General features: G+C 45.4%; 1 protein-coding gene, 2 long non-coding RNA genes and 2 pseudogenes across 5 annotated transcripts; 3 read left to right on the top strand and 2 right to left on the bottom strand.

The window, feature by feature from the left end:
• Positions 1–49072: 49072 nt before the first annotated feature.
• LOC112427665 (ribosomal protein uL30-like) lies at positions 49073–50235 on the bottom strand (annotated as a pseudogene).
• A 31521-nt stretch (positions 50236–81756) lies between these two features.
• On the bottom strand, positions 81757–103319 carry LOC105487412 (transcription factor AP-2 alpha). Of its 3 annotated transcripts, none has more exons than XM_011750866.3 (7): positions 103078–103319; positions 93554–93988; positions 90458–90509; positions 88181–88412; positions 86143–86261; positions 84116–84257; positions 81757–82385 (listed from the first exon to the last, which is right to left on the bottom strand). In XM_011750866.3, exons 1-7 carry the CDS (start codon positions 103108–103110, stop codon positions 82097–82099), a joined length of 1302 nt encoding a protein of 433 aa, XP_011749168.1. In that variant the 5' UTR covers positions 103111–103319; the 3' UTR covers positions 81757–82096. The 3 variants fall into 3 exon arrangements, with proteins under 3 accessions (XP_011749168.1, XP_011749167.1, XP_011749169.1); XM_011750865.3 differs by lacking the exon at positions 103078–103319 and adding an exon at positions 98609–98862; XM_011750867.3 differs by lacking the exon at positions 103078–103319 and adding an exon at positions 95217–95615.
• Positions 96926–100054, top strand: LOC105487411 (uncharacterized). The gene is made up of 3 exons (XR_011624039.1): positions 96926–98719; positions 98964–99057; positions 99694–100054. It is a non-coding gene; the product is annotated as an uncharacterized lncRNA (long non-coding RNA).
• A 7045-nt stretch (positions 103320–110364) lies between the features above and the next one.
• LOC105487414 (uncharacterized) lies at positions 110365–137900 on the top strand. The gene is made up of 3 exons (XR_011623163.1): positions 110365–110431; positions 111756–111842; positions 137686–137900. It is a non-coding gene; the product is annotated as an uncharacterized lncRNA (long non-coding RNA).
• Positions 117713–118051, top strand: LOC112427657 (small ribosomal subunit protein eS26 pseudogene; annotated as a pseudogene).
• Positions 137901–144179: the final 6279 nt, after the last annotated feature.

The raw sequence follows: 144179 nt of genomic DNA, 5'->3' as shown, positions 1-144179 counted from the left end.
ATTCCTGAATCTCAGACAGAGACTTCTCTCTCTAGAAATAAAATCAAAGGGAATCTGGGGAAAAAAACAGTAGTGGAGAGAGAAAATCTTTAAAATGTTGCATTAGGAGTTTTTCTCTTTTCCTCCCTTTATTTTGTGTGAGGACAGTGACTGCTGCGGCCAGCTGCTCCCTCGGCCACTCTGAATGTATAGCTGCCTCCAGTGCCCCAGGGCCAGAAGAGATTTCTTTACTGGAGATGCAATCAGCTCTAACCAATCAGTAAGAAGGGTTAATCAGCTGATCGATTGGTCCCTGAGCAGCCGGGACCTGGCTCCTCTCTGACTGGCTCTAGCCTGGCCTTGGGGTAAGAGGTTGGGAACTTTTAATTATCCACAGCAGCCACTGCTCTGATTGAATGGTCAATGGGTTTACTACTGAGGCGGCGCTGCTTGAATAATAATAGAAAACAATGTGAACGCCGGCAAGTGCAAACAGAGGGCCAGAAAAGGCACTTGGATATGTAGAACGCACATTAAGATGAGTTAATTGCCTGGCAGAAACCAAATTTCAAAGGTCTGAAAGGTGTTTTATGGAAGCGGAGTAGATGCTTGGGGAGGCATCAGCGAGATCACCTTTTTTTCTCTTGTGACTCTTGGGTCTGTGACCATTGCTGGCTACACCATGTTGCCCCAGGACAAAGGATAACTTGCTTACCCCAGTGGCTAAAAAATGATCACTGGAGGAAATTTGTATGTTGACATTTGCAGGCACGGTCAGGGTTTAATGATTTTTCTTTGTAAACTTCATTGAAAAATAATCATTCCCTAGTTCCACCGTGTAAGATGTGCTCACCGGGTGGGCAGGTTGGGTGGCATAATTAAGTCATGCTAAGAAACACAGCGTTGACACCCAAAGGTTTTTAAAAGCTTTGCTCGACTGTGTGTTGTGGAGATCTTTCTACTTCACCCTCCCCACGCAGAATAAATCATCAATCCAATAACTCACTACAATATGCTGATCTTTCCTTTCCCAGGTAAAACAGCTCACTCATAGTGGTTTCTTCTTCCCTTGAAGGTAAAAACCAACAAGTGCCTCCGAATACAAACGGTATCTGTGTTCAAGTCCTCTGAGAGTGTCACAGTGGAGGCAAATGCCCCAAAAGGGCAAAATAACCAGCTAACAGCTCTATGTCCTGGCAGCAGGGTTAGCAAAAGATGTCTGCAGTTTCCTAGAACTGCCGAAAAGGATGTTTGAGTTCAATTTTTTTTTAAGAAAGAAAGAACAGTCCATTTGGCACAGGGACCCATGTTTGGAGGGGTAGTGGGAAAAGGCAACTAGACCCCTCTGGAAGGTATCCCCTGGAATCCTGGTCAAGATCTTCAAATTGTCAGAGATCTGAAATCATCCTATTTCAGCAGATTCCACGTTAAAAATGTGCCTTTCTCCAGTGATCTCACATAAACACTAGAGCTCATCGGGCTCTGCCGGAGTCATTACTATTTATATTACCATACCCTGGCTGTGTGCAGTCAATTCATAATTGTCCAGTTTTTCTAATTAATCACAAAAGATTTTTGTTTTGCCTGCAGCTAGTTCTGGGGTGACTCACGACGGCAAGCCAAAGCTCATACATCAAACACAGGCCCTCTCTCACTCCAGCCTTCTGCTGGGAAGGCTGCTCTGCGCCTCTCCTCCAAACAGGCACGCACTGGGCATGTGCGGCCCCGGGCGCAGGAGAAGCCGGAGATCCGTCCTCTACTGTGTGACTTGTTATTTTTATCTGATGCTTGCATTCTCGGGCCAAATCAGATCCAAAGAGCACGGCCAGGTTTCTAAATTCAGAGCCCTGCTGCTCTGGTTCCTGTTCCTCCCTCTCTTCTGTCTTCCTCCTCGTCGTCTTTTATCAAATTGTTTAAGACTGTACTGCTTCCAAGAGAGACATTGGGACATCATTTTTCATATTCTTCAGTCCTTTCAATGGTGACCTTTTATGGAGGCAACAACAAAGAATGTCACCAGAAGAAGGAGGGAAGAAACCACAGTTTCTGCGTTTTATTCTACCAAATCCACATCAAGGCAGGGCAGGAGGAAATATCTTTTTTTTTTTTTTTTTTTTTTTGAGACGGAGTTTTGCTCTTGTTGCCCAGGCTGGAGTGCAATGGCGCAATCTCAGCTCACCTCAACCTTTGCCTCCCGGGTTCAAGGGATTCTCCTGCCTCAGCCTCCCGAGTAGCTGGGATTACAGGCATATGCCACCACGCCTGGCTAATTTTTTTTTTGTATTATTAGTGGGGACGGGGTTTCTCCAATTTGGTGAAGCTGGTCTCGATCTCTCGACCTCAGGTTATCCCCCCACCTTGGCCTCCCAAAGTGCTGGGATCACAGGCGTGAGCCACCTGCCCGGCCGGAAATATCTATTTAATGTGCAGTTTATCCTACTGAAAGGTGTTTCAACAGGTGACCCGTTGGAAAAGCGTCTGGTGCAAATAACCTCTAGGATTGCTAGGAAGGGGCCCAGGGCCACCACTGGCCTGAGTCACAGCAGCTGGGTTTGCCTTATAGAAATGATCAGAGGGTCAACTGGAAGCAGGCAGGCAGAGGACGCCTGTGTAAACTGCATTACATGTGAGAAATTTCAAGGTGAGATCAATCTGTTTGGACGATCTTGTTTGATCACATTCGGTCTGCGTTGGCGTTGGCACAGGGTCAGCACAGTGACAGGAAAAAGCATGGCGCCTGCTCTGTGAAATCTTCAGGACTCAAGCAGATGCTCTGGAACTGTCAGATGACTCCTAGTTGCTGATTTTATATATTGATTAATTTCGCAAGCCTCATACACTTATTACTATTCTTGATATGTCCTGATAGTAGATATAGTCCATGCAGCACCAGATATGAACTTTTCCTTGTGTAAAACACTATTTGCAAGGCCACAATGCTCCCACCTGCCCATGTCCCCAGACCACACTTGTCCTTTAGGTTTAACTAGATATCACCTCTGCCGAGAAGTCAGTCTCCCCTGACCACTCACCCCCCATCCTCAGCCACCTGTTCCCGCCACCTGTGAGATACGTCTTTTCTGCACTCCCGTCAAAGCCTACGCTGCCTCTGTCACGGCACACGGCACAGGCTGTTGAAGTTGCTTTTGTGCCTGCCTGGTTCCCCCACATGGCCATGTGCCCTGTGAGAGGAGGGATCGTGGTGCTCATCCTAAGCTCAACCCATGACTCCACGTGTGGCTCCAAGAGGGAAATACCTCTGAGCAGAAGAGATTTATCATCGGATGGGAAGGTCATAGTGAGTGTGAAGGAGAACGATGATGAAACATAACTTTCTAGATTTATTTCCCAAGTTATTTACCTTTCTAGGGTTACCTTCACCTGTCCACCCCCTCACGGGTGCCCTATTCTGTCAACTCCAGAGAATTCAGTCTCCCACGCCAGCCCCTGCATTCTTTAGTTCATTTTGAATCATAACAACAATACAATTGAAGAACGCTCTTATTGTCTCCCGATTAAGGAGAGCCAAACATACCTGGAGTTGTGTTTTTGGCTCTTGGCTTTCTCCCTTTCTGCAACCTATTTGCATATATGAGGAGTGGGGGCGGGGAGGGGGACATCAAAGGGACAGCTGCTTGTTTGATCTAATTAGTCTATTTTTCATTCTTTCCAAAAACACTGGGGAAGGGGAATTCCAGATAGTCCTGGGATCTCTGTGAGGTAAATTAGTTTTTTAGACAGGTAGGCCTGGATTTTCTTTAACACGATGGCTGCACCATGAACAAAAAAACTAAGATCATCAGCCCTTTGGACTTCATATTAATTCATACATTTTTATTGAGTTCTTGCTGTGTTTTGACACACATTGGGTGCGCCGGGCAGCCAGCACAGGTGCGACCCCTACTCTTATTGATAAGCAAACATCAAGCTTGCTAGTCTTCTGGGGAGACAAAACCTCCGCAAGCTATTACAAGCCTAGAAATGTAAATAACTTGGTGTTGTGGAAGGATATTCACGCACCATGGAAACTTGCAATGGAAGGGACTCCTATGGTCTGAGGTGGGAGCATCCCACAAAATGTGCATGAAGTTCCCTTTAAGCCTAGTTATGAAGAATGACAAGGCTAGACGTGCTCCAAGCAGATGGAAATGAGTGAGCTATGCTATCTTCCTGAGGAGGAAGAAAATGTCCAAAGCTGGGGCATGGAAAGGGAATGGAAGCTCAGCTCCCCCAGTCACTGAGATCTCCATAGGGAGTGCCTTGTACACCATGGAAAAAAAATTCAATCGTGTCCCAAGCACACTGGGGAAGCACTAGAGACGAGTTTTAAACAGGTGTATTCAAGACTCAGAGTTCTGTTATCTACAGGGCTCTCTGGTTGGGGTGTGGAGATGAGAGAGAGGCAAGATGGGGAATGGGAGGTTCATTAGGCAGTCCCTGCAAAGGTCTAGTGAGAAATGATGGCAGCCTGGACAGCAGTGGCCACTGTGGGGATGGAAGGAGGTGGTGGGTTTTCCGTGGGGATGGAGGGAACGTGGCGGGTTTTCCGTGGGGATGGAAGGAGGTGGAGGGTTTTCCGTGGGGATGGAAGGAGGTGGAGGGTTTTCCGTGGGGATGGAAGGAGGTGGAGGGTTTTCCGTGGGGATGGAGGGACGTGGTGGGTTTTCCGTGGGGATGGAGGGAACGTGGCGGGTTTTCCGTGGGGATGGAGCGATGTGGAGGGTTTTCTGTGGGAATGGAGGGAACGTGGCGGGTTTTCCGTGGGGATGGAAGGAGGTGGAAGGTTTTCCGTGGGGATGGAGGGATGTGGCGGGTTTTCCGTGGGGATGGAGGGACGTGGCGGGTTTTCTGTGGGGATAGAGGGACGTGGGCGGGTGTTCTGTGGGGATGGAGGGATGTGGCGGGTTTTCCGTGGGGATGGAGGGATGTGTGGGGGTTTTCGAGGTATTCGGAAGGAGTTAAGAGAAGACGAAGGAAAAAGGAGTGGTGGAACTCTCCTGAAGAACAACTAAGATTTGTTTCTTCAACATTTCAGGCGTTCGATCCTGCTTTGTCTAGTGACTTTAAGCCCGAGAAATCTGAAACGTAATGAGTTTGGGAAAAGTAAGTTAGGGGTGAAACTGTGACAGGCACTACTGCTGACTGAAACAAGACCCAGCTAAGGGCATTTTCTCTCTTTTTTTTTTTTCTTTTTTCTTTTTTTTTGAGACAGAGTCTCGCTCTGTCGCCCAGGCTGGAGTGCAGTGGCCGGATCTCAGCTCACTGCAAGCTCCACCTCCCGGGTTCACGCCATTCTCCTGCCTCAGCCTCCCGAGTAGCTGGGACTACCGGCGCCCGCCACCTCGCCCGGCTAGTTTTTTGTATTTTTTAGTAGAGACGGGGTTTCACCGTGTTAGCCAGGATGGTCTCGATCTCCCGACCTCGTGATCCGCCCGTCTCGGCCTCCCAAAGTGCTGGGATTACAGACTTGAGCCACCGCGCCCGGCCGGACATTTTCTTATCAAGTCTCTCTCTCTCTCCCTCCCTCTGTATCATGAAATTGCACACTCGCCCATTCGCACCTATTTGGAGCCAAAAGAGACCTTAGGCAGCAATCCAATTTACTTTACAATCCCGACCTACACCCACCCCACCTCTTACCCAAATTCAGGAGCATTGCGCTCAGGCCAGCCACACACAATTCACTCTTCATTCGGGCCCAGGAGGCACCTGAGAGGCTTTGCAAAAGCTCATTCTCTTCTCCAGACTTAAGTTTCTCCCTGTTACATTGGAGAAGATTAGAAATCATATTTATTCAATTCTCTGCAAATGGCATGAGTAGTGATCAGATAAACCAAATTGAACTCTGAAGGCCAATGCCCTAAAACCACAGAAAATTCTTCTCTAAGAGTGAGTCTGACGTTCCAGCCTCCTCCACCCTCCCCAACCCCACTCCCACCTGAGTGACAGCAATGATAAACATTTGGATGAGGAAGTTAGTGACTTCAGAGACCTGCTACCAATAGCCTCAGAACAGAGTCACCCAGAAAGAGAGTTTTAAATCTATTTGAAAATTCTAGAAGTAAAATTTTATTATCTGAGACTATAAGTAAGTTAGGAATTATAAAATATCGACAGCAAGAGCATTTCATATCAATAACAACTCTAGGCACAGTTAAGTATCTTATCAGGTTTCTAGTTGCATTTTTTCCCTTATTCATAATATCCTAGACAGCCAATTTCTCCTTCCCTGGGAAGGATTCTGAATTCTCAATATGAGACCCTTTTTTTTTTTTCTAATAAAGAATAGCTACACAAGTGGCTTTAAATTCTCTAATGCTCATATAATAGGGGTCTTGATGCTAAAAATAGGCACTCTCCCAGGTAGCTGCAGAAGAGCAAATTCCCTTCCTACCTCTCTTGAAGGAGTTTTGAAAAACGAAAGAGAATAACTTCATTTTTAAAATGACCATTTGTAATTAAAAAAAAAAAAAAAACTCTGTGTAAGTGAAAGATTCCTAAACCCAATCCATCTCTTTCTTCATTTAACTGAGATTGTGTATATGGAATAACAAAATTCCAAGTCAACAAAATGGCATGGCATCTAAGAGCCTATTGAAAAAGAATTTGAACTCTAGAGCAGACACAAACACAGGGCAGGGCAAGGAGATGATAAAGGAGAATCCCCTCAGCTTCATTCCTGGGCATCAGACTAAATATTGAAAAGTGAGAGAGGATAGGCCGGGCATGGTGGCTGATGCCTGTAATCCCAGCACTTTGGGAGGCTGAGGCCAGGTGGATCACTTGAGGTCAGGAGTTTGAGACCAGCCTGACCAACATGGTGAAACCTCGTCCCTACTAAAAATACAAAATTAGCCAGGTGGGGTGATCCATGACTGTAGTCCCAGCTACTTGGGAGGCTGAGGCAGGAGAATCACTTGAACCCGGCAGGCGGAGGTTGCAGTGAACCGAGATCGCACCATTGCACTACAGCCTGAGCAACAAGAGTGAAACTCCATCTCAAAAAAAAAAAAAAAAAAGAAAGGATATAGGAAAATATTGGGGATTTGACTGGAGAGAAGTTTTTGTAGGAGCAAAAGAGGTGCTCTTTTCCAATCATTAAAAGCATTCCTTATTTTCCCTTTTTAACCTGTGCTTCAAATTCTACCTCTTACCCAGGAATCCGCTTCCAGCTTCTTTTCCACAAATGGGAAGCTGACCTGGGAAGAGGCCCTCTGGAGAAATCTCACTTGTCCTGGTTGGAAAAAGCCCTGGGAAGCCTCAAGCGCAGTCCCTGGTCTGATCTGTGTACCTGAGCACACAGCTACGGAGCTCTCCTAAGTCCTGGGGTGTAGGTTCTCTAGAACTGGCACTAAAAGTCGAGTTCCAGGATAAGTCAGCCATTCTTTCCAGAGCTTCCCTCAGTCAACTGGAATGGAGAGGTCCTTCCTCCAGGCAGATGGACCAGGAGGGCAGAATGGGAGCAGTGAGAGGTCACTGATGGCACTGCCCTCTCCACAATGTCCGGGACACATGACCAACCTTGGATGGGAGCCTCTTTGTGCTCTGTAGCTGCTTTTGTCTCTGTGGCTTTCTTTTTTTTGGGGGGGAGGCGATGGGGGGAAGTTTCACTCTTGTTGCCTAGGCTGGAGGGCAATAGCGCCATGTTGGCTCACTGCAACCTCTGCCTCCCGGATTCAAGCAATTCTCCTGCCTCAGCCTCCAGAGTAACTGAGATTACAGGCATGCACCACCACGCTCGGCTGGTTTTGTATTTTTTAGTAGAGATGGGGTTTCTCCGGGTTGGTCAGGCTGGTCTTGAACTCCTGACCTCAGGTGATCCTCCCTCCTCAGCCTCCCAAAGTGCTGGGATTACAGGCATGAGCCACTGTGCCCGGTCCCTGTGGCTTTCTAGGAATGCTGGGAAGGCTAAGGAATGCCACTTAGCTGAGGTAAAGGAAGGCATTGGTTTCCCATCCTACCTCCTCTTTCTGCTTCGTTGCCATCCTTTTATTCATCTTTACTTCCAGATTTTTCAGTCAAAGGAAAGACACTTTCATGGATTTAAGCACTTGGCCTCAAAATAAAAATCTAAGCCAAAAGCAGCCTTCGAAGACTTGCTCTTCCACGAGTCATTTTCTAGCAGGATAGAAATTACAACTACAGCTCAAATTAAAAAAAAAAAAAAAAAAAGCTCAGCATCTCATTGAAAAGCTCACCTCTCCTACAACTTTTCAAGAGTGGCAGATGAGTCAGGGTAAGGCGGGAAGCTGAAAACTCAAGTCGCTTTAATTCAGATTTTGTGATTTTTCATCCTTTAGCTAAAGCTACAATTACAGAGAAGGTTCTCAATCACCAGTATTCTGGAAGTGAGTCATCAGATGAACCGGGAATGAAGTTATCACTGAGTGTCTGCTCTTCAGAGACAGAGAGAAGTGGATTGAGGTGGAGTTTTTGCTGATTTATAAGCATTAAATCAGATGAGGATAATGGCAAATATGCCCAGCTTTCTTATAACACCATATGAACAGCAATCATTCTCCAATACCTTAGAGGAGTAGCTCACAACACGCAGGTAATATAAGCAGCAGGAAAGGAGGTTGAAAGTGACTTTCTGTCATCCCCGCATTAGTGGAACGGTAAGATGAATGTTGCGTCTTGAAATGCCTCGCATTTTTTGCCTGCTATTATTAACCTTGCATGCTTCTAAGCAGCACGGGGTCCTGGAGAAAAAGGTTATAACAAGTGGATATTTGAGGGCAGAGATTGCTATCAAAGGTAGGCTGAATTGTATTTGCTTCCTTTAACCTTCCTTTGTGCTTGCCATCCACTATTTTGATGCAGCTGCTCCTTCCAGTTAGAAAGACTTCACAAATGCAACACCTCAATGGAGCTGGGTTCAGCACAACGTTAGATTCAAATAAGGTACCTTGAGTGATTAAACCATCGCTCCTCCAAGACAGTGGGAAAGTGCCCATCAGAGAAGTGCTGAGGGGCGTGTCCTCAATGCCAACTACAAACATCATAAGGGACTTTGTGTTTTACAGCGTCTTCTCTCTCCTGGTATGGGTCCTCTACTCTGATTTTCCTTTTTATCAGGCTAAAGAGGATATATTTTATCATAATGGCTTTACATCCAATGTGTACAGGCCAACACAAATAAGGGTATTACACGTTAAAGAACTGTACCTCAGGCACCATTTTATTAGAACTAGTGTTCACATCAAACAATACATCCTAAGTTCTTTATATTAAGCGTGGACGAATCATTTGCCTGAGGATTAGGTGTTGTGCCATTGAAATGTAATCCCGCTGTTGATTTTTTTCTTAACTGCCAAACCAAACATGGTCAAAGAAGTAACTCTAAAAGTGGGAACAGGAGCAATCTTATCCTACATTTCATGCATAAAATAAAAACTGAAGCTGAAACTAGTGTAACACAGCAACATAAATTTCACTCCGCGGCTCACCTCTCTGTGGTGTCTAATATATGTGACCAAGTTTGCTTTGATTATCGGAGTGTACCAATTACAGCGCATTCTCAAGGCATATAAAAGAGATTATATACACTTAGCATTATAAAGAAAGCAGTGCCCAGTAGAAGCCTAGCGAGACCTCCTGAATTCCCATCAATGTGGCCCATTCCCAAGTAATCCACTTGGCCCTTCTTCTCAAGCTATCCCATCCCTAAAGGTGAAAGAATGAGGGGGAAGTCCTAGTGCACAGGACCACTGTGGCAGGTGATTTTACTCTCTCAGGCCAGGGCCATATTCTTTAGGACACTGGAAAAATAATTTGCAAATAGTCATCAGAGATTTGTTACATTATGGTTTCTGAATTCTTATGCTGTGGAATTTGTCTTATAGGCAAAGATATTAAAAAAAAAAAAAAAAAGGCCAGATGAAACATCCTGTTACAGTAAATCCTTGCCTTATTCCAAATTCTATAAATAAAGATTTGCCAAGTGAAGAGGACATATACATCAGTGTAATATAGTGGGTAAGAATGGAGTCAGGGCTGGGTACAGTAGCTCACACCTGTAATCCCATCACTTTGGGAGGCCAAGGCAGGTGGATCACGAGCCCAGGAATTCAAGACCACCCTGGGCAATGTGGTGAAATCCCATCTCTATCCCCAAAAATACACAAAAATTAACTGGATGTGGGGATGCATGCCTGTGGTCCCAGCTAGTTGGGAAGCTGAAATGGGAGGATCGCTTGAGCCCAGGAGGTCAAGGCTGCAATAAGCTACGATTGCACCACTGCACTCCAGCCAGGCAACAGAGCGAAACTCTGTCTCAAAAAAAAAAAAAAAAGAGAAGAAAAGAAAATAAAGAATGGAGCCGGACTTTCTGAGTTTGCATCTTTGTTCTACCATCTATGCTATTTAATCTTGAGTAATTTACTTAACCTCTCTGGGCCTCAGTTTCTTATAAGGTGGGAATAATAATAATACTATCTATCTCCTAGGTGTCTGTGAATATTAAATGAGTTCACCAATAGGAATTACTCTTAGCTTTTTTCCTTCACTCTTAACATTAGCTCTAGTGCTGTATTCAGAAGGGAGCGTTCCCACTTCCTGTCTTCAGTTCTCTGCGTGACACCCAGACAGTTTTTCTATCACAGCAGAAATAAGCCGTACAAGGAGAACTCTGATCAGAGGAGACAACACTTGAGCTGGCAAGAGCTCTTCTCCATACACACTTCTGTGACCCAGGTAAGGCTGGTTACCTTAAAGTCTCAATAACTTTTCTTCCAGTCTAACTGTAATGCAGATGCTTCTCTCTGGATCTCTCTGCTAAAACCATGCCACCTGCACAGCTGTGTCAAGCAGGAACATGGGAAATGCAATGCTGGCGTCAACAGTGGACCCTCTGTAGATGTGGGGTGCAGAAGGAGTATGACAATTATGAGATAGCAACTATACTGGAAAAGTTTTAATAGTCAAACAGAATACTTGCGTAAGTTATTAATGCTTGATTGGACTTACTAACTCATGTGACCAAACCTCTATTGATTGCCTAATTCATGGCAGGCATTGTACTTGGTACTGAGGTTACAAAGCCTCAGGGACTGAATGAGTAGATTCGCTTGATCATTCATTCACTTATTTGTTCAGACATGCCTTCATTTAACTAGCATTTATGTCTAGTATTTCTGTATTTATGTGCCAGTCCCCGTAGGAGAGACCCCGGTAAGCGAGACAGGGATACCAGTGTATCCCTGGGGACATACCGGTAAGTGAGACAGATGCAGTCCCTAAGTTTCTTGGTCTAAGAGTTTCTGAAAATAATCCACACCCTGTAAATACTCACTAAATACTTACGGCCTGAGAAATTACAGGAAGCCTCCCTTGTTAGCAATATCCAGCACTCATTTTTGTTGTAGGCCTTTAATCTTCCCCAGTCACAAACCAGAGCAGTTCAGCATGTTCAAAACATAGACCCCCTTCATAATCTGCTGCCAATGGGCTCGTTCTCAGGTGCACTTTGCAATATCTGATTAAACATATAAAGGGGAGGGCTTCTCGTTTCAGAGATCCTGGAAATCAATCAGGAAGGAATCAATCAAGTAGAAATCAGTGAAGAAGGTGGGCAGCCTCTGTGGGTCCAGCCTTTCTGAGTGTGTCTCTGTCACCGAAGAGAAGAGGACGTATGTGGAAACAGAGCAACGAGTGCTTCTTTCCCACAGAATTGCCTACAAAACATTTTAAGACAAACGCCATCATCTGTCTATTTTCCTGAATAAATAAAATGTAGAAAAGTCAGATGGGGCCAGGTGCGGTGGCTTACGCCTGTAATCCTAGCACTTTGGGAGGCCGAGGTGGTCGGATCATGAGGTCAGGAGATCAAGACCATCCTGGTTAACACGGTGAAACCCCGTCTCTACTAAAAACACAAAAAAATTAGCCGGGTGTGGTGGCGGACACCTGTAGTCCCAGCTACTCAGGAGGCTGAGGCAGGAGAATGGCGTGAACCCGGGAGGCGGAGCTTGCAGTGAGCCGTGATTGCGCCACTGCACTCCAGCCTGGGTGACAGAGCAAGACTCTGTCTCAAAAAAAAAAAAAAAAAAAAAAAAGAAAGAAAAGTCAGGTGGGCTGGGTGCGGTGTCTCACGCCTGTAATCCCAGTACTTTGAAAGGCCGAGGCGGGCAGATCACCTGAGGTCAGGAGTTTGAGACCAACCTGGCCAACATGGTGAAACCCTGTCTCTACTAAAAATGCAAAAATTTAGCCGGTCATGGTGGCGTGTGCCTGTGATCCCAGCTACTCAGGAGGCTAAAGCAAGAGAATTGCTTGAACCCGGGAGGTAGAGGTTGCAGTGAACTGAGATCGCGCCACTGCGCTCCAGCCTGGGCAACAAGAGTGAAACTCCATCTCAAAAAAAGAAAAAAGAGAAAGAAAAGGCAGACAGTCTGGTGGGGTAAGAGGAGTAGAGTAAGGTATCTTCTTGCTTCTAAGAGTTAGTGTGGGAAAGTTCCAGAATGCTGGGTTCCTCTTTTCTGCATGGATAATTGCCTTGTTTGCCAGTCCAGGTGAGTCACTCCCTCCCCATTGCCCCCATTTCAGTCTGGGGTGAATTTAGGAGAATTCTAACCACGTTCACTATGAGCTTCTCACCAGCTCCATGGCATTTGGGACAGAAGAACTTGTACACATTTTTATGCACCACAGTGAGTTGCATTTGTCTTCAAGAACCCTTCATTCTATTTTTAATTTAATTTAATTTAATTTTTTGAGACACAGTCTCCCTATGTCACCCAGGCTGGAGTGCAGTGGCATGATCTCAGCTCACTGCAACCTCTGCCTCCCGGGCTCAAAAGATCCTCTCTCTGCCGGGCGCAGTGGCTCACGCCTGTAATCCCAGCACTTTGGGAGGCCGAGGCGGGTGGATCACCTGAGGTTGGGAGTTCGAGACCAGCCTGACCAACATGGAGAAACCCCATCTCTACTAAAAGTACAAAATTGGCTGAGTGTGGTGGTGAGCATCTGTAATCCCAGCTACTAGGGAGGCCGAGGCAGGAGAATCGCTTGAACCTGGGAGGCGGAGGTTGCAGTGAGCCGAGATGGCACCATTGCACTCCAGCCTGGCCAACAAGAGCAAAACTCCATCTCAAAAAAAAAAAAAAAAAAAAAATCTCTCTCTTCAGCCTTCCGAGTAGCTGGGATTACAGCTACACCACACGCAGCTAAATTGGTTTTTTGTTTGTTTGTTTCACTATGGGTTTTGCCATGTTGCCCAGGCTGGTCTCAAGCTGCTAGGCTCAAGCGATCCACCCACCTCGGCCTCCCAAAATGTTGGGATTATAAGTGCCCAGCCTCCATCACTCTTTTTTTTTTTTTTTTTTTTTTTTTTAAGTTCTAAGCTAAGGCATACAGCAGTACTCATGGTTTTTATTTACCCCATAGCATTATATATTTATTTTAAATGGATAACTAATTTCTTTCAAACCCAGTTTTCATATCTTTTGGAGTAGCAGTTTCATAACAAAAGCATTTATCAGTTTGGAGGCCAAGGCGAGAGGATTGCTTGAGTCCAGGAGTTCTAGACCAACCCACACCATACAGTGAGACCTTGTCTCTACCAAAAAATCAAAAAATTAGCCAGGTGTGGTGGTGTGTGCCTGTAGTCCTGGGTACTCAGGAGGCCAAGGCAGGAGGATTGCTTGAGCTAGGGAGGTCAAGGCTGAAGTGAACTGTGTTCACGCCACTGCACTGCAACCTTGGCAAGAGGGTGAGACTTTGTGTTACAACATGCACACAAAAAAACCTTAAAAGCATTTATTTATCTGATGAATATTCCAGTCATTAGTAAATGATTGCCTCTACTTGGAACTCTGAAGGAATCAGTAAATCTTTAAGTATTTGAAACTTTAATAACCTAAATAAAAATCAGAAATATTTCACACTTCTTTTCAAATGCAAATATTACCTACCACCCTCTCCACAAACTTCCTCAGTACAGCTCTTGACGTTTTAATATACAGAACATCTGTTGTTCTCAACCTTAGATTTCTCCAACTATTTTCTACAAGAGAAATATGATGATGATTAACATTATAAAATGTTTTTCTTCTATACAGGTAAGAGAGTTTTCTAGTGTTAATCTCCCATGGAGTTCCCCCTAAATGTCACAAATCATTTGGGAAATACTTAAGAAGTAGATTTGTATATGTAGCTCTCACATACACACCTCGTTACATAGAAACCTGATACACTGAAATTCACTATTACAGAATTTAGAAACTAGCAAACTAACTCGATACACTTTATCCCAAAGCTTCTTTTACATAATTTTCAAGTTACATTCAGTCCTATCTTCCAGTAACATGCCCCACCCTCTTGCTTCATTTACTGAAATAGTTAGGCTCAACCTCTTCGGTATTTCTGCATTTTCTCCAGCTCAGAAGGGCCTGGTCATTCTAACACAGTGCCTTCTTATTGTTCTGTGTAACAAGCTCCGAATGATCAAAAGGAGGTGCACATTTGCTCCCAATGGAAAATAATGAAGTGTCAATTTGTTAGAAACACATGCCTCTTCAACCCAATGTGACTGCTCAGTTAAGAAACTTTTTTGCTTGCTGAGAAAGGGAGGAAAGCGAAGCAAAAGGGTCATTAGGTCATTTAATGAGTTGAATTATCAAATGTGATTCTAATATACATACATCCAGTTGTATAATGAAATGATATAGGCTTTAATACATACAAATTCATGTTAGAGAAAAGTTCAGGAGTGCAGCTGTTCTCAAAGGGCCTTGCACCTGCAATCCGTCAGATGCCGCAGACTTTGAAGTTTTCTTCTGGTATAGCTTTCAACTTAATCACTCCCTCCTCTCTGCTATGTTGATCTTTGTATAAATTTCTATTTATGACTTTACTGTTGTGTTTGTTTTCTTGTCTATCTGCTCTGCTGGACTGTAAGGTACTTGAGGGAAAGACCTGTGACTTACTGATCTTTGCATCTCCTGGCACAACCTGGCATTCAGCAAGCACATATCAAACACCATGTACCAGTGACTTTTTTGCTGTGCAATAAAAATTGGTAAGTATTTATTGTTGCTCTCGATGCTACCATCTCATCATCCTTTTCAACTTAATTTTTACCAGCCCATGTCTGAGTTTGTCAGTATATGTATCAGGCCTTATCCTTTTGCAGAGATGCCTTGATGGCCTGAATGCCCATTGCCAGAGATATGAAAAAAAAAGGCAGAGCAGACACACGTGATCCAGGAAAGAGTGCATGGCTGCAGGTGATCCCAGAGCCTTGTTGGAGGACAGCGATTTGAAAGCCTTGAATCTACCAGTCCTCATAACATCACTGGATAGATATTGTCCTGAGGCAGAGCAAGAGGATTCTAGAGCTTTGAGGACTAGCCTTTGTGTCTGCAGCCCCACATGCATGTTTCTTCCGGACCTCTGACTCACCCTCTACAGTTGAGCACATTGACACCTTCCATGTCCCCCATTTCTTCACCTGCACAACGGGGATGGTGGTCATAGATGTCCCTGACATACTGAGGTGGGGACAGGACCTAAGGCTATTTTGTTAAGTACTGAGTGCTACCAAAAAAAAAAAGTAAAGAAACCAAAGTGAAAGTGAACACAATAGTAAATCCTTTGTTTTTCCTTTTTCTTTTCTTTTTTTTTTTTAAGACAGATTCTCCCTCTGTCACCCAGCCTGCAGTGCAGTGGCATGATATCGGCTCACTGCAACCTCCACCTCCTTGAGATCAAGCGATTCTCCTGCCTCAGCCTCTCAAGTAGCTGGGACTGCAGGTGTACGCCACCATGACCCGCTATTATTTTTGTAATTTCAGTAGAGACGGGGTTTCACCATATTGCTCAGGCTGGTCTCAAACTCCTGGCCTCAAGTGATCCGCCCCCCTTGGCCTCCCAAAGTGCTGGGATCACAGGCCTGAGCCACCACACCCGGCCTTAAATTCTTTCTTTTTCCCAAGAGAAAACTTCAAGAAAATCCTCATCTTTGTTTCAGCCACTCACCTGTTTTAAGGCTTCACTATCTAAGTTCCCTTTGAGAGCCCCAGAGAATATTCAGGAAGGCACTACTCCCCATAATGAGAAAGACGCACAACAGAAGGACTAGATGGAGGAAGAATATAGAGGTCTAAACCAACTCCTTGTTTTTAATAGAACTCAGTTGGGAGTGAGAAAGATTATATGATTTGCCGAAGATCGTGTGACTAATTAGTGATGCCCTGGGGTGAATCCTGTGATATCATAGTTCTCAGAAGTATTCACAGGAACCTTCCCCATACTTCCACTAGGGTAGCAAACTGAGGTAAACTTTCTGCAAAGCAATTTAGGCAATCTTCTTCAACAACCTTAAATATATGCATATAATTTGACCCAGAAATTCTACTTCTAGAAACTTGTCGTAAGAAAGTAATCAGAGGGGCCGGCCGTGGTGGCTCACACCTGTAATCCCAGAACTTTGGGAGGCTGAGGTGGGCGGATCACCTGAGGTCAGGAGTTCAAGACCAGCCTGGCCAACACGGTGAAACCCCACATCTACTAAAAATATAAAAATTAGCTGGGCATGCTGGCGTATGCCTGTAATCCCAGCTACTCGGGAGGCTGAGGCAGGAGAATTGCTTGAGCCCAGGAGGTAGAGGTTGCAGTAAGCCAAGATCATGGCACTGCACTCCAGCCTGAGCAACAGAGCGAGACTCTGTCTCATTTATTTAAAAAAAAAAAAAAAAAAAAAAACTAATCGGAGAAACACACTATGATTTAGTCATGAAGATGTTCACAGCAGGGTAATTTACAGTAAGAAAAACTGGGAAGCAACATCTATGCATAATAAGAATGGATTGATTAAGTAAATAATGGTACTTATACACACAAAAAACTACAGAAGTACAAAAAACTGCAGTGTGAAAGATTTGTTATTAGCAGCCTAGGTTAAAAAAAAGGGGGGGCAAGAAGGTGGCAAAACAATGTGTAGAGAGGCTCCAAATTACATAAAAAATCTGAAGAGATGTGAAGAACAGCCCAGATGAGGTTAAGCCAGGGTGAGAGAAGCTAAAGCAGATGTCATAGAGATGTCATCTTTTGCTGAAATCTTCATGGTGTATGTTTTCAGGGATTTTAAAGACCTATAACTTAACATGCCCTAGTCTGTTACATGTACTTTAGCTTAAAGTAAACAACCGGAAGAAGATGTTAACAGCATGAATGGTAAAGGGGACACAGCAGAGCTCAGGAATAAGGATTGGGGAACAGAACGGGAGTGGTCACAAAAGTGTAGCCCAAGATGAGAATCCAGATAGAGATAAGGGTGGAATTGGGTGGAACTCTGAAGATGAATAGGAGACGACGTCTGATAAACTCTGACCCCGCTGGCTTCATGATGAGACATCTGAAAGATAACAGGGGCAGGCAATGATGAGAAAGTATATCCAGGATTAGCAAGAGAGGTGAAGGTAAGGAGATGCCATGACAGAGTAATTACTGGCAATTTTGTGGATTGGAAGAAGGCATTCTTTGCCAAGGATTCTAAATGTCACAGTATGGAATCACAATTATGACAATTTTATATGTGTGGCAGTACAATAGTAAAATAAATAATACTTCACCAATGAATGATGTCCTAGAAGGTATAGGATATTATCTGCCATCACTCATCTTCCTCCTTTTCTTATTTAGCATCATCATGAAAAAAAAAGTGGGGGACTATGGAGTCACAAGCCTGGTTTTAGGTTCCAGTTTTGTCATTTATTTTCTGAATATCATGAGACTCATTTTTCTCATCGCTAAATGGGGATATTAGTAACCTGCTGCACAGGATGTTTGTTAAGAACAAAGCGAGTTCAGCTGAGTGCAGTGACTCATGCTTGTAGTCCTAGCACTTTGGGAGGCTGAGGCGGGAGGTTGCAGTGAGCCGAGATCCTGCCACTGCACTCCAGCCTGAGCAACAGAGCAACACTCCGTCTGAAGAAAAAAAAGAACAAAGCGAGTTCATATGTGTAAAGAGCCTAGTACATAATAGGCTTTCAGTAAGTGTTTTCTTTTTCTTTTTCTTTTTTTTTGAGATGGAGTTTCCTTCTTGTTGCCCAGGCTGGAGTGCAATGGCGCAATCTCGGTTCACCGCAACGTGTGCCTCCTGGGTTCAAGTGATTCTCCTGCCTCAGCTTCCCAAGTAGCTGGGATTACAGGCATGCGCTACCATGCCCAGCTAATTTTGTATTTTAGTAGAGATGGGGTTTCTCCATGTTGGTCAGGCTGGTCTTGAACTCCTGACCTCAGGTGATCCGCCCACCTCGGCCTCCCAAAGTGCTGGGATCATAGGCTTGAGCCACCATGCCCAGTCCAAGTGTTTGCTTTTTCTAACCCCAGCTCTCTATGCCAGTGTCTGGCAATACTGAGAAAACAAAATAGAGTCTAGCAAAGAAAAGGACTAAGGCCACCAAGCGTATCCTATCTCTCCCTGGGTTTTATGATCACCCTGGTTTTGATTCAGATGTACTTCAATCTTGGCTGATTTCTTTCCACCTGGCAAAGGCTGCCTGGCACCTCATACAATACACACTTGCTCTGCCACTCCAAATGGATCTGTTGCTTTAACTTAAGGTCTTGGCCGGGCACGGTGGCTCAAGCCTGTAATCCCAGCACTTTGGGAGGCCGAGACGGGCGGATCACGAGGTCGGGAGATCGAGACCATCCTGGCTAACATGGTGAAACCCCGTCTCTACTAAAAAAATACAAAAAACTAGCCGGGCGCGGTGGCGGGCGCCTGTAGTCCCAGCTACTCGGGAGGCTGAGGCAGGAGAACGGCGTGAACCCGGGAGGCGGAGCTTGCAGTGAGCTGAGATCCGGCCACTGCACTCCAGCCTGGGCGACAGAGCGAGACTCCGTCTCAAAAAAAAAAAAAAAAAAAAAAAAAACCTTAAGGTCTTGCTTTCAGAGTGGAGCCAGGAAACTAATTGTGTATATAGGAAATATTTGTGATTTCCTAACACTTCCACTTTCTGATTCTAAAAAATGTGCACCTCACATCAGTGATCACAACCCACTGATCACCCCTCACCAATTTCTCACTATCCTAGGTACACACCGCTCATCCCACAATGTCCCAGAATGGCCCCAGCATTTACCCAAACTCTCAGGATCAGTGCCAGCCATACCACATACTGGCTACATTTTTTAGCATGGGTGTGTCAAGGCCACTTGGACTGTGCTCCCAATTCGCTTCTTTGAAATATCAGCCAGTATTAGAAACATGGATTCCGGCCAGCCATGGTGGCTCACACCCGTAATCCTAATACTTTGGGAGGCTGAGGCAAGAGGATTGCTTGAGGCCAGGAGTTTGAGACCAGCCTGGCCAACATGGCCAAAAACCTGTCTCTACTAAAAACTACAAAAATTAGCTGGTCATATTGCCATACCCCTGTAGTCCTGGCTACTCGGGAGGCTGAGACATGAGAATTGCTTGAACCCAGGAGGCTAAGGTTGCAGTGAGCTGAGATCGCACCAATGCACTCCAGCCTGGGCAACAGAGTGAGACTCTGTCTCAAAAAAAAAAAAAGAAGGAAAGAAAAAAAAAGAAATAGATTCCCAGATCTCCAGTTTAGAGGATGACTTGGCCAAAAGATTCTACTAGAAAAGTACTCCATTCTATTTTCTAAATTCTGACTACTAATGAGTTGAAATCAGTTCATGCATCATTTCCATTCACTCACATCACTCAAAACATGCTTAAAATTTCTTCTTTTTTTTCATATGCTCCAAGATCTGTAATAGATGCATAATAAATGGCATTATTATTTATTTGCATAGACTGTCATTAGAGGTATGTATTCTACAAGCCAAAAACTTCAATAATAAAATCACTATTACTTACCAACTTTACATTCAAAATATATCCTAGTGGCCAGATGCAGTGGCTCATGCCTGTAATCCCAGCACTTTGGGAGGCTGAGGTGGGAGGATCACTTGAGCACAGGAGTTTGAGACCAGCCTGGGCAACATGGACAGACCCTATCTCTACAAAATAAACAGTGAAAACTGAAAATAAAAAATGTAAAATTAAAAAAAAGCTATCCCAGAATAATTTCTAGAAGGCAAATCAAAGCAGAAAAGACATAATGACCAATATCAAAAGCAAAACAAAATCAAGGACAGGGAACTTCATTACCTGTACCTTCCTTTTTTATATTTGGACATATTTTCATTCAAGAAATTTTATCAGACTGGCCGGGCACAGTGGCTCATGCCTGTAATCCCAGCACTTTGGGAGGCTGAGGTGGACAGGTCACCTGAGGTCAGGGGTTCAAAATCAGCTTGGCCAACATGGTGAAACCCCATCACTACTAAAAATGCAAAAATTAGCCAGGCGTGGTGGTACATGCCTGTAATCCCAGCTATTCGGGAGGCTGAGGCAGGAGAATCGCTCGAACCCAGGAGGCGGAGGTTGCAGTGAGCCAAGATTGCAGCACTGCACTCCAGCCTGGGCAATAACAGTGAAACTCCGTCTCAAAAAAGAAAAAATAATTGTATCAGACAGATAAATGACAGGTGGGGCTGCATCATTCAATAGTGAGGACTAATTCTTCTGGTAGAAAAAAGACAGCAGCCCAGACTCCTCTCCAAGTAGTAAGGGAACTTTGGGAGAAGGAGCTTTAGCCCACAAAATATACTCCAGAGATCAGTATTTTATAATTTTACAAGTGTTGTTACTAAATTAATATTTCTATATGTGGACACCAGTTTATATTTTCAAATTACTTTCACAGCCAGCATGTCATCAGAAACAGAAACGAAAGCAGGTATTATTAACACCATATTTCAGGTTAGACTCCTCAGGCCTCAGGAAGTTAGATAACGTGCCTAAAATTAGAGCTTAAAAATTCATTGTCACTCTTCATGGAATCAATGTGGGTTTATTTCCGAACCTAAAACAACGGGTTCCTTGAAGAAGGGCACTGGTTCCAAAGTTCTCCAGGTGTCATAGGCTAAAATCTGTACCCCCATCTCTCCCCCAACCAATTCCAAAATGATTTGTTGAAGCCCTAACCCCCAGTACCTCAGAATGTGACTATATTTGGAGATAGGGCCTTTACAGAGGTAATTAAGGTAAACAGATCATCCAGTGGGCTCTCACCCAATATGGTTGTGTCCTCATAAGAAGCGGGGATGAGGCCACAGACACACACAGAGGGAAGACCACGTGAGAACACAGGAAGGAGGTGGCCATCTACAAGCCAAGAGGCGAGGCTGCAAGAGAAACCAATCTGCCTTCACCTGGATCTCGGACTTCTAGACTCCAGAGCTGTGAGGAAATAAGTTTTTGCTGTTTCAGCCACTCAGTCCATGGTATGTTGTCATGGCAGACCTAGCTAACTACACGCCGGGCACTCTTGATTCCTAGTTCTCCGTGGCTGTAAAAATTCTCATTGGTAGGTCCTAAGAGTTACAGCATCGTCAGCTAGTGCCTTGAAGCCCTATGCACCCTTGTGTTGTGATACGGGTGGTCCCCAAATGGATAGAAAGTCAATGACACTTACCTGTCTGCTGCAGTCAGTGCTGGGTGTGAGCCACTCATGGCCTCTAACCTCACCCAACTCCCTCCAATGTGTGTGCTTCACCTACCAGCTGAAAGACCAAGCAGGTCTCACTGAGACACTGGGATGGCTTCTCACAAGAGACTGCACACCTCTGAAACATGTCCATAAGGGCAACTCCATGTGAGGGATAGAGTGACAGAAAAAGAACATCCTAATCTATCATTTTTTAAACAGAGCAGTTATACCCCAAGCAGAATCAAGGCTTTAGGATCACCTAAAACACATGATTTAAGATGAATAATCCTTGCATTCTGGTGAGGAGAAAGTTGTGTTTGGTTTGAGCACGCTGTTCACTTCCCAGTAGATATACATACATTTAGGTACTGGGTCTTCCAGCAATCTGGAGTGACCACATTTTGAGATGAATATATTTCCTCCTAGGATCGACTGTCACCCACACACCTCAGCCTTCCATGGTAATCAACTTAAATGTGGAAAAGGACATGCAGGAAGCAGATTATGGCTTACTAGGGACACATGGTCCCCACTAAACCATGGAACAAACACAAAGGAGTATGATCTCAAGGAAGCAGTCAGGCTCCCTTGACATTATTCCATAATTATTCCACGTTTTCCCAAACCTGGTGGATGCAACACACTCAGACTCATGTCTTCCAAGAGAACATTTCCTAGAGCCTTCTTCTCTTCACAATTTTTCCTTCGGTCTTTCAAGGGAACATCTTCAAGGAGTCAACAACTGCTTACTGAGCCCCTGCAATTGGTGCGATACAACCCCTCCTCCTTCTTAGGGGCTTACGATCTAATTATAAAGAAATATTCGACAGACGTATTTCAGAATTAGGCCTTGTGTAATGCAAGTTACCTGTATTATGTACCGTGTGTCTATCTATAATAGACTGTGTGTCCATGAGGGCCCAGGTATACATCTGTATTTACTCACACTTTTGTTCCCAGTACTTACAACAATAACTTGCCCTTCCTAGCTAATCATAAATAAAATTGAATAAAGTATATATAATGTAACAAAAGTGCAGGGAAAGAAAACATTGATGAAGTTCAGAGTTATGGAGGTGATTTTATGAAGGAAATGACCGGAGTCTCAGAAAATCAGAGGTCTTCTCATATGAAGGCATGAACAATGGAAAAGACGGACAAGACATGAGGGGAAGTTCGAAATTCTTTGTGTGTGTATGTTTGTGTGTGTGTGTGTGTGTGTGTAGAGATGGGGTCCAACCACATTGTCCAGGCTAATCTCAAACTCCTGAGCTCAAGCGATCCTCCCACCCTGGCTTCCCAAAGTGCTGGGATTTCAGGCATGAGCCACTGACCCAGCCAAAGTCCACAATTCTTAGACTCACATTGACTCCAAGTCTACTTGGTCCACTAATTTTTTTTCACTGCCCATCAGCCTCATAAGATGTTACTCTCCCCTTGCTCGCTAAGAGTCCATGATTCATCTGGGTATTCTCCCCGTCACTCACACCCTCAACTCCTTTTTTCCTCTCTATCCTATCTAGAACTCAGTTCTCAAATTTGGCTAAACCCAAGCTGTCATCTGCTCAGCATCTGCCCCCAGCTGAACACCATCAGAGGAAAGCATACAATGGTACTTACAGGTTTCGTTTAAAATTTAAATTTTATTTAAAATCTGCAAACAAAAATCTCAAGTGGCTTTTTCCAAAACTGCCAAACACTAGCGGTTCAGTCAATTCAGTGTGTCAACCTCCAGAATGACGATTCCATGCCTTTCTTCTCTTCCCAAAACTCTAAGACTCCTTCCCCACTCTGTCTCTTTGATGACACTGATGTCTCAGAAAAAAAGAAAAAAGAAGAAAGAAAAACAATAAAGGATTCACCCTGCTTTCACACAAGCCAATTCTACTGACCTTTCTTGCAGCCCTAGCTAACTACATGCCAGGTACTCTTGATTCCTGGTTCTCTGTGGGTGTAAAAATTATCATTGGTAGGTTCCAAGAGTTATTTTCTGCAACCCTAACTCTCTTTTTCCCATTCCCTCCTAAATCTGTTCACTTTTGCTCTAAAGCTCACACCCTCTAGCCTGTTTACAGGCTCAGCATATCTGATACAGGCTCCTAATATCAGATACAGGCTCCTAATATCTCCTTCTTCTGATTCATCTATTTACCCCTTTCTTCTGAGTTACTTCTATCTATATACAAAAATGTTTTCATAATTCCCCTATTTGAAAAATCCACCCTTGACCCTACATCCCCATTTTTTCTCCCCTTCTCAGCAAAACTTGAAAGAACTATTGTTACTTGCTGTCTCCACTTCTTTACTTCCCATTCTCTCTTTAATTCATTTCATTCAGAGTTTCATCCCCACTGTTCAACTGCAGCTGCTCATGTTAGGGTCATTGTGTAAAATCTAGTATTCAATTATGTGTCCTCATTTTATTCCCAGCAGGATTTGACACAGATGACCACTTGTTCCTCCTTGAAACATTGTGGTGGGCAGGACAACATGCCCTTCTGAGTTTCCTTCTCAGACTGGCCATTCCTTGTTAGTCTTCCTTGCTAGCATCTCATCCTTATACCGTCCATTAAATATTGGAGTGTCTCTGAGCTCAGTCTCTGCTCCAGGGCAAGCACCTCCCTCCCCATGTGATGTCTTCTACATCAATGGCTTTAAATACCATCTACATGCTGGTGACTCCCAAAGTTTATTTCCAGCTCCAATCTTTACCTTAAATTCCAGACAGCTGTATCTTTTTAATCCTCCATATACTCACTTAAAACTGTAAAAACAGAGGTCTTAATTTTCCAATATAAACCATCTCCTCCCGGATCATCTTCATCTCAGAAAATGGCCCCGTAAATCATCCAGTCGCTCAAACCACAAACCTAGGAGTCATCCTTGACCCTCTCTTTCTGTTCTACTGGGCATCCAGTCCGTGATTATCAAGTCCTTTCTCAATCTCTTAAAACACATACTGAGCCCTCCCTACCACCTTTCCCCGCTTCCACTGCCGTCGCCATACTTGACACCACGATCAGCTTTCACTCATACTCTACAACAGCCATGCCACTGGTCTTCCTACAGCCTTCTTTCTCCACTACAGAATATTCTCCAAGAGCAGCCAGGGTATTCTTCTTAAACTATAAGTCAGATTGCCTTGCTCCCCTGCTTAACTCCTACCAATAGCTTCCCATTGCACTTACCGCACTTAGAATAAAATATGAAATCCTTATTGTAGCCTACAAGTCCTCGGTGATCTAGCTACTGGCTGCTTCTCCTCATCCTACACTTCTGCTCCTTGACCACTCCTCTCCAGCCACCTCAACCCTCGTGCTGTTCATCAAGCAACGCTTGTTCTTTTCTACCTCTTCCTGCAATGCTTTCCACCCCGAACGCCCATCATGGCCCCCAGTTCAGGTCTCTGCTCAGATGTGACCTCCACAGAGTGATCCTACCCAATGGGAAATAAAAATACCCGCAGCCCCCGGCCAGTGCCGTATCCTGCCTCCCTTTCTTCCCAGCACTCATCACTTTATGAAACTGTGTTATTTGCTAGTTTACGATTTGTCTGTCTTCCCTTCTAGAATATGCATTCAATAGAGGAAGAAAACTTTGCTTGACTTCTTTGTCACTGTGATAACAAATCCAAGATGAGACATTTAGAAAACATTGCAGCCAGGCGTGGTGGTTCACGCCTGTAATCCCAGCACTTTGGGAGGCCGAGGCAGGTGGATCATGAGGTCGAGAGTTCAAGATCAGCCTGACCAATACGGTGAAACCCTGTCTATACTAAAAAAAAAAAAAAAAAAAAAAAAAAAAAAAAAAAAAAAAAAAATTAGCAGGGCATGGTAGCATGAGCCTGTAGTCCCAGCTACTTAGAAGGCTGAAGCACAAAAATTGCTTGAACCTGGGAGGCGGAGGTTGCAGTGAGCTGACCTGGGTGACAGAGGGAGACTTGGTCTCAAAAAAACAAAGAGAAAAAGAAAAAGAAAAAAGAAAGAAAATATTGTTAAAGAAGGCTGGGCACAGTGGCTCACGCCTGTAATTCCAGCACTTTAGGAGGCTGAGGCGGGTGGATCACCTGAGGTCAGGAGTTCGAGACCAGCCCGACCAACAAGGTGAAACCCTGTCTCTACTAAAAATATAAAAATTAGCTAGGCGTGGTGGCAGGTGCCTTTAATGCCAGCAACACAGGAGGCTGAGACAGGAGAATTGCTTGAACCTGAGAAGCAGAGGTTACAGTGAGCCAAGTTTGCGCCACTGCACTCTAGCCTGGGTGACAGAGTGAGACTCCGTCTCAAAAAAAAAAAAAAGAAAGAGAGAGAGAGAGAGAAAGGAAGGAAGGAAGGAAGGAAGGAAGGAAGGAAGGAAGGAAGGAAGGAAGGAAGGAAATATTGCTAAGGAAAGGGAGGAAGGGCAGGAAGGAGGAAGACAAACAGGAGAGGGAAGGGAATTGTGCTTTTTTGTATCAGATCATTTCCACAAATCATCAAACCAAAATCTCCACATTAATAGAAGCACTTTCATGTTACCAATGTTGGAAAACAGCTGTTGTGAGCCTGAGCCTGAAGTCAACAGACTTTCTGTCCTGTCCCACAGTCTAGCACACACCCTGATTTAGCACTCTTGAAATTAAAGTGTGTGGTTGCTAGATCTGGATTCCCAACAACAGGTGCATTCTTTGAATGGATTCAGGCTATCTGCTGCTAAAAATACCTGTCGTAGAGAACAGATACCCTAATTGCCGTGACCACCCTGAAGCACTGAAGAATGTGAACTCCTGGAGATCAGGATGTCCAACCCACTATTACCTGCAAAATAAACTTCAAGTGTAGATGAAGGAGCTTCCTTCTTTATATGAGACACTGTGCATAGCAGGTAGGTAACAATGTTGTCCCTAGGACCATATTCACGGAGACATTAAAGCAGGTAAAACTTGGGGCAAGAAGGGATTGCTGGGCATCGATGCACTTCACTTCCTGATTCACAGCTTTTACTGTCATCCCCAAACTAAGAACACTAAATAGTTTCCACTTGTCCCAGCCTGACACTCACCTTTCCCTGACCCTTCCCTAGGAAGACCCTCCTTACCATCTCCCACCTGCCCCTTAGACAGGCTGCCCTCTTTACAGTTCCCTGCAAAAATACACTTATTCCCCACTTTAAACTGTTCATTGAACTTTTCTCTCTGTCTTAGTCTCTTTGGGCTGCTATAACAAAATGATTTAGACTGGGTCATTTATGAACAGTGGAAATGTATTGCTGCAATCTGGGGAGGCTGGGAAGTCCAGGATCAAGGTGCAGCAGACTTGGTGTCTGGGGAGGGCCTCTTCCTCGTAGCTGCTGCCTCCTTGCTGCACCTTCACATGGTGGAAGCGGCAAACACTCTCCCTCAGACCTCTTTTACAAAAGCACTAATCTCATTCATGACGGTGGCGTCTTCATTACCTAAGCACCTCCCAAAGTCCCATCTTCTTTCATACCACCACATTGCCGATCATGTTTCAACACGTGAATTCTGGGGGGACACATTCAGACCACAGCATCTTCTCCTTTTGTTCCAGTTTAAAGGTCAGACCACAGCATCTTCTCCTTTTGTTCCAGTTTAAAGGATACCCACTGTGAGGAGTTGTTCTTTTCAAAATTTTTATAGTTGTTATTATTTTATTTTCATTATTTTTTAAACTTTTTGTAGAGATGGGTTCTCACCATGTTGCCTGGACTGGTCTTGAACTCCTGGGCTCAAGTGATCCTCCCACCTCAGCTTCTCAAAGTGCTGGGATTACAGGTGTGAGCCACCACACCCAGACTATTTTCATAATTTTTTTAAAAATGTATTTTTAGAGACAAGGTCTTGCTCTGTTGCCCAGGCTAGAGTCCAGTGGCACAATCATAGCTCACTGCAGCCTTGAACTCTTGGGCTCAAGTGGCTAGGTAGGATGCCTTAGCCTCCCACATAGCTGGGACTACAGGCGCATGCCACCATGCCTGGCTAATTTTTAAAAATTCTTTGTAGAGGCAGGGTTTTTCTATGTTGCCCAGGTTGGTCTTGAACTCCTGACCTCAAGCAATCCTTCCACTTCAGCCTCCTAAATTCCTGGGATTACAGGCATGAGCCACCACAACCGGCCTATGTTAATAGCAATTAAAAACTACTGCTTCTCAGTCCATTTTCTTTTTGTTATTGTTACTTTTTTTCTCCACACCATGATTGTGTAATAGTTCATTTTCTGTTGTTTATAACAGAATACTTGAAAGTGAATGATTTAAAAGGAAAAGGTATTTATTTTGTACAGTTCTGGAGGCTGGGAAGTCCAAGGCCGAGGGGGCACATTTAATGAGAGCCTCCTGCAGGTGAGGACTCTGCAGAGCCCTGAGGTGGTGCAGGGTGTCACATCAGAGGAGCTGAGTAGGCTGGCTCAGGACTTTCTTCCTCTTCTTACAAAGCCACCAGTTCCACTCCCATAATAACCCATTAATCCATTGACTTGTTAATCCATGAAGCCATGAATGGATTAATCCATTCACGGAGGCAGAGCCCTCAAGACCTAACCACCTCCGAAAGCCCCATGTCTCAATACTGCCACATTGGGAATTAAGTGTCAACATGAGTTTTGGAGGGGACATTCAAGACTAGCAGGGCCCCACACCTTCCCCCAACCCGTTCCCCTGCCTCCCACCTTCTCTGGATGCCTAAATTGATGTCATGGGCCTCAAGCCTCCCACAGTGTCTGTGGTAACAGCTACTCAGGAGGCTGAGGCAGAAGAATCGCTGGAATCTGGGAGGCAGAGGTTGCAGTGAACCAAGATTGTGCCACTGCACTCCAGCCTGGGCGACAGAGTGAGACTGTGTCAAAAAAAGAAAAAGAAAAAAGAAAAAAAAAAGAAGAAATTTGAGGATATCACTGCAATAATCACTACAGTCCTCACTATTGATAATAATTTCACTTAGACCTAGTATAATCTGACACAATTTTCAAAAGAGATGGCGTTGACCCATGGGGCCTATACCTATCTAGCTAGAGCTCATGCTAATCAAGTGGGAAATTACCCTTCAGAAATTAGCCTGAGCAGGAGAAATCCTCTCCCAAACACAAACATCTTTCTGCAAATGTACACACAGAACTTTCACCCCAGGTTCATCAGTAATGCCCATCAATTTGTTGCATCAACCTGGTTCCACCCTGTACCTGCTCACACATCTAGCAAACTTGGATTAAGTGTCTGGAAAGTGCTGGAGTCGAGGAGTGAAGCAAGAGCTGGTGAGCACAGAGAGGAGAGCAAGCAGTCCAGGGGAGCGAGGGGAAGCCGCACAGAAGGCAGGACTTGGCTGAGTTCTGAAGAATGAATAGGAATCTGCCAGGAGACACAACAACCTGGACAAACGGAGAGGACATTATGCCCATTGAAATAAGCCAGGGACAGACAGACAGATGCCTGCATGATCTCACTCACATGTGGAATCTAAAAAAGTCAAACTCACAGAAGCAGAGAGAAGAATGATGATTACCAGGGGTTGAGGGTGGAGAAAATGGGAGATGCTGGTCAAAGGGGACAAAGTTTCAGTGATAAGATAAATAAATTCAAGCCAGGCACAGTGGTACGTGCCTGTAATCCCAGCTACTCAGGAGGCTGAGGCAGAAGGATCCCTTGAGGTCAGGAGTTGGGGTCCAGCTTGGGCAACACAGTGAGATCCCAGCTATGAAAAGAAAGATGAATAAGTTCTGGAAACCTAATGCACAGCTGCTGACTAGAGTTAATAATTCTGTACTGTATACTTGAAATTTGCTGGCTGGGCATCGTGGCTCACACCCATAATAACAGTGCTTTGGGAGGCCAAGGTGGGAGGACCTCTTGAACCCAAGAGCTGGAAGCTGCAGTGAGCTATGATCATGCCACTGCACTCCAGCCTGGGCAACAGAGTGAGCCTTTGAAGAAAAAAAAAAAGAAAGGAAAAGAAAAAGAAAAAGAAAAGAAGGGAAGGAAGGAAGGGAGGGAGGCAGGGAGGGAGGGAGGGAGGGAAGAAAAGAGAAAGAAAGGAAGGTTTGCTGAGAGAGTAAATCTCAAGTGTTCTCACCACACACAAAAGAATGATAACTAGGTGAGGTGATAGAAATAAAAACTCATTTGATTGTGTGATCATTTCATAATGCACACATATATCAAATCATCACATTACATATGTTAAATTTTTACAACTATATTTGTCATTTCTACCTCAATAAAGCTGAAAAAATCAATAACCAATAAAAGAGTTTTAAAAGTGTTAAACTAAAATGCTGTAGAAGAGGATAGAAAAAATTTTGTTACATTTTTCTCACACATTATTTAATTATTGCAACTAAAATGCTTCCAATTATCCCTCTTAACTAGTCTTACTTTTTGTGTGTATGTGTGGTTTTTGTTTGTTTGTTTTTGTTTTTGTTTTTTCCAGCTACTCGGGAGAATCACTTGAACCTAGGAGGCGGAGGTTGCAGTGAGCCAAGACTGCGCCACTGCACTCCAGCCTGGGAGACACAGCAACGCATGGCAGCATTTGTCGGCTTCTGGGAGGCCTCAGGAAACTTGCAATCGTGGTGGAAGGTGAAGAGGGAGCCAACATATCACATGGCCGGGGCAGGAGAAAGAGAGAAAGGGTGAAGGTGCCACATACTTTCACACAACCAGATCTCATGAGAACCCTATCATGAGAACGGCACTGGGAGGATGGTGCTAAAACATTAGAAACCGTCCCCATGACCAAATCACCTCCCACCAGGCCCCACCTCCAACACTGGGGATTACAATTGAACATGAGATTTGGGTGGGAACACAGATCCAAACCACATCACCTTACCCATAACATAAAGTTGATTAACAAACAAACAGACCAGTATCTACATAGATTTTATGCATGCATGACATAGCTTTTTCTTAATTTTTTCAGGGTTTTTTTTTTTTTTTTTTTGCCTATATTTGCCTCATAGGCTGCAGCAGTTTGCAAGTTTTTTCAAATTATTGCAAATCTCTAAAAACTTTTTCAGTAAATTTATTGAAAAAAATCTACAAATCAATGGACCCAGGCAGTTCAAGTCCATGTCATTCAAGAGTCAACTCTACTATAAACAAGGTAACTTATAAACAACAGAAATTTATTTCTGGAGACTGGGCTGTTCAAGATCAAGGAACCAATAGATTGGTGGCCGGGTGTGGTGGCTCATGCCTGTAATCCCAGCATTTTGGGAGGCTGAGGCGGGTGAATTACCTGAGGTCAGGAGTTCAAGACCAGCCTGGACAACATGGTGAAACCCCATCTCTACAAAAAAATACAAAAATTACCTGGGCATGGTGGCAGGTACCTGTAATCCCAGTTACTTGGGAAGTGGGAGAATCACTTGAAACTGGGAGGTAGAGGTTGTAGTGAGCCAAGATAGCACCATTGCACTTCAGCCTGAGTGACCGAGCAAGACTCTGTTTCAAAAAAAAAAAAAAAAAGATTTGGTTTCTGGTGAGGACATACTTCTTGGTTGTCATAGACAGTGGCTTCTCATTGTGCCCTCACATGGTGAAATGGGCAAGGCAGCTTCCTGAGGACTCTTCTATAAAGGCACTGATCCCATTCATGAGGGCTCTGCCCTTCTGACCTAGTCGCCTCCCAAGGGCCCCATCTCCTAACACCATCACCTTGGGGGTTAGGATGTCAATGTGTGCATTTCGGCAGGACACACTGAGGCCCATGCAAGGGGAGAGGTTGGTAGAAGAGAGAGAGGGGCTGGACAGGTGCAGTAGCTCAAGGGAAAGTTGAGGACCCGAACAGAGAGGGGCAATGGAGTGAAGGGTAGGAAGTCAGATTTGAGAAACAAGTCTGAGGGGACTCAGCAAGCACGTGCTGGGAATAATCTTCCAGTAAAATCTCTCTGTGACTCATTCGATGTGGAGGCTGAGGGAGCGGATGAATCAGGATGACGCTGAGGTTTCTGGTCGGAGAGACTGCACAGGTGGTGACGGCATTATTCCAAATGGAAGAGGGGGCAGGAGGAAGATCAGCTGGTTCAGGGAGGAACGCGATGTGCTTGGTTGGGGATGCATCACACTGGAAACGCCCATGGAACCTCAGGAGCAGATGACAGGGAGAGGTCACAACTAGAGATCTAAATGTTGGTCAAAGCCACATAAGTGCATTAAATCACCCAAGTACGAAAAGAGAAAGGACTTCCTTGCTCAATAAATTTCCCAACATAGAAAGGAGACAGAGTAGCATCTTGAGATAGGACAGGACAGGGATGTAGATGATTTTAGGTTTAAGGAGACATGGGCATGTTTGTCAGCTCCAAGGAGGGAGCTAAAGGAGAGGAAACAACAGAATATTCAGATAAGAGGGCTCTCACTGTTAGCATAGGAGGGAGTGACTGTGGCAAATGAAACAGAAGGGATTCATGTGCCGTGCCCAGGTAGCACAAAGTTTAGCCTCAGAGAGGAGGGGACCTGCTATTTTCTCAGGCACATGGATTAACGAGTTACAGCAAGGGAAAACCAGGTTTGAAAGTAGGGACAGTGGCCAGGTGAGGTGGCTTACACCTGTAATCCCAGCAATTTGGGAGGCCAAGGCAGGCGGATCACAGAGGCCAGGAGTTTGAGATCAGCCTGGCCAACAAGGTGAAACCCCGTCTTTACTAAAAATACAAAAATTAGCTGGGCGTGGTGGTATATGCCTGTAATCCCAGCTACTCAGGAGACTGAGACAGGAGAATCGCTGGAACCCATAAGGCAGAGGTTGCAGTGAGCTGAGATCACACCACTGTACTCCAGCCTGGGCAACAGAGCGAGGCTCCATCTCAAAAAAAAAGAAAAGAAAAGAAAAGAAAAAAAAGAAAAGAAAAGAAAAGAAAGAAAGAAAGAAAAAGAGAGTCGGGACATGGAGTGGTTCTCCCAGAGGTCTCTATGGCCTCTGTACCTAGGGAGGTGACATAACCTGTGAAGAGTGAGGCCAAGAGTGGAGGGAGGGCATTGGAGAGCTTTTGGAATCGCAGCCCCGGAACAGGTAAAAGGGAAGCGACTGAAAAGCAGAGATTGGGGAGAAATCAGCCCAGGGGAGGGAATGGCATTTCTTGAGTGCCTGCTCCGTGCAGGCAGGATCATGGCTGATCTGCAAGGCGATGGTGACAATGACAACAATGACTGATGGTGGCCTTCCTATTTGCCATCGCACTGCCTCTTCCTCCTTTGCCACCGCAAACGAGAAGGATGGTTGCAGCTGTGACTTGCACTGTGTAGGAGGATAGAGCTGATTCTTTCCCACCTTCCTGCTGTCACATCACATCTCTGCTTCTCCCTCCTCTGCCCAGCTGCTCTGCTCAGTTCCCAGGAATCTGGCATGGGGGATGTGTTATGAGAAAAGACAGAAAGCACCCCATCACTTATCACAAGGAAGATGGGAACTCAGAACCTTTTTGTTTGTTCATTTGTTGTTGTTGTTGTTGTTGAGATGGAGTTTCACTCTTGTCGCCCAGGCTGGAGCGCAATGGCACAATCTCGGCTCCCTGCAACCTCTGCCTCTAGGGTTCAAGTGATTCTCCTGTCTTAGCCTCCCAAGTAACTGGGATTACAGGGGCCTGCCACCACACCAGGCCAGTTTTTGTATTTTTAGTAGAGACAGGATTTCACCATGCTGGCCAGGCTGGTCTCAAACTCCTGACCTCAGGTGATCCGCCCGCCTCAGCCTCCCAAAGTGTTGGGATTACAGGCGTGAGCCACCGTGTCCAGCACCCTTGTGTTTAAAACAGTTAATAATAGTGATTCTTTATCAATCTCAGACTCTGGGCCAGGTATCATTCTACACACTCTCTGTATTAACTTCCTTCCTTCTTTCCTTCCTTCCTTCCTTCCTTCCTTCCTTTTCTTCTTCTTCTTCTTCCTCTTCCTCTTCTCCTTCTCCGTCTTCTCCTTCTCCTTCTTCTTCTTCTTCTCTTCCTTCTCCTCCTCCTCCTCCTCCTCCTCCTCCTCCTCCTCTCTCTCTCTCTCTCTCTGTCTCTCTTTCTTTCTTTCTTTTGAGACAAGGTCTCATTCTGTCACCCAGGCTGGAAGGTAGTGGCTCGATTTCAGTTTACTACAAACTCCACCTCCCAGACTCAAGCATCTTCTCACCTCAGCCTCCTGAGTAGCTGGGATTACAGGTGCACACCACCACACCAGTCTAATTTTTTGGACTGTTAGTAGAGATGGGGTTTCACTATGTTGCCCAGGCTGGTCTTGAATTCATCCAAGTCATCCAACCACCTCAGCCTCCCAAAGTGCAGGGATTACAGGCATGAGCCACAGAGCCTAGCCTAATCCACTTTTTTTGCACCAGCTCCATGAGATGAGGCAGCATAGCTCTCATGCAATAGATTCTGCTGTCATTGTGCCTATTTCACAGATGAAAAAATGAAGGCACAGACTTTTGCCTAAGGCTACACAGCACAGGCTGTAAGTAGCAGAGTTGAAATCTGGACTGATTTGTTTCAGCCTCTGCTTTTGATCGACACACCATACTGCCCTCCTGTAAGAAAGCTGAATGTGGGGAAACCCTCAGCCGTGCGTTCAGAAAAGACTTTAGACATAATCTATTCCAGCCTCCTATATCAAGCAGAATTCCTTCTGCAGCTTGGACAACTCAGGACTTGACAGGCAGCCTGTTTCGCTGCTGCCCAGCCCTAACTGAACAAGACCTGCCAAAACCTCTTCCTCGTCCTCCCCTCCTTTGGGAAGCCCAGATGAAATGTAGCTATCAAGGTGGTGAGCCTCACCACTCTCCCGGAATATGCAAGTCATTATCCACCCTTCCATAAGCAAAAGAAAAGCCAGTTCCTTCTTTTGCTTGGAGCTAAATGGGGATTTTAAACAAAAAAAGAGAGAGAGAGAGAGAAAACAAGATGACCCCAGACTAAGGTACTTTACATGTAGCCTCAGTGGAGTACTGGGAAAGGGTAACTCTGTGGCTCTTAAGTGTGCTACGCATCCCTGAAGCCACAGAGCATCTGCCTCCCCTAAACCACCCAGAAGGAGCACACTGCTAGGCTCGACCCTTGGGCATTCTAATGTCCAATCAGAAAATGTGCCATTAGGCTGGGCACAGTGACTCATGCCTGTAATCCCAGGCCACAGTGGAAGACTGCTTGAGGCTAGGAGTTCGAGGCCAGCCTACACAACATAGGGAGACCCCTCTCTACAAAAAATTTAAAAATTAGCCAGTCGTGATGGTGCATGCTTATAGTTCCAACTACTTGGGAGGCTGAGGTGGAAGGATGGCTTGAGCCTGGGAGTTCAAGGTTGCAGTGAGCCATGATTGCATCGCTGGACTCCAGCCTGGACAACAGAATAAGATCCTGTCTCCAAAAAAAAAAAAAAAAAAAAAGGAAAAAAAGAAAAAGAGAAACTGTGTCATTCAACATTTGTTTAGGCTCCTCAACTGACACAAAAATGGACTTTACACTCTAAAGCCTAACTCTCGAGGCAATAATTCATAATTTGCTTCTGAAACTATAGGGTGAGTCTGGAAATGGCTTCCTCACCCCCTATTAATTAAGCATAGATCTCTAATCTCTGGTTTTCTTTTGGGCCAGCAGATTGACTCACCATGCCCTTCCAAGCTCGGCCTTTTGTCAAATACTTCTAGGCCCCTGTGGGAGCTCAGTGGGTCTGTCCCCATTTTGCTCTGTCACCATATGGGCTGCACTCACCTGAGGAGCGAGAGGGCATGTGGCCAGTCGGATGGGGGCAGAGTGTCTCAGGAGTGTGGCCCAGGCTGCAGGCTAAGCAGTCGGCCTCGCTGGCCTGGGGACAGCAGCTCAGGATGACTGTCCAGAAACAACAGCAACCCTTTCAAGAACCTGTGAAACGCGGTTGTAGCTGTCGGCACTTGCTCCTTCACACTCCCGGGTGTGTGTATATGGGAAAGGGAACAGGCGAGCAGAGACAGGACTGAAAACTCAGGAAACTATAAATAAAAAAGAAAACTTGAGCCAAATCTTTTCACACTAAAGGAAATAAACATATGGAATAAGTTATTGGAACAAGCAGCTGAAGCAAAGGGCATAAATGAGTTCAACAGATACCTGCTTTGTTTGCTAGGAAAGGAAAGGACCAAAGAGAAACAGGATAAGAAAGAGGTAAAAAGGAGTGTTCCTCCCTCTTAATTTATTTATTCACTAATTTGACAAAAATTTTGGTGAACACCTACTAGGTACCAGACACTGTGTTAGGTTCCGACGATTAAAAAAACAAATAAAACGTGGTCCCTGCTCTTAAATTGCTCACAGACTAGTGTTTTAATTGCCTTAAAGTTTTTGTAGTTTTAGAGTTCTCTTAAAATTATATCACAATTAAGTATTTTAAGCATCTCAAGACATGTAGGGCTTTGGTAATAAAATGATTAATTACCATCTCTTTTGTGCTTTGATGTATCTTTTTCAAACCAAGGCCACTTCCATCCTACGTTGGAAAAGATACAAAGAGCTAATAGTAGTGGGGGATTCTTTTGTGGGTCACATACAGTGGGACTTGGCGTTTCTTAGTATGGTGGAAACAGCCCAGACATTGCAGCCAGGAAGAATCCAGGCGTGGTCATTTACAGCTGTTACACCCTGGCCAGGGTATAATTTTTTAAAATTGACTGTTGGGAGACAATTCTCCATTGGTCTCTTAAGTTTCTAAATATCTTACAAGCAAGGTACTTTGTTCCAAGCTGCCCTTACAAGGATGTTTACATAACATATCACCTTAGAAGGTAGAGATAATGTCTCACTCTGGAGAAAACGGGAATCCAGGCTTACTAAGCATTATAAAAGATTCAAGTTCCTTAAGTTTAGTATAATGTGACACACTGAATATATAGGCATCTACTTAGGTCTGTCCACATCACCCTTATGGGACTTGCAGAGGAAAGGCAAACTGGCACAAATACAGTGGTGCCCATGCTGCTTGCTGTACCATTCATCATAAAGTCATTTGTCTCTGACCCAGGGGTTTCACGTCTTCTGCCAGCATCCATTGAATCATGACAGGCTAACTTGTTAACTTACAGGTAGAGTAAAACCTCAACCCTTCATAATATTATGTTGACCCTCATATGAACATATAATGAGCACATGTAAAATATTTGTTTAACTAATTAATGAGGGAAAAAATAAGATGGCAAAGGTGATTCTAAGAGCATTTGAAAAGGGGCCGGCCAGGTGCAGTGGCTCACACTTGTAATCCCAGCACTTTGGGAGGCCAAGACAGGCGGGTCACGAGGTCAGGAGTTTGAGATCAGCCTGGCCAACAAAGTGAAACCCCATCTCTACTAAAAATACAAAAATTAGCCAGGCCTGGTGGCAGGAGCCTGTAATCCCAGCTACTCAGGAGGCTGAGGCAGGAGAATCGCTTGAACCCGGGAGGTGGAGGGTGCAGTGAGCCAAGATCATGCCACTGCACTCCAGCCTGGGTGACAGAGCTAGACTCCATCTCCAAAAAAAGAAAAAGAAAAGAAAATGGGCATTTATTGGCTGGGCACGGTGGCTCACACAGCACTTTGGGAGGCCAAGGTGGGAGAATCACTGTTGAGCAGGAGTTTGAGACCAGCCTAGGCAACTTAGGAAGGCCCCTCTCTACAAATTTTGTTTCCACTAGTTGTGCATAGTGGCATGAGCATGGTGGCATGTGCCTGTGGTCCCAGTTACTTACAGAGGCTGAGACAGGAGGATCACTTGAGCCTGGAGATTGAGGCTACAGCGAGCTCTGATCGTGACATTGCATTCCAGCCTGGGCGATAGAGTGAGACTCCAGAAAAAAAAGGAAAAAAAGGAAGGAAGGAAGGAAGGAAGGAAGGAAGGAAGGAAGGAAGGAAGGAAGGAAGGAAGGAAGAAAGAAAGGAAGGAGGGAAGGAGGGAGGGAGGGAGGGAGGGAGGGAGGGGACGGGAGGGGACGGGAGGGGAGGGGAGGAGAAATGGGTATTTATCCTATCAGAAAAAAAAAGTTGAAATGAGTTTGTTAGATATAAAACTGGGTACTGTGTTACTGGTCAATAAAATTGTGACGTTTGGGATTATTTTTTATAACAGAAAGAAATAATTTGCATCCCTATGGGAGAAATATAGTTTATAATTTAATAATCTATGAAGTTAAAACTTGAACTCTGTAGTTTCACAGAGTATAGGCCCTAATCATAAGAAATAATTACTCAAAGGTACTCTCCCTAGAGATTTCAATAATCCTTGGAAGTAGGATGGCCTGTTAGGTAGAGCTTCTGATGATACTAAAAAGACATGCTGGCAGTCATTCTTTTTTTGCTTATTTCTAAGTTTCAGATTATTATATTCTTATCTCCTTGTACAAGTTACTTAAGTTCTCTGGAGCTCAGTTCTTTTCATCTGTAAAATAGAGACAATAATATCCTTTAAGGGCAGTTATATGGAGGAGAAATAGTACATGCAAAGTGTCTGGCAGAGAATAGGTGTTAAATTAAAAGTAGCTATTAGGAGCAAAAATCATACACAGTTAGACTTCCCTAAATCTTTCTTCCCCAGCCTTACCTGTGCTCCAAGGCTAAAAAGAATGTGTGTGCGTGTGTGTGTGTGCCCATTGTGTGATAACTCTGAAAAGCTGATTGGGAATAGTGGGGTGTTGAGGCGTGGCTCAATTCATTTATATAAATATAGAGCCTAGCTTGAAAAGGCAAGCCATGCCCACCCATGGCTTAGAGCACTATTTAAAATAACTTAATTTAATTTAATTTTTGTGGAGAGACAATCTTCCTGCGTTGCCCAGGCTTGAGTGTGTTGACTATTCACAGGTATAATATAGCTCACTGTAGCCTCAAACTCCTGGGCTTAAGCAATCTTCTTGCTTCAGCCTCCCTAGTAGCTGGGACTGCAGGCACACCATGGAACCTGGCCTTAGAGTACTATTTTAAAGGCTTCTAAAATGCTTACCAAATACACTAGAGGATTGAAGCAAGACTGTAACAAGCATGATTCCCAGCATTTTGTGGGGGTAACTTGTACTTTTTGCAATTTGGAGAGAGTTCCTGCAAGAGGGAAAATAGCACCTTTTGCTGTCCCCGGAAATTCCATCCCACAGCTTGATTAACAGGAGCTTGTCCAAACTCAGCCAGAAAAGTAAACCTGAACTAGCCATTCTGAACACTAGAAAAGCAGCATTCTGCCTATTGTTCCTTTAGTGTCCTGCCACAAGAGGAGACAGTGGGCACCGGTGAGGTCTGAACACAATAGTCTATACCATCCCACTCCTCCACCGCGCACTGGTTTACCTTTCCCACCTCCCCTGCCCAGCAGCCTGCCGAGATCTGGCTCTTCACCCATGTGACAGCACAACAAGACTTTCTAACTCCGTCACCTCTCAGCAGAAAGTCCCCACCCACACAGAAGAGCGCGCCCCTGTTAGTAACCTAGTATTTTTCCTTGCCTGATGAGGAGTGTTTGTTTTTCCATTACAGTAACATGCATAGTTCCCATGGGTGCTAATGGGACTTCCCCACAGATGCATACAAGAGAATAGCACCTTGAATTTAGACAGAACCTTCTGCTGAATTCAGACATGATCTCATTAATTGCCTTCACATCCCTATGAAGTGACAAGGGGCCAGGTATTATGGTGTCTGGTATCCACATGAAGATAATGAGAAACATCATGTGTGACACAAAGTCAGGTATTTAACAAAAGTAACTGAGTTGAAATCCCCCTGTCCTCCGAGAACTTAGAGCTATGCTGTCCCACAGGATAGGCACTGGCCATATGTGGCTGTTGAGCATTTGAAATGTGGCTAGTCCAAATGAGATATGCTCTAAGTGTAAAATACACATTGGGGCTGGGCGCAGTGGCTCACACCTGTAATCCCAGCACTTTGGGAGGCCGAGGCGGCAGATCACCTGAGGTCAGGAGTTTGAGACCAGCCTGGCCAACATGATGAAACCTCGTGTCTACTAAAAATACAAAAATTAGCTGGGCGTGGTGGTGTGTGCCTGTAATCCCATCTACTCGGGAGGCTAAGGCAGGAGAATCGGTTGAACCCAGGACGGGGAGGTTGCAGTGAGCTGAGATGGTGCCCCTGAACTCCAGCCAGGGCAGCGGACTGAGACTTTGTCTCAAAAAAAGAAAATAATTTAGAAAAACTCACCACATCAGATTTGAAAGACTTAGTGCAACAAAGTGAAATATCTGATTAACAATTCTTACATTGATTACAAGTTAAAATGTAATACTATTTTTGGCTTTTTAAGTGTTTTTCTTTTTAAAAATCATCCCTTTGGTAATAGTTTTAACATATTGGTTTAAATAACATAGATTATTAAAATTAACTTCGTCTCTTTCTTTATACTTTCCTCTGTAGCTACCAAAAATAGCTCATTGATAGTTTACATTATGGTTCTATTGGGCAGAGCTGACTATGAGGCCAGCAAACTCCTTTTTGACCTTTATACATAGTCCCTTCGTTACACAGAAAAATAAAATGTAACCAATGGCCCTGAGTCCTGGGCCTGTCTCTACTAATAACCAACTAGCAAGCTGTGACCTTGGTTAAATTACTCTCCTGGTTTCTATGAGTTTTGATTTTCTCCTTGGTAAAATTAAAGTTTTGGACAATCAACTGCAAGGATCCCTTCAAGTTCTGATAACTAGTAACTGGAAAATTACTTTGCCTTCTCACTTCTAGACCCCGGCCAAATTCCAAACAAGTTCTCAAATATTCACTTCTAGAAGATGAAGGGATCTATCAGGGGTCTGTATCGTTATATTCTGAGGAAGCTCCAGATGAAAGGACCACTGAACAATTTTTAGGGGAATGTGAGACTAACTTTCAGGATGCAAATACAACTAAGAAATGCAAGTTTGGTTACATGACATTCTTTTTTTTTTTTTTTTTTTTTTTTTTTTTTTTGAGACAGAGTCTCGCTCTGTAGCCCGGGCTGGAGTGCAGTGGCCAGATCTCAGCTCACTGCAAGCTCTGCCTCCCGGGTTCACGCCATTCTCCTGCCTCAGCCTCCCGAGTAGCAGGGACCACAGACGCCCGCCACCTCGCCCGGCTAGTTTTTTTTTATTTTTTAGTAGAGACGGGGTTTCACCGTGTTAGCCAGGATGGTCTCGATATCCTGGTCATGATCCACCCGTCTCGGCCTCCCAAAGTGCTGGGATTACAGGCTTGAGCCACCGAGCCCGGCCGATTACATGACATTCTATGATCATTCAATGATCAGGTTTCCTGATCAGTCAGGACAGACTGGGTTATGCCGCACAATGAACAACCCCAAAATCTCCATGGATGGTTCAGTAAAGGATTAATTCTTCGAGCATGCATGCCATTGGTCCATTTCTGGTCATCTGGTGGGGTCTTCTCATCGTAACCTCTTAGGAACACAGGCCAATGGAAAAGTGACCATCTTAAATATTGCCAGTAGGCTATTCCAGAGGAAAAGTGAACACCAGAGGGTATCACAGAGGTAATTAAGCCATCCAGCTCAGAAGTGACTCAGGTTACTTCCATTCCATCTCATTGGCCAGAATTGATCACGTGGCCTTCTCCAACTGCAAGTGAGCTGAGAAGTGCAATCCTACTGTGTGTTCAAATGGTAGGAGAGCTGGAGTGTCTGATGCACAGACCTAAAATCACCAGTTGGCCCAAGATTGATCTTAAGCTTGTTCAGTCTGCCCAGGAGGATGTGTGGCCCTGGGCCCATACAGACTGGAGTGGATCCCTCCAATCACAATCAGATTCGGAGCAGTACCAGGCCAGGCTCTAGGCCAGAGGGAGTTGGGGGCTGGAATACTAGTAAATACCTAGGCTGGGCACGGTGGCTCATGCCTATAATACCAGCACTTTGGGAGGCCGAGGCGGGAGGATCACCTGAGGTCAGGAGTTTGAGACCAGCCTGGCCAATATGATGAAACCCCGTTTCTACAAAAATACAAAAATTAGCCACGTGTGGTGGTGCATGCCTGTAGTCTCAGTTACTTGGGAGGTTGAGGCAAAAGGATCACTTGAACCTAGGAGGCAGAGGTTGCAGTGAGTTGAGATCATGCCACTGCACTCCAGCCTGGGTGACAGCAAGACTCTGTCTCAAAAAAAAAAAACCAAACAAACAAAAAAGAAAAACAAACAAACAAAAAAACCAGTAGATACCTAGTCACCTTATTTCAACTTTTTGTATTAAAAAAAAAAAATGGATTTTCCACTAATCATCCAAAACTGAAAACTGTGGTTTCACTAGTTCCCTTTCCAAGTAACAACAGGCTCACTGACCTATACTGGAGCAACGTTAAATAGATATCACCACTGTCAAAAGCAACCAGCCACCCCTTCCAGAGCCATACGAATTAGCCAGCACATGTGCAGGGGCATTATTGAACTGCCTCTCTAGCTGTCCTCTCTGACGAAGGCTCCATTCCAACCAAATCACTCTACTCTGTATAAATGTACACCTGGGGCCTGCCCCTCCATTTGCCTGAGGGGCATTGACCTCTCCAATGACCAGGAATGGTACAGCACTTGATATCATAGGCTGGACACTGGGCCTTTCCACTCAGCGAACTTATGCCATACAGACCCTTCTGTACATTTCAAGCATATGCACAAACAAATGCAGCAAGAAGACCCACCACAAATACTGAGTGGCTCAACACAGTACATATTAGATGGGCTCCTCTGCAAAGCAGTCCATTTCAATCAAGGGACAGCCAATGGTTAGTAGCCTTGATGTATTCTGAGTCCAGTGCTGTTTGGGGCACCACTTCTCGCTTCCTGGGTTACACAATGTGTGGGTTCAAACAGAATCCTAATGTGTCCCCTGAGCCGTGGGTCACTGCAGCAATCTATCTACAGCTGCTGCTCCCCAGTGACCAGTCCCGGTGTCCAGACTGTGCTTCCCAGAATCACTTCCTCAGCCCACCTGGGGGTGACCCACTTTGCTGGTGAAGTGGCAGCTGCAGAACCATCTTGTGGCTGTTCATATGGCGGACGGAAAATGCTGGGTCAAAGGCACTTCCAAAAACAACAGGACACTCTGCCCCCCCGAACAACTCAGGCTCTCAGGATGCACAATTTTGTATAATCTCCACACCTCTGATTAATTAAAATAAGGTCAAAAAAAAGTTTCACCAAAAGTAGAATCGGAGCTAACATTTCTGAAGCCTTAACCCAGGCTAGGGAATTTGCTAAGTACTTTAAATGCATCAGCTCATTTGATCCTCTCAGCAACCCTGTAAGGGAATTACTATTATCTCATTTTACATGTGAAGAGATTGATATTTTGGCACATCAAGTAATTTGTCTAAAGTCATGCAGCTAGGAAGTACGGAAATCAGAATTGAGATCCAGGATCCAAACACCATCTCCAACCCTGATGTAGCAGAGGGTTCTCCAGAGAAACAGAGCCAATAGAAAACAGATACAGATAGATGTATTTTAAGAAATTGGCTCATGCTATTGTAGACGCTGACAATCTGAAATTTGTAGGACAGTTCACCAAGCTAGAAATTCAGGCAGAAGTTGATGCTACAGTCCTATAGCTTCTCTCTCTCTCTCTTTCTTCCCTCCCTCCCTTCCCTTTCCTTCCTTCCTTCTTTCCTTCCTTCCTTCCTTCCTTCCCTCCCTCCCTCCCTCCCCCCACTCCTGCCTTCCTTCCTTCCTTTGGTCTTGCTGTGTCTCCCAGGCTGGAGTACAGTGGTGCCATCACAGCTCACAGTAGCCTCGAATTCCTGGGCTCAAGCAACCCTCCTGCCTCAGCCTCCTGAGTAGCTGGGACTACAGGTGCATGCCACCATACCAGGGTGATTTTTTCACTTTTAACTTTTGTAGAGACAGGGTCTCACTATGTTGCCCAGGCTCAGATGTTCTTTCCCAGGAACCCCCAGTTTCTGCTCTTAAGGCCTTCAAATGAGTGGGTGAGGCCAACCCAGAGTATGGAAGATAATCTGCATTACTTAAAGTCAACTGATGCAGATGTTAAATACACCTATAAAATACGTTCACAACAACATCTAAACTAGTGTTTAATTACATAACTAGGTACTGTGGTCTCACCAAGTTGACACATAAAACTAACCATTACACCTGGTCACTGGATTAAGAAGCTGCAATTTTGGCCAGGCGTGGTGGCTCATGCCTATAATCCCAGCACTTTGGGAGGCAGAGGCGGGTGGATCATGAGATCAAGAGATCAAGACCATCCTGGCCAACATAGTGAAATCCCATTGTACTAAAAATACAAAAATTAGCTGGGCAGGCGGGGGGCGGTGGCTCACACTTGTAATCCCAGCACTTTCGGAGGCCAAGGCCGGCTGATCACAAGGTCAGGAGATTGAGACTATCCTGGCTAACATGGTGAAACCCCATCTCTACTGAAAAAATACAAAAAATTAGCCGGGTGTGATGGCGGGCGCCTGTAGTCCCAGCTACTTGGGAAGCTGAGGCAGGAGAATGGCTTGAACCTGAAAGGCACAGTTTGCAGAGAGCCAAGATCGCACCACTGCACTCCAGCCCGGCGACAGAGCAAGACTCCATCTCAAAAAAAAAAAAGAAAAAGAAAAAAGAAACTGCATTCTTAACCCCTGTCCTATGGTGCCTAGCAATGGTACTGGTCTTCAAGCTTGTGAGATTTACTCTCATTTCTGCATCTGGAACAAATGTGAAGAACTGGTTGCTTCACACCCGTTGGACATTTTTATCAGTCTTCTATCACTAGCAACATATCTCTAAACTTTTTTTTTTTTTTTTGAGACAGAATTTCGCTCTTGTTGCCTAGGCTGCAATGCAATGGCGCGATCTCGGCTCACTGCAACCCCTGCCTCCCAGATTCAAATGATTCTCCTGCCTCAACCTCCCAAGTAGCTGGGATTACAGGCATGCACCACCATGCCATGCTAATTTTGTATTTTTAGTAGAGATGGGTTTCTCCATGTTGGTCAGGTGGGTCTTGAACTCCCAACTTCAGGTGATCCGCCCGCCTCAGCCTCCCAAAGTGCTGGGATTACAGGCGTGAGCCACTGAGCCCGGCCCATATCTCTAAACTTTCAAAACTCAATTCAGGTGTCATCTCCTTTGCCAGCCCCAGAAATAAGATGGACTCAAAAAGATAATCCAGAAATTCAATTAAGAATGTTCTTCCTTAAGCCATGGCAGTACTTTACTAATACTCCTAGTGAAGCATTGCAATTATCCGCCTTTCAAACAAGAAGGATCGTGCCTCAAGGGAAAGGACTCTAATGATTCTTGTCTTTCCATGATCCAGCAAAATGCTTAAGCAGCAGGTGATCAATAAATGTATGTTGGCCAGGCACGGTGGCTCATACCTGTAATCCAAACACTTTGGGAGGTGGAGACGGGAGGAGTGCTGGAGACGGGAGGAGTGCTTGAGCCCAGGAGTTCGAGACCAGTCTAGATAGCATAGGGAAATCTCATCTCTACAAAATACAAATAAATAAAACAGCTTGAGAGGGTGAGGCAGGAGGATCGCTTGAACCCAGCAACTCCACGTTGCAGTGAGCTATAATTGATATATTGGAGAAATGCTATGATAAGCCACCATGATCATGTTTTCTGAATCAAAAACTGGGACTTGGCTATGCACAATGACTCACGTCTGACCACATCATTGCACTCCAGCCTGGGCGACAGAGTGAAACTGTGTCTCAATCAATCAATCAACCAATCAATCAATGTATAAATAAATGCTGAGTCATGGAAAGGATGAACAAAAGTTTTTGTTGTTGCTGTTTTGAGACAGGGTCTTGCTTTGTCGCTCAGGCTGGAGTGCAGAGGCACTGTCATAGCTCACTGCAGCCTCAACCTGCAGGCTCAAGCAATCCTTCTTCCTCAGCCTCCTCAGTAGCTGGGACTGCAGGTGCACACCACCGCCACCACCGCACACGGCCAGTGTTTTTATTTTTTTGTAGAGACGGAGTCTAGCTTATGTTGCCTAGGCTATAATGTTTACAGATAGCAAGATTTCTGGAACAAAGTAAATTACAGAATTTTCAAATCAGGATTTTTAGTCTTTGGTTCCTCTCGCCAGTTCAGTTGGATTCCTCAGTTGGTTTCAGGAGGTTTCTATGAAACCTCAAAACTAATGTGCACAATTTTGTGAGCAAATGCATCTGTGAGTTGTTATTTAGAGAAGGTTCGGAGCTTTCGAATGTTATATTTCCTGGGATAGTCCCAGCTTGTTCCTATTGTAGGTCAATTAATTTTTTTTTAAATTGTTTTTAGTATCCCTTTTCACTCTCAAAAGGATTCTGGTTTGTACAAGATTAAAACCCATTGTATAAAACTTCATCCACATGTCTACCTTCACAGCCAGGTGGATTCAAGACGTTTGAACAAAGAAGAAATGCTTTCTTGGCCTATTCCTACATTCTCTTGTGCAGCCAGCAGCAGCCTCTGCTTTATACAAAGGTCAGTGTAAATTAGGTCAAATTCTCAGTTGAGAAGTAGGGGCCTCACCCTAAGGTAGGGTCACCCAAAGCTCAAGACCCCAGACTCTGGCTGCATCCTTGAGACGTAAGAGTCATTGATCATAAGTTAAACCACATCAGCAAAAAAAACCCAACAATATTCCTGGGAACAACTGAAAATGCGTGTCCTGCTGATCAACAGAAACCAACACAGTAGCACATTCTTTTAAGGGAGGTGACCTCAGGCTTTTCTTGTTAGAAACTAATTATCATGGTACTCACCTTTCTAGATGATAATGAGAATACAATTTGCTGACTAGGAGAGCAAGGGTCAGTGTGGACCACAGTGTTTGCCTCTCCTGTAAGAGGGGAGCTTTGGCCGTTAAAACTCACTTGGAAATTGTTCAGCAATCAATCCTTTGATAAAAATTGATATATTGGAGAATTGCTATGATAAGCCACCATGATCACGTTTTCCGAATCAAAAACTGGGACTTGGCTACGCACAATGACTCACGTCGTAATCCCAGCACTTTGGGAGGCCAAGGAGGGAGAATCGCTTGAAGCCAGGAGTTTGAGTCCAGCTTGTCCAAGATAGTGAAACCCCATTACTACTAAAAATACAAAAAAAAATTAGCCAAGTATGGTGGCACGTGCCTGTAATCCCAGCTACTCAGGAGGCTGAGGCACAAGAATTGCATAAACCCAGGAGGCGGAAGTTGCAGTGAGCTGAGTTGGCTCCATTGCACTCCAGCCTGGATGACAGATCAAGACTGTCTCAAAACAAAACAAAACAAAAACTGGGATATGAGTTTTGTTTTGTTTTAACAGAGTCTCAAAAAAACATTCAAGGGAGGAAGTTGGGACGGTCTCAAATCATCAAGAAAATAGAATTTCCAAGGCTGACATATAGAAAAAATCAAGCATGTATTAGTTCTTTAACTCACTCATCCTATGGGAAAGGCCCTAAAAGGAAAACCTAACAAGCAAAAATTAAATTCAAATATAGTTTCTACCAGTAGAAACTGCAAACCAGCTAGAAAAGATGGGACACACAGATGATAAAACAGAGAGCCATGGTGAAGGGCACCATGATCATTAGTTCTAGAATCAAACTAGGAAAAGATCAACAGATACTGGAGTATTCATGGACAAGATTATGGATTTGGAGGAATCTTCTAAAATGAGCAGTTTGCAGCCGGGCACGGTGGGTCATGCCTGTAATCCCAGCACTTTGGGAGGCTGAGGCAGGCGGACTGCCTGAGCTCAGGAGTTTGTGACCAGCTTGGGCAACACGGAGAAACCCCGTCTCTACTGAAATACAAAAAATTAGCTAGGCGTGGCAGCGTACGCCTGTAATCTCAGCTACTCGGGAGGCTGAGGCAGGAGAATCACTGGAACCTGGGAGGTGAAGGTTGCAGTGAGCCGAGATTGAGCCACTGCACTCCAGCCTGGGCGACAGATCAAGACTCTGTCTAAAACAACAACAACAAAAACAAACAAAAAACAAAACAACCCAGCACAGTTTGCACAAGCAAAGAGAAAAGGAAAAGGCACAGCAAACAGACATGCTGTGGGGGTTTGCAATGCTTCCGCCACACAGACATCCCCATGTAAAACAACAGCTTTTATAATTTCATCCCATCACCGAGGGGCGGATGAGAGGAGACTTTTCCTCTTTGTCAGCACAAGTTGTAACAACCCCATCGCCCTCTGCCAGAGGTGGAGAAATTGGGCTCATCATCGTCTATCTATGTTTCCCAAGGCTCTGAGTAGTTCATCTGTCATGATCCCAAACTTCTCCAACAGGTCTTGGCGATGTGATTCATGTCATTTCTGATTCATCCAGGGATAATGTCTATCATTTCCATTTCTCCCATGGTACTCAGTCCTATAACAATACACTTGGGAAGTTTTCTTCTTCGTGTTACCAAAACCCCTATTGCTCCCCCGCACAGAAAGCCAATGGTGGAGAGGCTAGTATTGCCAGGAAAAAAGCTTTAATTGGGTGCTGCAGCCAAGGAGATGGGAGATCTGTCTCAAACCCATTTCCTTGACCAACTAAAACTACTAAAACTAGGGATTTATGTAGGAGGGAAGAAATGTTACAATGTGTAAGAAAACAAGAACTAGGGAGGGGCAAGGAAGCAATCATGATAAATGAGGGGTCTGGCATTTCATTGTGGTGATCTGGTGAGTTTCAATTCTTTGATACTTTCTTTGAGAAGTCTGGGAATCCTTTCCTGAGAAAGGAACTCAGATAAAACAAATTAAGTTTCAAGCTTTATGACCAGAAAGGACAATTTCTATGTTTATTAAAAAAAAAAAAAATCTATGGGACTATTAGGTGCCTACAAGAGTGTGACACAGTTCTGCCAGTGAAGGCTCAAGTGCAGAATAAAGACTTAATTGATAGCTGGGATCTGTGTTTTAAGGCAGGAGGCTACTTCAAGGACTATTCTTCAATGGTTCAGGCTTTTAGATTACCTTCTGCAGGCTAAAGACTTTATATCTTTTAGAACCTGAAGAGGAAGAGCCAGGAAATATCTCCTGTTTCAGTGGGACATTGAAAGTTCATATTCACAGTGAAAGAATCTGGCCCATTTTACTGGTCCCTTGATCTCATTTTTCCAGTGATTTTTAGATCAAGGCTCTTAACCTTTAAGATAATGAGTTATTGGTAGATCCTAAAACCCCCATACCTGGTGTGGGTTTTTTTTTTTTTTTCCACAGCAGAGACAACTGAACTTTTGTGCCTTTCTTCCTACATGTGTTTCAAGTCTTTTCAAAACAAGGCCCCAGAAATCTCCAGATTCAATTATGTCCCTGGGCTTGGTCCATTGCTACAGGAGTCTTAGGGAGCCCATACAAATGCTTGAGTTACTCATTCAGCAACAATTAAACCCTAAGATAGAAGATACGACAAAGCAGGACTCCTTCCTCCATGGCATGTGCTGATTTCAGACGAGGTGGCAGCCAATGTAGAAAATATTGGAATTTTTCCTTGGAACTGGACTGTGATGAGAGGTGCTTGCCATGAACATAACCTACTGTCTTTTCTTTGAATTTTCCTTTCTGTTTTTGAAGGTAAAACAGGAAATAATCTTCTCCGAAGATTATTAATTCATAATAATTCCCAAAAAAACAAAAACACATGCTTCCCCTGCACTGTGCTTTCAGATATTCTGGCTCTAGTTCAGCTGGTGGATGAGCTGATTGATGCATTCACCCTGAGAGCCAGGTAAGCCCATCTCTCTGAGGAAGCCCACTCTATTCTTGGCAGTGTGACAGGCCACTGAGAGGTGGAAAGGGTGCAAGGACCATGAGATCTCCTGGAAATACTTCCGGGGAGGGCAATTTCATGAATGAGGTCTTCCAAGCAAATGACTCCAAACTTCCCCAGGTACTCGTCAATCACTGTGCTGTCTGTCAGAGGGATGGTCTTATTTTCGACTGTGGCTTGTCGACATTTCAAAATGAGTTCCCAGACAAACTTCCCAGGTGGAAATCCCTGGGTCACATAAGATCACATATGAAGCATTTTTAAGTGATGGGGAGTGACTTTTACAGAGACATCACTAAAAATTTTCTTCAGGCGAAGCCTTGCAATGGTTCTCTGCACCAGTAAACTCACACCATTAATCTTTTCAATGAGTACAACAAAGGCCAAGGAGCCTGTAATTTCAGCACTTTGGGAGGCCAAGGCAGGAGGATCACCTGAGATAGGGAGTTTGAGACCAGCCTGGCCAACATGGATAAACCCCATCTCTACTAAAAATACAAAAATTAGCCAGGCGTGGTGGTGGGTGCCTGTAATCCCAGCTACTGGGGAGGCTGAGGCAGGAGAATTGCCTGAACCCAGGAGACAGAGGTTGCAGTGAGCTGAGATCGTGCCACTGCACTCCAGCCTGGGCAACAGAGTGAGACTCGGAAGGAAGGAAGGAAGGAGGGAGGGAGGGAGGGAAGGAAGGAAGGAAGAAGGGAGGGAGGGAGGGAGGGAAGGAAGGAAGGAAGGAAGAAGGAAGGGAGGGAAGGAAGGAAGGAAGAAGGAAGGGAGGGAAGGAGGGAGGGAAGGAAGGAAGGGCAAGGCCAAGGAATGTTCATCTGGCAATTCTAAGGCATGAGGTTTCACTTCTAGTTGTCTGAGGTGCACCTTGTCATGTTTCTGCCACCAGGAATCATCTAGAAAAAATTCCAGTCACTTAAACCTGAGCCCTTTTTCTTTCCTCTGCTCATCCTTTGCCAAAAGTGCCTGATTTGCCTGAATGGCTTTGAGGGCTCAATAAGCTTTCCTCTTTTTCAGGAGATTTTCTGGAACCAAAGGAATTTTTCTTTGCTCTTGCTCCACCATCTTTCTAGTGTATTTGGTGGTTTTTCAAAGTAGTTACTGCTGTCATACCCCAAAGAGTGACATTTGTGGTCAAAAGTATTCTTTACAAGGAAAACATTGAGATTTGTTTTGTGGCTTAAAAAAAGAAAGTCGTGGCCGGGTATGGTGGCTCATGCCTGTAATCCCAGCACTTTGGAAGGCGGAGGCAGGTGCATCACCTGAGGTCAGGAGTTCAATACCAGCGTGACCAACATGGAGAAATCCTGTCTCTACTAAAAATACAAAATTAGCTGGGTGTGGTGGTGCATGCCTGTAATCCCAGCTACTCAGGAGACTGAGGCAAGAGAATCACTTGTACCCTGGAGGCGGAGGCTGCAGTGAGCCGAGATCCCGCCATTGCACTCCAGCCTGGGCAACAAGAGCGAAACTCTGTCTCAAAAAAAAAAAAAAAAGAGAGAGAAAAGAAAGTCAGTTGCAAGGATGAAACAAGAAGACAACAAATTTCCATCAGAAGGTCAGGTGGCAACCTTTGAAGAGTACTGCAAATTACATGAGATTCTGCAAGCTCAGATCAAAATGTAGTTCAGGTTTTTACCAAAGATGACGTTCTGAACATTTTAGATCAGCTGATTTGACATCATTCATTGGCAAAATTTTAGAAGAGTCAACACAGGGAGAAAAAAAATCCTGTGGACAGAAGAAAAAGAAGATGAGATTGCAAGTCAGTAATGGCCCACTAAGAATGTCAAAGAGGGCCGGGCACGGTGGCTCACGCCTGTAATCCCAGCACTTCGGGAGGCCGAGGCGGGCGGATCATGAGGTCAGGAGATCGAGACCATCCTGGCTAACACAGTGAAACCCCGTCTCTACTAGAAAATACAAAAAATTAGCCGGGCGAGGTAGCGGGCGCCTGTAGTCCCAGCTACTCGGGAGGCTGAGGCAGGAGAATGGCGCGAACCCGGGAGGCGGAGCTTGCAGTGAGCCGAGATGGCGCCACTGCACTTCAGCCTGGGCTACAGAGCGAGACTCCGTCTCAAAAAAAAAAAAAAAAAAAAAAAAGAGCGTCAAAGAGAGGATTACATTCATTTCCTTTTCACAAAAGATTACCAGCCTAAAGAATCTTTTCAACATCAATATCTTGACTTTTTAAAAGGTTTTTAAGAAAATCCATTTTATTCTTGTGGCATTGATTAAGAATTACAAGCTGGATGATTGTATAGTTTTAGTTGAGACCAACTTCACTGAGCGACTTACCCAGGAATACTTACTTCCTATAGGCAGATTGTCCCTGGAAGTATATGAGACCCCCTCAGCCTTCATCAGTTGGCTAAGGGTTGCTGCCAGCCTCAGTTTCTTCTTGATTCAACATTATTGACCAAGAGGAGGCTCAACATTCTTATTCAGAAAAGAGGCTTCTTGGCTCAACTTTTATTTAGGTTGTCTCTGCTACCCAGTTCAGAGATGCTCTCATCTCATAAGATGAATTTGACATAAAAATGCCTCCATTTCTCCATGCCTTAGGAGCAGTGGTGTTGATAACTATGACCTTGAATGGGACAGAAGCATGCTACACTGACAACATAAAACACTGATCCAAATAAGTGTATGCTCATTTAACAATATATTATTTTAATATATTCTATTTATCGGAGATGCCAGTAGCTTTTTCTTCATATAGCTCATTGTTGAGACCCCTGGCACACAGTAGATAGTCTGTGAACAGTTGTTGGAGGAGCAGACAAATGAAACGTTGCTTGTGCTTCTAGAGTTCTTTGCTCACGTTGATTTTTCCAAATACCTGAATTTGGAGGAGAGCTCTTGTCCTAATAGAGATCCAAGGAGAACTGTTAGGTAAGGATTTTTGAGGGGTTGTACTCCAATCACATTTAGCTTTCATAGGGATTGTGCACTGAAACCCTAGGAGATGCTTTGAAAATCTCTAAGAATACATATTACGAATTCAACAGCTCTCCAGTCATTTCGCTGATATATTAAAAGGCAACATTTTTATTAATTTATGAAGTGCTGTCTCACCAGTTCTAGGCAATAAAGAAGTTTACAAGGTCAGTCAGGATCTGAACAAAGAATAAAGAGAAAGAGAGTCTGAAACTGGCAATGCTGTCAGGAAATTGGTGGGTACAAAATGAATTGGGGGTGATGGCCCAGCGTGGGACACTGAGGATCAAGTGACCCGGCATAATGTAGATGCCAAGACTGCAAAAAAAATGACACAAGATCCTGACAGAAAATAATTGGTACTTATTTGCATATAATTTCTTATATGTTTTATAAGTTAATTGAGGTCAAAATGAACATAAATTCCCGTCGGCCGGTGTATTTTCATCTTATGCATCCCCAGTTCCCACCAGCCTCTGCTGAAGGAGGTCAGGCTAACCCATTCAGAAAAAGAAGAAAAAACAAAATCCCTGCTTAGCCCAACCTAAGGCAGTGGTTCTCTAAGTTCATCCTGCAGCACTGCCAAGGGCCTCAATCCATCATCTCCGGCCTCACCTTCCTCTTCTCATCACCATCGTAACATTAAAGTGCCAGACAGGCTGTTCACACTCAAGCAAATGATTTCCTTCACTCCTCATCACAATCCTCGTTTTGCAGATGATGAATCTGAAATACAGAGAGGTTTAGTACCAAGGGCAAGTCACCCAGCTGCTAACAGGAATTCCAATGCAAACAACCAGCTTCAAAGCCAGTGCTTTTAATTAAACCTCATGCTCTCTTGAACCATTCCTCCATAAATCAGAAAACCTCTAGCCCACCAGAATTGCATGGTTATCAGACATCAGGATGTCCATCTCCCTCTGAGCACCCCACTGGACCATAAAGACTCCTTGGTATCATGGAGACACAAAAGGCCAGCCCATTCACACTCACCCTTTTCCCTTTTCCCTTTTCCCTTTTCCCTTTTCCACCAACCCCAGGAGGTTACTTGGGCTTGGAAGCTTCAGTCTCAGGCCACCCTGGTTTCCATCAATCTGTTTCCATGAATCTTCCCACACAAGAAACAGTGCTCTAGGCATTCCCAGCCTTGGCTGACGAATTCCTTCTACAATTTATGACCCCCTAAGTATAGACACCTAGAAAGTAAGCCTAATTCTGAGTCTGAGATGGAGGGTGATCTTGACGAAGGCCTCACTTTCCTTTCTCATTAACCATGAAGCAGAAACTATATTCATCAGTTTCCATGCTAGAGAAATTTTGAACAGAAAATGACGGAAAAATACTTTTTCTATAAGGAAAAAAAAAAAAAAAAAGACAAGGCGGCTGGGTGCGGTGGGAGGCTGAGGCGGGCAGATCATGAGGTCAAAAGATCAAGACCATCCTGGCCAACATGGTGAAACCCCATCTCTACTAAAAATACAAAAATTAGCTGGGCATGGTGGTGGGTGCCTGTAGTCCCAGTTATTCGGGAAGCTGAGGCAGGAGAATCGCTTGAACCCGGGAGGTGGAGGTTGCAGGGAGCGGAAATTGTGCCACTGCACTCCAGCCTGAGTGACAGAGAAAGACTCAAAAAAAAAAAAAAAAAAAAAAAAAAAAAAAAAGACAATGTGAAGAACAATGTGTATAATAGATTTCTATTACGAAGAGGAAGATAAAAATCTGTAACATGTACAGTCATGTGACACAAAATGACACTCCGTCAATGACAGACTGCGTATACCATGGTGGTCCCATAAGATTATAATGGAGCTGAAAAATTCCTATTGCCTGGTGACGTTGCCGCCATTGCAATGTCTTAGTGCAATGCATTACTCATGTGTTTGTGGTGATGCTGGTGTAAACAAACCTACCTGACTGCCAGTCATATGAAAGTAGAGCACACACAATTATACGTATGACTCACAACACTCCATAGTGATAATAAATGACTATATTACTGGTTTATGTAGTTACTGTACCATACTTTTTATCGTCATTTTAGAGTGTACTTTTCTCCTTATATTTTTAAAAGGCAACTGTGGAACAGCCCAGGCAGGTCTTTCAGGAGGGATTCCGGACGAGATTGTTACCACAAAAATGACAGCTCCCATGAAAACCTTCCAGTGGGGCAAGATGTGGAGGCAGAAGATACTGATATTGACGATCCTGACCCTGTGGAGACCTGGGATGTGTGTGTTTCTGTATCAAGGTTTTTAACAATGTTTTAAAAGGTAAAAAAAAAAAAAGTAATTATAAAAATATAGAAAAGCTTACAGAATAAGGATACTATACAGCTGTACAATATGTTTTTTAAGCTAAGTATTATTACAAAGGGACCAAAAGGTTTAAAAAGCTTTTTTAGTTTGTGTAGTAAAAAAGTTACAGTAAGGCCGGGAGTGGTGGCTGATGCCTGTAATCCCAGCACATTGGGAGGCCAAGGCAGGAGAATTGCTTGAAGTCAGGAGTTCGAGACCAGCCTGGCCACCATGGTGAAACCCTGTATCTAGAAAAAATACAAAAATTAGCTGTGCATGGTGGCACACGCCTGTGGTCCCAGCTACTCTAGAGGCTGAGGTAGGAGGATCACTTGAAACTGAGATTTAATGAGCTGTAATTGCACCACTGCACTCCAGCCTGGGAGACAAAGCGAGACTGTGTCTCTATAAATAAATAAATCGGCAGATAAATGATGGACTAAGAGAGACTTTTGACTGTATAATGTTTTGTATATTTTCATTTTTGACCCATGTGAATATATTATCTATTCAAAAATCTAGGCCGGCACGGTGGCTCACGCTGGTAATCCCAGCATTTTAGGAGACCAAGGCAGGAAGATCATGAGGTCAGGAGTTTAAGACCAGCCTGGCCAAGATGGTGAAACCCTGTCTCTACTAAAAATACAAAAAAACTAGCCAGGCGTGGTGGCGGGTGCCTGTAATCCCAGGTACTCGGGAGGCTGAGGAAGAGAATTGCTTGAACCGAGGAGGCAGAGGTTGCAGTGAGCCGAGATCGAGCCACTGCACTCCAGCCTGGGTGACAGAGCAAGACTCAAAAAAAAAACAAAACAAAACTAACTAACAGGTTGATTTTTATATTTAAAATATATATATGACCATGAGAAGTATTAACATTGATTGCCTCTGAACAAAGACACCACAAGGTAGAAAAATGATGTATTTGTTTCTTACAGCTGCCATAACCTAGTGCCACAAATCACGTGACTAAAAACAATAGAAATTTAGGCTGGAGGCAGTGGTGGCTTATGCCTGTAATTGCAGTGCTTTGGAAGGCCAAGGCAAAAGGCTAACTTGAGGCCAAGAGTTCAAGTCCAGCCTGGGCAACATGCCAAGGCCCCATCTCTACAAAACTAAAAAATAGAAAAATTAGGCATGGTGGCATGCACCTGTAGTCCCAGCTACTTGGGAGGCCGAGGCAGTAGGACTGCTTCAGCCAGGAGTTCAAATTGGGCCTGGGGAATCATGACTGCAATCCCAGCACTTTGGGAGGCCACGGTAGGTGGATCACCTGAGGTTAGGAGTTCAAGACCAGCCTGGCCAACATGGCGAAACCTGGTCTCTACCAAAAACACAAAAAGTACCTGGGCGTGGTGGTGGGCATCTATAATCCCAGCTACTCGGGAGGCTGAGGCAGGATAATAACTTGAACCCGGGAGGCAGTGGTTGCAGTGAGCCGAAATCGTGCTATTGCATTCTAGCCTTGGCAACAAAAGCGAAACTCTGTCTCAAAAATAGAAGTGCAGTGAGTTATGATCCCACCCCTGCACTCCAACCTGGGCAACAGAGCAAGACCCTGTCTCTAAACAAAACACACACACGCACACACACACACAAAGGAATTACTATTTTACAGTTCTAGAGACTACAAGACCAAAAACAAGGTGCCATGCTCACTCTAACACTATGGGTGGAATCCTTCCTTGCCTCTCCCTAACCTCTGGGAGTGGGGGGTGCTGGCAGTCACTGGGGTTCCTTGACTTGCAGATGCATCACTCTATTGGCTACTTGAACACTGCAGGTGTTCTCCCTGTCTGTGTCTGTGCCCAATTTTTCTTCTTCCTTCCTGTAAGGACACTAGTTGTATTGCACCAAGGGCCCCCCAACTCAAGTGTGACCCCAGCTTAACTAATTCAATCTGCAACAACCCAATTTCCAAATCAGGCTGCATTCTGAGGCATTGGGGGTTAGAACTTCAACCTATCTTTTGGGGAGACACCATCCAACTTGTAATAAACAGGGTAGGGAAATTTTTTGCAGTGTTTCCTTTTACAATGTTTTATTTTTTCATGCCATGTGCAAAAAAGAAATGCATAACACTTACAATTTTAAAAGACTGCCATCACAATTTAGTGCGTGGTTGGAAAAGGGATGTTCTGTGTTTAGGCTGTATTCTGAAATCTTACTGTAGCAAAATTCTGTCTGCACTTGGGTATGCTTTCTTTGGGGTTGACTTTACTTTTAGCACGTTCTCAGTATACAAAAGAAAAGTAAAAAATATACACGATAAGTATATGCATGTTTACACAAGCCCTGATCTTTTTTTTTTTTTTTTTGAGACGGAGTCTCACTCTGTCGCCAGGTTGGAGTGCAGGGGTACAACCTCCGCCTCCCGGGTTCAAGCAATTCTCTTGCCTCCCAAGTAGCTGGGATTACAGGCACACACCATCACACCCAGCTAATTTTTTTTTTTTTTTTGTATTTTTAATAGAGACGAGGTTTCACCATATTGGCCAGGATGGTCTTGATCTCCTGACCTCGTGATCTGCCTGCCTCGGCCTCCCAAAGTGCTGGGATTACAGGCGTGAGCCACCGCATTTGGCCCAAGCCTTGATATTTTTATTACCTTAGGACGGTCATAGTGGGATCCCACTGACATGGTCATTTTAACACAACTGGCACAAAGCATCCTTCATTTTGGGTTTAGTTTCTCTCCAGTAAATACAGGAAGAAGCAAATATGTATTACCCAGGATTCCCCTCCCCAGCATTTATTAATTACTCAATAAAACCTAACGGCATCATCATTCATTCAGATGACACCCATTCACTTAGAAAACCATGGGAGATTTCAGGGCTAAAGAGCCATCATCCACAAAGTGGCTGATGTTTCTACGGCAAAATTCTGGAGGATTTGTTTTGTCAGAATGAAAAAACAGTTAATGTGTTTGCTGGCAAAAATTCAGAGTTTTGGGGGGTTTCAGGGAAGTGGGAAGGCTGATGAGGACTCTCTGCTCACGGAAAACCCAGCGTGAAAACTCAGCACAAAGTCTTCACTGACAGAGAAATTCAACACTTGGTTTTCTTTAAAAAGATCTATTCAATTGAAAAATCAGGAAACCGAATTTAGTCTCACTGCTTTTTAAGAACACATTTTTTCTCTCCAAACGCACCCATTTCCAAATCTCCTTTGATTACTGTCTCTTGTTTAACATTTTTCCAGCCAAGAGATCTAAACCTTCACAAAATGTATCCGATTAACTTAATTTTATTTTAGTAACTTCAGATGCAAGATCCCCTGCCAGTCACTATGAAGAACACAGATATAAATAAAACATAGGCCCTACCCTCAATAAACTTGTCAACCCACCCAGTAAAGGAAACAGACATAAACAACTAACCCAACAGAAAACAGAATGAGAATTTCCCCCATGCTTTATTAAACAGGGCCTCGTTGTAGCTGAAGCATGAACAACATTACATTTATTAACTTTATTATAAAGGATGTTGGATAAATAATGATGATGATGCCAGGATCACAGAGGTTAAACAGAGTTAAAGCAGGGTTAAATAAAGTTACAAGAAATATGCGATAAAAAGTCAGGAGAAGAGACAATTGCTTCTGACTGGGGAGATTAGAGATGCTTCATGAGATGAATTCGTAAGCTGGGATTTGGAGGGTAGGAAAGTTTTTTGTTGTTGCTTTCTGAGTGAGAGGAGTGGCATTCTAGGCTGAGCAAAGGTCAGGAGGAGTCCTGTAAGTTCCTGACATATTCAAGGCAAACCAGGAAGCCTGGAGCAGCCAAAGCACAGGGTGTTCGCAGGCATTTAATGGAACAAAAGTCTAGAAGGGCAGTTTGGGGTATGATTGGGGAAGAGCTTACCTGCCAGGCTAAGAGGAGGTTAATTTTTACAAAAGAAAGACTGCGGCAGTTTTTCCAGGAGGCAATTTATATAAGTAGACCCATGTTTAGGAATATAATTCTAGGCTACAATGAAATACTCAGCATTAACCCAGTGTGGCAAATGGACCGGAGTGAAGAATACCTGGATATGAGGCTCTCAGAGGGAAAGTCTTTACATTGTCAAAGCACTCTGTAGTTTTATGGTAGCGTTTATTTCACCTAATCCACCCAAAATCCCTATGGTCTGTGTGTGTGTGTGTGTGTGTGTGTATAAAACAATGGTAATTTTACAGATGAGGAAATGGAAGTAAATCCCATTGTAAGTGGTTCACCCACAGCCCAAAACTGCCAATTCCTCAGCCTCCAAACCCACTCCTCTTTCCACAAAACCACAGCCAACTCCAAGCATGTCGATCTTTACTTTAGAGTGGGGGTTATTTCCTTGAATAAGAATGAATAACATATCTAATGTTGTAGATAAAAAGATAGAAATATTTGGGAGTTAAAACTAGTTTCCTCTTAACAAAAATTGCCTCTTTACACGCGCGCACACACACACACACACACCCCCCAAAACTTGAGCACCAAGATTTAGAGCGAGGCAAATGTTAGCAGTCAACTTTTAAACTTTTGGAAATGGTGTCATTAAAGGAATAACAACCACAATAACAAGACTACAATAAAACAGTCAATACTCATATGGTGTGAATGAGAAGAATTGTTTGTTACATTCTCTCAGGAATGTGGGTCACCCTTCTCATGCTTCCCCTACAGCCTTGTCTGAAGCATTAACAAATGGCTTTTGTGTCCCTGTCTATGTGACTATGGTATGTAACTGCACAAGCGGCTACTTCACACAAGAAGGGTTTATATATAAAGGTTTATATCTACCCATGGCCCCAGACAGAGCCTTCTGCCCCAGATGGATTGAAATGCTATTTGAGAAGTACTGTGGTTTGGTTCCCACCCCCGCCCCCTTAGCCCTGTTTTGGGAAGTCACTAACTCCAGCTGACTGGGCTTTGCCCTTTGTTGGCAATGAGTCCGAAGCCAGATTTTCTGCTAGCACACCCTAATGTGTTCACTGGTTCCTTAGGACTACCCAGGACGTCTTTGTGGGTGGCAGGGCTTTTTATTTTTTAAATTGTGTTGGAAGGGGGAAAAGGGGGCTCTACTATTCTTTGTAAATGAGGCCATTTCAGGTAAAGCTATTTCTGTGACCATTTTCATCCCCTTTTCTCCCTCAAGCCACCTTTCCTCCCCCACTTAACTCACTTCTTTAGTAATTGTGATCATTTCTGCTTTCTCAATTGTTAGAGTCTATTACTACATTTTCCAACTTATCTTATGTTCTACTGTTTAAATGTCTTTATATAGTGAAAAATTCCTTCCAAAGCTGTCTCTAAATTTTCAGATCTTGGACTCAACAGTTTCTTAGGTTAAGCTTTGGGCAAGATATAGAAGTGGTAATCACAGTTAGTCCAAAGGATAAAAACTGCAAACCAAAATAATAAATTATAAACAACCTTGTGAAGGGATTTTATTGCTTTCTCTGTGTTTTAAAAGTTGATATCTTAACCTCTACATAAATAAAAGCAAACATGATTGCAAATTCAACAATAAATCAGCATATTATTAACTTGTAATTAATAATATGGAAATTCATCTGTCCAAAAGCTCACCCTTCTAGAGATGTTGTTTTATCTAGCAGCTTTGTTTTGCAGCAGGGAAACTGAGGCCAAACGTTGGTTTTCTCTGCTCCTCCAGGGTTAACTAATTTCTGAGGGAACTAAAGGAATATATGAGAATTCAATTCCCTATTTTATGAGGTATAGGATGAGGGGTTTCCCTACATCAAGCCATGAATAAGGGGGATTTTTTTAATTGGTGAAATAATAACAGATTTTTGGACAAAGCAGCCAAGGTAGTTGCGCTTTTTTTTTTTTTTTTTTTTTTTTTTTGAGATGGAGTCTCGCTCTGTCCCCCAGGCTGGAGTGCAGTAGCGCGATCTTGGCTCACTGCAACCTCCGCCTTCCGGGTTCACACCATTCTCCTGCCTCAGCCTCCCAAGTAGCTAGGACTACAGGCACCCTCCACCATGCCCGGCTAACTTTTTGTATTTTTAGTAGAGACGGGGTTTCACCGCGTTAGCCAGGATGGTCTTGATCTCCTGACCTCGTGACCCGCCCATCTTGGCCTCCCAAAGTGCTGGGATTACAGGCGTGACCCACTGTTCCCAACCAGTTGCTGCTTTTTAACCAACTGGACAAGTCAGCCACAATAGCTAAACTAGGTGACGAGATCTCAACTTACTGCAGCCTCTGCCTCCCTGGTTCCAGCAATCCTCCTGCCTCAGTCTCCTGGGTAGCTAGGATTACAGGCATACAGAACCACGCCTGTCTAATTTTTGTGTTTTTAGTAGAGACCAGGTTTCACCATGTTAACCAGGCTGGTCTCGAGCCCCTGACCTCAAGTGATCCACCCGCCTTGGCCTCCCAAAGTGCTAGAATTACAGGCGTGAGCCACCGTGCCTGGCCTAAACTAGTAGTCTTCAACACACGGCCTGGGTTAGTGAGTCAAGTTCTACCTAGCCCAGTGGTTCTCAATTTCTCACTATTATCACTCCCTCAATATAAAGTCTAACAAGATAAATTGAATATGAAGGAGTTACATTTTGTCAGGTAGAGTTAGTTTGAAGGACCACAGACCATTGTAACATCTGAGATTTGTTTCATCTCCCAGCAACCAATTTTTGCCCCTTTGAAGACAGTATCACCCCAGTTGAGAATGCATGTTGTAGCCTAATTCCATATATTAAAATGAGTAACCAGTCCAGCCCCACTCTGTGTATAAATCTTTATTGGAACTTACTTCACTGTTCTGTAATTATATTTGTATTCATCTGCCTCTCACCAGGCAATAAAATTCTCAATGGGATTTTTTTTACTTCCTAGAAAAGAGCTCAAAAGTGTTGAATAAATGAAGGAACAGATGAATAAACGAAATATAAAGATTGATTGGCACAATCCAGAAGCCAGTATGTTCTTAATAGCTCTGCCTCTTCATTCCTTGACTAACAGACCCGAGCTTCAAACAGTAAAGGCATCTCCAGGTGTTGCCTCAGACAAGTGACTACTGTGAAAAGGCACTAGGTTTCCAAACACCCACAAAGTCTTGCCCACTTTTTGGAGGATAACAGGTGCAGGAGGCAGTGACAGAGACTTGATGTTTGTTTGATGTCTTTGTGACCATTTCTCTACCAGATACAATAGGGTGTAGGAAATAGTAATTATGTTGTCTCAAAGCAGCATTGCAAGTTGACTTACAAAAACGAACACTTAACCTTTCTCACTGTTGTGCCTGGACTGACTGCTTAGAGTGATGGCCAAGAGCAGGGCTAATGGCCCAGGCAAGGCAGAACAGGGCACCCTGCCATTAGGAGGAAGGATATCCCTAAAGAAGAAGCCAAATCTTCTCCAACAGTAGTTCCTCCATTAAACCAGGAGTCTCTATCTCATTCTCAACAGATCCATCACCGTTCACATTCCAAAACACTCAGCCAAAGTTCAATCAATTTCAGCGGTTGCTGCTGCAGAGTAGGTTACTGTAGCTACTAACAATTACAGATAAGAAACAGCATATAATAATAATAATAATAATAATAACAGAAACAACAGTATATTCATGGAGCATTCTAACATTTACGAAGTGTTTTCATAAATAGATGGAATTTTATCTTCACCACACTGTGAACAATATAGACTAGATGGGTATTAACTGCATGTTATAGACAAGAAAGCTGAGGGCAAATGATGGGAACTCCTAGGATAGTAGTCTCTTCATTCTAGTGTAACAGATTCCTGAGTTCCAGATGAGGCACTGCCGATTACTCACTGGTGGCCTAAGTCCCATCACTTACCTGCTCTCAGCCTTGTTTCCCTTATTTAAAAAATAAAGACAGGAACAACAGCACCTATCTCAAAGGGTTGCCGAGAATTTAAATGAGGTAAAGCCTATGTGGCACTGAGCGCGGTAACTGACAAAAGATAATGGCTAAAAAAAAAAAAAAAAAGTTATTAGTATTAGTACTTGTATTTATTTATTTTATTCCCTATTTTGTTAAGAAAGTACCTGTGGCCGGGCATGGTGGCTCACGCCTGTAATCCCAGCACTTTGGGAGGCCGAGGCTGGTGGATCACCTAAGGTCAGGAGTTCGAGACCAGCCTGACCAACATGGTGAAACCCCGTCTCTACTAAAAATACTAAAAGTAGCCGGGCGTGGTGGTGTTTGCCTGTAATCTCAGCTACTCAGGAGGCTGAAGCAGGAGAATCTCTTGAACCCTGGAGGCGGAGGTTGCAGTGAGCTGAGATCGTGCCATCGCACTCCAGCCTGGGCGACAGAGGGAGACTGCATCTCAAAAAAAAAAGCACTTGTATTTAGATTACATAAAATATTAAGCAATATGTGCAAAGCTAAAATGATATGATTCCAGCAGCTCTCAAGGGGAACAGAAAAATATTCAAATTGTCCTAGCTATTTACAAAAAAAAAAGTATTTTTGACTGCTAACAAATAAGACATAGGAAAATGATCTCATTAAGGAAATATAAGACATCTTCCTTAAAACCATATTCTTTATATGACTTTCATCAATAGACTTCACATCCCCTTTCCACAACTCCATTTCATAAAGAAGAATCTGGAGGGTAACAGTTATTTTCCCAAAGTTAGACAGGAGGCCATTTGCCCAGCCATGTAAAATAATACATCAGCCAAAACAGGCCAATTCAAAATATTAGCTTCATAAGAAGATGGGCTTCTGTCTGTTTTGTTTGCTTACTGTATCCTCAGGGCCTGGAATAGTTTGTGACACATAGTATGTTATCAGAAAATATTTGGTGAATATTTAAAATATTGAGTGCCTGAGCATCTTTTTTTTTTTTTTTTTTTTTTTGAGACAGAGTCTCGCTATGTCTCCCAGGCAGGAGTGCAGTGGTGCAATCTCGGCTCACTGCAAGCTCCGCCTCCCAGGTTCAGGCCATTCTCCTGCCTCAGCCTCCCGAGTAGCTGGGACTACAGGCGCCTGCCACCACGCCCGGCTAATTTTTTGTATTTTTAGTAGAGACGGAGTTTCACGATGTTAGCCAGGATGGTCTCCATCTCCTGACCTCGTGATCCACCCACCTAGGCCTCCCAAAGTGCTGGGATTACAGGCGTGAGCCACCACACCGGGCCCAGCGCTTGAGCATCTTAATTCATCTTCAGAGATTATCAAGGAGATTGTTCATTGAGTTATTTAACTTTCTGCTGTTGGGCCATTCAGTCATTCACTTATTCAATACACACCTATATAGAACCTACCATGTGCCAAACTCTGGGCTGGGTGCTGGGCATAAAAATGTCAGAAGAAGGCCAGGTGTGGTGGCTCATGCCTGTAATCCCAGTACTTTAGGGAGGCCAAGGCAGGTGAATCACCTGAGGTCAGGAGTTCAAGACCAGCCTGGACAACATGGTGAAACCCCATCTCTACTAAAAATACAAAAATTAGCTGGGCGTGGTGGCAGTCACCTGTAATCACAGCTACTCAGGAGGCTGAGGTGGGAGAATTGATGGAACCTGGGAGGTGGAGATTGTGGTGAGCCAAGATCATGCTCCTGCACTCCAGCCTGGGCAACAGAGTGAAACTCTGTCTCAAAAAAAAAAAAAAAAAAGAAAAAGAAAAAAAGCCAGAAGATCACCTGCTATAGGAGCTATAGGAGCGTACCTCTGAAATGAAGAGAGGAAGGAAAAAGCAAACATGTAGGGCAGGTGTGGAGGACAATGAGCTTGCCTCTCCCCTCTGCTTCTCCTGGGCATTGCCTTGGGCTCTTCTTTCTGCATAGATTTTGAAGAAGTTTGAGTCTGTAACAAGCATTCTATTTCAAAAGAAAAGAAACAGGAGCGTTTTGTGATTTTATTTCCACTCTGACCCACCGGCTCCTGCACTTCTACATTTGTGGTTGTGCCATTGCTGCCACTGCTGCTCCTGTCCAGGGAAACACCAGTGGCCAACCCAGATCGGATACCATGGTGCAGCTCTGGACTGAGTCTCCAACCACATTAGCCATAGGCAGCATTGTTGCTGCCGCTGCTGTTATTTTAATTATGATTGTACGTTAACCACCACCTTCCTTCCTCTGCCTCCCTTCAGCTGCAATGATGTATGTTACTTTTTGGTAACTGGATTTCATTAACATTTATGAACTCTCATAAAGTAGTAGAAAAAGCAATTTGTGTGGAAGAATTTTCCACCTCATTAAACAGTGTTCTTTTGGGGGTCAAGCTGATATTTTTTTGTTGTTAGATTTTTTTATAGGTCCTTTGTCCTTCCCTGAGCCCTGGGGGATGAAAGGAGAGCCGTCCATCCAGCGCGGGGCTTGTGCGCCCTAGAGGGCGCTGGGCCCCCGCGCGCTTTCCGGGCTGTACCCGCCGATTTTCCACCCTCCCCAAGGCCCAGGTGCCCACCGTGGGTAGCTGCGGCCTTTCCCCTCCTTGGCCAAATCCGACTACTTCGCCGCCTGCGGATGGCATCGCCTAGCTGAGGGCAGCCTGCGGCAGGTCCCCGGGCCTGAGCACTCCTCCCATCTGGGGCCAAAGAGGACGCTCTGGGATTTTTCCCAGGCCCAGGGTGCGCGACATGCTAGCGCCTTTCGAGGCACGGTCTCAAGCTCTTGTCCTTCGACGCCCCCTTGGCACAAGCGCACTGACGCCCTCCGCCCAACCTCCCTTGCCTTTGAGGCGGGCTTCAACCCTGGGGGAAGCAAGAGGAGAGGCCTGAATAGAGGCTCTGGCACAGTCTTTCCCAGACGGAGGCCTGGTGTTTCCAGCTCAGTTGCATCTTCCAGTCGCGGGCTCCTGGCCCAAACAGAATGTGGTTGCTTTCACACCAGGACGGCAAGCGGAGTCTGCCTCAGTAAGCAGCGAGTTGCGGCAGTCCGGACGGGTGCCGCCCCCACACACTCCCCAGCGGTCCCCATCTCGAATCCTCCGTCCAGGTCCGGGCCCCGGGAAGACCCAGAGGACGCGCTGGAGCCCCTCAAGGGGGTCAGGGGGAACAATGCCCGAAAAGGGAGCCTCCCGGACCTCCGGTCCAAAGCAACTGGGAATGTGGCAGCGATTGCGGGGGGCCTAGGTTATGGACACGCTCCTCTCGCTGGTTCCCAAGCCCAGGCCAATCACCAGCCTCTAACCTCCTCCCCCCCACTCCCACCCCCCACCCAGGAAGTTAAAAAACGCCCCTGCCGCCTTGACTCTTAGGGGGAGAAAGAGGAAACCCGAGGACTCCTGCCTGAGGGCGCTATAACCAGGAACCGAGTGACAGGTGCTGGGAGAAATTAACATGCAAAGACCAGCTTTTTCTATTCTAAATGTGAATATATAAAACAAGAATTCAAACTCAAGAATCTGTGTGTCCATTTTGATTAAAAAACAAAACATCTCTCCAAGAAACCTGTTCTCTGGTACTTTTGACATGCTTTTCTGCCAGACAGCTTCCAAATCAGATCTTATTAAGGGAGACCTCTAAGGCCTGTTAGCAGGTGACTGCGGCAGGGGCAGGGGCGCGTCTGCTGTCCAGCTTGGGCCGGCATGGACGTGGGCTGGGGGCTTTTCGGATTTGCTGAGTCAGCCGCGGGCGCTGCGGGCTTTGCTGTTTCCAACCCAAGCGACTGTGCTTCTCTGACTAGTGTGTCAACTTGGTGGTGTAATTATTGTTTTGTTTTCTAATATGTAATGACTCTTTGTCGTTGCTATTATGAATCCACGGAGCTTGACTCTTGAGCAGCAAGACGGATTCAAGTTTGAAGTTAGGATTTGATGCGTGGGAAACATTGGCTTCTCCCCACGCGTAGGACAATATAGGGGCCCACGCGTCTCTTCCCCGCAGCCCAGCAAGAAAGGGGGCGCCGGGGGTTCCCTCGCGGACAACAGGCGGTCACGCCTGATCCCCGCAGAACAGATTACTCTCCGTGTGGCTACGAGCATGAATTGCCGAGGTTGTTTTCCTCTCTAGCATATTTATAAAGGGAGAGAGAGGGGCGGAGAAAGGGAGGGAGAGAAGAAAAATACACAGAGAGAGATGGGCTGGAGAGTTGAGAATAGACAAAAATAGAGAAACGGAATTAGAGGGACAAGGAAGAGCGCAGAGAAAAAGACAAACATGAAGAGAGAATAAGAGAACAGATTATTGTTTATTTTCAAATGTTTCCTTTTAGATTTAAAGTTAGACACTGCAAAGTTCCCTCCATTTCCACTTACTTTACCACACCCTGCTTCAGTAAATCCCCAAGAGCTGCCAGCTTCCTGCACTTGCTCCCCAAGCCGTGCCTCGGGCTCAGAGCGCGGCCCCTACTGTACAGGCCTCCCCCGCCCAACTGGGCGTCCCCTCGCACCTCCCCAGAGTTGCCTAACCCCTAGGCCCTGAAAGTGCCAGAACAAAGACCGACTCCCCGAACGCCTCCCTCGGGCGCTGAGCACCCTGGGCCCTGCTGAAGAAGCAGACCCCGGACTCAGCTCAGCTCCCCAGGCTCCCAGTCACGTCGCGGGTGGATGTTCTCGCCTGTGCTGGGCGCCGCGGAATCCGCACCGGCTGCTGCGCAGGCCCCGCCCAGAGGCTGCACCACCCAGGCCCTGCCCGCCGCTCTCTGCAGCCTAGGCAGGATGTGAGGCGTCGCGGTCACCCTTACCGAGGGACCCGCTGCCCCGGGCCGGGACGGGGTGGGGCTGTGGGGGATCCTGGACCGAGGAAAGCGATCCATTTTCTCTAACCATTTGCCCCAGAGCTGTCAGGTTAGCGTGGCCTCCTCGGCAGCCCAGAGAAGAATGTGTTAAAATTCTTTGCACAGGAGCCTTTCCCAGCCCAAATATACCACACTGTGGCGTTCCTCGCGCTGACCATGGGTCCCTAACCTCGGCCACCTTCTCCCGTTGAAATATGCACATCGCTCTTCAATAATTTAGACAACTGGGAGACTGGACAAGTACAATTTTTTTTCTAAACACACGAGCATCCGGGTTGCCATCAATCATGCTGTTGTTTTATGTGAGATGGGCTTTGTGTGTTTAGCTGCCCGGCTCTATTCTATTTGCATGTGGCTATTTAACGGGCATTTATTTTAGCTTTGAAGATCTGCTTAAAAATCTAAACCTAGAGAATGGGGGAGGGGCGCCCCTCTTGTGATTCGGGTGGGTTTGCCTTTGGGACCCTTTCCTTTGAGGAGACTGGCCCTGCGGGTCTCGATTACAGATGAATTTTGATTCCGAGGTGGGGCACGTATGGAACGGAAAAGATATGATCTCTTTCCCAAATCTCAGGGTATCTTTCTAGCAAACAATGCTCCAGTCACTATTTGTGTATGAGACAAGTAATTGTGCTCCAAATGCTTAAATAAATCATTGATGGGTGAAATTACACATTCTCACTTAAAGTGTAATGTGATTAAGAGATTATGAGATTGAAGCTAATATCTTGTCTACCAGCTCCTGGCCCCAAGTCTTGACACCAGAAATTTATCAACTACAACTGTCCTGAAATTTACAAATACAATAGGTTTCTATTGACAGCGAATCAAAGACCACCTCTAAAAAATAAAAATAGGTATGTGTGCGTTTGCATATTGTTTTGGTCGTGGTTTTGTTTGAAAAGACGTAAGAAGGGACGAGAAAGACTGAGATGATGAGGAGAGGGTATTTGCTTGTTTCATCTTTTATTTGTAAAAGTAAATAGGGAAGGGGGAAGGAGGGGGAGCCGTGGCGGGCGCTACGTCTGCGAGCTGATTACTCCTCGTCTGAAAGCGGCTCCATTTCCCGCACGGTGGGTAAGTCCTTTATCGGGGGAAGCCCCGGCCTCGCCCGCAGCCATTCCTCGCCTCGAGGCGCGCGCCGGGCCGGGGCGCTGGAGCCGCTCCGCGACTCCGTAATGACCCGGGTTCGCCGCAGCTGCGCCCTGACCCTTTGTGATGGCGCCGATAGCGCTCGGATGAAATTATGTCCTTCTCCGGGTGTGAAATTACCATGTTTATTAATTGAGCCAGACATTAGCTTTACCTTTTCTTTTTAAGCCGTGAAAATGTGCGATTCAGGGCAAATGATTCTCCAACAGACGCTCGGCTCCACATCCCACCCCTCCCAACCCGCGCCCCCTCCTGTCCTCGCGCTTCCCGGCCCCCATGTCCCGGGCAGTTCAGGAAAGCTTGCTAGGTTTCCACGCCGGAGAGCCAAAGGAGAAGGAGCCAGCAGGCCTCTGAGCGTGTGAGCGTGTGTGCGTGTTAGCGCATGGGGGTGTTTTCCTCTTCGGGAAGTGTTATCAAACAATAATAGCAACCCGCGACTCTGAATTATAGCATTTCCCCCAGAATTCCTGATCAGGAAAACCCAAATCGTTTTCAAGACAAAGGAGCATCAATCAGCGACAAAGACAGATTTAACGTATTAAATCTTTATTAAAGTGAAGTCATTCTTATTGAAATGATGTATTGGGTGTGCAGAAAGATTGGATTTTTTTTTTTTTTTTGACAATGTGTAAAACAGAGATGGTGGCGGAGAGCTTGCGCCGCGTCTTGCCCTGATTGTTCTGGGCTGGGATTGGATTACTGAGACTCTGCCCAGGGTCCCGCGCCAGGAAACACCACCTTGGACTACAGGGGAGAGACTGATCTCCCTCCTGCCGGTCCCCACGTTGATTTCCCGAGAAACAAGCGTGTCCCAGGTCTTCTCAAAAACTTCCCGCCTTGGTCTCCGCATTAGGGAAACTGAGGTACTGCTGGCATGGCTGTCCACGTTTGCTAAATCAGCTACTCGAAGAGGCCTAGAGAAGAGAGGGAACGCCCTGGGTGTCCCCTGGTTTTCCAGAGCAAGACCCAGTTCTCTCCGTAGCCTAAAGAAAGCCCCTGCGCCCCAGGTCTGAACGCGAAGGAGAGCCTGTGTTTGCTCCCAGCGGGGTCGCCGGCCGTCTGAACAACCCTTCCTTCCTGCAGGCAGAATTGAATGCAGGAGCTGGCTGTCTTCCCGCCTGGGGTGGGCTCTCAATTCAATTGGACCTCGGGACCTGTCAAGGAAGGGAAACCAGGAGGAGGAGGAGGGAGTTCAGAGAGGAGTCCTCTCCCCCAGGGATGGGCTGCCCAGAGTTTGCTGCATTGCATCTCAAATGGCTCAAATTCTTATCTCCCCGGGAGAGAAGGCAGAGGGGGAATGTAAAATTGTAGGCTGCTTTTCAGAATGGCAGCCTCAACTTTAACAAAATGTGTTTGTGTCTCCACCTTCAGACACACAGACATCCACACCAACTGAAAATGAACTGTTGGAATCAATTTCCTGGGAATACTCAACTTTTTTTTCTATCATATTTCAGCAATGGACTGAACAGTTATAGCTGGGGTTGATTCAATTTAGTATTTGCATAACCACGAGAAGAAGGTGGCTTTGCAGACTCAATGAATAGGTCTCTTGTTTGTTGTGTGTGTGTTGTGGGGTTGGATTTTTAAATACATGTGGGGAGGAGGAGGGCATCTCTAGGGCTATGCTGCTGCCCCAAGAGTCAGAAACTGAGAAGCTGCTTCTGGGCTGATGACAGAGTATTGTTTCCTTACTCCTCCAAGTTCTCTCTCCCTTCCCTCATATCTACCCCTGGAATCCTCTACATTCGAAAATTCACTCATTGGATCTTTCTTTTGTTTGTTCTAGGCAGCTCTGCTTTTAAAGACAAACTGCTGTAGTAAATAAACTGTTTGAAATAATTCCGTGGCAAGGAGAGATGGCAATGCTGTTTTACACTTTGCACATAGGAAGAGGAACAAGCAGATTTTCAGGGCAGCCTTCAGAAATAGAGCCAGTTTTAATAGGATCCCAACCCGTGCACTAATTAAATATTTCACAGCTCCCAAAGTTAATGTGTTAACACTGGGACTTTTTTTCCACCAAATCATACAAATTGGCCCTCTGTAACATCATCCTCCTGCCCCAACTACTACCTCCTGTACTCACCCACACACATACGCACTCCCTGCCACAAACTCCTACCAACCGACCTGTTTTCTCAATGGCATTACAAAGAATTTTGTTAAAGAAAAGTCAGACTAATTGCTGCCAGAAGACCCGTCTCTTAGAGAAGTCTGGTTTTCATAAGCCAGATTCAGTAAAGGTTGTGGTTAAATCTAAGCCGAGTGGAAGGTTCTTAAAGTTTTCTCAGCAAAGAGGGAAAAACAAAGAAACAGTAAGTTCAGCCAAACTGCTCAGTAAGGGGAGAAGGGGAGATGATGGGTAGGAGGGAAATTCAAGAGGGCTCTCTAAACTCTTGTTTCTAGATTCCTCTCCTTCGAAGCGCTTTCTTCAAACTTAGTAACACCAATTGACATGGTTTCCCTAAGGAGTCCAGCATCCCAGTCACAGACCAGTGACTTGATTCTCTTGATATGGCACTAATTTCCAAGGGCTCGGAGTTATACTAGAGGGAATAGCAAGGGATTTTCCAGTCCTAGGATACTCCGAGGTACCTCCCTGTTCAGTTAGCACCAGCCTTCCTTTCAAATCTCCTGATCAAATTAGTTGCAAAAGGCCCCTGCAGGAACAGGCAGGTGGATTCTCCCCACTTCTAAGCTATGTCACTCAGGAATATAGGCTTTCCCAGAGCGTATAAGGGAGTGGCACTCCAGCCTTCCCTCCCAGCCCTCCCCCTGGCTTTCCTGAGCTAAACTAGCAAGATGCTGCAGAACCTTATAGAGCGCAGAGATGGAAAGCAGTGGTGGAGGTGAGGTTTGGAGATACCTTGATCTCTTTGAATGTTTGAAAAGAAAAAGCCTTCCAAGAATGGTCTCATTTAATAATGAGGCTGGTTTAATTTTAGAGGTTTCTCATCAGAACTTTAGCCTATGGTTTAATAGGTGCACTCCCATGACTGGCTAGAGTTTCTCTGTAACTCATTATCTCCTAATAATGGGTCTCTCCCAAGCCCACCTTGTTCTCACAGATCCAAGAAGCTGGAACCACCTGATTATATCTCATGTCACAAGAAGAGAAACCCACTCAGTGTCCCAGTCTCTGAACTTGATGGGAATCTCCAAGACCATTCTGACTTGAAGAAACATCCTCAAGGTTAAGACTCAACACTCTCGTGCTCCCTGATATTCCATGGAAATAGTTACCCTTTTTGGAACCATTATCTTGGGTGCTTCCATTCAACTGGCTATGGAGGGTGGGGGTAGGAAACAGAATATGCAACAACTATGTTTATTGAGTATAGTCTCCCCCAGCAGAGGGTTCTCATAGCCCTTGCCATTCTGGTGGTTAGTATCTAACTTCTTTTTTCCTTTTGAGATTACTGTCTCCTTCTGAATCCATTGCCCACTCCCACCCTCACCCTCAAGTAACTATAGGGATGTGGAAATGAGGGCTTGAGGAGGTCTTGGTGTTATTGAGTCTTTCTTTTGTTCTGTAATTACAAATGATCATAATAGAAGCAAATTAATAAAAATTTAAAAATCTCTCTTTCTCTTGGCAATTCTTGTGGTTGGGGTTTTGAAGGATGTTATCCATCCTTCACTGTTTTATAACCATAACAAACTGGTTTCTCGTTCTTAAGACATGAAGCTACTAAGCTATGAAATGTACCCCATTTTCCAGTTTTCAGGATGAGTCAGGACAGCCTTTGCTTCAAAGTCCTATCACTTCTCATCCCACAGCCTAAACACTTTAGAGGACTTAAGGCAGCGTGTTGCCAACCCCATGTTAAAACTGATTGTGGAGGTTTGACTTGAACACCTGGGCGTCAACGTTAACAGTGAATTTGGCTCATCCATTTAGTTAATCTGGGAGACCGCAATGATTTCATCTGAATCTGAAAGTGGACCAAGGCCGGTAGGGTTGGCACTGAAGGGTCCATTTGAGCAGGAAACAACTGATCACTTTCAAGCCCTTCACAGTCTTCCTTAGCCTGGACATATGAGGAGAGAGGGGAATCACTAAGAAGCCACTTGGAACTTTATGCCATAAAGGCCCACTATAAGACTGTAAAACAAGGAACCATGTCCATTTACATTGCCTTCCTCCCCTTGATCATCGTGGAAAAGAAAAAAATGCTGCAAAAGGGACTATGTAAGTCATTTACATCAGTCTCAATATGGAGTGTTTGTGGATTTGAAGAAAACTGTGTATTACCCTGACGTTCTCATTTTATAAACAAGCAGCAAGGCTGCGTTCTCATAATGGAACTACAATCTCTTCCGTTTGTGTGTTATTTGCATAATAATTGCTACACAAAATCAAACCTCATGCCCAGTCTTTTGCATTTGACTTTTTTTTCCTCAACAGCGTCAAAAATATTTCCTCTCTGCTTCTAAGATCTTTTTGAGAATTCATCTTTTCACTGTCATTCCTCCTTTCTTTTTCTCCTAATCAATGAAAAGCTTTTTCTCCTGAAGCTAGGAATTCAGCCAAAATATCAAATCAGGAGTGTGTGCGACTTCCACATTAACCGAGGCAGAAATCTTCAGATTCAACTTTTATTCACGCCTGTCACCAGCAAGAAAAGAGAGATTGGATATGTGAATGGAAATCAGCGCTGGGGATTTTTTATCATAGCATTTTGAGTCAAAGACCACCAATAGTATCCTTTAGACAGGACCCTTCCGGGTGCTAGGCCCATTTCACAGAGCTTGTTTCTGCCCGTCTTTTTATCCCACTGGACTGCCCAAACACTCCACAGAAGCAGTCGACTTCTGTGGTTTTTTCAAAGAAAAAAGAATAACAGATGAAACATGTTTTCTCTTTGAGGGTGACCTTTGACCTTTCTTTCCAATACACCTGACGCAAATGGCTTAGAAAAGACCCGTTTGGGGTATGGGGTGCTGATGTCGCTTTTTTGTTGTTCGTTTGCGCTCGCGTTGGCTCGCTCTCTCTGCATCCCCCTCACCCCCTTTCTCGGAGACTGAACTCAGTGAAAAGTTGTTGCAATAATCGCAGCTCTCTGCTCCGCAAGGGCCGAGGGAGGCGGGCGGAACACGGAGGGTGTTTTGTTAAATGCTCCCGTCGTTCGCAGGGGCTGGGACTTGATAAAAGGAGACAGTTTTCTGAAAAGATTTGATTGAAATGGCGTGTGCCAGGGCTGATGGGAGCCAGCGAGGGACAAAGCGCCGAGAATCCATGGACACTCGAGCAATTATGCCTCCACGCTGAAGGTGGATTAGCGCGCTGGAAAGAAGCATATGTTTGGCCCGGGGCGACACTTCCCCCCGGCTGAGCTTAGAGAATGGGAGCGCGGAGAGCGGCTGGACCCGGAATATCAACTATCTGCAAAGCCCCCCTTTCTAGCCCAACCCCGCCAGCCTCCCCGCCCCCGCCCCGGAAAAGTCGGAGTGCATTTTTACAAAGAGGAGAGGAGAAGAGAGGGCTGGGGGAGGAGCGGGCAAGGAGGGGAGTAGGTGCCCAGAGGTGCACATGGCCCAGGGATTCCCCCAGCAGCGGCCCTCCAGGCTCTCCTCTCCGGCGATCCCGAGGGGGGCGTCCGTGCTTGGGTGTGGAAACCCAGAGGGGGTCAAATAAATGCTCCCCTGTGGAATTTCCCACTACCAAGGTAGTTCAGTTCGGGATGCCCGCTCGAACGCGTATTGGAAGGTCAACCGAATTGTTGCAATGAAATAAGGTTTTAATGACTGTAAAGATGGAAGTAACTAATGGTCAAGGCTGCGCTGGGCAGGAAGCCCTGGGAGGGCGGCGCGGGTTCCCAGCCATGCCTTGGGTCCAGGTCGGGGAAGGCCTCGGGAGACGAGTCCCACAGTGAGATATTTGATGAAATGGGTCGAGGCTGGAAAGCTCTGACAGGCCGCGTGGGAGAGAAAGGGTGCGGGTTACGGTAGTCGGAGCCCCACGCAGCTCTCTATCTGCTTAGACACCCGGGCGAGGGATGCTGAAACTTCGCGCTGCTTTGGGAGTTTGGGGCCAGAAAGTTTCCCAGATCCTGCCTCCAGTCATTAATTAAAGCGCCCTTCCGTGGAAAAAAAAAAAAAAAAAAAAGCCCTTAAAACTCCGACCTGGAGCCTCCCGGCTCTTGGTCATTGCACCCGCAAGCGCGCTAAGGGAAACGGGAGGCACAAGCAAGTCCCAAACCTCTTTCTCGGGATTTTACTGCAGTTTAATTGGGTCTAACCTGGACGCGAGTGGCGGTGGCCGCCGCCCAGGCCGTCCGCATTTCCCTCCCTGGCTGTCCTTCCAGCCCCTGCCAGTCTTTCCTCTCCCCGCCGCCCAAGCCCAGGCAAGACTCGAACCTCCCGTCCCACCCAACCTCTACCATCCCCCTACTCCCACGCCCAACGCCAGACCGTCAAAATCAAGTAGCGAATAGCTCCTAATACAAAGGGGTGCGCGGGAGGATTTTTTCGGGGAATTCAGCTAGGGCAGCGCCCTGCCAGCGGGTGGGGTCCTGGGTGGGTCGAGTGGGACCCAGTGAGGGGGTGCGCACCGCGCCGCCTCCTCCCAGGCAGGGGTCCAGGAGACCGGAGCTGAGCTCTGGCGCTGGGGACTGACTCCATGCTGTGGACAAAGGCGCAACCCAGTCTTGGGGACTCCAAAAAGACTGGGGGGAATCCTGAAATAGCATTTGGTAGCTGACAAAGCAAAAGGAAATTTGATTCTAGCCTTAACTCGGTGCCCCAGGAGGAAAAATTATCTTAAGGTATATTAACTAAATTTAGTTTGATCACACACACACACACACACCCCCCACAAGTGTGTGTATATCCATATCCTGAGGATAGGCTGGATTTTAAAACGGTGATGAGACCAACTCTAGAGAGAGTTTGGAGAGATTTGTTCCCAGTCCAAAAACAAAACAGGAGAAAACAACACAAAAACCCGGAGGGCCTGGGTTTTTTGACTTGTAAAACTCGAGAGTCATGATAGACACGCCAAGATCGATCGCTCATCCAGGGGCTGTGGACCACCTTCAGTTGAGGGTGTGTGTTTAGGTTTGTTATTGGAATTTAAAGGATGTGATTGTATTGCCATAGAAAAATCACTTGCAGCAAAAGCATGGCATGGGTTGGGTCACTTTTTAAAGCTCCCGCCCTGCTGGTGAAAATATTCCCACCCCTTTAAGTGGGCGTTAAAGGAAAGTCAATTAGTAAGACTAGGAAGTTTTCTCACAGTCCTATAGACCCCCCCCCCTTTTTTTTTTTTTTTTGGTGAGAGAAAAAGGGCGATCCCTGTTGCAAGTGTCCAGTGTGGAAAGGCCATTTCCCTGGGCCACTGCTTCTCTACAGACTTCTCCAGCAATATACTAAGTATTGCTTTTTTGTTAAGAAATAAACATCTCTGTGAAAACTAAGTTGGTTCTGCACTGTCCTTTTCGGGCATCAAAGATGAAAAAGAAGGCCAGGCGTGGTGGCTCACGCCTGTAATCCCAGCACTTTGGGAGGCCGAGGCGGGTGGAACACGAGGTCAGGAGATCAAGACCATCCTGGCTAACAAGGTGAAACCCCTTCTCTACTAAAAATACAAAAAATTAGCCGGGCGTGGTGGCGGGCGCCTGTAGTCCCAGCTACTCGGGAGGCTGAGGCCGGAGAATGGCCTGAACCCGGGAGGCGGAGCTTGCAGTGAGCCGAGATCGCACCACTGCACTCCAGTCTGGGAGACATAGCGAGACTCCGTCTCAAAAAAAAAAAAAGAGAGAGAGAAAGAAAATTTTACACATGAATAACAAAGTTTAGTTTTAGGCCTCCCAAATTCAGCCTGAAATCACTTTTCTTTCCTCCTTTCCTTATTTTTTAAACACAGGAACTTCCCATATACATGAATTATCTAGTTTTCCATCCCAACATCCATCTCTCTTTCCACTCTCATGCTTTCCATGGGAAACATCCAGTTACTTCTTTGAGGGTAAGACTCAGTGCACAATGTAATTCTGAATATTTCTCATCTGTGTCCACAAAGGCAAAGATGAGTTTGGGCTACTGGTTTTGCAGAAGGAAATCAATGTCTTGTTCAATCAAACAAGGGCTCACTGTGAATAAATACTTCAACTCAGACAAGTTCATCCTTGCCTTCAGAAAAACAGTTGACCAAATTCTGATCATTAATGGGATCATCAGTTTGAACTCACGGCTAACCTGGCAAATAATGTTTTTAAAGACATTGAAAGAAGGAACCCATAACAGGGTCAAACTTTTTCAGTTTCCCACCTGAGGTGGGTCACAGGGAGGACAGTTATAGGCCGGGCGTGGTGGCTCACATCTGTAATCCCAGCACTTTGGGAGGCCGAGGTGGGTGGATCACCAGGTCAGGAGTTCCGAACCAGCCTGCCCAACATGGTGAAATCTCGTCTCTACTAAGAATACACAAAGTAGCCAAGCATGGTGATGTGTGCCTGTAATCCCAGCTACTCAGGAGGTTGAGGCAGGAGAATTGCTTGAACCCGGGAGGGGGAGGTTGCAGTGAGCCAAGATCACACCACTGCACTCTAGCCTAGGTGACAGAGCAAGGCTCTGTCTTGGGGGTGGGGAGGGAGTAGTAATAATAATAGGAAGCTGAGATGACATACCTGTGCAACTCAGGTAGTAAACCAAGTTTAATATAGAAAAGAATCGTTCACTGAAATTCACAAGGAAAAATATCCCGGAGCATCCTAAAAGAGGATGCAGAGGTGTGAGAACTGATGTTAGCTGTCGTGCTCCATGGTTTCATTCTGGGATGGGGTGGTTAGGTGATGTTAGGAGTTGAATTGGGATTGTCTGTGGTATGCGTGGGTTTTATTTTTTTCTTCTCTGTTTGACTTTTAGATTTCTTTCCCCCATAGCACTAAGCAATAGGGAAACATGGATGCATTTCTTCAAATGCACAACTTGGATAATCAAGTAAATTAAAGAGCAAATTTCAGTACTCTTGCCTCAGAACCACTGCCATCTCTGCACCTGTAACGCAGACAGTGAAAACGCTGGTTATTTATTTTGTACTTTCTGCCTCTCAGATCTCTAGCAAGTTGACCCGATTTTTACAGCCCTTTTACCCAAGCAATGAGGATTCTTCCCAACTCTACCTCCCCCCACCCCTCAACCCTATAACTGAGTGGCTTAGGAGATCTGTAACTGGGATGAAGCAGCTGTTGGCTTCATGCCGTCCTCTAACTTGATTATTCTTTGGACACGTTAGGCAAGCATTAGTGATTGATAATGACGCTAATTAACCCCTTTCCTTTCCAAACAGTAAACTGCTGCCAGCAGGATGCTACAAACAATAAATATAAAACACTGCATACATCAATATCTGTTTAAAGCACAACTTCATTTGGGCACATTTAACTGTACTGCTCTTTCAGTTAACAATTGGGTATTTATTCAAGTACTTCTCCAAAAGCCAAAGGGGGAGGCAGAGGAAGAAAGAGGGTTAAGAAAAGGAGCCTGTGGCTTTAAGACCACAAAATGCTGTCATACCTGTCAGCTGCAGCAAAGTTAAGCTCTAATGGAAACCATGCATAATTTTTTTTTTCAAGTCTACACTTTTAAAAAACTTAATTAATCCAGCTTTGTTCTTAACCTATTTAAACTTAACGCAAGGCTGATGACCACAGATGATTTTTTTCTTTGTGGGGGAAAGTAGCTCTCCTGCCTGACATGGAATTATTGTGAATTTACTCTTGGCTGACAAAAGGAATGGGGAGACATTGTCTCTTTCAGAGAGTAGTAAAATGTATACGTTAAGCAGGATTTGGGGAAACCAGGGCAAATTTGATCTGATTGTGCAGTCTAACATAACCTGAGTGGTAAAGAAATGTACATTAAATTTGGAATTTTGATAAATGAATATTCCTAGCAAGTGAATAAAATGTATTCAATTAACTAAAACCCTGTGCACTTCTGAACTGAAGTGGAATCGACTGTAATTGATTTATTTGAAACCAGAGGTTAAGGACTGAATTAGCTAAGTACAACTGGGTATTTCAAGCCACTGACTTCTCAAATGTCAAATCCCTTCTATTTTAAATATTATTTCAGCTGCGGGGCATTGCAGTCCTGATGGTAGTTCCATCAAGAACGCAAATTATATTAATATTCAGTTTTGGGGAGGAATGGATGGGACTGTAATTTTTAAAGGGTGTTAGAGAATAGAGGGGGTAATGATGACTACCAAACTCGAAGGAGCATTGTGTTTCCATAAAAATTGGGTGCGGTAATTAGCACATCCTGGCAAGCATCGTTAGAATTCAACTATGTATCCTAATTTAGTTTAGTCCAAAAAAAATCACTGTTGTTAGTTTACAAACACCTGTCCTGTCAACTAGTCACCATGTGTTTTAGAAAGTATACATCAGTCACCACAGAGAAAGCCAAAATCCACATAGCCTTTGGTTAGCCCAATAAAAGTTATTTTTAATACAATCTCTCTAATCCTCCCATTTCTTAAAAATATACATAACTTCTTTTAAATTTTTTGTTTAAAGAAAAAGAGAGGGTGACAATATCATGATCCTCAAAATGTCCAACTACCGAATGAAAATAACTTAATTCTCTGCATTTGGAAACCACTGTTTATTATGACCTTGTAATGTTCTAACCCACTATTTCCTTTCTGTCTTTCTCAGGATGCAAGGATTATATTGGGTTCAGGTTTTCCAACATAACAAGCATCTGTAAATCCAGATATGAATGAATGGTATTTAATAAGATTGTTTTCGTTTTAAAATGAGTATTTATGTGTCGTTGGAGACAGAGCAGCAATGTATGGCTGTTTATGAATGCTATTGTGCCTGAGGTTAGGATCCCCCACACAATCTGAGATGCAGCCAAGAAAAACAGCCCTGATAGACAATGCTTCACTTCACCTGCTACAATGCTGTGTGCATTTCATTTCTGTCAAGAGTATGTACAGTTAGGGTTCATTCGCCTCATTATTTTGTTACATCTACGTTACAGTTAACCAGTCTCTCTAGGAAATAATAAATAACCGCTTTAAAAAACAATTGCCGCATTGCGTTCTGAGAATACACTTTCCATTTGAATTCTTTTTTAAACCCACCATTGTTATGAATTCTCTGGCTTCGGAAAATAGAATTTAGACTCCACCAACTCTCGTTCGTTTGTCGAGATTGATTTTACACTGCCTTCCATAAGGAGATTAGAAAGCAAAAGGCTGCAAAATGGACACTCTCTAATGCTTTGCTTCCTTGGTCCTTCGGAATGTCAGAGCACAGCACAAAAGTGAAATCTCCACCAGTGTGTCTACCTAGACACTTGTTCTGTGACCTTTCCTCGAAACCTTCCAGTTAACCACCTCCTTTTGCTTGTTAAAAATCCTCTTCACTTCCAAAGCAAAGAATTTCCAAATCAGTTTACAAAAGCTCTGGATTCGCCATCTTTATGCACAGGAAGTCCTTCCTTCTCTGAGCTCAGCACACAGTCCTCTTATTGTAGAAGACAGATAGGAGAGGTCTGGAGAGGCAGGCTTCACAGCCCTCCCCCATCCTCCCCACCCCACCTCAGAGAACGTTTTGTATTTCTAAAAGGTCCTAAGAGGAGCCCTGTGGTGATAGGAAGGGGTGGGCTGGCATTTAGGGGGCAAGCAGGAAAGATTCCAGGGATCAACATCATTTCCCACTCCCCTTTCTACCTCGAGAGCTACTGAAGAACAGCACAGTAGTAAATTCATCTCTAAATAAAATATGAAAATAAATGGGAGACAATTTGCTCTCTCTTTCCCTGCTCCATGTATATTTCTGCCACTATTCCTTTTCTCCCACCAGAAAACTAGAGCTGGTCTGAGCTCATTTGCCTGTCTTAGCCACCGAGTAGCCTGAGCAAGCAAGTGAAGGTTGAAGTCGGTATTTCCTTTGTGCTAATGAACTAACAATTTAAATCTCAGTTATCCTCTGAGACAAATTCCAAAGCAGTTATGAGGGGAAGGGGGGCGCTGTTAGGCGGGGCGTCTGCTGGGGGGAAGCTTCTTCTGTTCTTCTCTTCTCCATCTTCCTTGTCATCCTTAACATTTGGTCCTGGAGATTTTGTATTTTGGTTTCCAAAACATAAATGAAAACCTAAAGGATCAACATAAATAAAATAAAACTTTATTTTTAATAATAAAATTAATGTTTCTAGTAAGGAAAAGACAGTATGTCATTCCTCTAGCAGTACAATCTTTTATCCAAAAGAATACATTGGGTTTTATTGTGTCATTTGTCTGAATACAGACTCAGTGGAATATCTAAATGATACCCTGCTCTGAACTCCAAGTTGAAAGTAAGTTTTTATTATACTTGAGGGAAACAATGGGTTCAGCTGCTTATTGCAAGGAGCAATTGCCAAGGGAGAGTTAAACTCAATTACTGTAACCATACTGAATAAAAAATACTGCCAAGAACAAAAATACGCCTGGGTAAAGACAGCCACTGAATAAAAAAAAATCGACATAAAGCGTATCAAATATTTATTTATCTGGGCAACAAAGGACTATGATACATTGACAGGCATGGAAACTACTGCCAGCACAACTCAATACAATGCAACTAGAACTGCTTCCAATATGGCCAGTGAAAATACAGAATACCAGGTGGTCCCAAATGTTTGAAGTTCTTTGAACAAAAAGAGAGAGGAGAGAGAGACAGCGATAGAGAGAGAGAGAGGAAAATTCCCTAACCCTTGGTTTAAAGACAATATTCATTTATTGCTCAAATGATGCCTTTAAGTGAGGACAGTGGAATAAAATAAACTTTTTTTTTTCTCCCTACAATACATAGAAGGGTTATCAAACCACTCAAGTTTAAAAATCTTTCCAGGGTCCAATATCACTTTTTTTCTTTCAATTCAATGAAAAGCTAAATGTAATAATACTAATTACAGATAAAATTTTATTTTACCTTTTAAAAATTTGTCCAGCTGTTTGTCATCTTTAACATGCTACAACAGGGCTAAATTCATGAATCCCAGAGAGCAAAATCCCCCAAACATTGGATTTCTAAATCAGTACCATGAACCACATGAAGAACTAATAGGGAAGATTCAAAACCCACTAAACAAGAGGTAAACAAGATCAGATAAATAAAAAAAAAAAAAAAGGCTTAAAACAGACTCACCATATTTACAATTCCCATTAAATTACACATAAATAAATATATACAGAGACGTGAACACTGATTCCCTTATATAACTGCGAATCGTGTTGCCAGAGAAACTTCAAGTTGGTCGCTTTACCTTAAAGAGGAAAAACTTCTACAACTGAAGACATGACATGGAACTTCGTGTATTTGTGTTCAAGTTTATTCACAATACTGATAAAAATGTTGTCATCATCCTTTTGGCTTTTTTTTTTTTTTTTTTAAAGTATGGCTACAATCTGAACTGATGTAAGGGAAGGTGGTGACTCAGTCCCATGAAGCGCATATAATTTTTTTTATTTTTACTTTTTTTTTAGAAAAAAGTTTTAAATTTTTGTTGTTGCTGTTGTTGATTTGTTGTTTTGTTTAAAAAAAAAAAAGGGGGGGTTCACAAACTCGGCAGAACGTTTCTCTGCTGGCTTCACGGCCTGTTCTGTTCTCTTAGGCTCCACATGAGGGCACAGGGGTGTGGGAGCGGGTGGGGAAGTCGAGGCGGGCGCAGAGTCGGAGCGGCTACCCCACTGACAGTCGAGAGAGCAGTTCCGGAGACTCGGAGGGGGACCCAAGGGCAGCGGCGGCGGCGGCGGCGGCGGCAGCAGCAGCAGTAGCAGCAGCAGCAGGAAGGGTTGCTGATCCCGGAGCTGTCACCCGCCGGTGGGTGGGCGCGCGGGGACTGGTGAGGCGTGGGAGGGACAGGTCGGGAGAGGGCCTCACTTTCTGTGCTTCTCCTCTTTGTCACTGCTTTTGGCGTTGTTGTCCGTGTGGCTGTTGGGGTTGTTGCTGAGGTACATTTTGTCCATGGCCTTGAGGGCCTCGGTGAGATAGTTCTGCAGGGCCGTGACCGCGGCACACACCGCGGGGCTGCCGAAGCCGTGGGAGATGAGGTTGAAGTGGGTCAAGCAGCTCTGGATGCCGGGTTCCAGGATGGGGTTGGGCCGTGAGTTCCCCAGGGGAGATCGGTCCTGAGCCAGCAGGTCGGTGAACTCTTTGCATATCTGTCTGCGGCACAAGCGGAGCAGAGAGAGAGACATAAGGCTCCACTTTGGGCAGCACCAGCAGCCAAGAGAAAACCTCTCCCGGCAGCCCCCTCTGCCGGGATCCAGGCAGCACCTGACACGACCCAAGGCCCCAGAGACAGACAGGGTGGCCGCGTGTTGGGAGACCCAGCCGCCTTTCAGTGACCACGAAACCATCTCTCTTTATTTGACTGCAAGCCCTTCCTATCTTCACAAATGACTCTCTCTCTCTCTCTCCTCTCAGATATGTTAAACTTCTAGTCTCACCTTTCTCCCTCACACCAAACATCCAAGACATAGGAAACCACTGCAAACATTGGAAGAGAAAGAAAGAAGTCAGGCAGACCGGAAGTCAGAAACGGGAGCATCTTGCCAACATTATGCTGCAGCCATCGGCCTTCCTATTCAAAATGTCATAAAGACCCTCTTCCCTGCTCCTCTAGAGACCTCAGCAGCAGTTTGTAGAATGAAGTTCCCACTCATTCACCTTCAAATCAAATTCAGGTGAATTTGGATAGAAAGACAAAACTTTACTTGGGATTACTTTGCCTTTAAAAAACAATAACAAAAAAACAAAACAGGCCAACACAAAAAAACCCTGTTACTTGGAGATAATTCAAAGTAGTGTTTGGGAAGAAGAAACACATTTCAATTTCCCATTCCTCCTCTTTCCCCACATAGCTCAAAAAAATACTGCAGGGAAACTGTGAAGATGGGTGTGCTTAGGAAGCCTGGGGAAGAGGACAAAAGTTGAAATTTCACAGAGGTAGATGAGGCCTGAACTCAGGAAGTTCTGCCCCTGAATCTGGGAAGCAAGGGCTAGCTGGGGCCTTCCAGGGGCAGCAGCAGCCTGGCCTGGGGGGCTGGGGAGGGGGATGAATGAGGAGCCAGGGCTGGCTCCCTTCTCCAAGGCCAGCTGATGTCCCCAGGCCAGAAACAGGGTCCCACCCAAGGCCTCAGCTTCTGCCCTCTGCTTCCATGCCCTCCTGTGACATCAACTTTGATAATTAAGGGCTTCCAAACAAGCCTTTTAATTTCCAGAAAACATATCAAAACAGTCATTTTCTTTTCACACACCACCTGGAGAAGGCTATTCAGCCCAGGCACCGAAGGGAATATAACTTGGGCCATTTTGAAATCTATTTGACTTCTCGCCTGTGGGCTAAAACTTCTGTGGGGTGTGGGTCTGTGTGTGTGTGTGTGGGGCACTTTCGAGAAGGGGTTGTGAAAGGAAGGTAAGAAATGGAATAACGGATTAAGGTTGAAACTAGGACAGCTTCTGCCTTGCACATTTTACAGGCCACTGTTTAATCTTTGCCCTTGGAGAACATATTGATAGGAGACAAAAACTGATATAGGTAAGCCTGTTACACCTTTGAGGATTTGATTCTGGTCTTTCTGAAACAACATAGTTACAAATCCACCCTCAACTTCAATCAAACCCCTCCTACAAGCCACTCCCACACACGTTCATTTAAAAAAAAAAAAAAAAAAAAAAGAGAAAATGGGACAGATGAGAGGAAAAAGATGGGAGCACCCTAACAATTCCACCTGTATTTCTTCCTTAACATAGACCACGGTTTATAAGACAGTGTTATAACTGCAACAAAGCTGATTAACACCAAAGGAAAACAAGGGAGAAGGAAGAGCAAAAACGATTTTTGTTTCTCCTGACAACCAGACGCAGGGACCCTGCAGAGGTAAATGCCTTACTTTGTAGCCAGCAGCATGTTTTTTCTTGTCACTTGCTCATTGGGATCGGAATGTTGTCGGTTGAGAAATTCAGCTACTGCTTTGGCAGGAAATTCGGTTTCACACACATACCCAAAGTCCCTGGCTAGGTGGACAGCTTCTCCTGGCAAGAGGGGAGAGGAGGGAGCCAGTGTGAGAGAATGAAGAGTGGGGATCCCAACTTCCTCCCCACTACCAACTCCCTAATTCCCTTCACCCCAGATGTTGCAGGAAACACAAACTACTTGTTTTCTCATTTCAGGCATTTTAGTTCCTTCTCTATAGGATCTGGTGGATGCATTTATCAGGAAAAATGACCACTTCTAGAGGGCCAAGAAGACTTGAAAATGTAAATCCCATCCACCAACCTCCAGTCCCATCCCCCACCCTAAATGACATGTCTCCAAATTCTCTTTTAAAATGCTTATTGTATTCCAACTTCACACCTATCAATACATTCACAAATGATATTCATAATTACTCCTTGAGCTTTTCTGCAAGGGAACAGCTGAGGGGTTACATTTTAACTTGATCACATAAATTATCTGTTCATCCAAACCGATTAACCAAGAGGATTTGAGGGTCACTCCACTGAGTCTGTCTGTGTTGTTGATTTTCGAATCTTTGGTTTTAATTTCCTGAACCAGTTGGTTTTTACTGCAGGGCTTCCTGCCATTAGCTCCAGCTCCGGAAGAACGCATGCGCCAATTAGAGCATCAAAGCCCTCTCCGCAGAGCTTGTTTCCATAAAATGGAGCGGATCACAAACAATAACAGTTCTCCAGAAACTGCCTCCCTGCTACAGAACTCAACCCCCAAACCCAGAGGAACTCCACGCTACACCCTAAGCCACCACTACCATTTCCTTGGCTTATAATTCTTTTGGAGTATGAATAGTGGGTTCTCTATGGACTGTTAGGATTTTTAATGTAATGCTACTGTAGTTGAGTTTCTGGCACTGAACAATTGCTGATTTCCTAAAGTTATATTACTACCAATCTCTGACATCATCAACAAAAGGAATTCATAGGATTCTTCCTCAAATATACGGTTTTAAACATTTTAAAACATAATTTACAAAGCTAGAAAAATTGAATTATAATATATCTCCTCATATACAAGATGTGAATAAAATAAAATGACTTCTTTAAATATACATGCTAGTTTCTGGTGATTAAAGTAACTTTTTTTTCCCCTGTTACCATGAGACATTTACAATAGGACACAAAGAAAAACACAGGAGAGCTATAGATTCATTCCAGTACACCAAAACCTAGGCCAATCTTGTATCAGAAAAACTTAATCTAGAGGCAGCAGGAATGTGAGTGGCTTCTGGTGACAGTTATCTAGAGCAGGGAGTGAGGATAAGGGTTGGCTTTTTGTTTTGAGGCATTTGGAAGGGTGTGTGTGTGTTTAAGGCTGCCAGGAGAAACTTTTTGCAATGCTTATATTTCTTTTATCTTTCCATATCCACACAATCCAGAATCAAAAATTGCTCACTTTTCTTCTTCTCCAAGAGAAAAGCACAATTAAAGAGATAAAGGAGCATATATTTGGAAAACAAAAACCTGAAAGGGCACATAACCCTGAGCTTTCAGGATGGGCTTAAATCAGGACGCAGGTCAAAGATTCCCAAATTAATTCAGGAAGTAATGGTCACGCATTTCTCAAACGCAGATGTCAGAATAACTTAAGTGATTTACTGCTGAGCCCTTTAAAAGAGAGAGAAACTTGGAGAATATGCAGTTCTTAAACTTGTGCATTGTTTAGCTCGGAATTAGGCTGGGGAGGTGTAACTTTATGGTAGAGGAAAAGAAGGCAGAAGGATGAAGGTATAGGAGTATATGCAAATGTTTCTTTTTGCCATGAAAGAATTCCATTCACATCTGGCTATATTCTCTGCAAAGATGAAACTGCCCAACTGACACAAAATACAACCAAACATCTGGCCACTAAATATTATCCATTTTCCAAGGAAGTTCCTTCTAGTTAGCAAGTGGATTCGCTTACCCTCTACTAGTGATGTGAGCAGGGTAACGTTGGCAGCTTTACGTCTCCCTGCAGGCAGATTTAATCCTATTTTGTCCAGTTTTTCTCTTAAAGATCTTCCTCCATTTTTAGACTTCGCCCTGTTTCACAAATATATGCGAGAAAGGGATTTAGAAAACATTGGGTTGCTGTGCACCACATTAAAATCATTGTGAAAGCTTCCTAAAATGTGCTTTCAAAAACTGAGAAGCTTGGCCCCAAGACATTTAAAGGGGGAAACCTAGAAATAGTACAGAAAGTTCACAGGAGATCAACGCCTGTTAAACTGTAAAGCACCCCCTATGTTCAGTTCAGTTATTATTGCAACTCTTGTGGCAGGTTGGAAGGTCTGATTTCCCAACTCTCTAAAGAAGAACCACAAACAAACAAACACAGCCCCATCTCTAGGGTTTGAGGTATTCTTGAGTTCAACTGATTACTGTATATTTTCCCTGCTGTTACAATCACACAAATCCCAATGGGGTCTTTAAAACTGTCTTTGCAAGATACGCTGTTAGGTTGTTCCGAGTAACCAAAGTTATCATCACTCACGTTTCTTGCTCTGGCTCTAGCCCCAAAGGGAAATTCATTTTGCCAACTGTTTACGTGCCATGTCACCAGCCTAACTGGAAATGTCAAAGGCTGATATCAGCCCTTAAAAGTTTCACTGATTTCAGAGACAATGGAGGCAGTTCTAAACAGATGTCTAAATAGAATCCCATAATCAGAAAGTGGTTAAGATAAATTGTTTAAATAAAACAGCAAATTAATTAATTTCAGATTTTATTCCCTACTCAAGTGCTCTTTAATTGTGTGGATTAGATTATACTCCCCTAGGTAAACAGTCTCCAATATTGGGGATGGGGGAAGGGAAGGAAAAAGCAGAGGGCAAGGAAAAGATCTGTGTGAGTGAAAGATTACAAAGGGAAAGCAAAATGACTGTGCAGGAGGAAGAAAATACTAGAATGGCTGATGTTAAAACCTCCCAAAAAATGATCTTTATAGGCTTTGTGTGGAATATAGCCACTAGAACGGAACTGCGGGTCCATAAACAGATAGGTAAATGAATAACCGTCAAAACAATGAAGTTCTCAGTATTATTAAAGAAAGAGAAAGAAAAGAAACCTATTATCCGGGTAAGTTCAACACAAGCCCCACAATTCACAACGTGCTGTGGAATCCTAGGGGTAGGAAGCCCACAGCAGGGAGAAACCTGCCCTGAGGGAAGGTGCTTTACCTTGCTGACCCTTATAGAATCTTATCTACTAAATGGATCCCTCAGACCTCGCAGGGGTGAGGTAAGAATCCCTGGCCATGTATGTAACAGATGCATTCCTTGGTAGTGACTACACACAATGCACGTAAACATGCTCGCACGCAGCCTGGCACACATCAGGGCCCCAGTAAGATGGAATCATCATCATATGTAAACGCCTATAGTACGGGGGGTCGGGAGGTGAGAGCGAAAGGGGGGCATGGCGTGTGGACTCAAGAGGACACCATTCTCTTCCTTTAGTTAAAAACCATTCTATTAAAACCCTATCCAAGGCACGACCGGTTATCCTCGGAGACCCCACTCAGAGGGGTAAGGCAAAGCGAGGAGCCTGAGAGGAACTTTTCCTGGGCTTGCAAGGTGTGCGCGAAGAGGAAAAAAGGTGGCTGCACGGCGCCCCGCGGCTGCAGCGGCCGGGACTGAGCCCGCGGAGGAGCGAGCTGCGCTTGCGCAAGGAGGAGGGCGGGGCGGAGGACCCCGCGAGCGCGCGGCAGCGAACGAGGCGCGCACCAAAACACGCTCGCGAGAAGGCAGCGGAGAGCGCAGGCGCGCGCCGAACGCCCACCGCCCCCACCCCCGATCCCGCCCACTTGGCTCTACGCTCTTTTCTCCGCCCCTTTCCCTTTCCCGCGTAGGGAGGGCCGCGGCGCGAGGCCGGTTTGCGTCGCCGCCGCCGCCGCCGGCGGCGCAAGCGCAGTGGTTCCCCCGGCCGCAGGGCGGGGCGGGCGGGGCCGTGCCGGGCCTCACCTCCGGAGCACTCCGCCCAGCAGCGACGCATTGAGACACTCGGGTGGTGAGAGCCGCCGCTGTACTTCCGCCACCGTGACCTTGTACTTCGAGGTGGAGCTGAGGAGCGAGAGGCGACCCGGAACTGAACAGAAGACTTCGTTGGGGTTCACCACGCCGCCGAAGAGGTTGTCCTTGTTAATAGGGATGGCGGAGACTGCATTGCTGTTGGACTTGGACAGGGACACGGGGCCTGCGGAGACAGAGGGGAGGCCGCGTGTTGGGCGTCATGGATCACCCCCAAATCCTGCCCGACCCCGGCCTTCATCCCGGCCAAGGTCGGCTCCCAGGCTTTGGGCCACAGTCCCCGCTTTTCCGTCCGCCTCTGAAATTCTGTGGCTCTGCTACTTCCCTTCCTCGGCCTCGAGCCCCTCCCTGCCTCACGCGGCGGCCTGGAGGCGGCCCTGCCCTCCCCCAGCCAGCCTGGCCAGCGTTTCTGCCTTGACCCCTTTCCCCTTCGCCGTCAAAGGTGCTCTCTAGAGATGGGTGGTGAAATTGGTGAGCCCTGAGGCTCTGAGCATCCTAGCGGAGTGGGCCCCAGATGAGGTCCAGGAGCACGGGTTCAGGGTTCAGAGAGGGAGTTACATTTGCAAACCGAGAGCAAGTTACTTGTACTTCAGGGGTTTTGCTGGGTGAGGGGTTTAGTGTCGGGGAAAAACTGCTTCAAAGACCTATTATTAAAATCAGCCGAGAATTTAGATGGCTAAACGCTGTAAACGAGCGTTTTAATTGAGGCATCACGCTGGGAAGTGGTGGATTTTGTTGTCCACACCACACGTCCAGTCTTTTTGATAAATAGGCCCTTTCCTATGTTCAATTTTGAAAACGTCTCAGTTTTGGAGATCCATTCCAAGGCCCGTTTTGAACTGCGGAGTGGGGAGGGAAGAAGAGGCCTACAGTGGAATAATAGCAATGTGCCCTTTTGTTAAGTAAATATTAATAGCTCCTCTCTGCTAAAGCGCCTTTATGGGGAAAGTGGATAGGATACTTCCTAGTTAAAACCATAAGCTCTTTATTGTTGGACTACCATTGTTAGGAAAAAAATAGAAGACCTGCAGAAAGTATACTAATGCATTACGTTTCTCAGCATCAGTGTAATTCAGATGCATCCACAGTCATTTAAGTACAGTATGCATTGTATTTCAAAATTCCATTTGGAGACATAATGTGCACACAGTCTCATCAGTGTTCCGTATGCGTTCTTTAATGGGGATATGCTAGACGTATAGGGAGGTGGGGGGCTCTAGGTTTTGGATAGATCACTTGTGACATTAATAGCTCTGGGGAGGCTAATAGAGACAATAGGAGTTAAACGAACTCTTGAGAGATTACTAATAAAAGAGCCAATTATCATGTCGACTTGGAAAGAGCATCTCTTAAGATTTATCCCTTGCACATCTAATTTGACGTGACAAAGACTTCACAGATGCAAAAATGAAACTTTAAACTAGCTAACAATATACTGATTGGGGTTAGAAATGAGAACAGTTTTATATAGCATCGTCCTCTGGTGGTGCCTAGAATCCTGAAATGTAACATTGCCACCATAACCAAAAAAAAGCTGCTACCAAGAGTGAATAGCATTTAATTCAGTAAACTTTATTTCTACTCACTAAACACAGTACAAATTACAAATCCATTCAAATCACTTGACACTTTTCTAACAATTTCTGCTCTGAACAAGTATGGTAATAATCCTCACATCTTCAAGATACTAATTTTAACCAAAAGCTAAAATTTTGTTAACCTAATTCACAAAGTTCCAAGACCCTTAAACATCTAACAAGAAACTAAATTGAAGAACATGAATTTTTTTTCCCCTCTGCTAAAGAGTGCTTTTTATCATCTGTCCTTACATTAATGTTAAATTATTTGTACTATTTTAGCATTTTACACTTCTTAACCCTCATCCACGCAATGGATTAAACTATTAAACTGTTTCAAAATTGAAATGCCACTTCCAAATCAGTTCCACTACTGTACATTTTGTGTGTTTGTCCAAATATCATTAAACTAAATTAAATGGTTAAATCATGAGTCAGAACAAAGCTAGCCTGTTGGCATTACCAACATACTGAAAGCTGATTATTTAAGCATTGCTGTTCTGTGCCTATCTATTTGCTAATTCTGAGCCTTTAGGAAATCCTATTTGGAAAAAATAAACACAGCTCTGCAAGTTCTTTTAAATAGCACTCTGCCTGTAAGGACATGCTTGGAATGCAGAAGGAAATGGCTTACCTTTCTTAATTACAGTTTGATCTGGGATGTTAATACCCGGGTCTTCTACGTGCTGCAACAAAAGGATACACATGGATGTAAGTGTATAATCAAAACAAAAGGAAATGAATATTCCCTCCAAGATGGGAGGAGGGGAAGGTGCAGAATCAAAATTCCCCCTCCCGTATAATGACATTTATATGTAAACATCTCATCTTGGCTTATTGGAATTTGGGGCTTTGCAACTCAAGAGGTTTCACTGCACGCCCATGGCCAATTTCTCCTCCTCCAGCAAATGATCCATGTTTAAAAGGCGTGGAGATGAGGAATAAAACTTTCTTTGGAAATTAAATCAAGTGTTGGAGCACCTAATCATTCTCAAGTCAGTTCAACATTTAGAAATGTACCTAGCTTTAGATTGGCGCCTCAGCGGCTTCTGAATTGAGCAATTCCAGTGTTCAGGCAGCGAAAGCCAGGGAAACACAATAGAAATGACAGGGGCGGAAGTAACAGGAGAGTGTTGGAAAAGGTTTAGGTAGTATAATAAAGAGCAAACACACATACACACCTTTATGGAAAACTCCAAATAAATTTTTAGAAAGACTACTGCCTGAGCCTGGATGTGACAGGAATATGAAAATGATTAAAAACAAAAAACCTTTGAGCTTGCTTTCCTGTTGTCTAGCAGCAGGTTTGTTGGTGGTGTGGGGTGTTTTTCTTTTTCTTTTTTTTTTTTTTTTTACAGATGGATGGGTATACGTGTGTGTGCTGGAGTCAAAACGTGATTAGAAAGTAAAATGAAATCATGTTTTCTAATGCAGAAACTGACAGGCAATATAATGTCTGGCTGTGTTTACAAATTAGCACCAGGGCTGCTGAGATAGAAGATTTTGCAATCATTACCAAACACAGGCATTACCATTTAAAAAACTATTACTTCCTTCTCTAGTCTTTGTCCAACAATAATACTGATTCGAACATTTTCCATTCTGTCTTGGATTTATGCTCCTGTTAATTGTGCCTGATCGCAATGATTCCGGGTGGATGGTACTAAGTTGCTTTATTACAGGTTTTATTATACTCAATGCTCTCATTTGTAACTTGCCTAAAGTGCTTCTGGATTTAAGTATAATTAAATTGAGAAATGTTCAGAAATGACTACTGCTGCAGTTCTTGTGTTTTTAACTATATGGGGAAATATGATCCCTTTATGCATGCACCCTAAACCCATAAAGTAAATGTAGTGTGGCATAATACTTTTATTTGTGTTATTTCTAGACCTTGTCCATACAGGGAAGACTGTTAAGTTTAAAACCCCACTGAGATATTAATGATTAAATAATTTTCACCATCGATTTGATTTTCTTAAATATTTAGCAGTTATACTTACTAAAGGTTAACTGTTGCAGCAATGGGAAAAAATTGAAAACAACCTTTTTCTTGACCCAAATTCCTTTGAAAGAATTTTTTTCTTAAAAGATGGGGGAGGAAGAGGGAAGAACACCAACTGGGTTTCCTTGTTTTTATTTCGTCTTTTGGTTAATTTCTGGTACTGACCAATTTTGCCACAGTGAGTGAGTATACAGGTGTTAAGAATTCACCTTGAAATTTTTGCAAAGTAGAGCAATTCTAATTCACAGTAGTTCCAAAAGCTTGCAACATTATTTTGCAATTCAAATCTTTTCAAAGAAGCAAGGAAAAGATTCAGAGTGCTTTGGGAAAGGGAACTAAAACGATCATAACTCCCATTTCATGTTTAAATTGCTCTTATATAAATTAGTGCTCCTCTCACTTCCAAAACAATGCACTGTTAAGTATCAGTTCCTAAAAACATGTAAGTATGAACACACACATACAGACATACAGTGCTCACTAAACCTTATACTAGATCAAGTGCCTACTTTCCTGCCTTCCATGCAAGGGCTGCTAAACATAACCAACAAATTTCAGTGACTAACTGGGCCAAATGAGAGATGTAATAAATTTTCTATTTTCCTATGGAACTTAAATAATGTTTTAAATTCACCAAGCAAGCAGGTAAGTTCATCTGACCATTTTCCTTACAATCTAATGTAGTAATCATTAAACTGTCAACGGACATACTGCTGCAATATTTGATGCAGTAATTTGAAATAGCATTTTAGCAAAAATCACATCCAGATACATTTCCTCTCCAAAGAAAAGCAGCTTTAACAGAAGCCTTTACAGCTTTAATAAAATTATTGGCTTGCTCTAATTCCATTTCAGGAAGGTTGTGAGGAAACCATAAATATATAGAATTGAAGCAGAGGTACTGGTTTAAGTTTAATTCCATAAAGTATTTTCAAATTATCAATAGCCTGGTTTGCATTGTAAATAGTAAATGTGCTAATGCCATGCTTCTTTAGAAATTATTTTAAACTGCATTTATTGATAACTAAATTAGAACTCAATGTATTACCCAATAGTCTCAAAACATTTAATTTAATATGGGGTGTAGCAGGCTCTGATAGGCGTTGGGAACCCAGCTAATGATTTATGAGGTCACCACTTAGCACCCCTAGGAAGAGAAGAAGGCTGCATTTTAATGTCCCTCTGCTTGGATTTGCTACTTAGTTTTTCTTTAATCAGGATAGGGTGTACACATAACTTTCAGGTTTCACTTGTGCTTATAAAATCCGGTTAAAATGATCTTAGTATGTCTTTTACACTTCTTTTACATTTTGAGGACATTTAATGAGCTCTTTTGGTTGCATTTAACATCATTCCCAGGACAGGGAGAGATCTCCACGCCAGACTCAGCGGTGGAAGTAGATCTTTTAGCAATTGAGACAGTTTACTGTCGTCGAGAGGAAGATATTGTTAATGGTGACATTGGTCTGATTTATCTGTGTTGGTGGAAATGGTAATGCAGGCATTGTTTGAGGGAGCTCCAGGAACCATTGTTCTGGGGCAGAACTCGCAACTACTTTGTGTGGTTCCTCAAAACGTACCCCCCCCCGCCCCCGAATAAAATGTTTTTAAAAGGAAATATTGGGGAGTACCCGGGCCCACCGACTCTATGTTCCAGGTATCCTTTTTGGGGGTAGGCGAGAAGGGGGCTGTGTTCTCTCCCGCGCGGGTCGCGCGGCCTCTTACCGGGACCTCCTCGATGGCATGAGGTAAGGAGTGGATCGAGAGGTCTCCGAGTCCTGAGCTGAGCGCGTGTGGGCCGTGCAGGAGGTCCTCGTGCCGCCTGTAGTCCCTGCGAGGATCCAGGCCCGACAGCTGGTGAGGCAGCCCCCGGTGGGTGTGCAGGAGCCCTGACTCCTGGCTCTGCCTCTGACCGGGCCAGCCTGGGTGCTGCGGCTGCGGCTGGGCGTGCAGGGGGTTCAGGCTGTAGGGGTCGTTGACGTGGGAGTAAGGATCTTGCGACTGGGGGTAGATAGGCTGGTAGGGTGGGGGAAAGTAGGGGGGCTGGAAGTCGGCATTGGGGGTGTGGGACAGCGGCGGGGCGCTTGTGTAGGGAGATTGACCTACAGTGCCCAGCTGGGGCAACCGTGCCGTCCCGTTGCTGGTGCCGTCGTGACGGTCCTAGAAGAGAGCGAGAGGAAAGGTAAAGAACAAGGAATCAGGCGTCGAGCTACAATTATCCACACAAAATCCACTTGACAAGCCTGCGTGGGAAATCCCCCGTTCCCGTTGGCTGGCCGCCGGGAAAAAATCAGCTCTAAGTTCTTTTCAGGAAATACCCTCAAGTGAAACAGACCCTCCAACAACGCAGAGGAACTGTATATGTAGAGGCACAAGAGACTATTCAGGCGTTTCTTTCAAAGAGGGGAAGAGATAGAAAAGGGTCTCCTGGAACACAGCCCATTACACTGCAGCGTGAAACCTCTCTTAAGCAAAATTAAAATTCCTCCTAAATACTAAACAGCAGAAGCGGCCTTTTCTTTTCCCCCTATTTGAACCTGTCTGCCACTGCGTTATTGTTTATTATCTTGTATTTATTTGGAGAGAAAAAATCATAAACGTTCAAAGACTATTACCGTTTCATAACTATTTAAATAGAAACATATTTCGCAGAGGGGCTGTAACGAAAACACACGTTTAAATTACCAGCTTAAAGAAGGTTTTAACTGCAGGATCGGGGTCTGTCTTTTCCGCTTCCTCAGTTAGGAGCCTTTCTCTCGACAGAGTCGATTTATGGTTTGGATAGGGAAAGGGGGAGGTCAAGTCAAGGTTTAAAATAGAAAGATTCAGCCTTATTGGGTTTAAAAGAGAGAGGTGCACCCCGGGGCGGAGGCCCCCCGCCCCTTCCACCTCAGCCCCAAAGGGCAGAAGAAACGCCTGACTGTAGGTTTCTCTATTGCAATTCGCTTGCAAAACAAGCGAACAGAGTTGATTCCAGGGACGGCGAACCCTCGGCGGTTCAGCCGCAGGCCCCGAGGGTAAGGGGCACACCGGGCTGCACTTTTCCTGCAGACAGATTAAGCATCAAATGTTGAGAACATCTCGGGAACAAGTGAAGACGCAAGGAAATCAAGATGAACGTGGGGAAAAACACGCCTTGGGAAGCAGCGGCGAGGTAGGTCTGCGTGCTCGGAGAGGTCGAGCGGGGACTGGGGTAGGAGGTAATGCATTCGATTTAGGGATGAAAAAGAACGAGAGAAAGGCGGAAGGTGGGGTGGGGGATGCAAATGGAGGGGGTGTCCTGAAGGAAAGCTGGGCGTGAAACCCGAGGTTTCGGGCAGCTCCACGGCACCAGGTTTCCAGAATCGAATTCCTAAAGAAACAGGAACGGGGTGGGGGTGGGACTCACCATAGCTGAAAAACTGTGAACTAACATCTGCGAAGAGTCTGGGGTAACGAGTCAGGGTGGAAAAAAACAAGCAAGCCTGGAGCGCCCGGCTGCCCCGCCGCCCGAGCGCGCCCCACACAAAAGGCGCCGAGAGCCCCGCGCGACCCAGGACTCCAGTCACGGCGCCGACGCTCCCCGGAGCGCGGGAGCCCGGCTCGGATCCATCCGAACTTGAACCACCGATTCGCGCGGCGCCTTCAGCTGGTCGAACCCACGGTCTCTATCCTGCCGCGACTGGTTATGATTCAAAGTTCTTTAAAAATGAAAAACCCCAAAAAAGGAAAAAGGAAAAAGTATGTGTAAGTGTGTGGGTGCGTGCGTGTTCCTTAATCCGTGTCTCCCCCTCTTTTCTTAGCGGCGGCTTCGCTTGAGCTTCTAATAACCGCGCTGGGCAGCGTTCCTGGAGCCTCCTAATAGCAGATATTCATGACTATTAATATTACACGAATACTTAATAAGGGAAGAATGCCTGGAAATCGAGCGTGAAGCGGAGAGGCAACTCGCGCCGGAGCCGGCTCTCAATGCAGTCCATTGACGGGAGTCTCAGTGTAGCAAATCGGAGTGGGGAGAGGGAGCGCGAGAGACAAAAAGCGGGCGAGAGAGGGAGCGGGCGAGCGCGCGGGGGGCCGCGGCGCGGCGTCTGGCGAATCACAGGGAAGGGGCAACATTTTAAAAGGTTGCAAGGCATGCAAAAGTGAAAGAGAAAGAGGCAGAGGGAGACCGAAGGAGAGAGCGCAGAGAGGGAGAATGTGTCTGCGTGCGTGTGTGAGAAAGAAAGTGTGGGCGAGGGAGAGGAGCCCGGGGTGGGGAGAGGGGAGGGAGGGAAGGAGGGAGAGCCCGAGAGGAGGAAGGGAGGAAAAGAGGGAGGGAGGGAGGAAGGGAGAGGGGGAGGGAGAGGGGGAGGGAGGGAGGGGGAGGGGGCCCAGCCAGAGCGCACGGAGGGGGAGGCCGCGGGGGAGGGGGAAGGGGAGAGGAAGCGAGCGAGGACAATCAGACCTAAAAGGCTGGGGCAGACCTCGGGATGCAGCGGGGGTCGTGCGTAGCGGGCAGGAGCTGCTGGGGACCGCGTCCGGGCGCTCGTGGGGCTCTCGGCGCCGCAGGCGCTTCCCGGCCCTGTCTGGCCTCGGGCTCCGCCGCTTCGCAGCCGAGTCTGGGACTCGGGACTCAGCTGCCCGCTGCTGCGCGGCTCCTCCATGACCCCGCGCCCCGCCCGGGACCGGCCCTCTCGCGCACTGGCCCTCTTCTCGGCTTCCTCTTGAGCTTTCCTCGGACAGGGGCACCGTGCGCTCCCGGGCCACCGTCGCTCTGCCTTCGGCTCTCTGGGGCCGGGGATTCCGGATCGGAAGCCGGGATGCGGGCCGGGGCGCGCACAGACGCTAGGCGGCCCAGCCCGGGTGCCGCTGGCACGGGCTCGCGGCTCCCGGCAAAAACCCGTCCGACTGGCTGGGCCACTCCCGCCTGACGCCCCCCCAGATGACACGACTAGCTCTCCAGGCGTGCTGCCTTTGCCAGTCTACCCGCCAGGTTGTTAGAACAGGCGGCACCTCGTCTTCTGCGTGTCCCTGCAGAGCCCCGGCACAATCAGACTGCCCCAAGCCAACTCCGAAACCCGAAATCCCCGCTCCGGCGCTTGTCCGCCGCCGCCAAAGTTGTGGAAACAGCTTTGACTTTATTCTCCTCTCTCTCTCCTTTCTTATCTTTTTTGCCTCGCTTACACACGCATTCACATTTGCCCCCACAGGATCCCTCTATGGGTGCAAGTTCATCCCCCACCTAGCCACCCACCCCACCCAGTCGGCGCCTAGAGTCGCTCGGAGGTTCGGACCCCGCCCGCCGAGAGCGCCCACACCTGGAGCTGGGTTTCGGCCTCTGCGAAAGTGAAATGCCCGAGCCTCCAGCCAAAGCCCAGACCAGTACAGTATGAACTGTCCTATGAGACTGAGGGGCTCAGTTTCATTCCTCCCTGCCCGCAAAGCTCGCCCCCAGCCTCGAAAACAAAGCTACTGGTCTGACGCGGGGTCCCTGCGCCCCTCCCCCAGCGCGACAGGACCCACCAGAGAAGAACCGGCACCCGTGGGATGTCACCCCGTCCCCATCTACCGGGATGGGGGGCCTGAAAGGAGAAAGATTTAAAATAGTCTTCAGAAAGAAAAGGGAGGAGGGAGCGGGTGACACATCGTTCACATAAACCCAATTTCTGGTTTCCAGTGAAGTCAGGATCTCCGCCCCTGCGCCTGCACACCTCCTGCCTAACATTCTCAGCTCCAAATGCCAAAAACTAAGGGGGGAAAAAAAAACAGCAAAAGTTGGGACTGCCACCTATTTATTTAGGGAATCTCCAGTCCTACACACCCCAACCCCGCTCTCGGACTCATTGCTCATTTCAGTGATGGTTGTGACCGTTCCCAGCGCCTCCTGCGGGTGGACCGGTAGCGCTAGGGTCTCCCTTGCTGCCTCAAGAAGGCGAGCTCAGGGGACTCTAGGTTTTAAAATGGGTTCCAAAGCGGCGCGCTCTGTCGGCCCAGCGGGCTCGCGGCACCAGAGGTGGTCCGCAGCCGCGCAAGGATTCCCACGGTCGTTCTGGGCTGGTGCAGAAGCTGGTGCTCCAGTACCCAGCGGCCAGCAGGCTCGGCGAGGCACATCTCCCCACCCCACCCCCACACACCCCCGTGGAGTGCGTCGATCCACGGGGAGAAGCTTAGAGGGAGAAGCTACTTAGAACTTCTTGAACCACAGAGGATCTGGAGCGAGCCCCGTAGCTGGAAAGAGTGGTCTTAAGTTGAACCCGCTTACAGTAGGATGCAGCCCAGATCACAGCGAAGTGTGGGGGCCCGTCTCTAAAGCCGAGAAGGGAACCGCTTTAGAAAGTGGCGTGGGGGGAAGAAAGAAAGAATGAATGAATGAATAGAAAGAAGAAGGAATATTAAAGATCGGAGAGGAAGTTGAAGAGAAGAGTTTTCTCTTTCCTTTCTGTTCCTGGTGACTTGGGCCCTCAGAATCTCGATGAGGATAACACGAGGAGTGCACAGGCAAGTGCCCAGTGGCCAGCAATTGCTTCAAAAGCCCATGTTCTTCTCTTCGCCCCACTCTTAGGCACAGCCAAAATTGGTCAGAAAGGGGAGTAAAGTGGGACACGGGCTTCAAAGTAGGGAAACCAAAGAAGGGAGCATCCACGTCCTCCCTCTCCAGCTTCTCCCCCGCGTTCTTCGGGCGAATCCGAGGGGCGGGCGCTGCGCTGGGGAAAGTTTGTCCCACCCGCGTTTCGCAGCTGGTTGCAAGGAGAGGAGGAGGAGAGGGAGGGTCGAGCTCGGAGCCTGTGGGCGCAGGGATGATCGAGCCGGCGTCGCGCTTACCTCGCAGTCCTCGTACTTGATATTATCTGTCAATTTCCAAAGCATTTTCATGGATCGGCGTGAACGGATATGCCCCTCTCCGTCTCGCACGCAAGTGGAGCTACTCTCTGGGTAAGCGCAAAGTGCTGGCTGCCGGCGGTGAGCGCAGGAGGAGGAGGAGGAGGGAGAAGAGGTGGAGGAGGAGAAGGAGGAGGGCGAGGAGGAGGGCAAGGAGGAGGAGGAGGAGGGCGAGGAGGAAGAGGAGGGCGAGGAGGAGGAGGGCGAGGAGAAGGGCGAGGAGGAGGAGAGAAGGGAAAGAGCTCCCGTGTGCGCTCGGAGATCTCCCTCTAATGGTAGAAACTTTTCCCTTTTCCAGCTCTTTACCAACAGCCTAATCGCCTCATTAGCATATCAACAATAGTCCAATTGCTCGCCAGTACCACAATCTGCCGCCGGCCGCTCCGACAAAGGTATAAAGGCCTCTCTACGCCGCGAACTTGCTTCTAGAACGCACTCTAGCCTGCGAACTGATAAAACCTTCCTTGAGCTCCGCCGCGAGCCCCTGTCCCAGCACCACCTCTCTTACCCCAATTCCGCCACATTCCCCTTCCTTTCTCTCTCCGCTTCCTTTTCTCCAGAGATGCCTTCTGCAAAGCCCGGCACTGCTCAAAGTCCAAGCCGCCACGCCTGGGGCCCGGCTTCTAGCACTTCTCCCTTAACCCTACTACCACGATCCGAGCTGCCCTTTTGGCCCCGTGCAATTTTATTAGAAATCATTATCCCTTTCGCAATTAAACATAACCACCAAACCAAGACCGGCGAAGTCACTCCAAAATTTTTGCCCAACAAGGGATCGCCTCCGCTTGCGGCAGCCACCCCCTCGGGCCGCAGCGCCTTGGGAGTTTTATTGGCTTTGAGCTTTCCCCCAGGTCGGAGATTCTGCCAAGCGACTCCGGTGGCTCTACTGGGGTTTGCAATCCCTTAATTGCGGCGTGTAAAATAAAAGTTGTACCCTGAAGAGGTTACTTGACAGCTTCGGGGGTTAAACAATTTTCCTTCCGTTTGTGTGAAGCTAGGGCCAACTGACAGTTCAACTTGGTGTTCAGGCTAAGGTTTCCTAGGTGCGACTTGGACACGAATACAGAACTATGGAACTGCACACCCGCTTCTGAAGTTGAGCCGAAATACAGACATGTGTGTGCCTGCAAGTCTAGATACCGTCTCATGCATGCATCAAAATAAATCACCGGGAACCGACTCTTAGCTGTGTTAATCTGCTCTAGTTTTCCCAAGATTCCCCTTTTTAATTAAAGCAGGGAGAGTTCCTTCATGATTTGGTGATGCTACTAACGCAGGCGTGCTCGCGAGGCAGAGCCCGGCTGCCGCGCAACCTGGAGGCCTGGGAGCCACCTCCTCGTCCAGATTGGTCAGTCCGGGCTTTTGGACTCCTCACAGGAGCCTGCTGGCTCCTCCGGGGCTTTTATCCCTTTCGTTTTTGGGATTTTTTTTAAGTAAGAAAAAAGAAAAGAAAAGGACCTAATGTGACACTATGAAATACAGAGTAATTAATTTTCCTGGCTGAGCTTCCTCGTTTGTCCTCCAAAAGAAAGTTACCTCTGTCTTTTCTCTCTGCTGTATGTGCAAACTCCTTAACTACACTAGGTCCCAACTCAGAGTTGCTCCAGTAAGGACCTTTGATTCATCTGGGCTTGTTTCTCGAAAACCTCCAGGCCTCCCAGGTTTCCACCGGGCGTCCCTAAAAGGGGATGGGAACTGTGGCAGATGAGAGCATTTCCACACAGGTGGAAGGCAGGCAGGAGCTGGGAGAACTCCCCATTCCACCCAAAGCTGCAGAAGGGGAATTCTCCCTCCAAACACCCCAGCGAACTCCCCAAACCTAGCAGAGTAGGCAGAAGGCTCCAAAAAGCTAAGGAGAAGCCAGAGCTGGCAAGGGGCCTCAGAGCCCCCAGGGAGCCCTCCCCATGCTCTGGGCGCTCCCTAGCCCCACCTGAACTGAGCACAATCCCTCGGCTGAACCGGACTGGAGGCCTGGCGCCGCCCTCCGTCCAGAAAATGGTCGACTTTCAAGGGCTAGACCCTACAGGGCGGTCCCAGCCTGTCGCCAGTGCAGTGGTTTGAAGTCAGGATCTGGGCTGCCAGGGGCACCGACACCCTCCCAGCAGCAGCCACAGCCTGAGCAGGCCAAATCCTAGGCCTGAGAGCATGGGTTTTTACACTCCGTTGACGTCGCCGCGATGTTCGTAAGGGAACTCCAAGTTTCGCTTTCTTGCCCTCTGCGGGCTTGGGAAGGCCGCACTCCATCCTCTGCAACCCCATTTCAACCCCCTTCCCACGTCCCCGCTGCCCTGCGCAGGACAGATCTCCGGCTCCGCACCCTCCCGGGCTGCTAAACTGTTGTTGTATTCCCGCTGAGGACGCCATTGAGGTGCAGATTGGGACCTGCCGACTCTGGACTGCCGCCCCCGGTGTAGACGCTGATGAAAGGCCGGGGCGAGCGCCAGGGTCGCCTCTGGAGCCAGCCGAGCTGCATTTGTGCCAGCGTCATTACCACGCTAAGTCGCTTCATTGCATGTCAATGCTCCGGCAGGGCCAGAACCCCGGGACAGCAGCGCCAGGCCTGGGGTTGGGCGTCGGAGATCCAGGCCTGATGTGAGGGCCATAAAAAGGGCGTCGGGGGGGAACAGGGAGTATTTGTGTGAGAGACAGAGTCACAAAGAGAAAGAGACAGTGAGAGGCCAGAATGACTCTATTTTCTCCGATTGCCAATGCCCAGTGGGAGCCGGGAGCCCAACAGGCCCAGCCCAGCAGATTCGGCCCCTCCGGGCCCCAAATTCGCTCGCCCCACCCGAGATCCAGGCCTCCAGCCACTTGCCTAACTGAGCCCGCAGGAGCCAGGCCCGCGGCTCCCTCCTTCCTCCTCCTGCGGCAGTCTCGCGGCTTTCAAACCTTAGTGGAACCCACAGAAGGCCCAGTCCCAGGTCAAAGCTACTCAACAGGCACCTTCTCACTGCCTAGGAGTTCTCCAGCGAAATTCAGTGGAATTTGAGGAGAAAACCCTAAGACTGCTACGAAAGGACTCCCCCAGTCTTCAGCCTCCAAATAAGAGAGTTAGGGCCTTCAGCCCACAGGGGCAGGGAGGGAGAGGTGTGGATTCCCGGATTTGCGTCCTTAAACCACAGGTTCGTCTAACCTCGCGGATGAAATACCATTTAGTGAGGATTAACTAGGGGGAAGAATATAAAAGAGTTCACTCTTGATAAAAGTAATAAATACAAGGGAAAAAAGTACAGAACGCAAAAGGCCTTTCTTTCTCCAACTCCAGGTAGCTTAGTGAAGACTGCACTTCTCAGAACTTTACTTTTAATGGCCTAAATCTGAAACAAGAGAAGGAACTCGACCAGGAGTAGCAAGGCCTCAGATTTTTTTTTAGGAGGGGGGGAAGTTCAGGGCATTAGATTCGAATTGTCCCCCCCAGGCTTTTGGGCACACAGAATCTCACCCTAACCAGGCCTCTTGGTTGGGGCGAAAACAGGGCCTCGCTGCTCTGATGATGAAATCGGTGACAGGCAGAGCCTTTTACCGCCACCAACCTGGCCAGAGCCGAGCTGTTTCCCGAAGGGAAAATGTCTGGAAGTTGGAAGAAGAGCGCGGGACAAATGCTTCCTTGGCCGGGATCGGAATCCCGGGCCCAGGAAGGACAGGAGCCAAACCTTGGACCCCTTGGGGTGCTCGCGGCCTAGCAGGGCCAAGTTCCGCAGGCATTGGTTTTGGCAAATTCGCGACCCCCCTGCCTCCTCACCCACCATTCACACACTCCGTCATCTGTAGCCGAGGCGGCAAAAACCCATTTCAGGAAGTGGAGAGAGTTGGTAGCTAAACTTCGAGCAAACTTTTTATCTCCCAAAGAAACATGTTGCCTCCGTGACCCAGTCATCCGGCCCCCTTTCCATTCTTCATACATTCTACATCTCCCGACACCTGGGGGCACCAAGAGAGGCAGGTGCACCAGAACCTGTCCAACAGTCCACGCTGGGGTCTAGGGTGAGGCCGCAGGCGCAGGGGGCTGGAAACCTTCACCGCCGTGCACCGCAACCCCAGGCCTGCGTCCTCCCCGCTTCCGAAATAGTCATCCTCCCAAGTTCCTGCTCGAGGTGGGAGGGGGTGGGGGAAACGGCCACAGCACAAACCACAAGTGACCCACCAGGCCACCTGTGGAGCGTGCGCCGGACCTTCCCCGGCGCCGGGCCCCGCGGGCGGCGCGCTTTGCCCCCAGCACCGCAGCCGCTGCCTGCGCTCGTTTTTCCTGTCTTCGCTGTCTCCTGGGAGCTCTCCTGGGCGCTGCCACGCGCGCCTCACCTACGACTCCCGTGCCCTGGGCCACGGCGCTTCCTTTCCTCCTCCCCACTCCGGCCCCCTCCCCTACTCCACCTCCGCCCACCTCAGCCCCAGCCAAGGCAAACCCCCCGTACCTGCCAGTCCCCCATTTTGGCAAGTATGGACATCGCGGCTCGGCGCTCCTGGCGACTGGTCCCCGCCGGGCATGGGCTGGAGGGCTCGGCCGGGCCCGCTCCCTGGAATCGCTTAGGCAAATCCTCCTTTTTTACCTGCTCACCAACATCTCACCTGGTCATAAAGAGCTGGGTTGCTACCTGCCGACGCATGCGCGCTGGCCCAGGAATTCACTCCGCCAGCTGCAGTCCCAGCGCCTCACGGAGCTGACCTGGGAAGTGATGGATTTATAGCCGCGGCAATCTTGCCATCAGCTCCAGCTTTTCCCAACAGCCCCAACCCGCTTTCCCGGTCAGTCCCTGGCCCGGGAACCGAAGCGGACTGACTGCTGGATGTGCTGGGTGCGATGCGAGTGTGAGTGTGTTTTCGCACTCCAGTGGTGGGGGCATCGACAAGCTCGACCCCTGGCTCCCCTCCCCTCGGAACTTTCGAGTTGGGGGAGTCTCCACTCCCGGGTGGGGGTCGGGGGTTGGGGAAGGGCTACACCGGTGGAAGCGTCCAGACCCGATGATCCCCGCGGACCTGGACACAGTGGGGATGGGTCGCTGTCCCCGCCTCCCCACCCGCCCACGAGGTGCAGGGCACGACTGGCCTTAGCGGATCCTACTCTGCCACCCCCGGGGCCACTTCAGCGTTAGATTCCACATGAAACTGTTGCTCAATAGGTGAAGACGTTCATGATTCTGTGTCACTTCTGGCTTCTAGGTTTAGTCTCCTCCCATCGTAGAGAGAGAGAGAAACTACACATACACACACTCACACACTCTCTTACACACTCACACTGAGCACTTCTGTACAAAGGTCCACCCTCTTCTTCCCACTTTCACAGTTCCCTTCCCCTCTCCCTCTTTTCCATTTAGAACTATTTAAAGGAAGAATGGGGGCGTTGGTGGCTCTGGGATGGGCAACTGAGGTTTGGTTTAGGGTTTGCTTTCCCATGACAGATAAAATCACTGAAGTGATTTCACCGCTGCTTCTAATTAGAGGGGAGCTTTAAAAGAAGCCACAGGATTTGGGGCTCCTGGAGCTCACCTCCCTCAGGAGCCGCACCTGGCCGGCAGGGAGGTGAGGGTGAGGAGAATGGCCTCGGGCCACACTCTCCCAGAGACAGTGCCAGTCCCATTCCTGCGGCCATGAGATCGAATTGTCCTGGGTGTGGGCCTGGGGCTCCTGGGGCAGGCCCAGTTACCCTCCCAGGCTGCTGTAGCTGGGACTTGGAGACGAACAGAGAACCAGTTTTAAATCATCTTCTCTGACATGTCAGGCAAATATGTGTAAAAGGTCAGCTCCACGCTGTGGAGCAGAGGTCTGTTCCCCAGGCACCAAAGCCTCCCCTTTCTAACCGTGCCCGAGAACCTCCGACCCCCGGACCTGTCCAGGCGGCTTTGCACCCTCTCGGCGTTCCCAGGGGTGGGGTGGAGGTGCCTCTCCCTGGAGTCCTCTTATAGCTTCCGCATTTTATTCATCCCTGGGCTACAGGACTTTCATCCCAGTACCCATCCTTTAGTTGATTTAAAACTTTCTGGGACCTGCCTTAGAATCTTGCTCAAGTCTGGGGGTTTCTGTGGGTAGCTTTTTTGGTTTGTTTTGTTTTGGTGAGAATTTAAATAAATTAGATGACGTTTTTAACTAATAAGTACACCTTCCCTGGCTTCTTCCAGAAAGTGGAAATATAGGGCGGTGACTAACTTTTCAGAGTGGAAGACACGCACGAAGGGAGCTCCTGCAGCTCTCCGGGATTCAGGCGGAGGTCGCTGTGCTCTCTTAAAAGTGAGCGGCGGTTTCAACCTGCGGTCGCTTCGCCTCGCCAGCGCGGGGGAAACACTGGCTGGAGGCGACCTCGGGCCCAGCCGGACAGGCCGGGCCGAGCCTAGGAAGGGCTGGCGGGCGCGTCCCAGGGCCAGGGTGGGGCTTGGGGAGCGCCGTCTCCACCCTCGGTACTTTTGGGGTGGGGAACCTGAGCGTGCGGAAAGCGGGAGGCAGAGCTGAGAGCGGGGTTAAGCGCGAAGCTAAGGCACCGCATAGGGTTGGGTGGGAATGGGCAGGGTGACCTGGAAGCGAAGCACCCCGGGCCTTAGGAGAGAGGACCGTCGGCAGCTGTGCACATCCTAGCGGGAGGATGATGTGGGAGAGAGGCGGAGGGACGTGGAATGCGGGAGCTAGAATTTAGTTTTGCAGTAAGATCACTTGGGGTCCACATTCAGCTCCGATATATATACGTGTAGGGGCTGTGTGATCCTGGGGAAGTTACTGACCTTGTGAAAACTTCTGTTTTCTGGTTTGTAAAGTGGCTAATTGGTGGGAATTCAATAGGAGACTGTACGCAAAACGCTTAGCACAGCGCCTGGCCAACAGTGTGCTTTCAAGAAAGGCTGCTGAGCCGTGTCCAGGACGGTCTACATAGCCCCACGTCCAAGATGAGTTCACAGCGCCCAAGACCTGTTCAATTCAAGATGATGTAAACTGCATTGCCCTTCTTAGACACACCGCAGCCAGGAACTGGTCATCTGCACCTCCCGCGATTTCCCCCTCAGAACCCCAGTCCTGCCAGATTTACGTCCTTCCCTTGTTCCTCAAACACCTGCTGCACCGCTCAGAGCTTTGCCCCACCCGGACCTCCTCCGCAGCTCCGCACCAGCGAGACTGCCCCACCTCCGGGGGTGCCATGATTGGCGAGGGATGGGGGATGCCTCCCAGCTTCATCAGCTCTCTGGGTTCCAGACAAACGTTCCGGAGAGCCAGCTGCTCCCAGTGCGGGCAGGCCCAAGGCCACTAACTGCACTTGGCGACCCACCTCTGCGTCCAAGAGGCCTCGGAAAGTGCGGCCTTGGGGCTCTTTTGCATCAGAGACCAGCGGCACCCCGCTCCTCTCCCTGGGATGGGAGAGGGAGAGCCGCGGAAGTTCCCCAGCCACTCCTGGCGCTGCCACCACGAAGCAGGTTCCGTAGCTAACAGGGCCTGGGACACTGAACCATATCGCAAATTTTTCTGTGCCTCACTCAGTAAGGGAAGCCTGTGCTGCGGGGAGGGGCGGGATGACCTGGTGTTGGATTGAGCGGAGCTCCCACCTTCAGGTAATGCTGAGCTCAGGCTCTCTGAGGCCTACGGTGTCAGAAACGCCGGTGGAACCCATTCTCCGCCAACAACCCTCCTCCCAGGACCATCAGCCCCAAAGTTGAGGGAGTAATCTCTGCGTTAGGGTTAGCCCTGCTTGAGCCTCATTTTCACTCCACCCCTTCACTTACCATCAAGCACCATACCCCTAGCGATTTCGCCCAGAGTTCTTTAAAGGAACTTGGATATCTGTACCCAAGTCTGAGCGATGAGTCCATTCGGGTGATAACCTCGGCTTCGCTTTTTCACTGGGGAGTTGAAGATCCCTGGGCAGGTGGGGTGACCCCTGGCTGCACTTCTCTCCTCTTCCCCTGTCTCCCACAGTGGCTGCTCTTCCCTGCCCTCGGCAGAGCAAACCTAACTCAAACTTGGTTCCTTCTTGGTCTCCCTTGGAATGGTAAACTGGCCGTCAGGGTCGGGGCCAGAAAGAAGGAAAATTGGGCTACTCGAAGGAAAAGGTGAGGGAAATTGAGTGGCATGACTCTCCAATTGGATTAGGGCAAAGGAATTACCAGTAGAATTACCAGCAACCACAGAAGAAATTAGCCAAATCTCTTAGCAAAGGTGTCCAGGGAGAAGGTGAAGAAGGGAGGGTGTGCATTAGGCGTGTCCCACTGTGGCTCTCCAGAATGCACGCTTTCAGCTGACGGCAGTGGGCACAGGCCCGAGGTGTGCAGCAAGCTGGGAAGCTAAAGATGCCCTGGAGACTGGAGGAGCGCGTCACCGGTCAGTGCGCCCCCTCCAAGAGCGGCCTCTCGGTCTTCTCGGCCTTAGGCGACAGGTGCAGCAGCTGTCTCTGCTGCCCGCTGTGCCAGGGCGGCTGCCGAGCACTGGTGCGGAACCACTATCGGAACGAGTTTGCGCTTCTGTTTACAAAGCAATCCTGCTATCAAAAGAGGAACAAAATCACCACTTATCACACCCTGTCATAAAGTAATCTGCCCTGGAGGGAAACCCTAGTGGAGAACTGCGGGTGTGTGTGTGTGTGTGTGTGTGTGTGTGTGTGTGTGTGTGTGTGTTGGGGGAGGGGGGATGGAGGAAAGGGGACTCTCCCAACTCTTCTTCAGAGTAAATCGCTGGGATGCTTCGTGTCCGGACCGGCCTGGAAAGAAGGAGGATACCATGAACTGTGGAGCTGGGGTGTGACAGGGACGCCCCTCCAGGACTGGGCCTGGGAGAGTGCAGAATGGTTCTCTTGGATCTTTAGAATGGGCACATCTGCAGCCCCCCACTCCAGTGTTTACTTTCCTAGCGTCTTTGAAGATACTCCCAAGGACCCCCAAAATAGATCAGCAGAAAGTTCTGGGGGTGGGGGAGTGAAAAAGCAAGTTCTTGAAGACTGTAAGATCCCTTTTCGCATCCTCAACAACTGGAGTATGCAGGGAATTCCTGACCAGTGGAGGAGGGTTTTGCTCTCTCCAATCCCTTGTCTCCCCGCAGCCCCATGTTATGCACTTGTTCTTGGAGAGATGGAGGTTAAGGAAGTATCAGGCAGTTCTCACTGCAAAGAAATGGTGCAGAAATAAGAGAGAGAGAGGATGAAACCCTAGGAAGTTATTAGTGATCCCTGACCCGACCCAGCCACCGGGGGGTTATCTGTTTCCAGGTCCCGCCTTGTATAAAGTAAGGTGATAAACGCTTTAGGCAGCCAAGTCCAAGCACAGCTGGGTGCCTGGCGGGTTTGGGAGGGGGGTGGTCCTCTGTGGTGCCTCTGCCTCTGGAGTTACCTTTAGGAAAGGCCAAGAGAACTATCCTCCCCTCCATGTCGGCTGAAAAGGGGCTATTTTGCTAGTCTTGGTATCAGTAATTCACCACTTAATATAACCAGGTTTTAGATTTGTATATGAGCGATCCTGGACATCCAATACCGCCCCCCAGTTCCCCAGCACCACTCCTGGACATTCTAGACACCATCCAGGCTTATTCTGCAGCCAGTCTTAAAATAGCAGATCCATTTTGGGGGAGTCTGGATGCAAGTGCATGTGATCCAGCCTGAATTTGAGACTCTCAGTTTCCTTAACACCAGCTTGAAAAGTCTGCAATCACTAGCCCTGAGAGATTACTTTGATTCCTAATGGGATATCCTGAGTCAGGGTGGCTGAAAAGAGCTACCAGTTTACCTTGTAACTGGTAGGCAGAATTCTCAATGCTAAGTTATCACTTGCACTTATTGAAGGCCTGGGGGAGATGGTTTCATCCTTCATAATTCCTATACGGCTGATGCCAGTGGAGAGTCAATGTTTTGCTGTGTCTCTGTGCAAAAAAAAAAAAAAAAAAAAAAAACCAAAGCAAAACAAAAAACAAAAACAACAACAACCTTGTAAGATGAGGGATTGTACTTTTCAATGACTAGGGAGCTAGTTCCAAAGCTGGCACAATCGCCAAGAGCTAAATGGAAGAAGGTCTCTGCTCCTTCTCCAAAAAACCTTTCCTGGGGATAATGGGTGACTTAGCGCAGTGGCCTTCAAACTTTGCTGTGTATTAGAGTCAGCTGGAGGGTTGTAAAGTCCCGATGCCTGAGCGGCTCAACACAACAAAGAAATCAGAATATCTGGGAGTAAAACCTAGATTTGGGAACTATTTAGGGCAAGTCTGCGTCGATCTGTAGCAGAGTTTTGGAACTGACTTTCTAAACTGCAGCCACTCCTCATCTTTGGCCTTGTGAAAAACTTGAGACCCCGGCTTTATCAGTCCCCCTTTTGAAAAACAGGGCGTGTCTCAGTCCTAGGTATGCAAAGCTAAACCTCTCAAACTGCTGTGCATTCGAATTAGCCAACTTAAGAACAAGTCCAACAGCACTGCTAAGCAAGAGCCTAAAAACTCAGCGTTTCCCGACATCTCTTGGCGGCGTTGGCTGTTTGCCCGGGACGCTGGTTTAGAAGCACAGTATAGGGTGTCTTTACATCTAAGAAATCGAGACAGCCTCTAGGTTAGAATAAAGTTTACTCTGGACCGGGCATAACTTCACTCCACATCTGGGCTTCTTTTTCTCCAGTTTCCACACTTCTGCCTTTTCTTTCCCCACTTTCCAACTCCTAGCGCGCTACTTTGACGTCTCAGTCTCGTTCGCTAAGCCCATGCGCCTGGGACTTGTTCTTTGAATCTCAAGTCCGAAAAGCCAGGAATCCTGGATCATGGACTTCTTCCTGCTAAATCAGAGAGACTGAAATTTCGCTCTCCTCTCCATCCTACTTCTCCATCCCAAACTCGCTAGGTTAAGTTCGCTGACCAGGTGCGCACCCAATGGCAGCGCCCTCTCCAACATTTTCCCCACCAGAGAGGCAAGTGTCCTACATTTGTACATAAAGGTCCCTGAGTCGCTGGGTGGAGAGGCTCGGATGTCTTTTCCTGGAGCGGGCCTCGGGGAGCTGCAGCAGCCCCAGTCTCAGGCACCACTGCCAGGCGAGCGCGCCTTGGGCTCGCGGCTCCGCACGCAGCTGGAGGCCTGGGCCGCTGACCCTCTGGCCACTTAGTCGACCCGAGGATGTGTGCCCCGGGGCTCGGTCTTGCCGCGGGTGAGGACGGCTGGTCACCATTCAGGGTGCAGGTGTCATGGCCTGGAAATGTCAATATCTGAGCTAACAGGTGGGCGTCTCTCCCCAGCAGTGCGGTGGCCGCTGGCTCGCAATGCGCTCCAGCTTTCAGCGTCGCCGCCGCCGCGCCTTTGCTCTGCGGACCCAGCCAGTTCCCGGGTGGCGCAGTTGGGTGGCTCCGAGGCCTGCCCCCTTGGGCTGCGGCGGGAGGCGGGGACCGCAGTGCCGAGTGTAGTGCGCCCCCGCCGGGCTGGCAGTTCCCGCTGCGCTCTGGCCTCTGCCGGGAGGGCGCTCTGGCGCCAAACCCGGGCGGGCCGGGGGGTGGGAAGCCGATTGGGCTTATTCCCATTCAGAATTTAGAGGCTGGTGGAGACAGAGAGTCTCCTAAATGGATGCAAGTCTCCTGAAAGTCTGGGACGGAAGCCTCGAAACTTTCTGCCACGCAAAGCCCCAGCTAGTGGCCAGGGTTCGGTCCTGGTTCTCTTTGTGCAGGCCCGGAAGTGTCCACCCGGTTTTCCCACTGCCTGGAGGGGCCTAGGGTCGCGAATAGACTCGGACAAGGCTCCGTTTACATTCAGTTTGTCTTAATTGACTAATGACGGGACTGGTTGTAATGCGTGCTCCGAGATTTTCTCCAGGATTTGTCACTTTAATTTTGCAGTATGAGGTAAGGCCGTGCTTTTTAAAGTGGAGACCCTCTCTTTGCCTTTCCTGCCTTCCTAAAGGAAGCACATCCTCTTGGTGTGCTCGACGGGACCTGTAGACTCCAGACTCCACTGCTTTTTCTCAAAACCACAGACTTGAAAAGAATACACTTCGATTGCTGTTAAAACTTGTCAGATTTCCATGTTTTAATCGCTGGTAATGTCTTAATAGTAGAACCTTAACATTTTTGCACGTGTTGCTGAAAGGAGAGCTCTCCAGTAAAAGTGTCGCGCCCATCAGTTTTTTTAGGCTGTGCAAGATTACTTATCAAAGATCTCAAAATGACAGACAAGCTACCTCTGGATTTCCAATCACATGTTCAAAACTCAAAGATTCTCAGTCTGGAGAGGTTTTGTTTTGTTTTGGTTTAGTTTTAAAAGCTCATTCCTACCCCCCTACCCCGACCCCAATAACACAGTACTTAATTGTTTTATTAAATTGTTCCAGGCTCTGGAACCCTGGGGAGGCACAGTTCAAATGGTATTGTTTTTTCTGTATTTATATCAACACAGAAAGTTGCATTAGAAACTTACGTTGATAATTTAATAAGGCCTCATCAAGTATATGAGGTTTTTTTTAAAAAAATGACATAGCACATATCACTTCATTTGTTTTCGAACTCAAAATGTGCTCTTTCTGAATCTTATGATGTAAATTGTACAGTCTTTATGATTAGATAATTTTAGCTGTGATATTGTGAATATAAGAATTGTACAACTTTCCTTTGAAATGTGCTAAGAAGAATAAAAATGAAGTTTTCTGTCTGGAAATGGCTGGAAACAAATGCCAAAACCTGACAATTTATACACACAGTTCCCTTTCTGACTTGACTCACCCCTTTGAGAATTACTTTTTAAAATACCAAAGTTATAGGATACTAAGTTAATTGTGGTCTTTCTAATTCTGAAAAACTGGTTTTCATTTGCCTCAAGAACTTTTAAGGCAAGGTTGTCTAAGCTACTTCCTTGAACAAAGACTCAGACAAAAGCATTTGACTGCTTTTAATTTCACAGCATTTTTACATTTTAAAACTATAGCTTGATGAAACTCAAGTGTCCTGAATAAAGAATAAATACTTAAAAATTGTTTAAATACATATTTTCTCCTTTCATTATTGGAGCATTCAAGCAAAGATTGTGTAAAATTCAGGTTAAGTAAAATGTAAAAAATACATATCCAGTTTACGTTACATATTCTTATTGTGTTCAAATATTTATACAAAAAAAAAAAAACCCCTAAGATATTTACATCTTTAACATCTTTTTTTCTTTTACCTTTACTGCTAGAAAGAGAAGCTAACAAAGGAAAGCCTCTTCGAAAAATGGGATTTCCTTGGCCTTAGCAGTTCCGGTATGTTCCACTACCAACACTAGGTAGGAAAAATCTGACTTGTGATGTTTGTGATTAAATAGCCGCCTGGCTCAAACCACCCAAAGAGGGGGAATTCACTATGAGTTCCACAGTTTTTTCTTGAGGAAGAAACTAGCAGAAACACAGAATTTTAGAGCCTTAGAACTCTCATTACAAAATGCCCCTCACTGTAAAGCGGCATATACTGAACCTGGCTTAGGTGTGTGTACTGAGCCCAGTACAAATGTATATACTGAGCCCAGAGCTATTCAGCTTGTTGGTGGTGGGGGTGGTTAGGATTAGATGATGATACCTATTCTCGAATGAGTTAGTCTACGATGCTGTGTCCTAGACTGTGCTCAGGATTAAAAACCTGATTAAAAGACCTTTTTGACTGAAGAATGTTCTTAAACCTTAGCATCCAATCTGCTTTAAACAGGTTGCAATTAAACATAATGCTATGTGTTCACTGTTAATTGTAGACAGAAAATGTCCAGTGTTGATAGAAATTACCTCTAAAGTCTTGAATCTGGAAGAAGCTGGACAAATGGCTCCTGGATTTCTAATACTGGCATTTCTTTGGTGACTGTTTCCCATGAATTACCTCAACTGACACTGAAAGCCACAAGAAAGCCAAAAAATGCAAACTGCAAGCCTGAATATGCCTACAAATTACCTGTGCCTTTAATGTGTCTTGAGCGGTTTGGATACCTGCTTGATATTTTGTGGCAACAAAATACTAGTGCCAGACGTGTATACTTATGTAACAAACCTGCATGTTCTGCACATGTATCCCAGAACATAAAGTATAATTTTAAAAAATTCAAAAATAAATAAATAAATAAAATTTAAAGAGTCAAAAAAAAAAAAAAAGCAAAAAACTAGTGCTAGGACTCCACTTTTAGTATCACTTTTCATATTTTAGTATTTAGTATTATCATTTTATCTTTCAATGCATTAGTGAAGCTTCTATGGTATTGTTTTGCCTTTTCAAATCAACAGGTGATAGTAGGAAGGCAGGAATAATCTCCCAGGAATCATTATTTTATTGAGAGTTATTAGGGAGTAATAAGAAACTTGACAATAAGAGTGGAAACATTAAATCAAGGTGGGGGAAAAAAAGAAGTATCTACCAAGAGAAAATGTTTTATTCATCAATAAGCATAACAATGGAAATGGATTATGAAAACAGCTAAAGGATATCTTCACCAATAAGTTTGACTATACTTATTCCAGTCTCTGTGACACCAAGTCTTATGAATTTCTAAAAAGAAGATGTGACTCAGAATTAACAAACACTGCAAAGAAGACACGCGTCCTATTTATGAGTGCTTTTAATAGTCTCTTAGCAGAGGTACATTTGGAAGCTAAATTGAATCACAGTGACTAAAACTTTTTCTGAAATCCCCAATCCGATGTTGAAGCACATGGCTCAGAAACAATCTCAATATCATCAAATAAGTAAACCACAAAAAAGAAAAAGAAGATCTCAAATATTCCTTTCCCAAACGTTTCCCAAATGTATACACATATGTAGACAGTAGAGACTAGAACTGGAATTTTTTTTTCCTAAACATTTGCTGCCCCCACGTGTCCCTTTAGGAAACTGAGTGTTAAAGCTAAACCATGTTCATTATCACCTTCTATACAGCATTCACAAGTTAGGTACGCTTAAGTATGATCACAGAAACAACCTGGTGTTGGTAGAAAGCACCAGAGACAGGGCGGGGAAGCACGGAGGGAAGAAGCTGACTTCTGCCACAGACTCCTGGGATAATCTCCAGTAATTACATAAGGTCCATGTGTCTCTGTCTCTTCAAACCTGAAATGGGTGGCAGGCTGGTGGGACGGGGCGAGTAGCCAGATTTTCACTAAGGTTCCATCTAGCTCTAATATTTGGTCACTCTCATTGAGGATGATAAAAGAGAAGTAGAGAAATCCAGTTATCCCATTTCTGGCCAAGTCGTCACTTGGGAGGTGTGGCCAAAAACTCATGAATGAACTTCCTGTTTCATCACTCGAATCCATTACCTCGGTTCTCTGTCATCTTGACAAACTTGCTTCCCAATGTCTGAGTGGCTCTGAGCCTAAGGAGACAAGAAGGAATTTGTTTTCTTTAATGTCCAACGATTATACATTAGACAGTATCCTGCTTATGACTATAAAAATGAAAATCATCTTCCATGTTTATAGTATGTATCAGTAGCAGGTGCCTCAACACCTCAACAGCTCTGACTAGTTTTTTTTTTTTTTTTTTTTTTTTTGAGACAGAGTCTCACTCTGTCACCCAGGCTGGAGTGCAGTGGCATAATCTCGGCTCACTGTAACCCCCGCCTCCTGGGTTCAAGCAAGTCTCCTGCCTCAGCTGGGACAACAGGCACAACCAGCTAATTTTTGTGTTTTAAGTAAAAACGAGGTCATCATGTTGGCCAGGCTGGTCTCAAACTCCTGGCCTCAAGTGAACCACCTGCCTCAGCCTCTCAAAATGCTGGGATTATAGACATGAGGCACCTCACCAGCCACTAAATCTTAAATCTCCACAATACCATGATAGGCATGGCAAAACCATTCTCTCCCTACTTCAAATTTGTTCAATTCTCAGGCAACCACATGTTTAAAGAAAGGCTGGGTCCTTCCTTGCCCAAGGGGGTGAATTTTGATTCATCTAAGAATTAGACTAGTCACTGGTCCTCACCCTTCACTGTTAATCAGAATCTTTTGGGGAGCGCTATAAAAATACTGATGCCCTGGCCAAGCATAGTGGCTCACGCCTGTAATCCCAGCGCTTTGGGAGTCCAAGGTGGGTGGATCACAAGGTCAAGAGTTCGAGACCAGCCTGGCCAACATGGTGAAACCCTGTCTCTACCAAGAATACAAAAATTAGCTGGGTGTGGTGGCACATGCCTGTAATCCTAGCTACTTGGGAGGCTGAGGCAGGAGAATCGCTTCAGCCTGGGAGGCAGAGGTGTCAGTGAGCGAAGATCATGTCATTGCACTCCAGCCTGGGCAACAGAGCAAAACTCTGTCTTGGAAAAAACAAAAAATAAAAAACAAAAAACCCTGATGCCTAGGCCCCTCTGCAAAGATTCTGATTTAATTGGTTTAGACTTTGACAGCTTTTGAAAACTCTCCAAGTGATGCTGTGAGCAGCCTGGGTTGTGAATCACTTATCTAAGTCATTATCACAATTCCATTTTCCTCTCTGATAATTAGGAATGAGTATGTAATATAATTTATTTTGCCAATGAGATTTAAGGGGAAATCTGACTGGAAGTAGGGACTCTTGGATCATTTTCCTCACTCTTAAAAAGGAACAAAAGATTGGGTCCTTATTGTGTCTTCCAGGCTTTGGTTGCTACCAAGTGGGGATATAAGGGAGGTGATGTCTGGAGCTGCTGCAACCACTTTGTGACTATGAAGGAGGCTCCCACATAAAGGAAGCTCCCACATGGCAGAGTGGAAAGATGGGAAGAATTCCCTGTCTTTGATGGTCTTGTTAAGCTGCTGAGTTAAGTGACCCTATAGCTGTCCTACCTCAGGATTTATTATAAAAGAATATGAGTGAAAGACATATAGTTGGAAGGCCGGATGTGGTGGCTTATATCAGTAATCCTAGCACTTTGGGAGGCTAAGGTAGGAGGATCGTGTGAACTCAGGAGTTCAAAACCAGCCTGTATAACACAGTGAGACCTTGTCCCTACAAAAAAAAAAAAAAAATTAAAAAGTGAAAAAAAAAGAGAAAGACATATAGTTGGAGCCAAAATCATTCTAACTGATAACACTGATAGTTCTAAAAAAATAAGCATAAAGTTTTTTTTTTTTTTTTTTTTTTTTGAGACAGAGTCTTGTTCTGTTGCCCAGGCTGGAGTGCACTGGCACAATTTCGGCTCACTGCAACCTCTGCCTCCTGGGTTCAAGCAATTCTCCTGCCTCAGACTCCAAAATAACTGGAAATACAGGCGTGCACCACCATGTGCACCCGGATAATTTTTGAATTTTTAGTAGAGATGGGGTTTCCCCATGTTGGCCAGGCTGGTCTCCAACTCCTGACCTCATGGGATCTGCCCACCTTGGCCTCCCAAAGTGCTGGGATTACAGGCATGAGCCATCGCGCCCGGCCAGCACAAAGATTTTTAATTGGGTTCCTCAAACTATGCTCCTGAACCCCTGGGATCCCGTGGGATTTTGCTAGTGTCCTATAGGGATGTTTTATAAGTGGGATTTTGTGTGGGTGTATACATGTTTCCACAGTAAAATGTGTGAGGATGGCCAGGCACAGTGGCTCATGCCTGTAATTTCAGCACTTTGGGAGGCTGAGGCGGGCAGATCACCTGAGCTCAGGAGTTCGAGACCAGCCTGACCAACCTGGAGAAACCCCGTCTCTACTAAAAATAAAAAAATTAGCCGGGCGTGGTGGCACATGCCTGTAATCCCAGCTACTCGGGAGGCTGAGGCAGGAGAATTGCTTGAACCCGGGAGGCGGAAGTTGCGTTGAGCCGAGATCACGCCAGCCTAGGCAACAAGAGCGAAACTCTGCCTCAAAAAAAACCAAAAAAACAAAACAAAACAAAAAAAAACAGTGTAAGGATATAATTTCGGAATATTACTCTGTTCACTTCTGTCTTCCAATTAAAGCTCATTATTTATTTGCAAATATAAAATAAGGACTGGGGCAGAGATAACCTATAAGTGAATTTTTTTTTCTTCTTGAGAGAGGGTCTCACTCTGTCACCCATGCTGGAGTCAGTGGAGTGATCTTGGCTCACTACAACCTCTGCCTCCCAGGCTCAAGTGATCCTCTGCCTCCCAAGTAGCTGGGACTACAGGCACTACAGACCACACCCAACTTTTTTTTTTTTTTTTTTTTTTTTGTATTTTTTGTAGAGCTGGGGTTTCACTATGTTGCCCAGGCTGGTCTTAAACTCCTAAGCTCAAGTGATCTGCATTCTTCAGCCTCCCAAAGTACTGAGATTATAGGCATGAGCCACCACACACAGCCAGGAAAATTTCTTATTTTACCTGAACAAGATTAAACCTAAAAATAAGGGAAATTTTTCTTAGAAAACCTACAAACTTAATCCCTAAACTGTCATAATATGTATAATTCTTAATGTTATTTTTACTACCACCATCTTCCCTGTGATCTTTTTTTTTTTTTTTTTTTTTTTTATTTTTGAGACAGAGTCTCACTCTGTCACCCAGGCTGGAGTGCAATGGTGCTACCTCAGCTCACTGCAATCTCTGCCTCCCAGATTCAGCAATTCTCCTGCCTCAACCTCCCAAATAGCTGGGATTACAGGTGTGTGCCACCAGGCCAGGCTAATTTTTTGTACTCTTAGTAGAGGCGGGGTTTCACCATGTTGGCCAGGCTGGTCTCGAACTCCTGACCTCAGGTGATCCACCTGCCTAGGCCTCCCAAAGTGCTGGGATTACAGGTGTGAGCCACCGAGGCTGGCGGATGATTGTTTTTAATATTTAGCTTTAGTGACTTAAATGTTCTGGTTAGGCATAGTGGTTCATACCTGTAATCCCATCACTTTGGGAGGCTGAGGTGAGAAGATCTCTTGAGCCCAGGAGTTCAAGGTTGCAATGAGCTATGATTGCACCATTGTACTTCAGTCTGGACAATACAGCAAGACCCTGTCACTACTTTAAAAAAAAAAAAAAAAGAGCTGAAAACTGCACTTTAAGGCCTTCTTTTTTACTTTTAGCTTTTGCTGTCATTTTCATCATTAATGTACTCATTGCCACTTGATACACAGGATTCCAAATCTTACTCATGTTTATGATTCCTACTTTCAGTATCATATAATTGTGCCAGAATACTCATACACTAGCAAACTATGCCTAACAAAACAATGTGATAGTCCTCTCTCCGGTCCGTGCCTCCCAGATGACCAAGAAAAGAAAGAACAACGGTTGTGCCTTGGCCAAGTGCAGCCTATTCGCTGCACAAACTGTGCCCTATGTGTGCCCAAGGACAAGGCCATTAAGAAATTCGTCATCCAAAACATAGTGGAGGTCGCAGCGGTCAGGGACATTTCTGAAGCGAGCGTCTTCGATGCTTATGTGCTTCTCAAGCTGTTTGTGAAGCTACATTACTGTGTGAGTTGTGCAATTCACAGCAAAGTAGTCAGGAATCCATCTCATGAAGCCCGCAAGGACCAAACACCCCCAGCCCTGATTTAGACCTGCGGGTGCTGCTCCACAACCCCCACCAAAGCCTGTGTAAAGAGCTGAGTCCTTAAAGACTGAAGACGGACTATTCTCTAGAGAAAAATAAAATGGAAATTACACTTAAAAAAAAAAAAGTGATAAGTGATCGTACCCTGAGTTGCTTAGAGGAACTTGACTCTAGTCTTTAGCACTCTTGTGTTTCCTAAGCACACTGGCATGGGGCTTGTTATATGACTTATATGTATATGTACACAGACGTAAACATGTGCACGAATATAAGAGAGATATTACTTTTATCCTGATCACCATCTATGAAGACATGACACTTAAAAATTCAAAGCCCGAAGGCAGGAAATGCAACATTTTAGGTTAACCTAGGTAGATTTTTCAAACATTTTCTCCATTACCAGATGGTCTAATATTTAACAGAATAGAAAGCAGATTTATAGTGTGAAAAATATTTGTGTATTCTTTCCTAAATCATGAACCCATTATTTACCTTCTCTCTGTGTACCAAGAAACCAAAGACATTTAATGGGCATCATTACCAACTATAATCAGAAGTATTAGGGAGAGCCAGAGGGGATGTGATCTTAGAACAGGCTTTAGAGTGACAGATGTGAAGTCATTTTCCTTAGAGCTGCAGTTCAGTTTGGTGGAAGAGCAGAGTGCCAGGACTATTTCAGGCCCATTCTTCATTCTCAGGGTTTTGTCATTTCTGCAGTGATTCTCAAATGGCAGTCTCTATTCCCATGCAGCACCCATATTTTCCCAGAGCTGATTAATTTAACTACAATATATACCCTTCTCAAAAACGGCTAATGTAACAGGTAGGAAACACTCAATATTCAGGAATGTTGATGAGTTTCCTGAGTAGCATGCGACTGGAATGGGAAGAACAGGATTCTAGTATCAGCCTAGCCACAGGCTGGCTGTTATGTCCTTGGGCACGTTTCTTCTTGTCTCCGGGTTGCATTTCCTAACCTGTAATGCAAGAGTATCAGTCCCAACCATCTCTGAGGCCCTTTCCAGCTCTCAGAGACCTTGGAATCAGATTCATACATCTGTCAGCTGAGTTTCCAAACAACACAGCCTGGAAACAATGATTCTAAAAATAAAACATACAACTGAGAAACCAGTCACAAGACTAGAAAACATCCTCACATATATTCTGTCACTGGTAACAAAATAGTTGCTTACATATGCGAGTCAGTCCTATTTATTATTATTATTTTTTTAGAGACAGGGTCTTGCTCTCTTGCCCAGGCTGAAGTGCAGTCACAGCTCACTGCGGCCTTGAACTCCTGTGCTCAAACAATCCTCCTGCCACAGCTTCCCAAGTAACTGGGACCACAGGTGAACATTGCCACACCTGGCTAATTTTTTATTCTTATTTTCATTAGAGAAGAGTTCTCCCTTTGTTGCCCAGGCTGGTCTCAAGCTCCTGTTTTCAAGTAATCCTCCTGCCTCAGTCTCCCAAAATGTTGGGATTACAAGCATGAGCCACTATGCCCGGCCAAGTCGATCCTATTTTAGATTCACCATTATTCATTAGAAAAAATATTTTCACTTATTTGTATCTCACCCTAACTTATAAAATCCAAATAACGTTGGCCTGACATGAAGATAATAGGCCAGTTAATCATGTTATTGACTTCACTTAAGTGGGCTACACAAATAATGCCAATGGTATTCAGTAATATCATAAAAATTATGACATTTTTCTAAGGGAACTGAGTCATACAGCCCTTGAATGAATTATACATAATAATTTTTTTTTGGGACAGAGTTTTGCTCTTATCGCCCAGGCTGGAGTGCGGTGGTGCAATCTCAACTCGCTGCAACCTTTACCTCCCGGGTTCTAGTGATTCTCCTGCCTTATCCTCCCGAGTAGCTGGGATTACAGGCAGGCACCACCACGCCCGGCTAATTTTTTGTATTATTAGTACAGACAGGGTTTCACCATGTTGGCCAGGCTGGTCTTGAGCTTCTGACCTCAGGTGATCCACCCGTCTCGGCCTCCCAAAGTGCTGGAATTACAGGCCTGAGCCACCGCACCCAGCAATAATTTTCATAGTCAAGTTTGTTGTTGTGTTAAAACAACAACAACAACAACAAAAAACAGAATTAGTTGTTTTGTCTTTTATTTTGTTTTGTTTTAGAGGCAGAATCTCTCTCTATGCTATCCAGACTTATCTTGAACCACTGGCCTCAAGCAGTCTCCCAGCTCTGCCAAATTTTACAGTGTTACTCCTTGTCTATTATTTCAGCCATAGACACCTGGACTTGGAAAACCATGAGAAGTTGGCCAGCCCTTCCTTTTGCCTTTATGCAAAGCAATGGTAAACATCAGCAGCAAATTTAGAATCAATCTTATTTTCCAATGTCTCCAGAGATTTGATTGTTTTGCTTATATGGCTTATGGCAATACTTATCTCCAATGTGATTTAAAAAAATCATCTAATCCTTTGTGCAACAGTTTACATCTAATTTTTCTTGTTCTGAGATGTAGACAGCTATTGAGAACTGATCTTTGCACAGTACATTTTTCCTATTCTAAGTCATTATCCTTAGGTGAAGCAACATGGTGCCATTCAGTTATTCAGCAAATTCTCACATCTTCCATGTGCCATGCATTGTTAGAGGTTTTGAGCCTAGAACCATGAAAACAAAAGAAAAAAATATCTGCCCTTGTAGACTTTGTATTCCAGAGGAGAGAAAATAAACAAGGTAAGTAAAATATATAGTATGGCAGATAATGAATGGTATGGGCTGAAGGAAAAACATAAACAAAGAAGTCAGGAAGTACTGAGAGGGAGGGTGGTTTGCAGTTGAGATAAGGATGTCTCCAAGGATATGGTGGCATCTGCATTACCAGAGAAACATTCCAGGCAGAGAAACCAGTGAGTGCAAAGGCCCTGAGGCAGAAGCATGGCTGGCTTGTGTGGTAGGCATGAGTGAGCTAAGGACAGAGGAGCAACAGAGGAGGCCAGAGAGAAATGGAGAAGTGAAGGGAGTTGGGGGGTGGAGCTGTTGGCACCAAAGGGAGATGTTATAAAGACCTTAGCTTGACCAGGCACTGTGGCTCATGCCTGTAATCCTAGCACTTTGCAAAGCCCAGGCAGGTGGATCACCTGAGGTTAGGAGTTCGAGACCAGCCTAGCCAACATGGGGCAACCCCATCTCTACTAAAAATACAAAAATTAGCCGGGCGTGGTGGCAGGCACCTGTGGAGGCTGAGGCAGGAGAATCGCTTGAACCCAGGAGGTGGAGGTTGCAGTGAGCCGAGATCACACCACTGCACTGCAGTCTGGGCAACAAGAGTGAAACTCCATCAAAAAAAAAAAAAAAAAAAAAAACACACACACACAAGAAAACAAAAACAAAAAAACCCTCAGCTTTTCTTCTGAGTGAGATCAAAGACTTTGGAGGGTCTTGAGTCAAGCAATGGCGCAATCTGCTTCCTATCTTAACAGAGTCACCTTGGCTGCTCGGTCAGGGCAGGGGGACAAGTGTGGAGGCAGCAAAACCAGTTTGGAGGCTGTGGCTGAGGTCACCTAGGGAGTGCTTGTGGATGAGCAGGGAAGAGGCCCAAGGCTGGACGTGAAGTTCTCCAATGTTTAGAGTCAGGGAAATGAAGGACACCAACAAAGCTCACCTAAAAGAGGAGTAGCCGAAGGAGCGGAACTGCTGAGCACGGACTCTGGAAGCCACAGCTCCAGGAAGAGAAAGTGAACAGCTCTGTCAAACGTGGCTGCTGGGTGGAGCTCCCTGAAGACAGAGTGAACCCTTGGTTTTCACCATGTAGAGGTCAGTGGATGTGGTGGAAAGCCTACAGGGAGGTTAGAATCAGGGAGCTCTACCGTTTTAGCCAAACTCATTACATAAAACCTAGGCACTGCTAAGCAATTTACTCACCCCTTTGATCCTCAGTGGTCTCATTAGTAATACAGATGGAATGATTCCTACCTCAGGCTGGTGAGCTCTTAAAGAGACAATGTTAGGAAAGAGCCTGTATTCATTTGCTAGGCCCTCCTTAACAACATGCAACCGACTTTAATCGCAAACATTTATTTTTCTCACAGTTCCGGAGGCTGGAAGTCCAAGATCGAGCTGCTGTGAGGGTTGGTTTCTGGTGAGGCCTTTCTTCCTAGCTCGTAGACAGCCACCTTCTCTCTGTGTCCTCACATGGCCTTTCTTTTGTGTCCAAGCCGAGAGAGAGGACTCCCTGGGGAATCTCCCTCTTCTTGTAAGGACACCGGTCCTATCAGACTGGGGCTCCACTCTTATGACCTCATTTAATTTATTTATGTCCTTAAAGGCCCTGATTCCAAATATAGTCACATTGAGGATTATGGCTTCATAATCCTGTGACTCTGGGGAGAGGACATATTTCAGTCTGTAACAAAGCCCTTAGTGTGTTTTAGTGCTCAAAACTGTGCATTCATACCTCGGTTACTGCATTATTATTGCCTACGACATTACCACTTCAGGGTTTTTGTTATTTTTTACAATATAGAGCACAATATATAATAAACTACACATACAAATTCTCATTGAGAAATTACACAAAATATATCTATTGTGTCTAACAAGGTTTAATTAGCATCTTGAAAAGAACCTACGTTTTTAAGGAAAAAGTTGGCCAATACTGCCATCTATTGGAATGTTGGTCAAAGCTCATGTGTTGAACTTCATTCTTTGTCAATATCTTTTCTTTCTTTCTCTTTCTTTCTCTCTCTTTTCTTTCCTTTCCTTTCCTTTTCTTTTCTTTCCTTTCCTTTCCTTTTCTTTTTTTCTGAGACGGAGCCTTGCTCTGTTACCCAGGCTGGTGTGCAGTGGCGTGATCTTGGCTCACTGCAACCTCCGCCTCCTGGGTTCAAGCGATTCTCCTGCCTCAGCCTCCTGAGTAGCTGGAATTACAGGCACGTGCCACCACGCCTGGCTAATTTTTGTATTTTTAGTAGAGACGGGGTTTCACCATGTTAGTCGTGCTGGTTTGGAACTCCTGACCTCATGATCCGCCTGCCTCGGCCTCCCAAAGTACTGGAATTACAGGCGTGAGCCACCGCGCCCAGCCCTTTGTCAACATCTTATATGTTGCTGTGATCATTTTCTTCCTTAATAAGTGTAAAACTGGATGATTTTGTTTTCAATTTAATCCTACAATAAGTATTCTAAGAAATACACAAAGATTCTACTAGGACAGAATGAGTCTTTTCCTACTTCTGACGTTCATTCTAAATTTCACAAATGCAAGTTGTGGAAAGAGAGACATTGATGGAAACATTTCTACTTTTGGAGACAAATTCTCATTCGCGTGAGTTTTATTTCTCAATTATAAGTTATTTGGCATCCTGGCTCACTTAATCCATGAAGCAAGAGGGTTACTTTCGGAAGCCTACTAGAGGAAAATGAAAGTTTCAGATCTGAAGCTAGCAAATGCCCACCTGCTGGTGATGAGGAACAAGTTCTATTATGATAGAGTTGGTTGGAAGGCTATGCAGCCAGGAAAAGGTGCTCAGCTTCATGAAAGAAGTGCAACAGACATTGGAATGTGCCGCCTTAATGACGCTGTTGTTAGGACACTCAGTAGGCATTCTTTTACTTTGCTGGGAGTAGTGTAAGATGGTATAGCTTCTCTGTGAAATCGATCCAAATAAATATGAGCTTGCCTTTAAACCTAGTGATTCCGCTCGTTGGAATTTATCCTACAGATGGAGTTGCAAGTGTGTGAAATGATGGGTTTGTATATTGTGCCTTTTTTTATAATAGCAAAGACTGGAAACAATCTAAATGCTATCAATAAGACACGTTTAAATAAATGATGGTTCCGTCGTATAAAGGAATAACATTCAGTCATTACAAGGAATGAGAGAGTTCTCTATGTACTCTACAGATTCATTTCCAAGACATATTGTTAAGGAAGAAAGCAAGGTGTAGTGCACTATGTATGGTATACACATCTGTTAAGAATTGTATTTTACTGTATTATACCATACCTTATATCTTTAATAGAACATAACTTATCTCATGTATATTTTGTAATTTGTTTTTATAAAACTGCCTATAAATAGAAAAATTTTATTATCTCTTTCATACCTACAGCTTCTACATTTATGTCCCCTCTTACTTTTTTTTTTGGAGAGACAGTGTCTTACTGTGTTGTCTAGACCAGTTTCAAACTCCTGGGCTCGAGTGATCCTTCTGCCTCAGCCTCCCAAAGCATTGGAACTACAGGTGTGAGCCAGCATGCCTGGCTCCTCTTACATTCCTCTTTGTGTTTTTCGTTTTTGTTTTTGCTTTTTTGTTTTTTGAGGCAGAGAGTCTCTCTTTGTGGCCCAGGCTGGAGTGCAGTGGCTTGATCTTGGCTCACTGCAACCTTTGCCTCCTGGTTTCAAGCCATTCTCCTGCCTCAGCTTCCGAAGAAGCTGGGACTACAGGTATGTGCCACCACACCCAGCCAATTTTTTTTTTTTTTGTAATTTTAGTAGAGATGGGTTTTCACCATGTTGACTAGGCTGGCCTTGAACTCTTGACCTCAAGTGATCCTCCTGCCTTGGCTTCCCAAAATACTGGGATTATAGGCATGAGCCACTGCGCCCAGCCCCCTCTTACATTCTTAATATAGTTTGTGTCCTTTCTTTTTTGCTTTTCCACTCTTGCTCACAGGTTTTTCAATTGTATTAGACTTTTTAAAGAACTGCTTGTCTTTGTAATGCTCTATCTTATAAATTTTAGTTGTATTTATTTACTTCTGCTCTTAAATTTATTTTTCATTTTTTGATCTTTGAATTTATTTTGCTGTTGTTTTCTAATTCTAATTTGGATGACTAGCTAATTAAAAAATTTTTTTCCCACTTCTTAAATGTCAACATTTATAGGCTTTTGCGCTATACATTTCACTCAAAATAGATTTTGTGGAATGCCACAATATTTGACGTGTGGCATTTTCACAATTGTCAATTCAAAATGTTTTCTAGTTTTCAATGTGACTTATTTTTTGATCCATGGCTATATCATTTGTTTTGACTATTACATTTTTTGTTAAGGTATAATTGACAAATAAAAATTGCATATGTTTAAAAAAAGAATTGTATTTTGCTGCAAGTAACAGTGAGCTTGTTATGGTGTTTAAGCTGTTTCAACTGCTTAAAACAACAACAACAACAACAACAACAAAAACAGATATAGACAGGGCCATGGCTTATAAGGGAACTCCATCATTCTCAGGACCTCATTTCCTCCATCTTGTTACTCTGCTATCCCAAGTGGACTGTTCCACGGTCCAAGAAGGCTGCTTAAGTTCCATTCATCAAGTCCACATCCCAGCCAGCAGAAAGGCAAAAGATCTGACAAATGTTACATTCTAGTATCTTCCACTCCAGTCTCTAAAACTTAGTTACATAGGCTACATTATTAGCTAACAGAAAGGCTGAGAAATGCAGGGTTTTGCTGGACAGCAATGAGAGTAGCTTCAAATACACTTGGAGTACTGTTATAAAAAAGAGTGAGGAGATCAGACGCAGTGGCTCATGCCTGTAATCCCATCACTTTGGGAGGCCAAGGTCAAAAGATCCCTTAGGTCCAGGAGTTTGAGACCAGTCTGGGCAACATGGCGAAACTCTGTCTCTACAAAAATTTAAAAATTAGCCAGGTGGTGCGTGCCTGTAGTCCCAGCTACTCAGGAGGCTGAGGCAAGAGGTCAAGGCTGTGCTGAGCCATTGTTCATGCCACTGCACTCCAGTCTGGGTGACAGAGCAAAACCCCATGTCAAAAAAGAAAAAAAGAAAGAAAGTGGGAGAATGGATGTTGAGACAGGCAACTTGCTGTCTCTTATGCTAACATTTATGTGATGAGGAGATTATATAATATGTATATGTTAAGAAAAGTTTGGAATGTCTAGAAATACACAAGTACCTAGTAACAGTATGTATAGGTGTCTTTGGGAAGATCTGATGACTAGGGGAAAGGGGAGGAACAGAGACAAGCTTTGCAACTTACCATTTTGCCTTTTTAATTTTGTATTATGGCCATGTATTTTTTAAAGAAAAGAAATTGCATGCAAAAACTAGCATTTGATGTTAAGATTTTCCAACTGGATCTTCTTTGTGGCTAAAACTTTCCCTCCCCTGCAGCTTTACCGAGGTATAATTGACAACTAAAAGTTGTATATATTCAAGGTGTACAATACGATGTTTTGATAGACGTGTATCTTGTGAGGTGAGAGATCATAATCAAGCTAATGCACACATCCATCACCTCACACAGTTACCATTTGTATATGTGTGTGGTGAGAACATTGAAGCTTTTTTTTTTTTTTTCGAAATAGAGTCTTGCTCTGTCTCCCAGGCTGGAGTGCAATGACGCTATCTCGGCTGACTACAATCTCCACCTCCCGGGTTCAAGCGATTCTCCTGCCTCAGCCTCCTGAGTAGCTGAGATTACAGGCATGCACCACCATGCCGGGCTAGTTTTTGTATTTTTAGTAGAGACAGGGGTTTGCCATTTTGGCCAGGCTGGTCTCGAACTCCTGACCTCAGGTAATCCGCCTGCCTCGGCCTCCCAGAGTACTAGGATTACAGGCATGAGCCACTGCACCTGGCCACAGTTAAGCTTTTTAACTAAAAGTTTCTTGGGAGAATAAAGTGGAGGTCAGTAAAATCCCTCTAGTGGAAGAAAAGACCTGGACAATATGAGCTGTGTTCATTATGACCACTGGGAAGACGAGTTTCACCCTTCATGCGACTATGGTGAGAACATGTTTCTCAGCTGAGACAATATTTCAGGAAAGTTTGCAAGAACTGAGAGAAAATGGAAGAAAATGAAATATTTGTTCTTCAGAGTCACCAATTTTATTATATGCCTGGACTCTGTCACTTACGCCAATAAATTTACAAATGCAAAACACACATTTGATTCTAGCACGGTAGGTAGCACACACCTGTGGTCCTAGATACTCAGTAGCTAGGACTACAGGTGTGTACTACCACGCTTGAACTCAGGAGTTCAAGGCCAGCCTGGACAACACAAGGAGACCCTCTCTTTAAATACACACACACACACACACACACACACAAACACACACAAACACACACATTCAAACATTGGAATCAGATGTCCTGGACAAAATGCTCAAATCAGCTGAACACTTGGAATACTTAACTTTTTTCTTTTTTTTTTTTGAGATGGAGTCTCGCTCTGTCGCCCAGGCTGGAGTGCAGTGGCCCAATCTCGGCTCACTGCAAGCTCCGCCTCCCGGGTTCACGTCATTCTCTTGCCTCAGCCTCCCAAGTAGCTGGGACTACAGGCGCCATCCGCCATGCCCTGCTAATTTTTTACATTTTTAGTAGAGATGGGATTTCACCGTGTTAGCCAGGATAGTCTCAATCTCCTGACCTCATGATCCGGCCGGCTCAGCCTCCCAAAGTACTGGGATTACAGGCGTGAACCACTGCGCCCAGCCTGGAATGCTTAACTTTTCTTTCCTGCAAGAAGATGATTGGGAAGTTGAGAGGTGTGGCCAGGGTGTCAGCTCAGTGCCTGGTAGAGGCAGGTCACATGAGCTTTGAGCCCTGGCCTGTGGATTGTGTTGTGCTTGGATTGTCCTGTTACGCCATCTGCTTGCTTCTGCCTGAAATTCCTGTAACGCAAGACAAAACCTCTCATTCTGCAATTTACCGATAAACCTTATAAAATCTGAGGCTAAGGCTTGTGAAACGGGCTTGTGAAATGGCAAACCCTAGAAAGCCAGAGAGCCGGCATGTGGCAGTTCACCAGTGGCTGCGGGAACTGGAAGGAAAGGGAGTGAGGAGAGAGAGTGCAAGCTGGAAAGTGATCACAGGGGAGGAGGATCTCTGGACTATGGGGAATGACAGGCAGCTTGAGGCCCTGAGATGAAAGACACTCCCTTTAAGAAAAACATCTGTGACTCAGAACCACAAGGTGTGTCAGGAGAAAGTTCTGATGAAACTGCATTCCAGTCCTGGAGGAATACCTATTGCCATTGAAGTGCAAGTTCTAAAATGATGTAGGATTAATAATTAAGGCAACACTAGTGGTGGACGGTGGCCCAGAGAGCTTTCCCTAGCTTCTTTAATTTTCTTCTCTCCACAGCTTACATAAGCAAATATTCACCCAAAGAGTAGAGAATGTTGAGACATTTAGCATTATGTATTAGTCTGTTCTCAGAGACTGCGTAATTGATGAAGAGAGTTTTAATTGACTCAGTTCTGTAGGCTGTACAGGAAGCATGGCTGGGGAGGCCTCAGGACACTTACAGTCATGGCACAAGGCAAAGGGGAAGCAAGCACATCTTCACACGGCAACAGGAGAGAGAGTGAAGGCGGAAGTGCTACACACTTTAAAACCACCAGATCTCATGAGAACTCACTCACTATCATGAGGACAGCAAGGGGGAAATTCTCCCTCATGAGCCAATCACCTCCCACCAGGTCCCTCCCCCAACATTAGGAATTACAATTTGCATGAGATTAGTGTGGGGACATGGAACCAAACCATATCACATTGATCAACCTATATAGTAATGTTTTTCTTAATCTAAATGTATACTAAGTTAGTGTTTTATCAATTTAAAATACATCTTGAAAAAGATTTTTCAATTTCCTTTTTTTTTTGAGACAAAGTCTCACTCTTGTCCTCCAGGCTGGAGGGTAGCAGTGCGATCTTGGCTCACTGCAATCTCTGCCTCCCAGGTTCAAGCAATTCTCCTGCCTCAGCTTCCTGAGTAGCTGGGATTATAGGCGCCCGCCACCATGCCTGGCTAGTTTTTTTGTATTTTTAGTAGAGACAGGGTTTCACCATGTTGGCCAGGCTGGTTTCCAACTCCTGACCTCAAATGATCCGCCCACCTCGGCCTCCCAAAGTGCTAGGATTACAGACGTGAACCACCATGCCCAGCCCGCAATTTCTTATACAACAAAACATATACAATCATCCATCAGTATCTGCAGGGGACTGGTTCCAGGTCCCCCTGCAGATACCAAAATCACAGATGCTCAGGATTCTGATATAAAACAGGGTAGTATTTGCATATAAACCACACACATCCTCCTGTATACTTTAAATCATCTCTAGATTACTTATAATATCTAGTACAAGGTAAAGACTATATAAATAGTTGTTATACTGTATTTAAAAAAATAATTTCCACTTTTATTTTGGATTCAGGTGGTATGTATGCAGGTTTGTTATGTAAGTGTATTGCATGATGCTGAGGTTTGGAGTTCAGCTGATCCCACCACTCAGATAGTGAGCATAATTATGCTGTATACAGTTTAGGAAATAATAACAAGAAAAAAGTCTATACATGTTCTATACAGACATGATCATCCTTTCCCCCACCCCTTGATTTTTTTATGGAATTCATGAATGTTGGTTGAATCCATGAATGTGGAACCCATGGATATGGATAGCCGACTGCACCTACATTATGACCTGGCAATTCCGCGCCTAGGTTACTCACCCAGGAGAAATAAAAGCATATGTCCTCAAAGAGGCTTGCTCAAAAATGTCCATAGCTTTATTCATAAATAAATAAAAGCTGAAAACAACCAATAGGAGAATGAGTAAACTAACTGTAGTAAATTCAGACAATGAAATACTACACAGTAAAAAAGAAAGGAACTGGTTGGGCACAGTGGCTCACACCTGTAAGCCCAGCACATTGGGAGGCTGAGGTGGGTGGATCACCTGGGGTCAAGAGTTTGAGACCAGCCTGGTCAACATGGTAAAAACCCCTCTCTACTAAAAATACAAAAATCAGTCGGGTGTGGTGGCACACACCTGCAATCCCAGCTACTCAAGAGGCTGAGGCAGAAGAATCTCTTGAACCCGGCAGGCAGAGGTTGCAGTGAGCTGAGATCGCACCATCGCACTCCAGCCTGGGTAACAGAGTGAGACTTCGTCTCAAAAAAAAAAAAAAAAAAGGAAGGAACAATTGATACATACAACATCATGATGAATTCCAAAAATGCTGGGCTGAATGGAAGAGGCCTTACACAAGAAAGCACATACTGTTTATATATATCGTCCCAGAACAAGCAAAACGAACCTACGGACTAATCTAAGGTGGGGGCAGGGGAATCCAGAGAAAAGGTTACCTTTGGGAGTTGGGCCATGGGGTGGGGACCAGCTGTGCAGGGGAGCCTTCAGGGCAGTCTTAATGTACTGGATCTCGCCAGGGGTTTGCCTTGCTCGCATACATGGCCCTCCTTGCAACTTGCTGAGTGGCACACTTAGAAACTGTGCATTTATTGTACTTAAATTTTACCTCAAAAGAAAAAAAAAAAAACAACCAATATTGAACTCTAATAAAAGATATGCATGTTGGAACATATGGGGAGAAGTGTATGGCTGCCTGCAGCATACTTAGAAATGCATTGAAAGACAAGATGCTTTGGAAGGCCAAGACGGGCAGATCACCTGAGGTCAAGGGTTCGATACTAGTCTGGCCAACATGATAAGACCCCGTCTCTACTAAAGATACAAAAATTAGCTGGACGTGATGGTGCATGCCTGTAATCCCGTCTACTCAAGAAGCTGGGGCAGGAGAATCACTTGAGCCTGGGAGACAGAGGTTGCAGTGAGCTGAGATCGCATCACTGCACTCCAGCCTAGGCCACAGAGTGAGGCTCCATCTCAAAAAAACAAAAATAAAAAAAAATAAAGACAAGATGGATTGGTGGGTGGATAAAGAGCTGGATAAATAGTAAAAGAAGTACAGTAGAATGTTTATTGTTGAATCTAGCTGGTGAGCATATGAGTGTTCACTGTACAGTTCCTTCAATTCTAAGATACGCTTGAAAGGTTTTATAATAAAACATTGAAAAAAATGGATCTTGAATTAGAATTCGGAGTTCTAATAAAGAGCTTGTGCTATAACTTACATACTTCTGAAGGAAGTATTCCCATGAGGCTGAGGCAGTGGGAAGGCAGAGAAGTTGCAAGGAGAAAAATCTGTCAGTAATGGAAGTCTCTTTTATTGTGTTTGTATCCCAAGCACTGGCATATCATAGCGCTTCGATAAATCTTTCAGAATGAATGAAATGAGTAAGACATTCCTCAACCAAGGACTGCAGAAAGTGTAAAGGAATGACGATTCTGACATGAATATTACAGAAAACCCCATGAGGGTATATACTTAGACCAAAGAATAAACAAATGTCTGAAATTATCAGACGTTAATACTCATTCCGGTGACTGTCTCTAAAGAACCAAAGGGATGAGAAAGAGAAATGTAAAGTCATATCTAAGACTAGCTTTTTGACTTGACACGTGACTCAGTCACCTTTGTATTACCATTGCCATCTTTAAATTAATACTGGAGAAGTATCTAGAAGAACAATTGTGTTTTTTTCAGAAGATGGAGGAAATGAGCATGACTTGTCCCCAAAATGCATTACTTCTCAAATACTTGAGGGGCTATTATCTTTTATAGATTTTTGTTGTTGCTGTTGTTGTTGTTTTTTGCTGTTGTTGTTTGTTTGTTTTTTGTTTGTTTGTTTGTTTTTTTGAGACAAAGTCTCACCCTGTCGCCCAGGCTGGATTGCAATGGTGCAATCTCGGCTCACTGCAACCTCCACCTCCCGGATTCAAGCGATTCTTCTGCCTCAGCATCCTGAGTAGCTGAGACTACAGGTGCGTGCCACCATGCCCAGCTAGTTTTTTTTTTGTAGTTTTTGAAAATTTCTTTCACCTGTAGTACATGCAGACCCTGTCTCCATTGATTTTCCTTGGCCTGTTCTTTTTTTTTTTTTTTTTTATAATCTTGCTCCATTGCCCAGGCTGGAGTGCAGTAGCATGAACTTGGCTCACTGCAACCTCCACTTCCCAGGTTCAAGCTATTCTCAGGCCTCAGCCACCCGAGTAACTGGGATTACAAATGTGTGCTACCACACCTGGCTAACTTTTGTGTTTTTAGTAGAGACGGGGTTTCACCATATTGACCAGGCTGGTCTTGAACTCTTGACCTCATGATCCACCCGCCTCGGCCTCCTAAAATACTGAGATTACAGGCATGAGCCACTGCGCCTAGCCTCTTTTGTAGGTTTCTATGTAGGTAACATAAAGACTCTGCCAAGCAGTTAAAGCTCTTTAATTGTTCACCATTCTGGGCACTTAGGGTTGTGCTCTTTCTTGGTTTTGGAATAGCTTATGCTTGCCTCTTTAATGACAGAGTAGAATTCTACTGTATAAGAGATCCTGGGCCTGGCACAGAGGCTCACGCCTGTAATCCCAGCACTTTGGGAGGCCGAGGCGGGCGGATCACCTGAGGTCAGGAGTTCAAGACCAGCCTGGGCAACATGGTGAAACCCCATCTCTACTAAAAATACAAAAAATTAGCCAGGCATGGTGTTGGGTGCCTGTAGTCCCAGCTACTTGGGAGGCTGAGGCAGGAGAATCGCTTGAACCTGGGAGGCAGAGGTTGCAGTGAGCCGAGATCGCGCCATTGCACTCCAGCCAGGGAAACAAGAGTGAAACTCTAGAGAGATCCTGGGGAACAAGGGTGACACCCTTTACCAGGGCAAGAGGCGTACCCAGGGACAGTGGACTGGGGTAACTCAGAAAATCAAGACGAAATTTTTTCCCCTAGAAAAATCTCAAATTTTTCTTTGTTTTAACTGATTCCTGATTTGACACTCCACAAGCAAAGTTAATTTTTAGGAATTTCTTAAGTTTAAGGAGTAGGTATTAGCACTGACCATGTGTCCCGCATTTTTGATGTATCGGGAAACAAGAAGGGCTCAGCTCTTCCTTGTCTGTCTTCACAATCAAGGCCATGTACTTTTTCCTGCCTTTTTAAAACAGTAAGCTCAATTTAAAAAGCTGAAAAATGGCACACAAACAGCCAAATACCCCTCACGTGGATTTCACAACTGTTATTATTTCATCATGTTTGCTTATCTCTTGATAGGTAGGTAGGTAGATAAATAGATAGTAGATATCATATTATTTTCTAGGCCATTTGAAAGTAAGTTGCAGATGATATGATGTATCATGCTGATACACTTCAGAATGTGTCCCCTCAAAATATATATCAAGGCTAGATTTTGAAGAGAGAAGTGGTGATGTCTTTTTTTTTTTTTTTTTTTTTCTTTTTTTTTTAAGCTTGACTGGGTCATTGAGAGAGACTATGTTCTGGGCATAGTATTGAAAGAAGGTAGGTTGAAGTTCAGGTAGCTGTGGAGCCAAGTCATCCTCCCACCTCAGCCTCTGGAGTAGCTGGAACTACAGGCATGCACCACCATGCCCAGCTAATATCAGCCTGCAGTTTTGACCTGGACTTGGACTTTATAACTGGCTCAACAAAATGATACCCATTGTCAGTCTGTTTGGGCTACTATGGCAAAAATACATGAAACTGGGTGTCTTTTAAACAGAAATTTATTTCTCGCAGTTCTGAAGGCTGGGAAGTCCCAGATCAATACCTCAGCTGACTCAGTGTCTGATGAGTGCCTGTTTCTCGGCTCATAGCCATCTTCTCCCTGTGTCCTCACATGGTGGAAGAGGCAAGGGAGCGCTCTGCAGTGTCTTTGTGAAGGCACTAATCCCACTCACAAGTCCTCCACCCTCATGTCCTAGTCACCTCCCAGAGGCCCCATCTGCTACTACTGTCACCTTGGGGATTAGAATACCAGTGTATGAATTTAGAGGGGACATAAGCATTCAGTCAATTGCACCCTTATTTCCAAGGTCCAGGGTTAACACTGAGCCTCTCTGTGAGTGAAGCACATTCGTCTATAAAATAGTATCGTAAGATTTTCTTCTCGAGTTAGATTTGGTACGTAGATAATGACCTTTAACTATTTGTATCTATGCAGCTTTTATTTCCACCTCCTCAACCCACTGTCTACAATTCTCACAAAGAATTAAGAATAACTTTGCATACCAGCTAATTGGCTGAGCATGCGGTATGCTTTTGACCCATTGAAGTGTCTAAAATACTGTGTAGGAACCCTGTCACAATTTAAATGAAATTAAATTTCTTGCCCCTCTTCCTCCCCCCGACCATTGAGTCTTTGGGTAGCAACAGAGATCACTAACATAATACAACAGTTAATGAAGGTTTGTTTCAGGGCATTAATTTGATACAAATTGTAATTCTGTTCTCATCAGTTCTGTAAATTGCTTTACTGTAATTACACCATGTATTTGCTCAAATATTGCCAATATTTCCATCTGTTTAGTGTATGGTATTATGATTTCAAAATTGATTCTAGATTTAGTCCAGTATTTTTTAGAATGTATCTTTCTATATAAAAGTGAATGCAAAAATAATAATATTTTGAGATTTAAAAAATTTAAAGGCACCTTCTAGTTAATATAACAGATTTTAGTCACATTGGTATTCTTTAATGTTCAATGTATGTATCCACTACATGAGAAACTCAAGACACAAACAAAATGGTCATATTTACTGCAACACTAAGCAATATGGAACATTAAAAATAATATGTATTCATAAACAAGAGAAAAGATGGTATGGCAATATAAAATTTAGAAGAACATTATAGCTGGACTGTATAGGAAGAGCTTGACTGATTTCTTTCCACAATGCATTTTCATCAAAACTCATACATATTCAGAGACACAAATAGCATGCCAGTGAATTCAATGAACTGCCACTGAAACCAAAACATTATTTCCTAGCATCTGTTTGTGGGAATTATGTAAAATACTTAATGCAATGTGTTTTCATTGCAATCCTATTTTTGTTTCCCAACCAGTGAATTTTCATTTAAACCAATATGTTTACCTGAGACCCACATGCATGCATTTATTGGAACTGAAATACAGCTACAGATACAGGCAACACGTCTGAGACCAAACCAATGCATTTTGATGCAACTCAGCCAATTTTCCACAACATGTGTTCTGATTCTCTAGGGATATAAAGCCCCATATAATGGTAAATGCACTGAATTGTGATGACAAGGAGGGGAAACTGATGTCTGGATTGTAAAGAAATACAAGAGCCTCAGCTCGCTGGAAACCTTGCCACCAAAAGTGTGCTTCAGGGACCAGCAGCACTGGTGTCACCCGGGAGCTTGTCACTAAGACGGAATCTCGGGCCCCACTCTAGACCTACTGATTCAGAATCCAAATTTTAACACGATCCCCAAGCGATTTGTTTCCACAGTAAAATTTGAAAAACAATGTTTTAGAGCAAACCCCTAAACGGTCATAGTTAACTTTAGGGTAATACTCAAAGTTTTCTGAGATGGAATGCACAGCATGGAGCCTACAATCAATAATAATGTATTATATACTTGATGAATATGTTAATTCATCAAGTTAATTACTACAAATTGGTCATAATAATCCTTTCACAATGCATACTTATATCAAAACATTACATTGTACACCTCGAATATATATACTTGTTATTTGTCAATTATACCTCAGTGAACCAGAAAAACAGTTTTCAGCGGCAAGCACTTTTCTCCAGTGGACAGAGAGTTTGGTAAAAACAAAAGTTGAAACTAGCTTGCTTTATATGCAGAAGCAACCCCAACCCCTTTTTCTTTTATGGGACATGTGATACATGAATTTATTTTTCTTGTGAACACTCGAAGAATTCAGAAGTCTGCTGAGCATCCTCTTCATTTTTATTAATTAATTAATTCCTTTTAGAAATGGAGTCTCACTCCTTTGCCTAGGCTGGAGTGCAGTGGCACAATCATACCTCACTGTAGCCTCAAACTCCTGGGCTCAAGCAATCCTCCTGCCTCAGCCTCCGAAGAACCCAGGATGACAGGGCTACATGCAGCATCACACCTGGCTAATATTTCCATTTTTTTATAGAGGCAGGGTTTTGCTATGTTGCCCCGGCTAGTCTCGAGCTCCTCACCTCAAGCAATTATCCCGCCTCGGCCTCCCAAAGTGCTGGGATTACAGGCATGAGTCACATGCCTGGACCTTCTTTTACCAAAGTTTCCATCAATACTTTCACTTCCCTTTGGTTTCTTTTCTATGAATTTATGTACATATTATATATATGCAAACATTTAAAAAAATTAACTGGATATATTAATATATTGTTACATATTATATACATATAATCTACATTTCCTGAGATCTACATGTTCTCAGGAACATGTAGATACATGTTCCTGAGATTTTTCTTTGTCTGCCTCTGTTGGTCAACTTCAATCTATAACCACTGCATGGTTTTCCGTAGTATGGACACATCATAATTTCTATAGCCAGTTTCCTATTTATGAACATTTGGATTATTTTTGCTTCTATTATAAACAATGCCTTAGGACTATAAGATTCTGACTCTCCCTGAACTGCTCCTAGGATCAGTGCTTGAGATACTTTGCAGACCCTGTACTTGATGGACCAGCTGGCCCCACCCAGATCAATAAACTGGCTCGTTTGATCTTGCGGCCCCCACCTAGGAACTCACTGAACACAACATGGGGCTAGCCTGTAGCTCACCTCTCTCTCCTGTCAGAGTGGCTTTACTTGAGTTGTCCTACTGCCCTCCCAGCGCCCGGCCTTATTGGGCCTGCTCTGGGCCACTTTGCCAGGGATCCTGACGTTGATTTGTAGGGAACAGGGGTTGAGTGACAGGGCCCTACCCCCGCTCCCCAAAAAAATGTCCTGCTCTCCTTATGTACACGGCCCACCTCCTCTCCAGGACCTGGGTCCCTACACTGAACACTGAGGTGGATTTGCTCAGCTTCTCTCCAAGACAGCATGAGCCTATTTTGCCTGTATTGGCAAAAGTTCTGGAGCTGTTCATTCTAGTTATCTTTCACTGGACGAAAAGGATTGGCTTAAAAAATTACTGTACCCTACTTCGATATTGAAAAATATATATTTCGTCTTCCACCTTGTTTCCCTGTGTACAACTCCTAAATTCTTTGGAATCTCCAAAGTGATGTCTTTTTTGTGTGCTGATGAGTTGACAGATGGCTGGCAGCCCATCGGTCGCTTCAGAACGGAGACTGGTCATGGGAAAGGCTAAGGCATGGTTGGAGGGTTGGGGCCTTCAGCCTCATCCCCCGACCTCTGGGAAGGGAAGAGGGGCTGAAGGTAAAGTTGGTCACCAATGACCAATAGTTTAATCAATCACACCTACATAATAAAACCTCCATCAAAACCCAAAAGAACCGGGTTTGGAGAACTTCTGGGTAGCTGACCACGTGGAGGTTCCTGGAGGGTGTGGTGCCTGGGGAGGACATGGGAGCTGCTCTGCCTTCCCCCATACTTTACCCTATGCATCTATTAATCTTTATCCTTTGTAATATCCTTTATAATAAATCGGAGTTTCCCTGAGTTCTGTGAGCTGCTCTAGCATATTAATCAAACCCAAGGAGAGGCCACAGGAGGGGGCGAGAGGACCCCTGATTTATAGCCAGTTGATCAGATGCACAGATAAAACCACCTGGAGCTTGCAGTTGGCATCAGGAGTGAGGGGCGGTCTTGGGGACTGAGCCCTCAACCTGTGCCTTCTTACACTAGCTCTAGGTAGCTAGTGTCTGAATTGAATTGAATTGGAGGAGTCTCGGCTAGAGTCCATGGCGGAATTGTTTGCTTCTTGGTATGTGGGAAGAAAAAAAACCCACACGTGTGGTCACAGACGTCGTCTGTGTTGATTGTTGTTGGGTGAGAGAATAGAAGAAACATTTTGAATTTGTTGTATGTTTTTCCTCTCAGGTCTGCTGTGCTGAGACTCACGGCAAACCCCAGGAGCCACCTATGATGCGCCAGACACATAAGCCCCTCCCCCACAGGCGTGGGTGCGGCCAGGGCCGACCGCATTCCAGCGAGCATTTCCTCTGAAAGCCAGGCCAAGCGCCCGCTCTCCAGCGTGAGTGAAGCAGTGCCATGCCTCCCACACCCCTTGCATCACATCTCTGGGAATGCACAGACCTTGCTGTTACGCTCTCTCTTCCCACCCTTTATGGGGTGTTTTCTTTAAGTGGCAGAAGTGGGCATGGGTTGGGAGAGGAGCCATGAATTCTAGTTTCTGCCATACTGCAGGTGGATTTGGCGAAGAAGAGAGTCTCCTTTCTGGCCCACACCACAGGGACATTCAGAGGCAGTTGTGTTTTTTTGTTTGTTTTTTTTTTTTGAGACGGAGTCTCGCTCTGTCGCCCAGGCTGGAGTGCAGTGGCGCCATCTCAGCTCACTGCAAGCTCCGCCTCCCGGGTTCACGCCATTCTCCGGCCTCAGCCTCCCGAGTAGCTGGGACTACAGGCGCCCGCCACCTCGCCCGGCTAGTTTTTTGTATTTTTGTAGAGACGGGGTTTCACTGTGTTAGCCAGGATTGTCTCAATCTCCTGACCTTGTGATCCGCCCGTCTCGGCCTCCCAAAGTGCTAGGATTACAGGCTTGAGCCACCGCGCCCGGCCCAGAAGCAGTTGTTAAAGGAGGAGCAGCATCGGCTGGGCCCAGGGAAGGGCAAGTAGATGATTGTATGAAGCCAGGCATGAGAGCAGTTGGAATAAGTTGTTTCACCCATAAATTTATGGTGAGTCTTGTCCATATCGTTTATGGCATATTCTTGTGAAATAGACCCACGTGCTTCTGAAAAGCACACCCTTGTTCCCTGCTCAGCTAACTCTGTCTGATCTCCTGACATATTTGGCAATTTGGAATTCTAAGCAGAGTTCAAAATTCTAGGCCAAGGCTGGGATTTGGAGAAGAAAAGGGGCCAATTCCAGAGCAAAGGGAAGAATAAAATCTCTCCACTGTGGACACTGAAATGAGACTGATAATGGCCTATTTATTATCCACCTGGGGCAGACCCTACAGGCATGGGTCATGCATAGGGGAGTTCAAGACCTAGTTCATCAGATTCTTTCGTCTAGGATTTTGGTCTAGGCAACATCAGATGAAAACAAACACTAAGGGCAATCCTGAAAACCGAAAGAAACTGCCAATGGACAGGTATGAAAGTGTGTGTGTGTGCACCTGTGTGTGTGCCCGTGCTGACATTCAAGGCAATGGTAGGACTTCTTTACTACTAATCAATCTTTTTCTTCTCTGTTGGCCATGCCCTTTCATATGGCTCAGCAAATGTGCAAAGGAATGAATAGTGGGAGATGGAGAGGAAGGAGGCAAAGCCTGGTCCCTGTGTGACTGAGGTTTTTGTTTGTTTTTTATTTGTTTTTTATTTTTTATTTTTTTGGAGACAGAATCTTGCTCTGTCGCCAGACTGGAGTGTAGTGGCGCGATCTCGGCACACTGCAACCTCTGCCTCCTGGGTTCATGCAATTCCACCGCCTCAGCCTCCCAACTAGCTGGGACTACAGGCATGCACCACCACGCCCGGCTAATTTTTTGTATTTCAGTAGAGACGGGGTTTCACCATGTTGGCCAGGATGGTCTTGATCTCCCGACCTCGTGATCCGCCTGCCTCGGCCTCCCAAAGTGCTGGGATTAAAGGCATGAGCCACCACACCCGGACTTTTGTTTGTGTCTTAAAATGTAATCCACTAAATTCACCTCTGGGACCATGTGAAATGTGACTCAGAAATGGAAAAATTATTTCCGCTCAGGAAATGCCACTGCCTTCCTAGAAATAGCTTTGGCTCAAGTGAAAAAGAGATGGGCTGGCCAGGCGTGGTGGCTTACACCTGTAATCCCAGCACTTTGGGAGGCCGAGGCGGGTGGATCATTTCAGATCAGGAGTTTGAGACCAGCCTGGCTGACATGGTGAAACCTGGTCGCTACTAAAAATTCAAAAATTAGCCCGGCATTGTGGCAGACACCTGTAGTCCCAGCTACTCAGGAGGCTGAGGCTGGAGAATTGCTTGAACTCGGAAGATGGAGGCTGCAGTGAGCTGAGATCATGCCACCGCACTCCAGCCTGGGCAACAGAGTGAGACTCCATCTTAAAAAAACAAAAAAAAAAAAAAAAAGAAAGAAAGAAAAAGAAATGGGCAAGACAAAACCAAGATTAAGAATACAAGTTTATTACTTATGAAATGTTAGATTGCAGGAACCAAAGACTTAAGTTTCTCCGGGCAGTAGTGTATATTATCAGGATGAGGTAAGAAACACCAGACCAACAGGGCAGACAGGTCTGATGAAGGAACAGGACCTGAAGGTCATTCTGAATCCAATGGAGCTCTAAGTAGGTCAACTTTTGGCCTCCTCAAACCAACATCCCTTTGTGGTGACTCAAGACCAATTTCTACCTCAGGGTCAGGCTGATTTGGTCAACCACCTCCAGTATGGCTGACTTAGTTTTCAAATTCAGCCACAAGGATCATCTTGAGGAGTATTTTTTTCAGACAGGGTCTTGCCCTGTTTCCCAGGCTGGAGTGCAATGGTGCAATCATAACTCACTGCAGCCTCGATCTCTTGGGCTGAAGCAATCCTCCTGCCTCAGCCTCCTGAGTAGCTGGGACTACAGACACACACCATCATGCCCAGCTATTTATTTTATTTTATTTTTGTAGAAATGGATCTCGCTATGTTGCCCAGGCTGGTCTCCAACTCCTGGGCTCAAGTGATCCTCCCACCTTGGCCTCCCAAAGTGCTGGGATTCTAGGCATGAGCCACCATGCCCAGCTGATCTTGAGGAGTAGTTCTTTCTTCGCTCTGAAGTCCCATGGCTTCATTTGAATGTATGACTAAGGCTTTCACTTGAATGTATGACTAAGGCCCTATTGATGGTAACCAGTAAAATGAATTATTACTATTTTATTATTTATTTTTTCTTTTTTTTGAGGCAGAATTTTGCTCTGTCGCCTAAGCTGGAGTGCAGTGGCACTATCTCAGCTCACTGCAACCTCCGCCTCCTGGGTTCCAGCAATTCTCCTATCTCAGCCTCCTGAGTAGCTGGGATTACAGGCACCTGCCACCACGCCCGGCTAATTTTTTATATTTTTAGTAGAGACGGGGTTTTGCCATGTTGGCCAGGATGGTCTCAATCTCCTGACCTCATGATCTGCCCACCTCGGCCTCCCAAAGCGCCGGGATTATAGGAGTGAGCCACCACGCTTGGCCAGTGAAATGAATTATTAAACATTGATAACCTTGGTATTGATATATCAAAATTAATTTACTAAAGAGTGTGGTGGCCCACACCTGTAATCCCAGCACTTTGGGAGGCCAAGGTGAGAGGATTTCTTGAGCCCAGGAATTCAAGACCAGCCTGGGCAACAAGGCCAGACCCCATCCCTCCAAAAAAAATTTTAAAAAAATAGCCAGGTATGGTGGCGCATGCCTGTGGTCTCGACTGCTTGGGAGGCTGAGGCAAGAGGAATGTTTGAGCCCAGAAGGTTGAGGCTGCAGCAGTGAGCTGTGATCACACCACTGCATTCTAGCTTGGGTAACAGGGTGAAATCCTTTCTCAAAAAAAAAAAAGACTCTGGGTTGCAACTTTCCAAATCTTCTGTTATGCACTTTTTTTGTTTTGTTTTGTTTTGTTTTCTTGAGACACAGCCTCACTCTGTTGCCCAGGCTGGAGTGCAGTGGTGCAATCATTGCTCACTGAAACCTCGACCTCCTGGGTTCAAGCATTCCTCCTGCCTCAGCCTCCCAAGTAGCTCGGACTATAGGAGTGCACCACCATGCCTGGCTAATTAAAAAAAAAATTGGGGGGGCCGGGTGCGGTGGCTCACGCCTGTAATCCCACCACTTTGGGAGGCCAAGGAGGGTGGATCACGAGGTCAAGAGATTGAGACCATCCTGGCCAACCTGGTGAAATCCAGTCTCTACTAAAATTACAAAAATTGGCTGGGCGTGGTGGTGCATGCCTGTAGTCCCAGCTACTTGGGAGGCCGAGGCAGGAGAATCACTTGAAGCCGGGAGGCGGAGGTTGCAGGGAGCCGAAATTGCGCCACTGCACTCCAGCCTGGCGACAGAGCAAGACTCCGTCTCAAAAAAAGAAAAAAAAAATTTTTTTTTTTTTTTTTGAGAAACAGAGTCTTTCTTTGTTGCCCAGGCTGATCTCAAACTCCTGGGCTCCAGCCATCCTCTCACCTCCCAAAGTACTGGGATTACAGGCGTAAGCCACCTCCCCCAGCCCTATGCACATTTTCACAAAGATATTTTAAACCCTAGCAGTGGGAAAGGATACTTTTTGACTAGTGACATCCCAGAGCTATCTTGAGTTCTTGTGGTTTTCAATGGATATTGCTGATTTTTGTTTAAATTTTGGTCAAATTTGTTTGCATTAAAGGAGCATAGCTTTGTATTTATTTCAGTTGACTTGGCAACATTGTCTTAAACATGGTATGATACACATAAGCCTATAATTTTTTTTAATTAAGTGAAGTAAAAGCCTTACATTAACACTTTATGTAGGTTTATGTAAGTAATTTATTCTTGAAACTAATGCCTCTTCAAATGGAGGGTTTTGTTTGTTTGTTTATGGGAATTTTAAGTAATTTTCAGTGCCTGAGAATGTTCTCCATAAAACCTGTAACAAAACACATAATAATGGTTCCAATGAAAATAGTTATCTTAAAGTTGGATTGGATTTGAAATTCTAAATATCCAGTGACTTGGGTATCAAAATTTAAGATTTGGTCAAATGTAACTTTTTAGGTGTCTTGTGTATGGTACAAGTTAGAAAGTATTTATGTGCGCTACCTGTTTCATTCATCATATCGACCCATATCTATATCATTTAAAATGAATACTTCTAGGTATATTAAAAAGTAACACTTCCAACAAACAAATGAAAATTATTTTGTAGTAACTACAAATAGTAGAGAAGTATTATCATAGAGTTATGGGCCATGACCTAGTGAGTTGTTTGCCACTGTTTAATTTCTGCCATTTCCTAGGGGTTAATTGTATCCTGTACTGTTTACAGCCTTATATCCAACTTTGGCAAAGTCAAGAACTTAAAAGCAGCAGGGCTTGGTTGCCCATGCCTGTAATCCAAATATTTTGGGAGGCCGCAGCGGGAGGATCCCTTGAGGCCAGGAGTTCCAGACCACCCTGGGCAACATGGTGAGACCCCATCTCTCCAAAAAAATTAGCTGGGCATGCTGGCATGTGCCTATAGTCCCAGCTCCTCAAGAGGCTGAGGTGGGAAGATCACTTGAGCCCAGGAGGTCAAGGCTGCAGTGAGCTATGATCATACCAATGCACTCTAGCCTGGGGACAGAGTGAGACCCTGTCTCAAAAAAAAAAAAAAAAGAAGCATTTAAAAACATTTACTACTATCTTATATATAAACTACTATCTTAAAAATAAACTAATAATAATATACTTATTATTCGTTTATTTTTGGTCTCCCTCACTAGAATGTGGGCTCCTTAAAGGCAGTAGTATTGCACATAATAGCAACTAATATACATGTATTGAATTAATTAATGAGGGCCAAGATTTCTCATATATTGGGTATCATGTGCCAAGCCTTTTACTAGGTGCTTTACACACACATTTATATTGTGCCGCTTAATACTTAGAGTAACTCTAAAAGATCACGGCTGGGTGCACTGGTTCACACCTATAATCCCAGCAAGTTGGGAGCCCAAGGTGGCAGGATGGCTTGAGGCCAGGAGTTTGAGACCAGCAGGGACAATACAGCAAGACCTCATCTCTACAAAATAAAAAAAAAAAAAAATACAAAAATTAGCCGAGTGTGGTGGTGCATACCTGCAGTCCCAGGTACTTGGGAGGCTGAGGTGGGAGGATCACTTGAGCCCAGGAGGTTGAGGCTGCAGTGAGCGATGATTGTACTACTGCGCTCCAGCCCAGAAAACAGAGCCAGACCCTGTCTCTAAAATTTAAATAAATAAATAAATAAATAAAGTCTATTACCCCCATTTTGGAAAAAAAAAAAAATCTGAGAGAAGTCCAGGCACCATGGCTCAAACCTGTAATCTCAGCAATTTGGGAGGCCGAGACTGGCAGATGGCTTGGTCAAGAGTTCGAGATCAGCCTGGCTAACATGGTAAAAACCCCTGCCTCTACTAAAAATACAAAAATTAGCCAGGTATGGTGGTGGCGCCTGTTATCCCAGCTACTTGGGAGGCTGAGGCAGGAGAATTGCTTGAACCCAGGAGGCAGAGGTTGCACTGAGCTGAGATCATACCACTGCACTCCAGCCTGGGTGACAGAGTGAGAATCCATCTCAGAAAACAACAACAACAACAAAAAAAACAGCCTGAGAGAGAAATCAAGTAATATGCCCCAAATTACACTACTAGCAAATAACAAAATCAAAGTTCAATCCCAAG

This window comes from Macaca nemestrina, chromosome 5, assembly GCF_043159975.1.
Source record: "Macaca nemestrina isolate mMacNem1 chromosome 5, mMacNem.hap1, whole genome shotgun sequence".
In the NCBI taxonomy this organism is placed as follows: Eukaryota; Metazoa; Chordata; class Mammalia; order Primates; family Cercopithecidae; genus Macaca; species Macaca nemestrina.
The sequence above is the reverse complement of the archived record's forward strand: the minus strand, read 5'-3'. Positions and strand labels throughout refer to the sequence as shown.

Bases quoted from the DNA above. Each gene is read 5' to 3' on its own strand.
- LOC105487412 (XM_011750865.3), bottom strand. From the start codon at position 98,659: ATGAAAATGCTTTGGAAATTGACAGATAATATCAAGTACGAGGACTGC. The intron at 90,510-93,553 runs GTAAGAGGCCGC...CTTTTGTTGCAG, and splicing joins ATGCCATCGAGGAGGTCCCG to CACGTAGAAGACCCGGGTAT. The intron at 82,386-84,115 runs GTAAGGCATTTA...CTTGTGCCGCAG, and splicing joins AACATGCTGCTGGCTACAAA to ACAGATATGCAAAGAGTTCA.